Genomic DNA, 144,179 nt, shown 5'->3' with positions numbered 1-144,179 from the left:
TGCCTTACCTGAGGACCAGAGGAAGGAGTATCAAGAAATTAAGAGGAGCATGCTGCAAGTGTATCAGATGACCCCTGAATACTATTATGAAAGATTACGAAATTTGTGGAAAGACAAGAAAATTACTTTCCTGGATTACGCTTATAAGGTCGACAATGTTTTAAGAGATGGATAGAGGCTGCCAAAGTAAGAGATGGCTGATTTAGAAGAACTGATAGTGCTGGAATAATATTTACAAGGAATTCCTGAACATATTCGAATGTACTTGAGAGAGATAGAGAGGTGAAGAAACTTGAGAGAGCCGCTTCGCTGAGTGAGGACTATAATATTATCAGTTGTAAAAAACACCTCGGGTATGAAGTTTCAACCGTCATTCCGACCAAGTGTCAAGTATTCGCCAAACCATGGAAACCAGTTCAGTAATAACTATGGGAACAAATAAAATAATTACAGCGGAAGTACCACTGGTACTATTCTAAAGCAGATTGTGCAGAATGTGACATTACCACAACTTCAATCGTCAAATTGTCCTCCTTCAGGTGTTGTGAAAGATGTGCAGAAGATTAATATCATCTGTTATAAGTGTGGCAAAAAGGGCAATATTAGTAAAGATTGTTGGTCAAACTAATAGAAAGCAGTTGCACAAGTGGATAAGGGTAATTCAACTCTACAGAATACGAAGACGAAGAATCAAACGGGAAAGGTCGACGAGGAAAATAAACCAGCTAATGTTTACACAACGAACAGGACAACCCCCAAACAGCGTGGATGCCATTAAACTGTATATTTATGAAGGTATGTTAGCCGCTTTGGATGGGAGCGAGCAGATCCTAGTTAAGATATTGAGCGACACAAGATGTAATCATAGTGTGGTGACACGAGGCGTACATCCGGTAGTGGAGCAATCTTTAACAGGAGATTCTGTCATTTTGAAGGGAATAAGAGGTGAGGAAGTTACTCCTATTTACCGTTTGAAACTGTCATGCGAATTGGTGACAGGTTATTTTGATTTTGCGGTAAAGGATTCATTGGCTGTTGAGGGAGTAGAAGTCTTGCCGGGAAATGAGATTGGTGGAGCGCCGTTTTTGCCTTGTCCCATCATAACGGAAAAATCACTGAAGTATAGTCCTATGACTGAACTTGAGAAGGACTAGCTGTATCTGATTCCTAGTTGTGTGATGATTAGGAGTATAATGAAGAAAGTGGCTGCAGAAGAAGACGGAGACACCGAAGGAGCGATGAACGATGTAGCCTGAGGATGGCAAGGAGACTCATCGTCAGCAGGAGGCCATCGGATGGGCGGGCTGGAGCGCTGACCTCGGAAATGTGTGGAGGCGCCAGGAGAGGGCGAGGGATAAACCTCACAGATATCTTGGGCGTCAGGTGTTGAAACAACTGGTGAAGGTTCTCTCTGCATTAAATGAGATGAATTAGATCTTCCTTAGAAGGGTGTGTAGCAACTTCCAAGGATGGCCTCTCCTGCACCACCTCTGAAAGTGAAAATGGCTCCCCACCGCGGACGGAGTTGAAGGTGCTCCTCTAGGAGAAGCAACAACACCCCCAGTACCCCGAGGTTGCCATGAAGTTAACGGGTCTGCGCTTCTACTCGATTGTTCCCCGGAGGAAGGCAAGCAACGATGAGCTTCGGAAAGAGATCTAGGTACGCATGAAGCAGTAGCCTGGGGTCTTTTCTCCCTTGAGGAAGACCCTGGGGGTAAAAGATCTCCCTTAGGCTTCTTGTTACGACACCCAAATTCCTCTCACTGGGAGGCAGGCTACTCCCTACACTTGTCACAGGGTGAACCCTCCTCACAGCGATGCCCGCTGGAGGTCAGACACATCAAATGAGGGTCAGTCTCACCCTCCACGGCCAGGGCAAGTATGCATGGAAGCGTCAAAGAGAGAAACAGTCACAGCTGGAAAAGAAAAAGTTTTGTGCATAAAGCGATAGTCTACATATGGCCAAGCCTTGAGGAGGAGAGAGCGGAGACGTCGGTTCTCTACCAGCAAAAAGAAAAGTGACGTAGTTCACCGATGAGTCGGAAGAGGCACCTCGCATAAAAAGTTTACAGTAATGGCTAACCTTCCAATTTCGCCAAAAGATATCCTTATAAATAACGTAAGATTTGTTAGTGAAGAAACAATGAAAAAAATTTAAATCTCAACACTCATTAACATCTATACTGCTCGCCAAGCTATGCGGTTGACCAAACTACGTGTCTATTTACTGTGGTAAAAAAAGGATGGCAATATTTAAATTATACAGTAATTTGATAGAATTAATGTTCAACTTAACTGTATCCAATTACAATATATAGTAAATAATATTCACACATCAGTACTGTATTATGAAATAAAAAGCGCAAATGTATCTTTTCCATTGTTTATGTTTATGATGATGATTGAGACTGCTATTAATACTTTCCAAATAAACTGATTATGGCAAACTACCAAAGGATTTTTTCTTTTGCTAAAAGACACTACTTGTTCTATCATTTTTTTTTTTTGGTGGGGATTCCTCAGGCCATATCGACCTGATAAAAGTTCCTTCTTAGTAGCTTCCTAGGTTATATTTAACTACAGTGATATATCCCAGAGAATTTTACTAAAGATATCCAGAATTCTAACTCCTGGCACGAATATCCCTTGCTTTTGGGATATCCCATCAGATCAGAGGACGTATTCTTGACACGCCACATAGCTATCTACACCCCTAATAGCGTTTACGCTTCGAGAGGGGAAAGTGGCAAGAATTGTAGGTGGGCCGTTATTAAGGCAACGCTCCTACTCGTACTGTTGTTGAGCGCCAGCACGACGCCGTGTGGCGCCATCTAGTCATTCTTTCTCAAGTAGCGTACCTAACTCGGTGTTATTCCTTGTGCCTCTCGCTATTTTGCATTGTACTTATCGCTATGATGCCTTCACCAGCTTCATCTGCCTCTGGAAAGTTGAGTATTATCTATAATTTGTATAAATGTAAGCTCTTGTCAGTTTTTATCTCCGATTTAGTTCGTAATTAACGTAACAAGAGCCGTTGCCTTAGCCGGATGGCGTCTTGGACGCGGTCGTTCTGTTTGCATGTGCATTTAGTTAGCCAGAACGACATTCCCGGTATATTTCGCTTTAATAAATTTAGCTATTTAGCATATTAGCTAGGAATTCTTTATATTATGCCGATTGTTTCGTGGATTTGGCAATTTGTTTACCGAGCCCCACGAGTGCCAGACTTCCTAGCCTAGGCACCTACACAATTCATGCATGATATAACTTCCTGGTGTGATTTTATCAAACCTCAGGCAATATTTTATACATTTAAGATATTACCGAATATAAATTTTCCTCTTCCAAGATAGTATACGAGAGAGTTTCGGTGACTGATTCTCACCGCGCCTAAGCTAGTAGCCTAGGGGCTTTAGTATACTTTCATACGTCCCCAATTGCCCTTGTATCGTCTTTTAAGTGGAGACTGACCCCTCCTAATCCTTTTAAGTCGATACCAATCTCCTTGGGAGATTTAAGAGCAATTCCTCTTCCCTCTGACTAGCCTAGGCTAATCCTATCGGCTTTACCGTGAATTTTATTCAGGTAAATCTAGACTAGAGTGTTTCTGTTCCTTTCCCTCAACCGCAGAGGTTGGTTTTGAGTTTAGGACAGATCATCAGAGCATTTGTCTGTGATCGGTGGCTGTCTGGCTTGGAGAATTGAATTCCTAAGTCAGGTTAGGCTACCGTTGTAGGAGGCTAGACCTCCCTAGACCTCACTTAAAGGCAGTATATGATAATGCCTCCTCCCTGTGGCCTAGCAGACAGTCCTGTGCCGGCAGATCCTAAAGCCGAAGAATTGAATTCTTCCCTTGCTTAAGGTCTCCGACACTAGATTCTGTTCCTATCTCCTGAAACAGCGGCCTGGGTGCCGCCATCTCATCCTATCAGACTAACCCCAGTCTAGGGAATTGAATTCCCTGGCCCCCAAGGTTGTCTTTACTCTGGATCAGAATCTTTTAGGTTAGGTAGGACCTACTGGTCACTACCTCACCTACAGGACTCTTACCCCTCCCCTTGCTGTCCTTTTGTGTTGGCCTAGCCTTCACACTTCTTGGGCATCATTCTACAATCGACCCTATGGATAGGTTGTGGGATTGGCTCGGGTTCTCTGTCGGTCGTCGACTGAGCCGGCTACCGTCAGAGATTTCCCCTTACCTATTGAGTGTTCATCAGTCCTCCCTTGGACTGGCTTCTATAGTCCCACCAGCTGGTACTGATGGGGCTATGGTTGGATGGAAGCCCGAATATAATTCCCCCTTCCATATGAACCCTCATTCTGGATGGAGGTCTGCAAGGCTGAGCCTTTGCTTCCACCTCCCATCCATGCTTTGTCTCTCTCTTACCATCTACCTTGGGCCTAGCTGCTGGCGACCTAGAGCCGCCGACAACCGACAAGACTGCGGTCCGCCGTCAGGTTGCTCTGCCGCCGCTTGTTATGGTTTACTGTTGACCGGTGACAGACGACAGCCGGCACACACCGGCCGGCTGTCGGCAACTATGCTGACTGCCGACAGCCGGTCGACCAATTGTCTGACGACATGCTTTTCCGCCGAACCTCCGGCTGCCAGCAGCAGGCAACTTCCGGCGGTCTGCCGCCCATTACCTACTGAAGGCAGTGTACGTTCAAAAAGCCCAATGAAATGCTGACGCATGCCGGAAGGCACTACAGTATTGGCCGTGGAGTGGTCAGTAATCTTTACGATATTGATTATCCTGCAATAGATATACCACTGTGCGGTCTGTGCAATAGCCCATACATACTTCCAACCTACAAGGTGCTTCGTGGGCAGCCCATTGTGAGACCACCAGATCAAGAGAGCGATTTTCTCTTGTTAAGAGAGTTATCAATGATCATTTTATTCAATCCCCAATATTGAACTTTCGAAGACGGTGTTAAGTTACAATTTATATATCCTAAGGATAAAGTTGTCTTCTCCTAATAATTCTACTTTAGAATATAGAGTTTCAATATTGAAGGAAGTCATAGCAATTGGCTGGGCAGGAAACACATGTGGGTGTCTTTCCTCTTTCCCTTCTAGCTTACCTATCTTAAGCTAAAATATATACAGTACATAACATTTTATGATGAAAACTATGAGATATTTTACCGAATACTCATCCGCCTTTCATTTCTTTACTGGAGGAGGATCCCGAGTGCGGGAACCATTTCTGCAAGGTCCGTAGCAAGAGCTTCTGCGGCCACGACATGTGCAGAACCCACGCGCGCTGCGCGACAACGAAGGGCTCTCTAAAGTATTGGGACCCCCAGGTATGTCAAGTTTGTTCCAATCTGGTTACTGAGGCTTTTGATGATCAAAAGTCTACTGGGTCAAGGGATGCAGCAAGAGAGATGCTGCGCAAGTGGGTCAGAGGTTTTCAGAAGAACACCACTGGCCCATACCTTCCTAATGGAAGGATGAGGGCTTGTTTGTTCCCTAGAGCATCTTCGGATGTAGTTATCCCTCCAACTCAGCCTGAGATCCCCCTCGTCCAGATTCCGATAGAATCTGATGTTTCAGATGCCTTGAAAGACATCCAGCTGGAAGACAACATGTCGGTGGTTTCCGAGGATACGGAACACAGTCTATTAGCAGAAGAGCAAGATCAGGAGTCTGTCTTACCTTCTGAAGGCGACGACGAGAAAGCCAAAATTATTTCGGTTTCATTGGCTACGGTGGCTGAGCCTGTCACGTCGACTTCTTCTGCCCCCCAACTAGACGCGATTAGCCATACGCTAACTTCTCTCCTGTTCATGTTTCAGGACATGAAGAAGCAGTCATCCGAGAAGGAAGCTTCGCTTCGTACAGAGATGCACCAACTCGTGTTTCACCACTCAGCCCCCCAAGAAGCTAAACGTTAAGGAACTTCTCTCTTTTTCAGACGTCAATCCTTGGAGGTATGCTGAACACATGCCTATGTCAGGAGGGAAGATCTTCCTCTCCGACAAACTGGGCACGGTCCCAGTAGAGGATGTCGAGTTTTGGCCCAGCAAAGGGGCCTATCCGGATTGCTACGTCTGCTTGAGGACGGAACCCCCTTCAAAAGAGGAAACAGAGCCGAAAGAGGTCATCATACTGGACCTCCCCAAAGCACAAGCCTTGTTCACTAAAACCTTGAAGGAGAGGGCCTTCACTAGTTCCAAGGTACCGGCTCTCAGTGAGAAGCACCCATCCTTCATCGCTGCTTCTTCCCGTGCCTTCCCCTTTATGGAGAAAGGGTTCAAGGCAGCCTTAAAGGCAGTTGAGGCAGGGAAACCTTGCCCTACACTCGAAGAGTGTAGACCCTTTTCCCTCGCCCTACCATCTGACGATGCAGACTGGAAGGACGTTTATAACACCTTCTCAGTCGGGTAGCTGGAGGCTGACATTGCCGGATGTCAGTTCGGAGAAGACCTCCCGAAGTTGTCGGACTTCCATCTGCGCAGGGAGCAGGAGACGAAGGAGAGACTTGCCGCCTCTATGTCCTTGCAGACCGGATTAGAGACGATGGCAAGCGTCCCTGACACCCCAGATATGTACATGGTCTTCGCCAAAGCACATTTGGCAATGGTCACCAAGGACCTCTACAACTTCATTAAAGCCAGACAGGCTTGCAGAGAGTTCGTGTTCACCTCGCCTGTGGTGAGGCACGAACCAAGGAAGCTGATTGCTTCCAACATCTGGGGAAAAGACCTCTTCCCAAGTGAAGTGGTCAGAGAGGTTGTTGACAAAGCCGCTACGGAGAATAGGAATCTCCTCCACAAGTGGGGCTTGTCATCCAAGAAGAAGTCTTCTAGTGAGGAGGGTCCCAAACCCAAACGGAAGACCAAACGACCTAGAGTGCCCTCTCGCCCTACACGACAACAACAACAGCTTCCCGTGGCCACGGTGTCCCAGACGGTGGCACAACCACCTACCATGTTCCAGCTGGTGCCTGTCTTTACCCAAGCCTTTCAAAGGCAATCCACAACCTTTTTGCCGAAGTCTCGAGATTCCTTTCGAGGTTCCTCTAGACGCCCCTCCAGAGGCAGGGGCAACAAAGGGGGAAGTGGCCAAGGAGGCAAGTCTCCCAACCAGCACTCCAAGTGAGATGCTTCCGGTAGGAGGGAGACTTCTCCTCTTCCCAGATTGCTGGACCTTCGATCCCTGGGCCCACAGCCTAATCAAGAACGGACTGGGGTGGAGTTGGAATGTAACTCCACCAATTTTCCCTCAGTTCTTCCAACACTCAACCCCCATTTTGGAAGAATATTTTCAAGAACTCTTAGACAAGAGAGTTGTAAGGAGGGCAAAGTCCATCAAATTCCAAGGAAGGCTGTTTTGTGTTCCGGAGAAGGATTCGGAAAAGCTCAGAGTCATTCTGGACTTATCACCACTCAACAAGTTCCTAGTGAACCACAAGTTCAGAATGCTGACTCTTCAACACATAAGGACCCTACTGCCCATACAGGCATACACAGTCTCCATAGACATGGCGGATGCATATTGGCATGTTCCGATCAATCGACAAGTTTCCTCCTACCTAGGATTCAAGCTGCAAAAGAGACAATACGTCTTCAGAGCCATGCCCTTCGGACTAAACATAGCCCCAAGGGTATTCACAAAGCTTGTGAATGCAGCCATTCGTCAACTACGCCTAAAGGGAGTTCAGGTGATTGCCTACCTGGACGACTGGCTGGTATGGGCAGCATCCGAAGAAGAATGCACGCAAGCCTCCAAGGAAGTGATCCAGTTCCTGGAACATCTAGGATTCAAGATCAACTTGGAAAAGTCTCGACTATCTCCAGCTCAAAAGTTCCACTGGCTGGGTGTCCTCTTGAACTTACAGTCACACTGCCTCTCCCATTCCATCAAAGAAGAGGAGAGAGATAGCGGGATCTGTCAAGAGACTCCTTCAATCCGACAGGATAACGAGAGAGTGTTGGGGTCTCTCCAGTTTGCCTCAGTGACAGACACAGTGTTGAGAGCACACTTAAAAGATGCATCAGGAGTCTGGAGAAAATACGCATCAAACGCTCAAAGAGATCTGAAAAGACCGATACCAACTCGTCTGCGATCACTCCTCAAGCCATGGTCAGAGGCCAAGTACCTAAAGAATAAGGTATCTCTTCAACCGCCTCCACCTTCAGTCACCGTTCACACGTACGCCTCAAAGGAAGGGTGGGGAGGCCACTCTCACCATTGGAAAGTCCAAGGAACCTGGTCCTCCCTCTTCAAGACCTTCCACATCAACATTCTGGAAGCCATGACAGTTTTTCTCTCACTGAAAAAACTGAGAGTTCGCTGCTCAACCCACATCCGACTGGTACTAGACAGCGAGGTAGTAATGAGATGCCTGAATCGACAAGGCTCGAGATCGCCTCAAATGAACCAAGTGATATTGGCCATCTTCCTCCTGGTGGAGAAGAAGAGATGTCACTTATCAGCAGTTCACCTTCAAGGGTTCCGCAATGTGACGGCAGACGCTCTATCTAGGTTCACCCCGATAGAGTCAGAATGGTCCCTAGACACAAGATCATTCTCCTTCATCTTAAACACAGTCCCAGGACTGCAGATAGACCTCTTCGCAACGAGCGACAACAAGAAGCTACCCCGGTACGTAGCCCCATACGAGAATCCTCTAGCAGAAGCTTCTTCAGAGTAAGAAGGACCGCCATGGCCTCCAAGATGTTGATGTGGAATGTCTTGAATAGGGGAGACCATGTTCCTTGAACTTGTCGTTAATGGGAATGACCCCCCCCCCCCTCCTCCAGCGATGCATCCGTGTGGATAACGACCGACGGAGGCGGTGGTTGAAAGGGAACTGATCTTCTTAGGTTCTTTGCCTCCGACCATGGCTTTAGGAGTGAGCGAAGCCTGGTTGGTAGAGGTCTCTAGAGATCTCTTCGAGCGATGGATGCGTATCTTCTCCAGACTCCCGATGCATCTTTTAGCTGTGCTCGTAGCACTGGGTCTGTCACTGAAGCGAACTGGAGGGAGCCAAGCACCTGTTCCTGTTGTCGTCTTGAAATCCGTTTGGATTTTAGGAATCTCTTGACAGATCCCACTATTTCCTTCCTTTTCTTCAGAGGGATGGAAAGACAGTGTGACTGAAGGTTCCAATGGATTCTTAGCCATTGAAACTTCTGAGCTGGAGAAAGTCGAGACTTTTTGGTGTTGATCTTGAAACCCAGATGTTCCAGGAATTGGGTCACCTTTCTGGAACCTTGCAAGCATTTTTCTGAGGATGCTGCCCATACCAGCCAATCGTCCAGGTAAGCCATCACCAGAACGCCTTGTAGGCGTAGCTGTTGGACGATCGTTTCTGCGAGCTTCGTGAAGATCCTTGGAGCTATGTTGAGTCCGAAGGGCATGACTCTGAAAGCGAACTGCCTTCTTTGAAGCCTGAATCCTAGGTAGGAGGAGGCCTGGCAATTCATTGGAATGTGCCAGTAGGCGTCCGCCAAGTCTATTGAGACTGTGTATGCCTTTTGAGGCAGTAGGGCTCTTATGTGCTGAAGAGTTAGCATCTTGAATTTGTTGTTCACTATGAACTTGTTGAGAGGGGACAAGTCCAGAATGACACTGAGTTTGTCGGAGTCCTTCTTGGGAACACAGAACAGTCTTCCCTGGAACCTGGTGGACTTTAACCTCTTGGTCACCTTCAAGAGTTCTTGGACGTATTCTTCCAGTATGAGGGTGGAGTGTTGGAAGAATTGGTGGAAGGTTGCAGGTGGTGTTACCCAACTCCACCCTAGTCCATTCTTGATGATGCTGTGAGCCCAAGGATCGAAGATCCAACGATCCTGGAAGAGGTGGAGTCTTCCTCCCACCGGAAGCATTTCATTGCTTCTGGTTTCCCGAGGGTTTACCACCTCGGCAGCCTGCTCCCCTTCCTCCTCTCCCTCTGGATGGACGTCGAGAGGAATCTCTGCCGAAGCCTCTACCTTTGGGCTGGTGTGAAGACTGGTGACTGAGCCACCACCGGATGAGGGACCAGCTGAAAGGTCTGTTGGGGCTGAGCCACCAACTGGGGAGTAGCGGGTGCCAGAAACTGGGGCTTAGCCTGCCGCTGCTGGGGTCTAGGTTTATTCAATTTCTTCTTAGGTTTCCTCTTCTTTGACATGCCCCACTTGTTGAGAAGGTTCTGGTTCTCTGTGGCGGCTCTGTCAACGATCTCTTTCATGAGGTCACTAGGGAAGAGATCTTTCCCTCAAATGTTGGAGGAAATCAGTTTCCGGGGTTCGTGTTTGACGGTAGCATCCGCAAACACGAATTCTCTACAGGCTCTCCGGGCCCTGGTGAAGCTATAAAAATCCTTCGTCAGGGTGGTGAGATGGGTCTTAGCCAAGACCATGTAGAAGCCTGGGGTCCGAGTGTCCCCGGCCATCGTCTCCAATTGCACTTGGTGAGAAAGGGAGGCGACCAGCCTCTCTTTCGTGTCCAGCTCCTGACGCAGAAGGTATTTGGAGAGCTTGGGGAGGTTCTCATTAAACTGCCGTCCTGTGACGTCAGCCTCCAACTTTCCCACAGAGAAAGTTAACTGGATGTCTTTCCCGTTCTTGTCGTCAGGAGGGAGGGCGAGGGAGAGGGGCCTACATTCCTCCAATGTAGGGCAGGGTTTCCCTTCCTCCACCGCCTTCAACACTGCCAGCACGGTCTTTTCGGCAAAGGGAAAGACCATGGTGGCAGGAGCAAGAAAGGATGGATGTTTATTGCTTAGGGCCAGCACCTTGGAGTTGGTGTAGCCCTTGCTCTTAAGGCAGCCGGCCAGAAGAGCTTGAGCCTTTGCATGGTCAAAGACGATGACCCCCTTAGGCTCGGTTTCCTCCTTGGAAACTGGCTCGGACTTGAGACGGATGTAACAGTCCGGATATGCTTCAAAACTAGGCCAAAACTCCAACTCTTCAAGGGGGATGGCACCTAGTTTATCATTGACGAAAATTCGTCCACTCGTAATTGGCATGTGCTCTGCATGCCTCCAGGGGTTGGTCACTGAGCAAGGGGGAAGGTCCTTAACGTTGATCTTCCTGGCCGTCTGTTTCGACAGACGGAGGATCTCCCTCTTGAGGTCTTCGTCTCTCTTACGAAACCTCTCGTCCAGGAGGGCCACCAGGGCCTTGAGGCTATCCTGGTTTTCCACTGCCGCCGGTGTAGGGGTGGAAGAGGTAGAGGGAATTGGTTCCGATACAACATCGGAAGTAACAGAGGGGGCGCGGGCGACGTCGCCCTCAGAGTCCGAAGCCTCCACATGCTCCTCCTCTTCTTGACCCTCGGCCATCAGGGTCCTTTCGGTGGTGTCCGACACTTCCGACAAACGTTCCACCTCGTCAAGATGGAAGTCTTGAAGTGCGTCCGATACATCCGGTTCAACTGTCAGCTGGACGCAGGGGATCTCAGGCTTGGGGATACCAGCATCCGGAGATGCCTTTGGGAAGAGCAAAGCTCTCATCTTCTCACTTGGGAGATAGGGCCCCATGGTGTTCTTCGTGGTGTTCTTTGCGCAGTTTTTCTCGGGCGATGTCCCTGGCCTTTGCTGATGGGGGGTTCTCGAATGCCTCATGGAGCAGGTCTTTGCAGACAGTGCAAACCTGCTGGTCCCAATCCCGTAGAGTCCCTTGAGAGATGGAACAGCTGGCGTGGGTTCGGCACGCCAGGTGGCCGTAGAAGTCTGGGCACCGAACGCTGCAGAAGGCGCTCTCACACCGGATATACTCCTCCTGTAAAAGAAAGGGGGACATGAGTCTACAGAAGTCATTTACAATGACTTGAAGTAATAACTTAAAGTAATCTTAGATTAGTCTTAAAGTTATCTAAACTTAATATAAGATTCCTGTTCAAGTGTAAGCTTAGGATAAGTAAGCTGGAAAAGAAGCAGAAAAGACACATACTTGTGTATCTCGCCCAGCCAATTGCCGTGACCTCACACCATAACTAATTCTAATGGCTTTTTAAGAGCCTAAAGAGGTGGAAGGAATATCCACATTGGATAAAGCATAGCTTAGACTTCCTCCAGGGAATTAGTCATGGTAAGAAGGGGAGCTGAGTTCATTCAGCATAGAAGAAAAGGGAGAGAAATGATTCCTTCCTATTCAGATAGGTCCTGGCAAGGGACTGTGGACGGTATGCTATACCATAGATGTACTGGCTATCGTATATAGCTATATAATAGTCACTCGCGTGACGGCTTGCCGGAAGCGCGCCGGGCGCCGGCAAATCTCCAACGAGGTGGAACCCCTCCCTGTCATCAGTCTATGTGACAGAGAGAGGACGAACCTCAAGATGATGGCAGATCGCCGGCAAGTCGGCAGCCCCCGGCAGTCGGCAAGCAACCGGCGAAGGTATTCCAACACTGACGTCAATCAATGAGACAGAGAGGATACCGGGTTACGCTGACGGCTTTTGCCGGCAGGGTAGAGACGGCATTGGACCGGCACTGATCAGGTAGAAAGAAATGATAGGGGAAGAGGGAGGGAAGGACAGTAGCTCACTACCCAAACCTCGTCTTCTTCCGGAAGGAGTGTTCAAATGAAAGAGAGAGGGAGGCAATCTTTCATCCAGCCGCAACAGAGCCGGCAGTCGGCTAGAATTGTGGATGGCGGCACAAGGGAGGACCGAAGAATACTCTAAGATAGTGAGGTCTTCCGCCGGCAGACCGACCTGTCTTATGCTATCCCATAGTTTGACTATATGCGGGAAGCGTAGCAGTTCGGACTACCCAACGAAAGGACCGAGCCGAACCCACAACCCGCCGGCACGCGGTGGAGTTGTAGGATGGCGGATAGAGTTGTGATGGCTAGGCCAACAGTAAAGGACAGAGGAGGGAGGGGCAAGGGTCTTGAGGGGGAGTGTAGGGGAAAGCTTAGCCCTCACCGACACTCCAGGGGGGGGGGGGTTCTGTTTCAGAACCAGCACTATCCCAGGTGTAGGAAGAATTCATTCTCCAGCCTAGGGTAGGTTAGTTCAGAGAAGGTACAGCACTAATGTACTGTCCTAAACTATAAAGAAACAGAATCCCCTAGCCTGCTTAACCTAGGCTAGGGAAGCGAGTCCCCAACTCAGGGAAGGCAGGTGTAGGACAAGTCGCTAGACCACAGGGAGGAAGGGTCGAAACCCTACCAGGTGTGGACTAGGGGGAAGGGAAGAGCCCCAAACCCCCCCCCCCCAGCAGAGACCAAAAGGAGAGTTCATTCACCTAAAGGGGTAGCTGCGGGCGAACGACTGGTACTCTGAGGTTCTATCCCAAACTCAAAGCTCATGTACTATGGCTACGAGCGGGGAAAGAAAATCCTAGCCTAACCTCACTCGAATACGATTCGAGGTGAGGAGGGCTAGGATGTAGCCTAGGCTACCACAGAGGGAGGAGATTACCTTGGGTAAGGTAACTGGGGAGGTGAGAAAGTATACAAAAGCCCTAGCGTTAGGTTAGGGGCAAGGGAGTCGACTACCAAGATCATCGAAACCCCTTGTATACTTCCTAGAAGGCGAAAAACATATGTGCAATCACTGAATCTTATATGTAAAAATGCCTAATATCTTCATTTTGTAACTAACACTAGGAACACTTATTATATCATGCAAGAGTGTAAACAAAACCGCCTAGGCTATTGAACCTAGTGGCTAGGCTAGCAATCTAGCATACGAATCGGCTACCTACACTCGCCGAAATTGAATACTCTCAGCATAATATAACTAATTCCTAGCAATGAAGACTAAATAACTAATGCTGATAATTAGTTATAAGACCGGGAAGGTTGTTCTGGCTAACTAAATAAAGCACGCGAAGCGAACAACAGCGTCAGCGTCATGACGCCTTCGGTCAAGGCACAGCTCCTCCACAAAACACGGTATTTTAAGATAAAAAGACATTACTCTACGGCCAGAGCTGATTTATACAATACAAGAATATGGTACTCAACTTTCCAGAAGAAGGCGAGGCAGAATATTGCGACATGATGGATCACTTAGCAAAAAACTGGAAAAAACATCTGGTCATAAAACGGATTTTGAGCGTAGTGAGAAATCTATTTTTGGGTGAAAGAGCCATGTCGTCCTGATGGAAGTTCCTTCGTTGGTAGCTTCCTAAGTTATATGTGACTACAGTGATATATCCCAGAGAATTTACCGAAGGTACCCAGAATTCTAACTCCTGGAGCGAGTATCCCTTAAATCTCTCCAAATAGCCTTTCATTACGAGAGGGAATGTGGCAAGAAAAAATAGGAGAGTCTTGGAGAGGTAAACACTCGACTCTCCTAATGTACTGTAAAATAGTTCGGGCTTCCGCCGCTATGCGGCGCCACCAACCATTCTTCCGTAGCTTTTAAAGTATTTATTACAGATACAGTACCATAGGGAGGGATAAACACCCTTTAACCAAAGGAGGGTGGGTCCATCAGGACGATATGGCTCTTTCACCCAAAATAGATTTTTCACTACGCTCGTGCTGATGGAAGTTTACCAGAGCATTAATGTATCTGTGGATTTAATTGTGCCGTTATCTTGAGTTGACTATTTCCTAATTGGACATAAAGACCAAAGACACTTGATGTTACCGCAATACATCAATCAACTGAGCACGTCATGTGCCAGTTCTTCCTGCCCCCTACAGGGAAAGTCTGTATAGACTCTAGGAAAAAACCCGAGGATTGTGAGTTCAAGGAACAATTTAGCAAACAGAAGTATATTGTGTCATATATACGTAAAGAGTAGTTTGTATCAGGTACTGAATAGAGTACTGTACCTCCCAAGTCTGCCAATCAGACAAGTTTATGTTCACATAGGAATCATAATACAGTAACAAGCATAGTACAACCAAACTTAACTGTTTGCATAACAAGGGATCTTGTCCCTCAAGTTCTCAAGAGGATCAAGGATGCTCTGAATATAATCAAATAATCTTACGGCGAGATAGACGCAAAGATTCCTTCCATAGTTTATTAACAAGAAACACAGAAGTTATGATTAAATCATATATTTTATGCTATACATAGACATAAAAAGCATAATGGTAATAACAAAATAAATAGGTTTCGTCTAACAGAGAAACATTGCCACTCTATGAAATAGGAAATTTCAATAAATGTTATTACTAAAAACATCACGCATAAATATGCTGGCACACATGTCAAATATCATGCTTAAGTTCACTTAACTGAGTAAGACAGTATATAATGTCCATATCGACACTCAATATCATGATATACCGAAGTCTATCATGTACACCCTTCACTAACAGTCCCAATTAGTGCACTGTCCTTCGCAGTAATCAAACTACAGGCTTTATTACACAGCCTGCAGCCACTACATGAAGTTTTATTTCTTGCAGTTGCCTCGCATAGTGCTTGAAAAATACTCTGGAGGACTTCCAACCAGTATAAGCACGCAGATTATCAAACGACATAGTTTGGAAAAAATTGAGAGACGAGGCAACCTTTCTCGGATCATGACCTGCGGGTGTACTATCAGGATCCGCTCTGCGAATAAAGTAAGTAATTTTCGCCCTTATCTGTTTCAAAGATAATGTCGAACCAGAAGTCTCTCCCCTAAAAGGTTGGCCTTCCCTAAAGTCTGAAGTTCTACGAAGATAGACCTTTAAGCATTCCACTGGACAGAGAGATGCTTCTTCCTTTGGAGGGCAAACTCTCCAGGGGCCCCATCTCTTAGTGGGTAGCTCATTCTTGGCGAGAAACGTCGGATCCGGAAAGAGATTTAGTTCACCATTTGGTGTAAACTGTATGTGGCCGGCATCCCTCGAGAGGGCCACTATTTCACTAACTCTGGCTCCTGAGGCTAGTGCAAATAAAAATACCACTTTCTGAGTCAAGTCTTTTTAGCGAGCAATCTTCATTGTTCAAGGTCGAAGCCAGATGAAGCACCTTATCCAAGGACCATGAAATAGCCCTAGGAGCGGCTGCAGGTCGAAGTTTAGCACAGGCTTTCGGAATCTTATTGAAGATTTCATTAGAAAAGTCCACTTGGAAGGCATAAAGAATCGGTCTAGCCAGGGCAGATTTGCATGTCGTAATCGTATTAGCCGCTAGTCCTTGTCCATGAAGATGGATGAAGAAGGACAAGCAGAAATCCGTAGAAATCTCTTGAGGTTTTTTTGCCTTAACAAAGGCCACCCTTTTTTTCCAGGAAGATTCGTATTGTCTTCTCGTTGACTTTGACTTGTACTCTTCTAAGAAGTTAATACTGTCTGCCGAAATCCCAAACCTTTTCTTGACCGCTAGGGTGAGAAAATCATGAGATGAAGGTTCTGGGTTTTCTCTGAAGAAGCGTAGACAGTCGATTTCTGTACTAGCTGAGTCAGAACTGGTTCCGGCAACGGAATCAGCTTCAGGCGTAGTTCTGTTATCAACGGAAACCATACACTGCCTGGCCACTTGTGGGCCACTATCGCTGCCCATCCCCGAAAGGATCTCAGTTTGTCGAGTGCTTCCAACAGAAGGTTGGTTGGTGGGAACAGGTAAATCCTGGACCACCTGTTTCAATCCGGGGACATTGCGTCCGTAGCTTCCGCTAGAGGATCCTCATACGGGACTACGTACCGGGCCAACTTCTTGTTGTCGCTCGTTGCGAAGAAATCTACTTGCAATCCTGGGACTTTGTTCAATATGAACGAGAATGATCCTGCGTCTAGGGACCATTCGAACTCTATCGGGCTGAACCTGGATAGAGTGTCCACTGTCACATTGTGGAATCCTTGAAGGTGGATTGCTGATAAGTGCCATTTCATCTTCTTGGACAGATGAAAGATTGCTAGTATCACATGATTTAGCTGAGGCGATCTCGAACCTTGTCGATTTATACATCTCATAACCACTACGCTGTCTACAACCAGACGAATGTGGATACAGCGGCGAAGTTTCAGTTTCTTCTGGGAAAGAAACACTGCCATGGCTTCCAGGTAATTGATGTGGAAGGACTTGAAGAGGGGGAACCAAGTTCCTTGTACCTTTCGATGATGAGAATAACCCCCCCCCATCCTTCCTTTGAGGTATCCGTGTGGACGGTGAATGAAGGAGGGGTGGTTGCAAGGGTACTTTTCCTCTTAAGCTCTTCACTTCCGACCATGGCTTGAGAATTGATCATAGACGACTTGGTAGTGGTCTTAGTAGATCTCTTCGATTGTTGTAAGCGAATTTTCTCCAGATCCCTGATGCATCTTTTAGTCGTGCTCTCAAAAGTGGGTCCGTCAAAGAGGCAAACTGGAGAGACCCCAACACTCCCTCCTGTTGTCTTCTTGATATTCTTCGGGATTGAAGAAGATTTTTGACGGCCCCTGCTATCTCCTTTCTCTTTGCCATCGTCAACGAGAGGCAATGTGACTGTAAGTCCCAGTGAACTCCCAGCCACTGGAACTTTTGAGCTGGAGACAGCCAAGACTTTTTCAAGTTTATCTTGAACCCTAGATACTCTAGGAACTGGATCACCTTTATGGAGGCTTGCACGCATTCCTCCTTGGATGCTGCCCACACCAGCTAGTCATCCAGGTAAGCCATTACCTGAACACCCTTGAGGCGTAGTTGTCGAGTAACTGCGTTCGCAAGCTTTGTAAATATTCTCGGTGCGATGTTCAAACCGAAGGGCATGGCTCTGAAGACATATCATCTTTCTTGGAGCTTGAACCCTAAGTAGGGGGAACCTGACGGTTGATTGGTACATGCCAGTACGCATCCGTCATGTCTATTGAGACTGTGTATGCCCTTTTGGGCAGAAGGGTCCTTATGTGCTGAAGCGTCAGCATTCTGAACTTGTAGTTCACAATGAACTTGTTGAGTGGAGATAAGTCCAGAATGACTCTGAGCTTCTCTGAATCCTTTTTCGGCACACAGAATAGCCTTCCTTGAAACTTGATGGACTTTGCTTTCCGTATTACTTTCTTGTCCAGAAATTCTTTAACATATTCTTCCAAAACTGGGGTTGAAGGTTGGAAGAAATGAGAAAAGCTTGGTGGAGTCGGGTTCCAACTCCACCCTAGTCCCATCTTGATCAGGCTGTGGGCCCAAGGATCGAAGGTCCACCGATCCTGAAAATGAAGAAGTCTCCCTCCTACTGGCAGCATCTCACTTTGAGTGCTGGTTGGAGGATTTACCTCCTTGGCCACGTCCACCCTTGTAGCCTCTTCCTCTGAAGGGGCGTCTAGAGGATTCTCGAGACTTTGGCTTAAAAGAAGCCGATTGCCTTTCAAAGGCTGGAGTGTTTGGGGCACCAGTTGAAAGGTGGTGGTAGGTTGTGCCACTGTGTGGGACACCGTGGCCACAGGAAGCTGTTGGTGTTGCTGTCTTGGTTGAGAGGGCAACCGAGGTCGTTTAGACTTGTTCTTTGGCTGGGGACCTCCTTCAGCCGAAGATTTCCTCTTTGAGGATAAGCCCCACTTGGAGAGCAGATTTCTGTTCTCCGAGGCAGCCTTATCTACGACCTCTTTGACCACATCACTAGGAAAGAGGTCTTTTCCCCAGATATTAGAAGCTATGAGCTTCCTGGGTTCGTGTTTTACGGAGGCGGAAGCAAACACGAACTCTCTACAAGCCGTCCTGGCTCTGATAAAGTTGTACAGGTCCTTAGTTACTGTAGCCAAGTGAGCCTTGGCAAAGACCACTTACATGTCTGGGGTATCGGGAATGCTAGCCATTGTTTCTAGCCCTGTTTGGAGAGACATAGATGCAGCCAGGCGTTCTTTAGTCTCGTGTTCTCTTCTTAAGAGAAACTCTGACAGCTTTGGGAGGTCCTCGTTGAACTGTCGTCCAGCGATATCGGCCTCCAGCTTCCCGACTGAGAAGGTAACATGAACGTCCTTCCAGTCTTTATCATCTGAAGGGAAAGCAAGGGAGAAAGGCTTGCATTCTTCTAGCGTGGGACAGGGTTTTCCTGCCCTCGCCGCCTTCAGGGCTGCTTTAAGCCCTTTATCCATAAAGGGAAAAGCACGTTGAGGGTCAGCAATAAATGATAGGTATTTCGTGCTCCTTTGAGCTAGTGAATGCCCTCTCTATTAGGTTTGACGTAAGCATAGCTTGCGCCTTAGCGAGCTCAAAGACAATTACTTCTTTGGGCTCCGTCTCTTCTTTGGCTACCGGTTCATTTTTGAGCCGGACATAACAGTTCGGGTAGACCCCTCTGCTGGGCCAAAACTCAATCTCCTCCACTGGAACGGAACCCAGTTTCTCCGAGAGGAAGATCCTGCCTGCTGACATAGGCATATGTTCCGCATACCTCCACGGGTTAATGTCGGAGAATGCAGGAAGGTCCTTAACGTTTAGCTTCTTCGGGGCTAGGCATGAAGAAACTAACTGCTCAATTTCTGTCCGGAAAGTGGTCTCTTTCTCGGTAGACCTCTTCTGTAAGTCATAAACCATTGACATTAAGGACTGGAGAGTACTAGTAATCGTCTCCAGATGAGGCGGTTGTGAAGATGTTGAGGGTGCTGGCTCAGCCACCGCAGCCGAAGAGACCGAAGCCACTTCGACGTTCTCCACATCACTAGCAGGAGGGACAACTGCCTCCTGGTCTAACTCTTCTACAAGGAGATTCTTCTCGGTCTCCTCAGAGACGACAGACATATTGTCGTCTAAATGGATACTTTCCACAATATCAGCAATATCAGGTTCTTTAGGCTTCTGAACCTGAATCTGCACCAAAGGGATTGCAGGTTTCGTCTGGGGGATGATAGCGTCATCACGCGCTCCGGGGAAGAGACAGTCCCTCATCCTAGCATTAGGAAGGTATGGGCCCGAGGTGTTCTTTTGAAAACCTCTTACCCATTTACGCAGTGCAGCCCTAGCTGCATCCCTAGACTCGGTTGATTTTTATTCATCAAAAGCCTCCTTAACCAATTTCTCACACACGGTACATACCTTCGGGTCCCAGTACTTAAGAGCCCCTTTGGTGATGGAACAGCGGGCGTGAGACCTACACATGCCACGTCCGTAGAAGTCCTTGCTGCGGACCTTACAAAAGTTGTTACCGCACTCAGAATGCTCCTCCTGTAAATAAAAGAAAAGCAAATGAGTTTTTTGTGAAATCTTCTGATTTCAACATAACAATAGTTATAATATTTAGCTTGGATAGGGTAAGCTATAGAAGGAAAGACACCCACATGTGTTTCCCGATCAGACATTTGCTATGACCCCCCCCATATTGAACTAAAAAATTCATAAAGAATTAAATAATAATAGAGGAAATATCTAGGATATTTAGTGTCTTCTTGACACATCCTCTTAAAATGTTCAATATAGTGGATAATATTAAATGGATATAACCATTATTATAGAAGAGAATCATCTCTCTATATGATGGTCTCACAAATGGCTGTACAAGAACCACTTGTAGGCTGGAAAAAATAATAATTTTCCCCTGGGTACAGCAGTTGTCGGCGGCAGTATGCCGTCAATGTTGCCGGCCCCGCCGACACTGCCGGCCGCCGACACTGCCGGCCCCGCCGACACTGCCGGCCCCGCCGACACTGCCAGGCCTACCAGAAATGCCGGGCCTGCCGGCAATGCCGGCCCGGCCGACACTGCCGGCCCGGCCGACACTGCCGGCCCGGCCGACCCTGCCTACACTGCCGGCCCTGCCGACACTGCCGGTCCCGCCGGCAACGTCAGCATGATGGACTAGCTAGCTTATGCCGACAGGCCAGCGTCTAGTCAAACCTGCCGGCAATTGCCGGCAATAAAATAATAATATAAGTGGCCGACAAAGTCAGCCTTGCCGGCATTGTCAGCATATTGGGCTAGTCCGGCATATGCCGGCAGGCTGGTATCTACTAGACCTGCTGGAAACCGCCGGAAATATAATGTTTAATATTTGGATGGAAGGCATAGGATAGTTGCCGGCAAGCTGCTCAGTTGCCGGCAAGCTACTCAGTTGCCGGCAGACATACCTAGGACCTAACCAGCGGCACCGGTCTACGATGTCCGAGGAAAGGGTTAACAGCGAACTGTTAGCCTAGCCATCCAAAACTGGCAGCAGAATTAACTGCTGACGTAGCCCATGACTGATAGTAGGAGAAAATGATACGGATAGAAGACGGCAAAGATCAACTCAGACGTCTACATCCTGAAAGAGTGTGCCAGTGGAAGAGGGAAATAAATTCGGGCTTCCACTCAACCATATCCCATCTTAAGGCATATGGAAGGCAGTCCAAGGGAGGACTCTAAGGTACACTCCAAGATATGAGGTTATCTGCCAGCAGCGTACTAGCTACGGACAGAAAAACTCAAGCCAGGTCCACAGACGTCCATAGTAGCATATGTATGACCATGGCCATAAGGGTGTTGGATCATTCAACACGAAAGAGATGCGGGGCAGGGGTGAATAGTCCATAAGAAAGGTAATACCCTAGGGCCTTACCTAACCTGAAGGATTCTGTCCTCATAGTAACCTCAAATAGGGGAATTCAATTCCCCAGGTTGGGTTAGGCAATGAGAGAACGTCCGAAAACGAACTCTAAGAAAACAGAATCTCGTACCAGGGATCAAAACAGGGAAGAAACCTATCTTCCAGTTAAGAACCCCTAATACAGGACTGTCTGCTAGACCATAAGGCAGAAATTGTGAAACAATAACCACCAAGGTCTAGGGAGGCTAGCCTCCTGAACAGCAACTAGCCTTACTGGAATACCGACAAGCTAACTCAGTTGCCGGTATAAATCCAGGTAGCTAGATGCCTAACACAGACTTTACTCTGATGTTCCGTCCTCAACTCCAAACTCAGTGCTGACAAGCTACTCAGTTGCCAGCTCAGAGAAAAGGAGAGAGAGAAACGAAACGCCCCAGAGAATTTACCAAACCATAGGTAACAGCAAATTCACTGAAGATAGCCTAGGCTAATCAGAGGGAAAGGGAATTACTCTATATCTCATAGAGATAGTATTGACTTAAGGGGGCAATGATGTCTATCTTACCCCTAAAGACAATACAAGAGTAATGGGGACATATAAAGTATACTAAAGCACTAAAGCTATTAAGCTAAAGAGCTTAGAGAAACGTTCTACGTAACTCTAGTATACTATATGGAAGAGGAAAAAGAAATAGTAATATCTTAATTGTATAAAATATTGCCTAAGCTTCAATAAAACTTTACCAGGAAGGTTATATCATGCATTAGGTGTGAAAGTGCCAAAAACACGACAACAATGACATAATATAAAAATTCCTAGCTAAACTTCTAGATAGCTAAAGTTATTAAAGCAATAATGCCGGGAATATCGTTCTTGCTAACTAAATGAACAAAAGAACGATCACGTTCATGACACCATCCGGCTGGCAACGGCTCTTGTTACGTTAATTACGATATCAATCGAGAGCAAAAACTGGCAAGAGCCTACATTTACACAATCTAAAGATATTACTTAACTTTCCAGATGCTGATGAAGCGGGAGAATCCATCATTAGCAAAGAAATTCCTCGAAAATAGCGAGATAACACTAAAAAATGCTGTCACCAAAAGCTACAAACGAAAGAATGGTTGGTGGCGCCGCACAGCGGCGGAAGCCCGAACTATTTTACAGTACATTATGAGAGTCAAGTGTTTACCTCTCTAAGACTCTCCTATTTTTTCTTGCCACATTCCCTCTTGTAATGAAAGGCTATTTTGGTTGTAAATAGCTATGAGACGTGTCAAGATACGTCCTTACGCGATATCCCTTGGAGAGATTTAAGGGATACTCGCTCCAGGAGTTAGAATTCTGGGTACCTTCGGTAAATTCTCTGGGATATATTGCTGTAGTCACATATAACTTAGGAAGCTACCAACGGAGGAACTTCCAACAGCACGACATGGCCTAATCCCAAAAACGCTATGTGAGAAGGAATGAGGATGGCGCGCAACGGTGACGTCAACCAAGATGGTGGCCAACATGGCGACCGGATATGATGTCACCAAGTACCATAACAGTAACGAAGGAGGAGAATTTAGTAACGGCTCCTCCCATAACTTGCCACACTTCCCCCTCGAAGCGTAAACGCTATGTGGGGTGCAGATAGCTATGAGGCGTGTCAAGCATACGTCCCCTGTTATTACAGTATACAGTATCCTAAAGGGAAACCTTTTGGGTACTCGCGCCAGAAGTTAGAATTCTGTGAAACCTTTAGTTTAATTCTCTGGGAATATCTACTGTTGTTATATATACCCTTAGGAAGCTACTGAAGGAACCTTCCATCAGGATGACATGGCTTGAGCCCAAAAAGACTAGGAGGTGTCAGTCTCCACTTAATAAGATGATACAAAAGCAATCGGGGACATGTATGAAAGTACAGTATACTAAACACCGTAGGCTAGTAGCCTAGGCGCGGTGAGAATCGATTACCGAAACTCTCTCGTATACTATCTTGGAAGAGGAAAATTTATGCAGTAATATCTATATGTATAAAATATTGCCTAAAGCTTCAATAAATTATCACACTAGGAAAACTATATCATGCATGAGAGTAAAGGCTAGGCGCCTAGGCTAGGAAGCCTAGCATGAGTGAGGATCGGTAACTAAATCGCCGAAACCACGATACCATCGGAATAATATAAAATTTCCTAGCTAAAAAGGCTAAATAGCTATATTTATTAAAGCAAAATATACCGGGAAAGTCATTCTGGCTGACTAAAGGACACATGCATATCGAACGACAGCGTCCATGACGCCTCCGGTTAGGCAGCAGCTCTTGTTACGTTAATTACGTCTTGAATCGAAGAAAAAACTGGCAAGAGCTTACATTTATACAAATTAAAAATAATACTCAACTTTCCAGAGGCAGATGAAGCTGGAGAAAGCATCATAGCAGATAAAGCAATCCAAAATAGCGAGAAAGCACTGGGAAAACACCGAGTTATTATCGCTACGAGAGAAAAAATGACAAGATGGCGCCGGGACGTGACGTCATACTGGCGCTCAACAGTAGTAGGAGTAGAAGCGTCACCTTGATAACGGCTCTCCTACAATTCTTGCCACTTTCCTCTCTCAAAGCATAAACACTATTAGGGGTGTAGATAGCTATGTGGCGTGTCAAGAATACGTCCTCTGATATACGCTATACCTAAAGGCGAAAGTAAAGGATATTCGTGCCAGGAGTCAGAATTCTGGATACCTTAAGTAAAATTCTCTGGGATATATCACTGTAATTGAATATAACCTAGGAAGCTACTATGAAGGAACTTCCATCAGGACGACATGGCTTGAGCCCAAAAAGTTATATTCTTATTTGCACTAGCCTCACGAGCCAGAGTTAGCGAAATAGTGGCCCTTTCGAGGGATGAGGGCCCTATTCAGTTCACATAGAGTGGAGAACTGAATCTCTTTCTTGACCCAGAGTTTCTCGCTAAAAATGAGCTACCCACCAAAAGGTGGGGTCCCTGGTGAATCTGCCCTCTGAAGGAAGATGCATCTCTATGTCCAGTAGAGTGCCTAAAGGTCTATCTTCGTAGAACTTCAGACTTTAGGGGAGGACAGCTTTTTAGGGGAGAAACCTCAGGTTCAACATTGTCTTTGAAACAATTAAGGGCGAAGATCACCTACTTCATTCGCAGAGCGGATCCAGACAGTACACCCGCAGGTCATGATCCGAGAAAGATTGCTTCGTCTCTGAATTTCTCCTAAAATATGAACTTTGAAAGTCTTCGCTCATATACTGGATGAAAGTCATCTAGAGTTTTCTTTAAACACTACGCGAAGCAAGTGCAGGAGATCAAGCGCTTCGTGGTGGCGGCAGGTAGTGTGCTAAAACTTGCCAATTGAAAACAGCGAGAAACAGTGCACTAATTGGGACTTTTAGTGATGGGTGTTCATGATCTCTCCCTATGGAGTGACATGTTAAATGAAGTGCCACCGTAGTGACACTATGGACTGTTCCAAGTATAAAGGTGAAAAAAGCATAAAACAGATTTTGATCGAAGCGAAAAATCTATTTTTGGGTGATATAGCCATGTCGTCCTGATGGAAGGTTCCTTCAGTAGCTTCCTAAGGCTATATATGACTACAGTAGATATTCCCAGAGAATTAAACTAAAGGTTTCACAGAATTCTAACTTCTGGTGCAAGTACCCTCAAGGTTTCCCTTTAGGATATCGTATAATAACAGGGGCGTATCCTTAACACACCACATAGCTATCTGCACCCCACATAGCGTTTACGCTTCGAGGGGGAAGTTGGTGGCAAGATATGGGAGGAGCCGTTACAAAGTTCTCCTCCTCCGTTACTGTTATGGTATTCGGGTGATGTCATAAACGATGCCATCTTGGCTGACGTCATAACCGCCCGCGTCCTCCATTCCTTCTGGCATCAAGGCCAGCCCCCATGATACAGTAAGATTGGGAGGGGGCCTGCCAAGGCCTAAATAGAGAAAAGGGTGGGTCCATCAGGACGACATGGCTATCTCACCCAAAAATAGATTTTTCGCTTCGCTCAAAATCCGGTTTTTGGGCTCAGGCCATGTCGTCCTGATGGAAGTGTACCAAATAATTAATGTATCGTGGATTTTCCCCCCTCAGTAGTTCCTTCGACTTCTAGACAATATTCCTTTGGTCTAATGACCCCAGAGACCTTGTGATATTATTGGTATATGTCACCTCAGATAAACATGTACTGTTACCGCTTCCTGCCCCCCCCCCCCCTGGCAGGGATGAGTCCTATTGGTCTTATGGAAAGTCTCAAAGTTACTTGATAAAGAAACTCACCCAGCATCAGGAAGTACCTGCTGGTCCCAGAGCAATGTAGAAGATAATGTAAGTATAACGTGTTGGAACAAATTACCTTAGTCTAGATTAGTTTTGTTAAATGGATGAACAATAGTATTTCATTGTTCAGATATTTTTATACAGTATAGAGGGATATTAAAACTCTCAAACAGTATTTTATTACAATATTAGGGTGAAATAAGAGGCACGAGTACAGCAAATTCTTTTATTTGGACGTAAATAAGAATTAGTATACATAAAATAAATAGATGCAAATTAATTACATAGACTTGGGACATTAATAGAAATAGTTGTGGTATCTGAAAAGGAAAACTTGCCGTTACACACGTTAATTCCATAGGAAATATAAAGTGTTTCTAGAATGTCTTATATAAACTTCATGTTTAGAACATGTGGCACAAGTGTTTTAGTCTATGTGACTTCACCTTAGTATAAGAACAGTCCGTAGTGTCACTCGGTGGCACTATACCACGAAGCGTTTCAACTCTTGTACCTGCTTCGCATAGTGTTTGAAGAACACTCTTGAAGACTTCCACCCCGTGAATGATCGAAGACTTTCGAAGTCCATCGACTGGAAGAAATTCAGGGAAGAGGCGACTTTTCTGGGATCGTGACCTGCGGGTGTACTGTCAGGATCCGCTCTGCGAATAAAGTAGGTGATGTTTGCCCTTAGTTGTTCAAGTGACAAGTCAGAACACGATGTTTCCCCTTTAAAAAGCTGTCCTCCACCAAAGTCCGAAGTTCTTCGAAGATAGACCTTTAGGCTCTCCACTGGGCACAGGGAGATATCTTCCTTCATAGGGCAGATTCTCCAGGGACCCCACCTTTTGGTGGGTAGCTCATTCTTAGCGAGAAACATTGGGTAAGGAAAGAGGATGAGCTTGCCTGTTTCAGCGAACTAGATCTGGCCTTCTTCCCTTGATAATGCTACAATTTCACTGACTAGACCAAATAAGAAAATCACTTTTTGAGTCAAATCTTTCAGAGGGCAAGTTTCATTGTCCAAACTTGAGGCAAAATGGAGCACCCTGTCAAGAGACCAGGAGATGGGTCTCAGAGGGGTTGCGGGTCGGAGTCTAGCACATGCCTTCGGCAACTTGTTGAAAATGTCACTAGACAGGTTCATTTGGAAGGCATATAGTAAGGGTCTTGTCAGGGCCGATTTGCAGGAGGAAATCATGTTGGCTGCCAAGCCTTGTCCATGAAGGTGAATGAAGGACAAAGAAATCCATTGATATTTCCTTAGGATTTCTAGCCTTGACAAAGGCCACCCATTTCTTCCAAGATGACTCGTATTGCCTTCTGGTAGATTTTGTTTTATATTCCTCTAAGAAGTCTAAGCTTTCCTTTGAGATCCCAAACCTCTTTTTGACGGCTAGGGAGAGAAAATCATGAGATGAAGGTCTCGGGTTTTCTTTGATGAAGCGAAGACAGTCGACTTCTGAACTTGTTAGGTTAGAAATGGGTCTGGGAGGGGAATTAGCTTGGGTTGTAACTCCAGAATCAATGGGAACCAGTTGCTCTGGGGCCACTTGGGAGCCACTAGGGCCGCTATTCCTTGGAAGGATCTCAGCTTGATGAGGACCTTTAGCAGCATGTTGGGTGGAGGGAACAGGTAAATCTTGGTCCATTTGTTCCAATCCAAGGACATGGCGTCCACCGCTTCCGCTCGGTGGTCCTCGTATGGGGCCATGTAGCGAGGAAGTTTCTTGTTGTCGCTCATTGCGAAGAGGTCGATCTGCAGTTCCGGGACTCCTTGGGAGATGAAGGAGAATGACTCTGCGTCTAGGGACCATTCTGACTCAATCGAGGCTGTCCTGGATAGAGCATCCGCCGTCACGTTGTGGAATCCTTGTAGGTGAACTGCTGTGAGTTGCCATCTTTTCTTCTCCGCTAGGCGGAAGATGGGCAGCATCACTTGGTTGAGTTTGGGCAATCTTGAGCCCTGACGGTTGAGACATCTGACCACGACGTCGCTGTCCAGGGTCAGTCAAATGTGGACTGATGGACGTGGGGACAGCCTCTTCAGGGAGAGAAGGACTGCCATGGCCTCCAAGATGTTGATGTGAAATGTCTTGAATAAGGGAGACCATGTTCCTTGAACTTGGCATTGATGGGAGTGACCCCCCCATCCTACTAGCGATGTGTCCGTATGGATAACGACCGAGGGAGGCGGTAATTGAAGAGCTACCAATCTTTTCAGATTTTTTGCCTCCGACCACGGCTTGAGGAGTGATCGTAGCCGGGTCGGCAGAGGTCTCTTGAGATCTCTTCGAGCGTTTGATGCGTATCTTCTCCAGAATCCTGATGCATCTTTTAGCAGAAGCAAAGCTGAAGCAAACTGAAGGGAGCCGAGCACCCGTTCCTGTTGTCTGTTGTCGTCTTGACAGATCTTGCTATTTCCTTCCTCTTCTTTAGTGGAAGGGAAAGACGGTGTGACTAAGTCCCAATGGATACCTAGCCATTGGAACTTCTGAGCTGGAGAAAGTCGAGACTTTTTGGTGTTGATCTTGAAGCCCAAATGTTCCAAGAAATGGATCACCTTTGTGGAAGCTTGCAGGCATTCCTCTTCTGATGCTGCCCACACCAGCCAATCATCCAAGTAAGCCATCACCTGGACGCCTTTAGGCGTACTTGTTGAACGATCGTTTCTGCGAGCTTCGTGAATATCCTTGGGGCTATATTTAGCCCGAAGGGCATGGCTCTGAAGGCGTACTGTCTTCTTTGAAGCCTGAATCCTAGGTAGGAGGAGGTCTGGCGATTCATTGGAATGTGCCAGTAGGCATCTGCCATGTCTATCCAGACTGTGTATGCCTTTTGAGGCAGTAGGGCTCTTATGTGCTGAAGAGTCAGCATTTTGAACTTGTAGCTCACTATGAACTTGTTGAGAGGGGACAAGTCCAGAATGACTCTGAGTTTGTCGGAGTCCTTCTTGGGAACACAGAATAGTCTTCCTTGGAACCTGGTGGACTTTACCCTCTTGATCACCTTCTTGTTCAAGAGTTCTTGGACGTATTGTTCCTGAACGGGGGGTGGAGTGTTGGAAGAATTCGTGGAAAGCTGGTGGTGGTGTTTCCCAGCTCCACCCTAGTCCGGTCTTGATGATGCTGTGAGCCCAAGGATCGAAGGTCCAACGATCCTGGAAGAGGTGGAGTCTTCCTCCCACTGGAAGCATCTCATTGCCTCTGGTTGCCCGAGGGTTTACCATCTCGACCGCTTACTCCCTTTCCTCCTCTCCCTCTGGAGGGACGTCGTGAGAAGTCTCTGCCTGTGCCTGACACTGCTGGGGTCTTGGCTTGTTGGCCTTCTTCTTAGGTTGGGGGCCCTCATCCTGAGAAGATTTCCTCTTCTTCGACATGGCCCACTTATGGAGAAGGTTCCATGGCGGTTCTATCGACGATCTCTTTCACGAGGTCGTTAGGGAAGAGATCTTTCCCCCAGATGTTGGAGGAAATCAGTTTCCAGGGTTCATGTTTTACGGTGGCATCCGTAAACACGAACTCTCTGCATGCTCTCTGGGCCCTGATGAAGCTATAGAAATCCTTCCTCAGGGTGGCAAGATGGGTCTTAGCCAAGACCATGTAGAAGCCTGGGGTCCTTGTGTCTCGACCATCGTCTCCATCTGGACCAGGAGGGAGAGTGAGGCAGCCAGCGTCTCTTTCATGTCCAGCTCCCGACGCAGAAGGTATTCAGAGAGCTAGGGGAGGTTTTCGTTGAACTGTCATCCAGCGATGTCAGCCTCCAACTTTCCCACAGAGAAAGTTAACTGGATGTCTTTCCAGTTCTTGTCGTCGGGAGTGAGGGCGAGGGAGAGGGGCCTACACTCCTCCAATGTAGGGGAGGGATTCCCTTCCTCCACCGCCTTTAACACTGCCAGCAGGGATTTTTCTGCAAAGGGGAAGACCATGGTGGCAGGAGCAAGAAAAGACGGATGTTTCTTGCTGAGGGCCGGCACCTTGGAGTTGGTGTAGCCCTTACTCTTCAGGCAGCCGGCCAGAAGAGATTGAGCCTTTGCATGGTCGAAAACAATGACCTCCTTAGGCTCGGTTTCCTCCTTGGAAACTGGCTCGGACTTGAGACGGATGTAACAGTCCGGATAAGCTTCAAAGCTAAGTGAAAACTCCACCTCTTAAAGGGGGATGGCGCCTAGCTTGTCATTGACGAAGATACGTCCACTCGTGATCGGCATGTGTTCTGCATGCCTCCATGGGTTCGTCACTGAGCATGGGGGAAGATCCTTCACGGTGATCTTCCTCGGGGTGTGTTTGGACAGGTGTAGGATTTCCCTCTTGAAATCCTCGTCCCTCTGGCGAATCCTCTCATCCAGGATCGCCACCAAAGCTTGGAGGTTATCCACGGGGGTGTCCACTCTCGCATGTGTAGAAGTGGAAGAGGTAGAGGGGCTGGGTTCCGAATGAGCAACCGAAGTGATAGAGGGGGTAGGGGCGCCTTCACCCTCAGAGTCAGGAGCCTCCTAGGCTATTCCTCTTCTGGACCCTCGGCCATCAGAGTCCTTTCAGTGGTGTCCGACACTTCCGACATCCGTTCCACCTCGTCAAGATGGAAGTCTTGAATTGCGTCCGATACGTCCAGTTCGACCATCTGTTGGACGCAGGGGATCTCCGGTTTAGGGATGACAGCATCCGCAGATGCTTTGGGGAAGAGCAAAGCTCTCATCTTCTCACTAGGGAGATAGGGCCCCGTGGCGTTCTTCTGGAAACCACGCACCCATTTGCGTAGTTTCTCATGAGTGATGTCCCTGGCTTCCGCAGACGGGGGTCATCGAACGCCTCGTTGAGAAGGTCCTTGCAGACGGTGCAGACCTGCGGATCCCAATAGCGGAGAGTTCCTTGGGAAACGGAACAGCTGGCGTGGGTTCGGCACGCGAGGTGGCCATAGAAGTCCGGGCGCCGAACGCTGCAGAAGGCGCTATCACACCAGATGTACTCCTCCTGTAAAGAAGAAAGGGGTACATGAGTCTATAGAAGTCTATATCATTGACTTAAAGTAATCTTAGATTAGTTTTTTAAAAGTAATTTCAATTACAAATAAGATTCCTTTCCAAGTGTAAGCTTAGGATAGGTAACCTAGAAATGAAGCAGAAAAGACACATACATGTGCATCCCGCCCAGCCAATTGCCGTGACTTCACACCATAACTAATTTTAGGGCCTTCTTGAGAACACCCTAAGGAGGGGGAAGTGATATCCGAAATGGATAATCGCACCGCTTGTGCTTCCTCCAGAGTATTAGTAATGGTGAGAGGGAGAGAGCTGAGTTCATTCAGCTTGAGGGAAAAGGAGAGTAGATTATCCCAAATTCAGGTAGGTCCCGGCAAGGGACTGCGCATGGATACACAGAGTATGATAGAAATGTTTGCTGCATAACTATACACCATAGTTTTCTGACTAGGGTATGTACTATACCATAGATGTACTGGCTATCGTATATAGCTATACAATAGACACTGCCGGCTTATTGCCGGGAGAGGAGAGGTGACAGTCTACTGATGTAATATGATTAGGTGGTGCCGCCAGCACGCCGGCATGACGGAAGCGCTGGGCGCCGGCGAATCTCCAAATGAGGGGGAACCCCTCCCAGCCATCAGTCTATGTGGCGGAGAAAGGGCAAAACCTCAGGATGATGGCAGATCGCCGGCATGTCGGCAGCCCCCGGTAGTCGGCAGGCAACCGGCTTTAGGTACTCCGACCCTGACTTCAATCTATGAGACAGAGAGGATACTAGGTCTAAACTGATGGCTATAGCCGGCAGAGTAGTGTGGCAGTGGACCGGCACTGATTGGGATAGAGAGAAAGAATGGAGGAAGGAGGAGGGAAGGGTGGTAGCTCACTACCCTAACCTCGTCTTCCTCTGGAAGGAGTGTTGAAATGGAAGGGAGAGAATGGCAAGATTCCATCCATCTGCAACAGAGCTGGCAGTTGGCTAGAGTTGTGGTTGCCGGTCCAAGGAAGGACCGAAGAATACTCTAAGATAGAGAGGTCTACCGCCAGCAGACCGACCTGTCGTATGCTATCCCTTAGTTCAACTATGTGGGAAGCCTAGTAGTTTGGACTAACCAACAAAAGGACCGGGCCGATCCTACAAGCCGGTGGACAGGGGTGTGATGGCTAGGCCATCACCAAAGGACAGAGGGGGGAGGGGAGAGGGTCCTGAGAAGGGGTGTAGGGGAAGGCGTAAGCCTTCACCGGCACTCCAGGGGGGGGGGGGGTTTTGTTCCAGTACCGGCACTAACCTAGGTGTAGGAAGAATTCGTTCTCCAGCCTAGGGTAGGTTAGTACAAAGAAGGAGCGGCACAGATGTGCCGTCCTAAACTATAAAGAAACAGAATCCCATGGCCTGCCTAACCTAGGCTAGGGGAACATATCCCATAGTCCGGGGAAGGAAGGTGTAGGACAAGTCGCTAGGCCACAGGGAGGAAGGGTCGTAACCCTACCAAATGTGGTTTGGGGGGAAGGGCAGAGCCCCCCCCCGCCCCCCCTTTGCCGACCAGCGGAACCGAAAGGAGAGTTCATTTGCATAAAGGGGTAGCTGGGGGCAAACGACTGGTACTCTGAGGTTCTGTCCCAAACTCAAAGCTCATGAACTATGGCTAAGGGTGGGGAAAGGAAATCCTAGCCTATCCTCACTTGAATACGATTAAAGGTAAGGAGCGCTAGGATGTAGCCTAAGCTACCTCAGAGGGAGGAGAGATTACCTTGCTATGAAGGTAACCGGGGAGGTGAGAAAGTATACAAAAGCACAGCGTTAGGTTAGGGGCGAGGGAGTCAACTACCAAGACCATCGAAACCCCTTGTATACTTTCTAGGAGGAGGAAAAATATGTGCAATCACTGAATCTTATATGTATAAATGCCTAATGTTATGTATTATTGTAATAATGTACTATATTATTTCAAATGTTACAGGTATTGCGCAACATTGCATCATATTGCATGAATAAAACATGTTATGCATTGTACATAAGTGTAATGATTTATTTTGGTATTAGGATTCAAACATTTGTTGATTACCTCAAAGATAGGATGTAATTCTTTATAGTTTTGTACTGGAGTAGGATTTAAGTCTTTTCAGAGCGATGCTTTGTCAGATTGTTTATGATGCTCCACAGACACTTAGGAGTCAGCTGTCATAGAGCAATATAGTCACAAGAGTAATTAAAGTGTATTTTAAGAATACCAACGTATCATTAAATCCCATCAAGAAAAATTGACGACCAAAGATGGGATCAGCTTGGAAATAATTACTAACAATTCTTCATCTACGTTCCAGGTAATTATTATGGTTAATAGAAACATCCTATCAACACATTAATTGATGACCAAAGATGGGATCAGCTGGGAAATAATTACTAACAATTCTTCATCTATGTTCCAGGTAATTATTATGGTTGATAGAAACATCCTATCAACACATTAATTGGCGACAAGCAGAAAGACGAACACACGCAGAAGAAACATTGGGCCTTATGTTGATGGATGGCCAGCACAGGAGAAGGACCTTTTGCACATCGATGGATAAGAGGAAAAAAACCCAATGAAGATTGTACAAGCAGCACAACAGGAATTTCATCAAACAAACAAAACCAAAAAAAGTATATTGTGAGGTTGGGTAGGCTACAAAACAGGTAGGAAGTAAACTTGTGACTTTAGAACAGTAGCTTAACCAATTGTAGGTAATAAGGTAAGACTCAAAATGCCTTTTTGGCTCAAGCCATGTCGTCCTGATGGAAGGTTCCTTCAGTAGCTTCCTTTGGATATATATGACTACCATAATATTCCCAGAGAATTAAACTAAAGGTTTTCACAGAATTCTAACTTCTGGAGCGAGTACTCTAAGGGTTATCCCTTTAGAATATCGTATATCAACAGGGGACGCATGCAATAACACGTCACATGGCCATCTGCACCCCACCTAACGTTTACGCTTCGAGGGGGGAATGTGGCGAGGTAACTGAGGTGCCGTTCCAAAGTTACCCTGCCTTCGTCACTGTTACGATACTTGCAACGTAAACAAACCGGCACCATACTTGTGTGACATCACGTCCGCCCTCACCATTCCGTTCATGGTAGCTCTCCTAGCTTTTTGTTTGTTCCCTTTGATCGGAGTATTTCTTGTGCATCCTTCAAGATGTCTCAGCCTTTTGCTTCACCTTCTTCTGGAAAGTTGAGTACCAGGTTCTTGTATTGTTTAAATAAGCTCTGACCGTCGAGTAACGAGTTTTTACGCTAAAATCTCGTGTTTTGTGGCCGAGCTGTGCCTTGCCCGGAGGCGCCATTTTACGGCGCTGCTGTTTGCTTTGCATGCGTTATTTAGATAGCCAGAACAGTCTTATCCGGCCTTATAACTAAGTTAAATCTTTAGTTATTTAGTCTTCATTATTAGGAATAAGTTATATTATGCCGATAGTAGTCTTCGGCGCTCTTAGTTAGCCGACCCTATACTAGCCTTCAGCCTAGCATAGGCCGCAGCCTAGTGTTCATGTTTACTTCTGCATGATATAATAAGTGTTCCTAGTGTTTATGTTAATGAAGATATAGGCTTAGATAGCCAGAACAGCCTTATCCAGCCTTATAACTAAGTTAAATCTCTAGTTATTTAGTCTTCATTTTTGGGCTCAAGCCATGGCGTCCTGATGGAAGGTTCCTTTTTGGTAGCTTCCTTGGGTATATAACTACTAGATATTCCCAGAGAATTTAACCACAGGTTTATCACAGAATTCTAACTTCTGGAGCGAGTATCCTAAAGGTTTCCCTTTAAGACATCGTATATCAACAGGGGACGCATGTATTAACGCGCCACATAGCTATCTGCAACCCACATAGAGTTAACACTACGATGTGTAGGGGCGGAGAATAGCTGGGGAGCTGTTCCACAGCTAATCTCGTCCGTGGCTACTTTTGGTACTCGAGACGTAAACAAACGGGCGCCATTGCTAAATGACGTCACGTCCGTCCTCATCCTTCGCTTAGTAGCTTGCCTTACTAGACGGATTTTTCTCTGTGCGTATCTTATCGACTTGCATCTTAGCCATGTCTCTACCCTCGGCCTCGCCTTCTTCTGGAAAGTTGAGTACAAGGTTCCAGTATTGTTTAAATAAGCTCTGACAGTAAAGTAACTTTTACTTTTCGAGATATTTTATGTTTTGTGGCAGAGCTGTGCTACTACCGAACCCGCCATTTTATGGCGTCGCTGTTGTTTTGCATGCCTTTTTTAGCTAGCCTCAACAGCGTTTTCTGGCCTCATTAACTAATCGATACTATTAGTTATTTAGTCTTCATAGCTAGGAACTTTATATATCGTGTTTTGACGCTCTTTTATTGGTCATCGACTGACCCCATACCAGTTCGCTAGTCTAGCCCCTAGGCCAGAGTGCCTATCATCAGTGTTCATGCATGATATATTTCAGTGATCCTAGGTTTAGTTATGAAGATAGTGGCATTATTTTATGATACTGTTGACTGTGATGCAAGTGTTTCGCCTTCAGGGACCATATAGGGGATAGGTTTGATAGTGTGCCTTTCTAACCTACCCTAAATGTAGGACCCCTATATGCTCCCTTCACCCCCTGCCTTAGGGCATTCCCTCTGTGTAGCCTTGCTCCCCCTACCACGTAAGGGGATCAAGCTCATATCAGAGTATCTATCGCTTCTCTGTCCTCCCTAAGGGAATGATCCCCCCTTAGGGTTGCGTCCGAGAATGAGGAACGGCCTGCCCTTCCTCTATTGCTGAGGCTAGGTTTCCGACCTTCCCTGCAATAGCGATACGTCTTCCATCCTTCTTAGTTCAGGGTGTAACATCCCTGCTCTAGGTTAGGCTTGGGGGGAGTTAGTTCTGTGCCTTGCTGAAACGGTACCCATGCACCGTTCTCAGACAGGCTGCCTAACCTTAGGCTAGGGAGCGTCCTCCCTTCCTTGGTGGCCGCTTTGGTACAGAGCCTCTCCTATAGAAGACCCTTCTTCTTCTCCCCTCCCCACCTATCTCTTGTATGGCCTAGCCTATACTTAGGTTAGTCTATAGCCATCTGTCCCCTGTCCTACAACTCCTCCTTAGGGTGGAGTGATAGGGCTACCTTGAGTCCCTGTGTGCAGTCCGCTCTGGTATATATACCCTTCATAGTGTCCTATGGGGTTAGCCACTGGATGCGTTTTGTCCGCAGGGGTTCTCCCCCCTCTTGGATGTTCCCTAGCCCTCCCTTGGGCTACCCTGGCTCCCGGCTGCCTGCGGCCCCTGCCACTAGGTGATAGGGCTAGCCTCTATCATGGGTACACCCATTCAGGTGCTATGTCTTGGGGTCCGTGTCCGTACCCCTACATCCCTCCTTCTGTCTCTTTCACTGTCCTGGTGTCGGTCCCTTGCCGCCTCCCCTGTCGGTGATACCCACCTCCCACCCTTGGTGACACATTCCTTGCCCCCTGGGCCGTCAGTCCTCCGTGTGCCGGGGGACTGCCGCCTCCTGTCGGCGTACAGCCGATGGCCTTCCCTCATACCTCATAGCTTCGGTCGTCCGTCCATCGGTCCGGCCCCCGGAGTGCCGGCATCCACTGCCGGCAGTCCGGTTCTGCTATAGCCCTTCCTTGTCCCTGTCACAAGCCGGCAACCTTCGGCTGCCGGAGCCGCCGCTTCCCGCCGGAGTGCCGGCGGTCGCCATCCTGGCATCACTCCTGACTTATATATTTGTCTTCCCTAATGCCAGAAACTCTGTTGGAGCGGCCTCCAGCGTGCCGTCGGTCTGCGGGAGCCTTCCGGAGGCGTCAAAGCGACTTGCACCCCTTTTCCTAGCTATCATCTCATGTTGATAGCCCTACATTGCAACCAGATGGTTTGACTACATAAATAGATAGGTATTATCTTACCGTTCTATTAATAACCATGCTGTCTTCTTGCATATCACAAATTTCCAGCATGCTGTGTGTATCTTAGTACGGCTGGTTGCCGGAAACCGTTACCCTATGGGATCGTCTACGTTCCCAATTCTATGGTCTGAGTGGCCTCAGTCCCAGTTTTATATCCTTGGCAATTCCTACAAGAATTCCCCCTGCCTCCCTGGCAATCTATGAAGAATTCAGCCCTGTGCCCTCGGTCACAAACAAATTGCCTATGGATAAGGTTACGGTAACCAGCCAGGCGTCTATCTCCTTCATTTCCGCCCACTCTCAAAACATCACATTGTTTATACCACTTAATATTAAGTTAAAGATTAATCCTTTAATATTTAACTTTAGAATATAAGTCATTCTTATGACTGCCCCATACTCATGTTCTCTTTCTCTTACAGGAGGAGTACGTGAAGTGCGACCACGGCTTCTGTGCAGTGAAGCGCCCGCACTTCTACGGGCACACGGCGTGTAGGACCCACGCCCCTTGCGCCAACAAGAAAGGCGATCTGAAGTTTTGGGACCCGCAGAACTGTACAGTCTGCAAGGACCGCCTGGTCGAGGCGTTCAATAATCCTCCCTCAGCGGAGGTTAGGGACGCTTCTCAAGAGAAGCTACGCAAATGGGTGCGTGGCTTCCAGAAGAACGCCACTGGACCATACCTTGCCACTGAAGACTTGAGGACCTTGCTTTTCCCGAAGGCATCCCCAGACTCTGTGGTCCCCAAGGATCAGATCCCCACCGTCCAGATAACAGTGGAACCCGATGTAGTCATGGCCCAGTCCATGCACGAGTGTCGCCTGGATACCGACAACGCGGAACGTATGTCGGAGGTGTCGGAGACCACAGAGAGGAACCTCATGGCCGAAGAACTGGACTATGAGGAAGACCAAGTGGAATACACCGAGTCGGAGCAAGAGGTCGCTCCGCCTTCCACACCCGCCCCAACTCCTACACCGACGGATGTATCACTCCCGTCTACCTCCGCCACCCCGGACCCCATCCCATCCAGCGCCCAGGAGATGTTCCGTATGCTCGAAGCTCTTATGGACAAGAAACTCCGTGAGACACACGAATACATCAGGACCATGGGAAGTTCAAAGGAGCCAAAAAGGATTTCGGTTAAAGACCTCCCGGCATGTTCGCACGCCAACCCCTGGAGGTATGCCGAGCACATGCCTATCGCAACGAGCAGGATCTTCGTCAGTGAGAAGGTCGGCTCGGTTGCCCTGGAAGAAGTGGAATTCTTCCCGAGTTTTGAGGCTTGTCCGGACTGTTACGTCCGACTTCGATCCGAACCTGCCTCTAGAGAAGAGATCGAACCTAAGGAGGTGATTGTGTTCGATCTCCCGAAGGCCCAGGCTATGCTGGCCAACGCTGTTAAAAGTAGGGGTTTTACCTGCTCAAAGCTTCCGGCGCTGAGCAAGAAGCACCCTACCTACGTCGCACCAGATGATGCGATCCTCCCCTTCATGGAAAAGGCCTTCGCTGCGGTACACAAGGCAGTGGAAGAAGGGAAACCTTGCCCTGCACTGGAGGAGTGCAGACCCTTCTCCCTGATTACTCCCCCCGATGTTCGACACTGGAAAGATGTCCAGCATACTTTCGTGGTGGGGAAACTAGATCCTGACGTTGCTGGACGTCAGTTTAACGAAGACCTCCCGAAACTTAATGACCATCTCCTTCGTCGGGAACATGACACGAAGGAAAGGCTCGCCGCATCCATGTCCCTCTAGGTACAGCTCGACGTCATGGCCGGTGACACTAGAGTCCCCGATCACTGCATGGTGCTCGCCAAAACGCATTTGGCGACTGTAGTTAAAGACCTGTACAGCTTCATGAAGGCTCGTAGAGCCTGTCGTGAATTCGTGTTCTCCAGTGCCACAGTGAGACACGAACCCCGGAGGCTGATTTCTTCCAACATCTGGGGTAAGCACCTCTTTCCCTCTGCCCTTGTGAAAGAGATCATCGACAAGGCCGCCACGGAAAACAGGAACCTTCTCTACAAGTTGGGCATGTCGAAGAAGAGGAAATCCTCTCAGGACGACGGCCCTCAACCTAAGAGGAAATCCTCCAAGCAGAAACCCCAGCAACGTCAACAGAGACGGCAGTTTCCGGGACCCGCTACTCCCCAAGTGGCAGCGCAGCCACAGCAGACCTTTCAGCTGGTCACCCAACCGGTCTTGTCACAGTCGCCGGTTTTCACCCCTGCTTTCGAGCAACAGACGACTACCTTTCGTCCCAAAGGTAGAGGCTCAAACAGAGGTGCAGGCAGAAACGCATCTCGCCGTCCCTCCAGAGGCAGAGGAGGAAGGGGAGCTAGCGGCCGAGGCAGTAAACCCTCGGGACACCAGAAGCAATGAAGTGCTTACGGTGGGAGGAAGACTCCGCCAATTCCAGGATCGTTGGACCTTCGATCCCTGGGCACACAGCATCGTCAAGAAGAATATGCCCTAGATCTCTTGAACAAGAAGGTGATAATGAGGGTAAAGTCAACCAGGTTCCAAGGGAGACTGTTTTGCGTCCCCAAGAAGGACTCCGACAAGCTCAGAGTCATTCTAGACTTATCCCCCCTCAACAAGTTCATAGCGAACAACAAGTTCAAGATGCTGACTCTTCAACAGATAAGGACCCTTCTGCCTCAAGGTTCCTACACGGTCTCCATAGACCTGGCGGATGCCTACTGGCACGTTCCAATGAACCACCACGCTTCCTCCTACCTATGATTTCGACTCCAAAGGAAAAGCTACGCCTTCAGGGCCATGTCCTTCGGCCTCAACGTGGCCCCTCGAATCTTCACAAAGCTGGCGGACGCCATCGTTCAACAGCTTCGCCTCCGAGACGTCCAGGTGATGGCCTACCTCGACGACTGGCTAGTCTGGGCTCCATCGCCCGAGGATTGTTTAAAATCCTGCAACAAAGTTACCCAGTTCCTAGAACACCTGGGATTCAAGATAAACGCGAAGAAATCTCGCCTCTCTCCAGCTCAGAAGTTCCAATGGTTAGGAATCCAGTGGAACCTTCAGTCACACCGCCTTTCCATTCCCCAGAAGAAAAGGAAGGAAATAGCAGGGTCTGTCAAGCGACTGCTGAAATCCAAACGGATCTCAAGACGTCAGCAGGAACGAGTTCTAGGCTCCCTACAGTTCGCCTCAGTGACAAACCCAGTGCTACTTGCACAGCTAAAGGATGCCGCGGGAGTCTGGAGACGTTCCGCATCCATCGCTCGAAGAGACCTCAAGAGACGGCTCCCAAACAGACTTCGGCTGCTTCTAAAGCCGTGGTTGGAAGCAAAGGCCCTGAAAAGGTCCATCCCTCTTCAACACCCGCCTCCATCACTCAACATCCACACGGACGCTTCGCTGGAGGGTTGGGGAGGTCACTCCCACCAAAAACAGGCTCAAGGAACATGGTCTCCCCTATTCAAGACGTTTCACATCAACATCTTGGAGGCCATGGCGGTCCTTCTAACTCTGAAGAAACTCTCCCCGCCTCCCTCGATCCATATTCGTCTAACCCTAGACAACTCGGTGGTAGTTCGATGTCTCAATCGCCAAGGCTCAAGATCACCCCAGATAAATCAGGTGCTTCTGACAATCTTCCGTCTGGCAGAGAAGAAGAAATGGCACCTGTCTGCAGTTCACCTACAAGGATTCCGCAACGTGACGGCGGACGCTTTATCTCGGACAAGCCCGATAGAGTCGGAATGGTCTCTAGACGCAAGATCATTCTCCTTCATCTCTCACCAAGTCCTAGAACTTCAGATCGATCTCTTCGCAACGAGCGACAACAATCAACTTCCTCGATATGTGGCCCCGTACGAGGACCCCAAGGCAGAAGCAGTGGACGCCATGTCACTGGATTGGAACAGGTGGTCCAAGATCTACCTGTTCCCTCCCACCAACCTTCTGCTGAAAGTCCTCTCCAAACTGAGAACCTTCAAAGGAACAGCAGCCCTAGTGGCTCCCAAGTGGCCTCGGAGCAACTGGTACCCCCAAGTCCTGGAGCTACAACCCACGCTGATCCCCCTCAGGGGCCCAGTTCTCTCCCAGCAAGTACAGAAGTCGACTGTCTTCGCTTCATCATTGAAAGTCAGGGACCTTCATCTCATGATTTTCTCTCCCTAGCCGTGAAGAAAAGGTTCGGGATATCGAAGAAGAGTCTCGACTTCCTCGAGGAATACAAGACCGAATCCACACGACGGCAATACAAATCATCCTGGAAAAAATGGGTCTCATTCGTCAAGGCAAAAAATCCTACGGAAATCACCATCGATTTTTGCATGTCCTTCTTCATTCACCTTCATGGACAAGGCTTGGCAGCCAACACGATTTCTACTTGCAAATCGGCTCTGACTAGACCACTAATGTACGCCTTCCAGATTGATCTGTCCAACGACATCTTCAATAAACTGCCGAAGGTATGCGCTCGTCTACGCCCAGCACCCCCACCAAAGCCGATCTCCTGGTCCCTGGGCAAGGTGCTCCATTTTGCCTCCAACTTGGACAATGATTCGTGCCCTCTCAAGGATCTGACTCAAAAAGTTATTTTTCTTTTTGCTCTTGCCCAGGAGCCCGAGTCAGCGAAATAGTGGCATTATCAAGGGACGAGGGTCACATTCTGTTTACAGATTAAGGAGACCTTACCCTCTTCCCGGATCCGACGTTTCTCGCCAAAAACGAACTACCCACCAAAAGATGGGGCCCTTGGAGAATCTGCCCCCTGAAAGAAGATGCCTCTCTATGTCCAGTAGAGAGCCTCAAGGTCTATCTTCGTAGAACTTCTGACTTTGGTGGAGGCCAACTCTTCAAAGGAGAAACATCGGGCAGCGACATGTCACTGAAACAACTACGAGCGAAAATCACCTACTTCATTCGCAGAGCGTATCCTGACAGTACACCCGCAGGTCACGATCCTAGAAAAGTTGCATTGTCTCTGAATTTCTTTCAGAGTATGGATTTTGAAAGCCTTAAGAGTTTCACAGGCTGGAAATCCTCGCATGTTTTCTTCAAACATTATGCGAAACAAGTGCATGAAGTCAAACATTTTGTGGTAGCCGCAGGTAGTGTTATGAAACCTCCACCTAACTCTGCATAGAACAGTGAGTTACTTGGGACTCTAACTCCTCGGGTGGTTATGTTGACCCTCGTGTGATACGTAGTGATTTCAAAGACACTTAGTGCTTTTCATATACTGTTCTTCTCCCAGGTGAAATGTCATAGTCGTCACTTGAGTGCCGCATGCCTAGAGCATGATGTGGTTTCTTTTTAAAGACTGACGTTTAATTTGAAATTCTCTTTCAGATTCAAGAGCAAGTCTTTCATTACTATGTACATTATAATTTGTTGTAAATTACTTTTACATACTTATTGCATTTAATTACCATATTCTGCAATTGTGAAATAAAATTTTTATTTTATTACTTGTGCGTCTCAATCCGCTCCTACTTATAATATGAAATACATGACTGTCATAGTTTATTATCCCCTTCCTCTTATATACGATGAAGATTACTAAGGATTCAATCCTTATTATATACTCACCTCTGCAATGTAATATTCCTACCAGAATACTTACTTACATCATGCCTTCGAGACCAGACGATTCTCTCTCTTCCCATACAGTGCCTAACCACCACTTGTCTGCTTTTGAGAATGTTTCTATATGAATACCAACCATTCAGTCTTGTCTCCGAGTTCTTCATGTTCTCCCAGCAAGGTGGGTAGCCCTTCAATGACCACTTTGATCTTCAGCATGGTCCGTTGGGACTTCACTGCCAGGGGGGCAGGAAGTTTTCTTCCCTACGGTTCCTCTATTGAGATTACTATGCTAACCTGTTTAAAGCCCTCGGCACTTACTCTTCAAGGGGAAAATCTACCACGATACATTGATTCTCTGGTATTCTTCCATCAGGACGCCATGGCTTGAGCCCAAAAAACGGATTTTGAGCGAAGCGAAAAATCTATTTTTGGGTGAGATAGCCATGGCGTCCTGATGGACCCTCCCTGCTACTTCGTCCAGTTTTTTCAGGTCCCACCCTGTCCTGCTGTATCATGGTGATCGGCAAGCAACTGGCTTCCGGATGAGGACGGACGTGACGTCATTTAGCAATGGCGCCCGTTTGTTTACGTCTCGAGTACCAAAAGTAGCCACGGACGAGATTAGCTGTGGAACAGCTCCCCAGCTATTCTCCGCCCCTACACATCGAAGTGTTAACTCTATGTGGGGTGCAGATAGCTATGTGGTGCGTTAATACATGCGTCCCCTGTTGATATACGATGTCTTAAAGGGAAACCTTTAGGATACTCGCTCCAGAAGTTAGAATTCTGTGATAAACCTGTGGTTAAATTCTCTGGGAATATCTAGTAGTTATATACCCAAGGAAGCTACCAAAAAGGAACCTTCCATCAGGACGCCATGGCTATCTCACCCAAAAATAGATTTTTCGCTTCGCTCAAAATCCGTTTATTAGGAATAAGTTATATTATGCCGATAGTAGTCTTCGGCGCTCTTAGTTAGCCGACCCCATACTAGCCTTTCAGTCTAGCATAGGCCGCAGCCTAGTGTTCATGTTTACTTCTGCATGATATAATAAGTGTTCCTAGTGTTTATGTTATTGAAGATTTAGGCTTTTTTAAACATATACAAGATTCAGTGTTGCACATATTTTCGCCTTCGAGGGACCATACAAGGGACGGTGCCTGGTCCAGCCAGGAAACACCTAACCAAACGCTGGGATCCTTGTATGCTTCCTTATCTCCCTTACCTTAGGGTAACCTCCCTCTGGGTAGCCTTGCTATTCCTAGCCCCTTACCCGAAATATTTCGGGTAGGTTAGGCTAGGTAGTTCTTCCCTCTTCCCTCCCATAGTGTATGGGGGGATTTCGGTCAGAACCCCAGAGTACTTATCGTTCATCCCAGTCCACTCCTAAGGAACGTCTTTCCCTTGGGGTATCGACTGACACTGAAGGTGGGGGACCTAGCCCTCCCCCCTAGACTGCTCTTGGTTGGGACTCGTCCCTTCTTCCTGTAGCCTAGCGATATGCATCCCCAGCCTTACCTAATCTAGGAGGAGATCTCCTGGTTTAGGTTAGGCCTTGGGGGTTTCTGTTTTATTATAGTTTAGGACAGTACACCAGTTCTGTTCCTACTCTGAGCTAACCTACTCTAGGGTTGGAGAGCGCTTTTGTCCTGCCTGGGTAGTATAGAAAACAGATTCCCCCACCCTCTGGGAGCTTTAGGGTCGCGATCCCTTCTGCCCCCTCACCCCCTCCCCCCTACCCCACTCTATCCTTTGTGTCAGCTTGCCTTCACACCCCTGTCCGCTGTCCTACAATTCCCCCTCAGGGAGAATTGTAGGTTAAGCTGCGCTCTCCTGCCTGGGTGGCCGCTCTGTTACACTTCCCCCTCATAGTTGAACTATGGGGTTGTGTTAGCGGCTGCCCTGCCGGCAGAAGATCACCCCCCCCCCTGTTTAGAGAGTTCTCTGATCCTCCCTTGGATTACCATAGGCATCCAGCCGTCTGCCGGCTCCCTGCCATCGGATGATAGGTTGTTTCCCCCCCCCCTATCATGAGTACACTCCCTCCGGAGGAAAGCCGGTTGGATATCGAACATTACCCTTCCTCCTTCCCTCCTTATCTTTCTCTCTTCTATCATGGTGCCGGTCCACTGCCGCCTCCGCCTGCCGGAGACCGCTGCCAGCACGCCAGGTGACTCCCTACTGCATAGGACGTTCCTATCTCAGGATTACCTAAGGCATCACCCTGCCGGCTGCCGGGGGCCGCCGCCCCTTGCCACCGCTAGCCGCCAGCACCCCAGGTGACCTTCCTATTTCATAGGACTTCCTGTCTGAGGACCAACTATGGCGTCAGCCTGCCGGGGGCCGCCGCCCCTTGCCACCGCTGCCGGCGACCGCCGCCCCTTGCTGCCGTCGGCTTCTCAGCCACCTTCCATCTTATGTACCCAGTTAGGTTCACCATTGCCGACAGCCTGCCGGATGCCGGAGGCCTCCGCCCTGCCGGCAACCTGCCGCCGTGCCGGCAGTCGCCCCTATAAGTGTTTCCTACCTCTCTGCTGCTCAGTGTGTAGCCTTGATGGATTCACCCCACCGGACCAGGCCTACGGCTTGCCGGCAACGCTCCGCGGCTTCCAGGGACAAGCACCCCTTCCCCCCGGCTGCCGGCCCCATGCCGGCAGTCGACCTATACATCCATATAGCCAGACTGATCTTCTTTGCTGTTTCATCCCCTGAAGACAGTGTCTGAGCTGTATGAGTGTACAATACAATGTTTCCAGCATACTCTTTGCTTCTCAGTGCAGTCTCTTACCAGGACCTTCCCAAATATTGAGGGGTTTATCCTATTTTCCCCTTCTTCATCTAGGTTCTGAACGATTTCAGACCTTCTCTACTCTGCAGACAATTCCTTTATAAGGAAGCCTAGTCTTGGCTTCCCCATAGGGATACCATTCCCTCTCCTATAACCTCAGGTTCTAAGGAATTGCCAGCAGAAAAGGTCGCGGTACCTGGCTGGATGGGATTCACAAGTATGTGTCTTCCTATTTCTTTTCTAGCTCACCTATCCAGAGCTCACATAACACAATTCTAAGTTTAAGAATTAGATTAAGGAATCTTAATTTAAGAGTAATGTAAGTCATGACTCTATTTTCATGTACTCATGTTCTCTTTCTTTTACAGGAGGAGTACCTGAAGTGTGAGAGCCCCTTCTGCTCGGTTCGCCGCCCGGACTTTTACGGGTATGGTGCGTATCGGACCCACGCCCTCTGTACGGCAAAGAAGGGCAACCCCAAGTACTGGGATCCAGTGTCCTGCCCAGTCTGCAAAGGCCTCCTCGACGAGGGGTTCGACAATCCCCCGTCCTTAGAAGCCAGCAACAATGCTCGAGAGAAACAGCGCAGGTGGGTGCGCGGTTTCCAGAAAAACGAGAAGATGAGGGCCATCCTTTTCCCGAAAGCGTCGGCAGGATCAGATCCCCTTGGTTTAAGTGACCGTAGAACCAGACATCGTGACTACGCTTAGCAAGTGTAGTCTAGACGAGGTGGAGAAGATGTCGGACATGTCCGACGACACCGAGAGGACCCTCATGGGCGAGGATCCGGAGGAAGAAGAGGATCAGGTGGAATACCCTGATTCGGAGGGCGAGCTCGCCCCTCCACCTCCGGCAGCTCTCGTAGTGGTCGAGGAGCCAGTCCCCTCTACCTCCACCGCACCGCAGCCCCTGCTGCCTGTCACCGAAGATGCCATCCGGGTATTGGTGGCCTTAATGGACGAGAAGCTTAGCAAGCATTCCGCCCAGATTACAAGCCGTTTCATGGAATTGAGGCAACCGAAGAAGATCTCGGTTAAGGACCTTCCTTCCTGCTCAGAGTCTAACCACTGGAGGTACGCCGAGCATATGCCAATCACAACTGGCCAAATATTCATTAATAACAAGCTAGGGTCTATCCTCCTGGAAGAAGTGGAATTCTTCCCTAATTTCGAAGCTTACCTGGACTGTTACGTCCGACTTAGGACCGAACCAGCCTCCAAGTAGGAGACTGAGCCCAAAGAGGTGATCGTTTTCGATCACTCAAAGGCCCAAGCTTTACTGGTAGATTGCTTGAAGAGCCGCGGTTTTACTAACTCGAAAAAGCCAGCTCTGAGCAAGAAGCACCCGTCCTTTCTTGCTCCCCCTTCCGCATCCTTCCCCTTCGTGGAAAAAGCCTTTCATGCGGTCATGAAGGCGGTGGAGGAAGGAAAACCCTGTCCTACCCTGGAGGAGTGTAGGCCTCTCTCCCTAGCCCTTCCCCACGACGACAAGTTCTGGAAAGATATCCAGTTCACCTTCACGGTTGGGAAGCTGAACCCTGACGTAGCTGGACGTCAGTTCAACGAGGACCTCCCGAAACTGAATGACCACCTTCTTCGTCGGGAGCAAGAGACTAAGGAGAGACTGGCTGCCTCCCTGTCTCACCAGATTCAGCTCGAGGTCATGGCCGGGGACGTTAGAGTCCCAGACCTCTATATGGTTCTTGCCAAAACCCACCTAGTGACTGTGATGAAGGACCTGTACAGCTTCATCAGGGCCAGAAGAACCTGCAGAGAGTTCATGTTTGCCAACGCGGCAGTGAAACACGAACCCCGGAAACTCATCTCCTCCAACATCTGGGTTAAGCATCTCTTTCCCTCTGCTCTGGTGAAAGAGATTGGAACCTTCTCAACAAATGGGGCATGTCATGAAAGAGGAAATCCTCTCAGGACGAAGGCCCTCAGCCTAAGAGGAAATCCTCCAAACCAAGACCCCAGCAGCGTCAACAAAAACGCCAGTTTCCGGCTCCCGCTACTTCCCAAGTGGTCACTCAACCGCAACAGACCTTTCAGTTGGTCCCCGAACCGGTGGTGTCACAATCACTGGTCTTTACCCATGCCTACGAGCGTCAGTCAACTACCTTTCGTCCCAGAGGTAGAGGCTCAGGCAGAGACTCCTCGCGCTGCCCCTCCAGGGGCAGAGGAGGAAGGGGAGCTAGCGGCCGAGGTGGCAAGACCTCGGGAAACCAGAAGCAATGAAGTGCTTCCAGTGGGAGGAAGACTCCGCCACTTTCAGGATCGCTGGACCTTCGATCCTTGGGCACACAGCATCATCAAGAAGGGACTGGGTTGGAGCTGGACACAACCACTTTCAACCTTCCACCAATTCTTCCAGCCATCAACCACCTTCTTGAAAGAATATGTCCTACAACTCTTGAACAAGAAGGTGATCAAGAGGGTAAAGTCCACCAGGTTCCAGGGAAGACTGTTTTGTGTTCCCAAGAAGGACTCAGACAAACTCAGAGTCATTCTCGACTTGTCACCCCTCAACAAGTTCATTGCGAACAACAAACTCAAGATGCTGACTCTTCAACAAATAAGAGCCTTACTGCCTCACAAGGCCTACACGGTCTCAATAGACCTGGCTGATGCCTACTGGCACATCCCAATGAACCACCACGCTTCCTGCTACCTAGGATTCCGGCTCCATCGAAGAAGCTACACCTTCAGAGCCATGCCCTTCGGGCTCAAAGTGGCTCCGAGAATCTTCACCAAGCTAGCAGACACGATCGTCCACCAGGTACGCCTTCAGTGCATCCAAGTGATGGCCTACCTCGATGACTGGCAGATCTGGTCGAATTCGCCAGAAAAGTGTTTGAAAGCTTGCAGCAAAGTAACCCAGTTCCTGGAACATCTGGGTTTCAAAATAAGCACCAAGAAGTCTCGCCTCGCTCCAGCTCAGAAGTTCCAATGGTTAGGAATCCATTGGGATCTTCAGTCACACCGCCTTTCCATTCCACTAAAGAAAAGGAAAGAAATAGCAGGGTCTGTCAGAAGACTTCTCAAATCCAAACGGATATCAAGACGACAGCAAGAGCAAGTTCTCGGCTCACTACAGTTCGCCTCGGTGATGCATCAGGAGTCTGGAGAAGAAACACATCCGTCGCTCGAAGAGACCTCAAGAGACCTCTACCAAACAGGCTTCGCTCCCTGCTAAGCCCGTGGTCAGAAGCAAGGACCTTGGAAATATCCATCCCTCTCCATCCTCCACCTCCATCGCTCAACATCCACACGGACGCTTCTCTGGAGGGTTGGGGGGCCCACTCCCATCAACGACAAGTTCAAGGAACATGGTCTCCCCTATTCAACATCTTGGAGGCCATGGCGGTTCTTCTCACCCTGAAGAAATTATCCCCGCGTCCTTCTATACACATCCGTCTAACTCTGGACAGCTCGGTAGTAGTCAGATGTCTCAATCGTCAGGGCTCGAGATCGCCCCACCTAAATCAGGTGCTATTACCCATCTTCCGCCTAGCGGACAGGAAGAAGTGGCACCTGTCTGCAGTTCACCTACAAGGATTCCGCAACGTGAGAGCGGACGCTCTATCGAGGACAAACCCCATAGAGTCGGAATGGTCCCTAGACGCAAGATCATTCTCCTTCATCTCTCGTCAAGTCCCGGAACTACAGATCGAGTTCTTCGCGACGAGCGACAACAAGCAACTTCCTCGATATGTGGCCCCTTACGAGGACCCCAAAGTGGAAGCAGTGGACGCCATGTCCCTGGACTGGAACAGATGGTCCAAGATTTACCTGTTCCCTCCACCCAACCTTCTGCTGAAAGTCCTCTCCAAACTGAGAACCTTCAAAGGGACAGCAGCCCTAGTGGCTCCCAAGTGGCCCCGGAGCAATTGGTTCCCCCTAGTCCTGGAGCTACAGCCCAAGCTGATCCCTCTGCCGGGCCCAGTTCTCTCCCAACAGGTGCAGAAGTCGACTGTCTTCGCTTCATCAAAGAAAGTCAAGGATCTTCATCTCATGATTTTCTCTCCCTAGCCATGAAGAAAAGGTTTGGGATCTCGAAGAAAAGTTTAGACTTCCTAGAGGAATATAAAACAGTCTACCAAGGTAAAGAATCCTACGGATATCTCCATAGATTTTTGCATGTCCTTCTTTATTCACCTTCATGGACAAGGCTTGGCAGCCAATACGATTTCCACTTGCAAATCGGCCTTGACCGGACCACTTCTATACGCCTTCCAAATAGATTTATCCAACGAGATCTTTAATAAACTCCCAAAGGCGTGTGCTAGACTCCGTCCAGCACCTCCACCGAAACCCATCACCTGGTCCCTGGATAAGGTGCTTCATTTTGCCTCTAGCCTGGAGAAATGATTCTTGCCCTCTGAAAGACTTGACTCAGAAAGTAATTTTCCTTTTTGCTCTCACCTCGGGAGCCAGAGTCAGTGAAATAGTGGCATTATCAAGAGAAGAGGGCCAGATACAGTTCGCCGACACGGGGGAACTTACCCTCTTCCCCGACCCCACGTTTCTTGCTAAAAATGAACTTCCCATCAAAAGATGGGGCCCTTGGAGAATCTGCCCCCTGAAGGAAGATGTCTCTCTATGCCCAGTGGAGAGTCTCAAGGTCTATCTTCGAAAAACTTCTGATTTTGGTGGAGGACAGCTTTTCAAAGGAGAAACGTCGGGCAGCGACCTGTCACTAAAACAACTTAGAGCGAAAATCACCTACTTTATTCGCAGAGCGGATCCTGACAGTACACCCGCAGGTCACGATCCCAGGAAAGTCACCTCTTCCCTAAATTTCTTCAAAGGAATGGACTTCAAAAGCCTCCGATCCTTCACAGGCTGGAAGTCCCCTAGAGTGTTCTTCAAACACTATTAGAAGCAGATGCAAGAAGTCAAGCGATTCGTGGTGGCAGCAGGTAGCGTGATGAAACCTGCTGTTTAGTGCTGCGTAGGACAGTGAGTTTTTTGGGACTTTACCTCAAACGGGTCCCTGTGTTGACCCTAGTGCGATACATAGTGATTTCAAGGGACACTTAGTGTCACTAATGGATTGTCCTTTACCAAAACGACATAGATTCGTACACGTGTGCAACATGTTCTCGGACATGAAGTGTATTTTGATTTAAAAGACTGGCGTTCCTCAGGAACTAGTGATTACAGAAAAGATTAGATTCTGCATCACCATCTTTTACCATATCTATGTCTATTATTGTATTTTATTATTGTACATAAATTTTCATATTTCCATGCAAATTTCAAATAAAATATTTAGTTTATTTACCACATGCGTCTCTTTCACTCCTATTTTTATATGAAAATATATTGCTGTTCTTGTTTTTCTGAACCTACTCTAGAGTTATTATGATTAGTATAGCTACTATCTTATATGTACTCACCTAATGGTATAAATTTGTTCCTACACAAATATTTACCCTTTTGATCTGTCTTGAGACCGGCACGATTTCTTATCCAGGTGAGTCTTTCCTCGTCAGATTACTTCGAGATGTTCCTCTTGTCCAACTACGACCTTCCTCGCCAGGGGGGCGGGACGCCAGGTCATTTTAATGCCTCTGGTAGTGACATTTAATGGAGATGTCACGGTCTCTTTGGTCACCAGACCACGGGAATGTTTATTCGGATTACCAGGCACTTGAATTGGGAACAAATCCACGATACATTAATTCTCTATTACACTTCCATCAGGACGACATGGCTTGAGCCCAAAAAACGGATTTTGAGCGAAGCGAAAAATCTATTTTTGAGTGAGATGGCCATGTTGTCCTGATGGACCCGCCCAACTGTTCCAGTTCAGCCTGCTAGGCCCCTCCGCGCTGTATTGTATCGCAGAGGATGGTAGTGAGCTAGAACGGAATGGTGAGGGCGGACGTGACGTCACACAAGTATGGCGCCGGTTTGTTTACGTTGCGAGTATCGTAACAGTGACGAAGGCAGGGTAACTTTGGAACGGCACCTCAGTTACCTCGCCACATTCCCTCCTCGAAGCGTAAATGCTAGGTGGGGTGCAGATGGCCATGTGACGTGTTAATGCATACGTCCCCTGTTGATATACGATATTCTAAAGGGATAACCCTTAGAGTACTCGCTCCAGAAGTTAGAATTCTGTGAAAACCTTTAGTTTAATTCTCTGGGAATATTATGGAAGTCATTTATATCCAAAGGAAGCTACTGAAGGAACCTTCCATCAGGACGACATGGCCATCTCGCCCAAAAATAGATTTTTCGCTTCGCTCAAAATCCGTTTTGACATTAAACATCCTGAACGATTTAGCATCACAGCTGAGCCCAATTCTGTTGCAACACGATGGCAACAGTGGTGTGAGGAATTTAAGATTTATTCAGAAGCATTAGGGAACCTGAAGGATGCCCAAAAGAAGGCATTATTACTTCATACAGCAAGTAGGGAAGTTCGGGAAGTGTTTAAGACTTTGCAGCCTACAGATGACACAAGTGAAGCTGCAATTAAGGCTCTTACCACATAATTTGCACCTCAGGTCAATAAAGTTTTTGAAAGATATCAGTTTTCAGCGCAGGCTTATCAGAAAGTAAATGAAAGTTTAGATGCATTTGTGACTAGACTAAAGAATTTAGCTGTTTCATGTGAATTTCTAGAGTTAGAAAATGTTATCATAGATCAAGTGATTGCACATTGCACATCACAAGAGCTAAGAAAGAAATTATTGCAAGATAAAGATTTAACATTAGAAAAGGTATTGATAACAGGCAGAACTTTAGAAACATCAAATAGGCAAAGTAACATAATAGGTAGTTCTACAAGCAATAGAATGGAAAATTCTAAAATTAATACAGTAGGTTCTAAATGGAAAACCGATGAGAATCAGAGAAGGAATATGTCAAAGCCTAGTCATAGAAAAGTACCTAACACTAATGTTCATAAATATCAGAATCAGGCTTATACAAAGAAACAACAGGAAAAACCCAAGTGTTATAGGTGTGGTAAAACTGATCATCTTGCATACGAAGCAAAGAAATGCCCTGCTACTGGATAAACATGCCAGAGTTGCAGAAAGATGGGTCATTTTGCAACTGCTTATAGATTCCCTAAACAGTACGCAAAGAAAATAAATGCTACAGTTGATACTATAGGTCAAGAGAATAATGCGGAAAATGTTCATGATAATCAGGTTAGGTCAGAAACTGATTTTGCGTTTCGCATTAATTCCGTCAACAAAGGTGCAAAGAAACATATCATGGTAGAAGTAATCATAAATGGTAAACCAATTTTGATGCAAGTTGACACAGCAGCCGATGTATCAATTATGTCTGAGAAAATGGCTAAAAGCATTTCTAATTTGTTATTAGAAGGTACAAATAGAGTTTTGAAAGGTTATAATGGTTTTGATATTCAGGTAATAGGTACTTCGAACGTAGAAGTACAGCACAAAGAACAGAAATTAGAGAGAATGCCATTAACAGTAGTAAAAGGTAATGGACAAACTTTGCTAGGTTTAGATTGACTACAGTATTTGAAGTTAGATTGGCCTAGTATTTTGAAGGTTACAGGTAGAGAAGATGAACACAAAAATGAAATGTCTGTGGATAATATATCAGAGTTTCAAGACGTATTTGAAGATAAAATAGGCACAGTAAAGAACGCAAAGGCAATTTTAGTTTTGAAACCTGACAGTTCTCCTAGATTTTGTGCTCCGAGACCAGTACCGTATGCATTGAAAAGTGCATTTGAAACAGAAATCAGGAGATTAGAAAATGAAGATTCATGGGAAAAGGTTACATATTCAGATTGGGCTACATCATTAGTTCCTATTGTGAAGGAAAGTGGACAGGTTAGGTTATGTGAAGATTACAAAGTAACGTTAAATCCACAACTGCAAGTAGCTCAACATCCCTTACCAAATCCGAAAGACATGTTTGCAACTATGTCAGGATGCAGTGTTTTTTCTAAATTAGATTTAAGACAAGCATTTCAACAGCTTCCCATGGATGAAACTTCACAAGAATTATGTACAGTAAATACATCCTTAGGTTTGTTTAGACCAAAGAGATTACCTTATGGAGTTGCAAGTAGTCCAGCTATATGGCAACAAACTATGGATAAGATTTTTTCAGGAATGCAAGGAGTATTCATTTTTATAGATGATATTTTAATTGCTGGTAAAGACACAAGAGAACATAGAGAAAGATTGCGAACAGTTCTGAAGAAGTTGAAGGAACATAATATTAGAGTAAATAAGAGCAAATGTATTTTAGAAGTTGATTCAGTGGACTACTTAGGTTTTGTAATAAATGGCAAGGGTATTCACAAAACTAAAGAGAAGATTAAAGCTGTACAATCAACAAAAGTGCCAGAAAATGTTAGGAATTACAATCATTTCTAGGTTTAGTAACATTTTATGGGAATTTCATTCAGAATTTGTCTACAATTGCACATCCATTGTATAATCTGTTGAATAAGGGTGTAGAATGGAAGTGGACAAAAGAGTGTCAGGAATCTTTTGAAAGAATCAAACAGGAAATAACATCACCTACATTCTTAGTATATTATCAAATGGATTTACCAGTTAAATTAGTATGTGATGCATCAAACATAGGTTTAGGTGCAGTATTATCTCATGTAATGCCAGATGGAACAGAAAAACCAACTGCATTCACTTCTAGAGTATTGAACAAGGCAGAAAGGAATTACTCTCAAATAGAAAAGGAAGGTTTAGCATTAGTTTATGGAGTTAAAAAATTCCATATGTATCTTTATGGTAGGAAAAAGTTCACACTTGTTACAGATCATAAACCTTTATTAACAATATTGGGTCCAAAAGCAAGTTTACCTACGTTGGTAGCTGCAAGACTACAACGTTGGGCAATTACGTTAGCAGCGTTCCACTTTGATATAGAATACCGTCCAACATCAAACATGGGTAATTCAGATGCTTTATCCAGATTACCCGTAGACAAAGCTCCAGAGGAGTATGATGACAGTGTTCTGTTAATTTCTGTATATGATGTACCCATAACTGCAAAAGATGTAGCACACAGTACCAAGAGAGACCCAGTACTTAGTAAGGTTTTGGAGAGGTTAATGACAGGTAGGGACTTATGTGGAAAAGAGGAAAATTGTAAACCGTATAAGGATATATGGTATGAACTGAGTGTAACACAAGGAATAGTGATGAGAGGTTCAAGGGTAGTTATTCCTAATTCACTGAGAAATAAGGTTTTGTCTGAAATACATGCTGATCACCAAGGTATTGTAAGATCATAGTCAATTGCGAGAACCTTTGTATGGTGGCCAGGTGTAGATAAAGATGTGGAATGTTATATAAAGAATTGTATGAATTGTGTTATGCAACAGAACAATCCTCAATTTGCTAGAATGCACCCGTGGGAGTTACCCAGGTGTCCATGGCAAAGAGTGCATATAGATTTTGCAGGTCCTTTTTTAAATTACTTGTTTTTGATAGTAGTAGATGCTTACAGTAAGTGGCCAGAAATTATCCAAATGAAAACAACAACGTCTTACGCCACAATAAAAGAGTTAATGCAAATATTTTCTACACACGGTATTCCAGAAAGAATTGTTACAGATCATGGTCCACAATTTACCTCACAAGAGTTTAAAGAATTTTGTAATGTCAATGGTATAAAGCATACATTTTCAGCAACATATCATCCATCTACTAATGGAGAGGCTGAAAGATTTGTCCAAACGTTTAAACACAATATGAAGTGTAGAAAAGCAAATTCAGGTAATATATTTTTGCATGTATCAAAGTTTTTATTGTCTTATAGAACAACGCCGCACAGCACAACAGGCGTGACACCCTCAAATTTGTTGATGGGGAGGAGGATAAGGTGTAAGTTAGATTTGTTGTATCCAAGTTTGCAAAGTGATTTAGAAGATAAAGGGTATAAACAAGTAGTAAAGCTTCCTAATGTAAGACATTTTTTACCTTTATCTGATGTCATGGTAAGATCGTACAACACTCCAGAGAAGTGGGTACCAGGAGAGATTGTAAGAGAAATAGGAAATTTACATTATGATGTTCGTGTTGGTGATAATGTTGTAAAACGTCATGTTGATCAATTACAGCCATTAAAAAGAAATACAGCAGAGCATGTGAATGTTAGAGATGAGAAACTTAAAGAAGTAGTTAGATCAAATGAGTCAAATATTAACCAAGATGCTCCAACATCAAATGTAGATTCAGAACCAATTCATGTACCAGTACAAGATGAGGTTAAAGTGCTTCCTAATAGGATTAACAGAGGAAAGCCCCCTGAGAGATTAGATTTATAAAGATTTTTACAATGTCAAGTTAAGGGGGATGAGACTGTTATGTATTATTGTAATAATGTACTATATTATTTCAAGTGTTACAGGTATTGCGCAACATTGCTTCATATTGCATGAATAAAACATGTTATGCTTTGTACATAAGTGTAATGATTTATTTTGGTATTAGGATTCAAACATTTGTTGATTACCTCATAGATAGGATGTAATTCTTCATAGTTTTGTACTGGAGTAGGATTTAACTCTTTTCAGAGCGATGCTCTTTTGTTTAGCAATGTTTTGGTTTTGTCAGATTGTGTATGATGCTCCACACACACACACTTAGGAGTCAGCTGTCATAGAGCAATGTAGTCACAAGAGTTATTAAAGTGTATTTTAAGAATACCAACGTATCATTAAATCCCACCAAGAAAAATTGACGACCAAAGATGGGATCAGCTGGGAAATAATTACTAACAATTCTTCATCTATGTTCCAGGTAATTATTTTGGTTAATAGAAACATCCTATCAACACATTACCTAACATCTTCATTTCATAATCTAACACTAGGAACACTTATTATATCATGCATCAGAGTAAACTAAAACGCCTAGGCTATCGAGCCTAGAGGCTAGGCTAGCAAGCTAGCGAGAGGATTCAGCTACCTAAATTCGCTGAAAACGAATACTATCGGCATAATATAACTAATTCCTAGCAATGAAGACTAAAAAACGGATTTTGAGCGAAGCAAAAAATCTATTTTGGGTGAGATAGCCATGTCGTCCTGATGGAAGGTTCCTTCAGTAGCTTCCTAAGGGTGTATAAGACTACAGTAGATATTCCCAGAGAATTAAACTAAAGGTTTCACAGAATTCTAACTTCTGGCGCGAGTACCCATAAGGTTTCCCTTTAGGATATCGTATAACAACAGGGGAAGTATGCTTGACACGCCACATAGCTATCTGCACCCCACATAGCGTTTATGCTTCGAGGGGGTATAGTGGCAAGATATGGGAGGAGCCGTTACAAAGTTCTCCTCTTCCGTTACTGTTTTGGTACTCGGCGACGTCAACATCCGGTTGCCATGTTGGCCGCCATCTTGGATGACGCCGCCGGAGCGCGCCATTGTCATTCCCTTCCGCGTTTATGCCAGCCTCCATGATATAATAAGATTGGGAAGGGCCTGTCAAGGCCGAATAGAGAACAAAGGCGGGTCCATCAGGACGACATGGCTATCTCACCCAAAAATAGATTTTTCGCTACGCTCAAAATCCGTTTTTTGGGCTCAAGCCATGTCGTCCTGATGGAAGTGTACCAGAGAATTAATGTATCGTGGATTTTTCCCTTTTTTGTATTGCCTTTCGACTTCTAAACAATATTCCTTTGGTCTGATATCCACAGAGACCTGTGGCATATCCATCACATGCCACCTCAGATAAGCATATACCATGTTATTGCTTCCTGCCCCCCTGGCAGAGAAGTCCTAAATGGACAGAAGGAACATCTTGAAGTTGCTTGATAGAGGAACTCACCTAGTCTCGGAGATACCTGCCAGTCCCAGGGCCAGATAGAGAAGGTAAGTATACTCGTGTTGGAACAAGTTGCCTTAATCTAGATGAGCATGCATCAAGAGAACAAATTTATGACATTGTTCATAAAACATCGAAACAGAGTGTAATAAAAGTCTGTAACAGTATTTTATTTCATGAGAAAGAGAGGGGGAAATGAGATGCACAGGGTAACCTAATACTCTTTTATTCATTAAAACAGGATTAGCATGAAATAGGGAAATTTTGTTTACAATAATCAATGCAATTAAAAACATAGACTAAAGACATCAAAAGAAGTGGGTGTGGAATCTGAAAGGGAGAACTTGCCATAGCACACATAAGTTCCAGAGGAACTATAAAGTCTTTCTAGAAAGTCTTATATACACTTCATGTTAAAACATGTGGCACACGTGTTACAGTCTATGTTACTTCACCTTGTAGAAGAACAGTCTTTAGCATCAGTAGGTGGCACTTAAATTCACTATGTTTCGCACTGGGGTCAACACAGGCACCCATGGAGTTAGAGTCCCGAATAACTCACTGTTCTACGCAGCACTGAGCAGCAGGTTTTAGCACACTACCTGCTGCCACCACATGGCGTCGCAACTCTTGTACCTGCTTTGAGTAGTGTTTGAAAAACACTTTCGATGATTTCCAGCCCGTGAAGGAACGAAGACTCTCGAAGTCCATCGTCTGGAAGAAATTCAGGGAAGAGGCGACTTTCCTGGGATCATGACCTGCGGGTGTACTGTCAGGATCTGCTCTGCGAATAAAGTAGGTGATCTTCGCCCTTAGTTGTTAGAGTGACAAATCAGACCCCGATGTTTCTCCTTTAAAGAGCTGTCCTCCGCCAAAGTCTGAAGTTCTTCGAAGATAGACCTTTAGACTCTATACTGGGCATAGAGAGACATCTTCCTTCAGGTGGCAGATTCTCCAGGGGCCCCACCGTTTGGTGGGAAGCTCGTTCTTGGCGAGAAACGTCAGGGAAGAGGGTAAGTTTGCCTGTGTCAGCAAACTGTATCTGGCCCTCTTCTCTTGATAAAGCCACAATCTCACTGACTCGGGCTCCCGAGGCAAGAGCAAAAAGGAAAATCACTTTTTGAGTCAAATCTTTCAGAGGGTAAGAGTCGTTGTCCAGACTTGAGGCAAACTGGAGCACCTTGTCGAGAGACCAGAAGACAGGTCTCGGAGGAGGTGCAAGACAGAGTCTAGCACATGCCTTTGGCAGCTTGTTAAAGATATCGTCGGACAGGTCTATCTGGAAGGCATAGAGTAGTGGTCTTGTCAAGGCCGATTTGCATGTAGTAATCGTGTTGGCTGCCAAGCCCTGTCCATGAAGGTGAATAAAGAAGGACAGACAAAAATCTATAGAGATTTCCGTAGGATTTTTAGCCTTGACGAAGGACACCCATTTCTTCCAGGAAGACTCGTATTGCCTTCTGGTAGATTTAGTTTTGTATTACTCTAGGAAGTCCAAACTTTTCTTTGAGATCCCAAACCTCTTCTTAACGGCTAGGGAGAGAAAATCATGAGCTGTAGGTCTCTGGTTTTCCTTGATGAAGCGAAGACAGTCGACTTCTGAACTTGCTGGGATAGAACTGGGTCCGGCAGGGGAATTATCTTGGGTTGTAACTCCAGGATTAGAGGGAACCAGTTGCTCCGTGGCCACTTGGGTGCCACTAGGGCTGCTGTGCCTTGGAAGGTTCTCAGCTTGGTGAGGACTTTCAGCAGAAGGTTGGGTGGAAGGAACAGGTAAATCTTGGACCATATGTTCCAATCCAGGGATATGGCGTCCACTGCTTCCGCTCTGGGGACCTCGTAAGGGGCCACGTAACGAGGAAGTTGTTTGTTGTCGCTCGTCGCGAAGAGGTCAATCTGCAGTTCCGGGACTTGGCGAGAGATGAAGGAGAATGAGTCTGCGTCTAGGGACCATTCTGACTCTATCGGGGTTGTCCTTGATAAAGCATCCACCGTCACGTTGTGGAATCCTTGAAGGTGAACTGCTGAGAGGTGCCATCTCTTCTTTTCCGCAAGGTGGAAGATGGGTAGTAACACTTGGTTGAGTTGGGGCGATCTTGAGCCCTGACGGTTGAGACATCTAACCACAACAGCGCTGTCCAGAGTTAGACGGATGTGGTATGAGGGTTGTGGAGACAGCCTCTTCAGAGAAAGAAGGACCGCCATGGCCTCCAAGAAGTTGATGTGGAACGTCTTGAATAGGGGAGACCATGTTCCTTGAACTTGTCGTCGAGGGGAGTGACCCCCCCATCCTTCTAGCGATGCATCCGTGTGGATAACGACCGACGGAAGTGGAGGTTGAAGGGGAACTGATCTCTTCAGGTTCTTTGCCTCCGACCATGGCTTTAGGAGTGAGCGAAGCCTGGTTGGCAGAGGTCTCTTGAGATCTCTTCGAGCGATGGATGCGTATCTTCTTCATACTCCCGGTGCATCCTTTAGCTGTGCTTGTAGCACTGGGTCTGTCACTGAAGGAACTGGAAGGAGCCGAGCACCTGCTCCTGTTGACGTCTTGAAATCCATTTGGATTTTAGGAGTCTCTTGACAGATCCAGCTATTTCCTTCCATTTCTTCAGAGGGATGGAAAGACGGTGTGACTGAAAGTTCCAATGGATTCCTAACCATTGAAACTTCTGAGCTGGAGAAAGTCGAGACTTCTTGGTGTTGAGATTGAAACCCAGATGTTCCAGGAATTGGGTCACTTTTCTTGAAGCTTGCAAGCATTCTTCTGAGGATGCTGCCCATACCAGCCAATCGTCCAGGTAAGCCATCACCTGGACGCCTTGAAGGCGTAGCTGTTGGACGATTGTGTCTGCGAGCTTTGTGAAGATCCCTGGAACTATATTGAGTCCGAAGGGCATGGCTCTGAAGGCGTATTGCTTTCTTTGAAGCCTGAATCCTAGGTAGGAGGAGGCCTGGCGATTCATTGGAATGTGCTAGTAGGCGTCCGCCAAGTCTATCGAGACTGTGAATGCCTTTTGGGGCAGTAGGGCTCTGATGTGCTGAAGAGTTAGCATCTAGAATTTGTTGTTCACTATGAACTTGTTGAGAGGGGACAAGTCCAGAATGACTGAGTTTGTCGGAGTCCTTCTTGGGAACACAGAACAGTCTTCCCTGGAACCTGGTGGACTTTACCCTCTCGATCACTTTCTTGTTCAAGAGTTCTTGGACGTATTCTTCCAGGACGGGGTGGAGTGTTGTAAGAATTGATAGAAGGTTGGAGGTGGTGATACCCAGCTCCACCCTAGTCTGTTCTTGATGATGGTGTGAGCCCAAGGATCGAAGGTCCAACGATCCTGGAAGAGGCAGAGTCTTCCTCCCACCGGAAGAATTTCATTGCTTCTGGTTTCCTGAGGGTTTGCCACCTCGGCCGCCTGCTCCCCTCCCTCCTCTCCCTCTGGAATGGCGTCGAGAGGAGTCTCTGCCGAAGCCTCTACCTTTGGGACGAAAGGTAGTGGATTGCCTTTCATAGGTAGGGGTAAAGATTGGTGACTGGGCCACCACCGGCTGAGGGACCTAATGAAAGGTCTGTTGTGGCTGAGCCACCAACTGGGGAGTAACGGGTGCCGGAAACTGGCGCTTAGCCTGTCGCTGCTGAGGCCTAGGCATGTGAGACTTCTTCTTAGGCTGGGGGCCCTCATCCTGAGAAGATATCCTCTCTCTGGACATGCCCCACTTGTTGAGATGGTTCCGGTCTCGGTGGCGGCTCTGTCTACGATCTCTTTCACGAGATCATCGGGGAAGAGGTTTTTCCCCCAAATGTTGGAGGAGATCAGTTTCCGGGGTTCGTGTTTGACGGTAGCGTCCGTAAACACGAATTCCCTACAGGCTCTCCAAGCCCTGATGAAGCTGTAGAAGTCTTTCGTCAGGTTGTCAGATGGGTCTTAGCTAAGACCATATACATATCTGGGGTCCGAGTGTCCCCGGCCATTGTTTCCAATTGCACTTGGAGGGAAAGGGAGGCGGCCAGTCTCTCTTTCGTATCCAGCTCCCGACGCAGAAGGTATTCGGAGAGCTTAGGGAGGTTCTCATTAAACTGAAGTCCTGCTACATCAGCGTCCAACTTTCCTACCGAGAAAGTTAACTGGATGTCTTTCCAGTTCTTGTCGTCAGGAGGTAGGGCGAGGGAGAGGAGCCTACATTCCTCCAATGTAGGGGAAGGTTTCCCTTCCTCCACCGCCTTCAACACTGCCAGCAAGGACTTTTCGGCAAAGGGGAAGACCATGGTGGCAGGAGCAAGAAAAGATGGATGTTTCTTGCTAAGGGCCGACACCTTGGAGTTGGTGTAGCCCTTGCTCTTAAGGTTTCCGGCCAAAAGAGATTGAGCCTTGGCATGGTCAAAGCCTATGACCTGCTTAGGCTCGGTTTCCTCCTTGGAAGCTGGCTCGTACTTGAGACGGATGTAACAGGCCGGGTACGCCTCAAAACTAGGCCAAAACTCCACCTCTTCAAGGGGGACAGCGCCTAGCTTGTCATTGACGAAGATTCGTCCACTTGTGATTGGCATGTACTCGGCATGGCTCCAGGGGTTGGTCACAGAGCAAGGGGGAAGATCCTTGTTGTTGATCTTCTTGACCGACTGCTTCGACAGACGGAGAATCTCCCTCTTGAGGTCTTCTTGTTCTCTTCGGTACCTCTCATCCAGGAGGGCCACTAGGGTTTGGATTACAATAATACATAACACGTACCGCTGAAGACCTGGTCCTTTCATGAGCTACTTAGATGTGTATCCTCATCAGTTATGCCTGTCTTGCCATGTGTGTTCCCAGGCCTTGCTTTGTGATGAATGCAAGGAGTAGCCATTCTCCTAGTGGAAAAGGTTTTGCAAGCGAAGGAAGTAGAAGCCTAAGTGGGATTTTTCACCATTGAAGTCCTCTTCAAAGTCGAGGAAGGTCCAGCCAGGTTTTTCTTTCCCTGGACTCTTCCATCACATTTCTCGATTGGATTCCTCTGGGGGCCAGTCGAACAAGAGTGGTGGCTCTGTAACGCTTAGGTAAGCCCAGGGTCGAGGAGATTCTGTCATTTCCCTTAGCAGAATGCCAGATCTTCCTCCTCAGGGTGAGTTTCCTTCCTTTCAGATGGCTGACACCTTGCATAAGCTATGGCCTTCCTTAAATGTTTAGGGTTCCCCATCAGAGGAAAGACCTCAGAGAACCATTGCTGCCAGCCATGCCTCTTTGGTTCCTGCCCAGACTCCAACAGAGGTCGGAGTAGGAGCTGCCCCCTCAGATCTTCGTTCCTGCCCTTTGGCAGAACAGGCTTCGAGTGCTCATGACCCTCTCCTGCCAGCATATCTCCTCCTTCCGAGCAGCACTGTAGCTGTTCAGAGCGTGCTTGCCAAGTTGCTCTGCAACCTTGGCATGATCATTCTTTTTGGAGAAGGATCCAAGACCATCCTCTCCCAGACAGTGGCCTTTTCCTCTCTTTTTGCTGTCTCTGAGGATGACTCCCCTAGACAACTGACTTGGGAGGAACCAGCTTACAGGTGCTCCTCTTTCAGACTTTCCAGATGCAAGGCAACCTCCTCCAGCCCTTTCCCCCTGCACTCTGCTATTTATAGGTGTGCTTTAACTCCTCGTAGTTCCAGACACCCTTCCAGATGGGCTTTTTTTCCCAGACTCCAACATCACACTCAGGGTGCTCTTGCTCCAACGCTTCTCATGATCCTGCTTCTCAAACAATAGATTGTACTTCTTTCTTGCCTGCTTACTCCAGTGCTTCACCTGAGCAGGCTGATCGCACTTCATCCTCAACCACAAGGCATGTTTATTCCAGAAATTCACCTGAGCATGCTTATCACAAAGTAGAGCACATTTCTTCCTCGTGTACCAACACTTCACTTGTGCATGCAAATCACAAAGCAGATCGTTCTTCATCCTTACGTGCTCATTCTAGTACTTTGCCAAATCAGATTTCTCCCAAAGCTGATCATGCTCTAAGCGTGCATGCTCCAGCATTACCCTTGACACTGCCTCACGTAAGCAAGTCTCGGCCTTATCATAGATGACTTCCAGATGCACTTCTTTAGAGTCTTTGACTTCTTAGCGTAACCCAAGCTCCAAATGCGCATCTATTAGCCGTTCGTCAAGACGGTTTCCTCCCAACAGGCTGGCAGTTTTACAATCCTCATCTCGACGAGCTTTGCCTAAGTGATCCCCAGATAGCTCCACTTCAGAGAGCATCTCACCCGTTTTCACTTCCTTGCGTCGTGCATCATCTAGGCAGTCCTCACCTTGACATTCTTCCAAGCATTTTTCAAAGCATTCCCATCGCAATAAAAACTCTTCTTCTTGCACTTTTGTGAAACGGGTTTAGAACTAGTCCTTAGAGGACATTGATCATTCGCCTCGCGATCGCCATACTCTTCCACCTACTGCACAAAGAGTTTATCCTCATCACACTTAAGATAGCTATCACAATCTGTGAAACATTCTTCCACTAACCATCATTAAACCTTGTTACCTGACCAGGAGGTAAATTAGGGCAATAAGGCCCCATCTAACCTAGCTCCTCCCGACAGGTCTTCTACTTCTCATCCAAGAAGGGAGGAGTTGCCTGCTGGAGAACAAAAGAAATCCTTTGCAGGATGGACCAAAACCTCTTGATCAGAACACACTCCAGGATGGACCCTGAGGAGACTGTCTTCGCAGGAACCATCCCCTCTGGAGGAAGGTGCATTGCAGAGCTCCCAAGCCAGTTTAGGATCTTCGAGATGAGAGATTCTGATCTCCTATGCTTTGCAAAACCGTACAAGAATAAACCAAGGCCCAAGATGGAAAAGGGGGAAGGTACAGGATATGCCCTCTAGAGGTGTCTCTTATTTCTGTACTCATAGGGGCTCTCTTTCCACAGAAAATCTTCTCTGGTGGACAATTACCACTTGCCCTTTATTTCTTTTACAGAGTAGCGCCCTTCTCCAATCATGAAGCAAGAGTAATACATATCATCCAGTTCAGGAAGACGTCACCCCAGATGACCACAGACCCTCATTCAGCCTCCTCTCCCCTTTTCCTGCAAGTGCCAGGTACAAGGAAAGGAAGGACTTGAAGAATGTTCCTAAGAATGTTCCACAAAAAGATCCGAGGGTGTGGCAGTAACCACAGATTTATAGGATCTCAATTCTGAGGAAGGTTGCTGAGACTGATCCGTCTTTCCAGCTTCCTGTAGAAGAAGAGCCACTCCCAAATCAGGAAGACCAGATTCTAGAAGAGGTGGAAGCTATTTTGAACTCAGAAGATGTAGAAGGAGAGTTGGATTCTACGTTCTTGAAGGTCCTGAGGTGTATCAGGAATGTCAATGACCTTGGAGAAGCCTTGTCGTCTCCTGCAAAGGACAGGAAGCCTGCCATTAACCCTCTTTGCTGTGCCCTTTCCAGCGTTAGACCTCATCTGGAGTCACCTTCGTCAGAGTTGAATAAGATTGAAACCCAGGTCACCGGAGACAAGGACTCCCTGAGGGTAAGGATATCCTTATGTTTGATCCCAGCCACCTTTACAAGGCAGAAAAAATATCATAAGACACAGAAGCCTCTTTCTTACCCTCTTCCATTAGACCCCACAGTTGTGGGGCCCCGTTGACACCAGACTATTCATCAAAACATGTGTCAGCTGTTCCAGTATCTTTCTCGGCTGCTGAGGCATCTGTCATGGATGCCATGGATATGGCAACCATGCAGGCAGCATCCTGTATTGATCACTGGTCCAGGACGGTCGGCTTTCTAGCTGACACTGAGGACTTAACTGACCCTGGAAAGAAGCAAGCGTTCAAGGACATGGTGCTGACGGGAGCCAGGCCAAGCAAGTTCTTTATGCACCAGGTGGTCAACCAGTGGTCCAATATGGTGCTAAAGTGGCAAGACACCATAGTATCAAGGTTCCATAAACGCATTGGTCAATAAGAAACATTGTACCTGCGGAACTCTTCCCCAAAGGAACCTACACTTTTTCCTCCAGTAGAAGTTTAAGCGGCTATGGAGAAATAGAGGAGGGAAACAAGAGACTCCATCATGCAGCAGGCAGATAATATTTTGATAAGATCAATCATCAAGATAATTGAGCTGATTCCCACTCTGCAACACTTACCTAGCTAATCTATTGCGCTAACTAAATGATTAAGAAAGTTTTTAACCAAGGGGTGTTTCTAAAAACCTTAAAATTAACACTGACTCAAGAATAAAGACACAAAGGAAAATTGTTTTTGGAAACCGGCTAAGCATAAGGGTCAATACAAAACGAAAATAATCTTAAACCACTTGTCCATTGAAGGGGATGAGAGCTCTGTTCTGTATTCCCTCTACATCATAATTACTTGATATCAGCTCACTCACTTGGAATAATATTAGTATCCATACATTAGTATTGTTCTATATCTCGTCCGATGTTGCCGATTCTTCTTGGTGGGGTTTAATGATACGCTGGTACTGTTAAAATACATTTAATGTGCTAAAGGATTACATACTGCTTTGCTCTCAGTGGCTTGTGACTCTCGAGTGAGAACACCGACGTAAACAAACTCTTGTACAAAAAAAATATGAAAATAGCTAATGAGCATCACTCTTAAAAGACTAGGTCTTGCTGCAATGCAAAAGTAAGAAGAATCACACCCTATCTTTGAGACTATTGATAAATTATTAAATCCTTCGTAACATGCGCTACTCTACTTATAATCAATGTCTAAACATGTTAAATCAATGCAATACTGTGCAACATTACTCTTCATACACGTAGCGCATATGTTATTGCAGTACAAATACATAAGTTCATTTTAGCCATACTCTACATATTTGTAATAAAAACGGTTTGATACTAATGCTCTTGACTATCATAGATTTACCTTCAGATGATGAATCAGGAATCATTTTTAATTTTGGAGCAAGAGAACTGTCGTAGGTGTGAAGAATTTTTCTTCACTCTTCTTTCTTTTGTAGTTTGGTCTCGCTCCAATATCGTTGTTACCCCTTAAACTTTCGCTTCCACACATACTTTGTTTTCTTTACCAAAACATAGAGAGAACTATTTTAAACTAACTAAACTTGTTGATAGTAGCGTATGCCATGTTTGTGACATCACAGCGTAGACACACAGCAAAAACCTTACGCCGGTGTACGGTGGTTCTTTCCTCAAACTATGTATGTCGAGATAAATTATTAAACTAATTTGGAATATAATTTCAATACTGCTGACTTGAATGCAGCTTTTATTTCTCAGTACCAATTAAGGTCTGTTAATTTTAAGATGTATGCCAATTGCATTAGCCCATTGCTAACTGATCATTTCACTTATAAATTTTTAGCAAGCCAGAATAGGTAGGATTATTGTATATGTATATTCCCTTAGAGCAGTAAGATTTCTCTAAGTATTATGTACAAAATCCTGCTTCCTACTCACTCCTTACAACAATACATTGCCCTGCCCTAAAGTCCTGATATGGCACCTCCACTGGGTTACCCTACGCCTAACAGCAGTCCCTTGTTTTGGGAGGTGAAGACAGGTAAACCCACGCGACCCAAGGGTCGCCCCATTCGTGCACGAGCAGTTACTGTGACCAGCTGACTGACCTGGTCAGTTAATCTGTGTATCTTTGGCTCACCCTAAGTTAAACAATCAATTTTTTTTTTATTAAAAACTCTAAGTTTACCAGTTAAAGTTTGTTTTCTTAAGAAATTGGGAGAAATTTCTCAGTCATTCGACAATGTTATTTTTTTTTTCTCGAAAAATTGTTGGAGTATGTAAGATGTTTAGTGATTCGCTCGCCCTGCAAGTAAAAAAATTCTTGAGCTTAGTGATTTCCGCCATATAATCTGTCTATTGTTTTAAAAGGATTTAAAATCAGTAACCTGTTTTATAAATTTCAATTGCCTGTGCCTGGAAGGGTAACCCACACATTAAGTGAATAGCCACAGTTGTCAAAAAAAAAAAAAATAAAAAAAATAAAAAAAAAAAAAAAAAAAAACTTTAAATGCAACACTGCAAATATCAACATGAATTGGTGTAGTTTATGAAACACAAACGTTTATGAAATACTCTTTAATTATCATATGTATGTTCTTCTCTATATAACATTATATATCAAGGAAAGTTAATACGCATTTGTTTAGTAAGATAAGTTTGTTTTCGCAACGAGAAATGAAGAGATTTTTATGGAATAACATTTATGCTTGTTTTTTATGCCAACTTTTTTCAGTGTGTTATGATTAAATTTTGGGATGAAAATCCTTTTGTTACGTAGATTGTTGAAATAGCAGAAACAAAAGAAGTGGAACCAGTCTTGTTTAACGTTTTAGTCTTTATCTCCACCATGAATATTAAACCTACTAATCGTTAGTTCAATTCTTTGGTGTTGTATTAAGGTTATAACTGAATATGTGATTGAGAGGGAACTCAGTAGGACAATCGCAGCATTCCGGGAAAGGATCACATTTGTTATCAGTACAGCATGGCTGTGACCTTTTGTCCAGGGTTGTTGTTCGAGCTTCCATCCACGTCATGTTTGTCATGTGCTCTTTGCGCCATGCTGCCAGTATATCGATGATATTTCTGTAGAAATGAAATTATAGGAATTGTTTCTATTTGGATAATGAAGCATTATCAAGAAAAGTGAATAAAGACACTATCAAGGAAAATTTGTCCCTTTACTAAGAGAATTACTCTTTCTATATTACTTTATATACTTTACTTACGTATATTCTGAATCTTTTCCCAAGTCATATCGTTCTCCTGGATCTACTTCCATGTCGAATAATAAAGGAGGGTCATGTAAAGTCAGCTGATGACTGCCAGGACACATTGGATCATAGTTACTGGCATCAGATAAATCTGAAAATAAAAACAGTTATGAATATTTTGGTGCTGTTTGTTGTCTAGAGAAATCTGTTACACAAAAATGACATTTTGATGCTGGTAGAATAACCTACAGGGAACATAAATGGATCGTGGTTATGGGAGTTTCATGTGCTGTATCCGAAAATAGATCATGTGGTAAGTTATACTCCAATAAGAATTTATCCAAACCGCTAAATGAGATGAATACAGTATTATGGAAAAAAACTTAGAGTTGGTTGTCACTTAAAATAAATTTACCTCGCACTCATTGTAGGCTACATTTCTGATACAGATTTTCAACTCTTGAGACAAGTCTCCACAATGTATGATAAGTAGAGGTTCTTCTATTTGAAGAAATATCGCACCTATCATATTAAAGCTAGCCCTGGCATTAAACTTTTACCATTAAAAAGTAAAAACGTTCTATATTAAGCCATAGATTATAAAAATTCATCTAAGGATTTATATCTTAAATTACTGAAAGATTTTTAAATAATGGTGATTAATGAAAAATGCTACTTTTTTCTTCTTCAAAATCTTTTCAACAAGTGAAACAAATCTCTCTGGTATAACATTAATCATGAAATGAACTAAAAAGAATATATATATATATATATATATATATATATATATATATATATATATATATATATATATATATATATGTGTATATAAATATATATGTATATATATATATTATATATATATATATATATATATATATATATATATACATACTGTATATATTGTGTAATTTAATTTTGCTGTATATTATTTTTGCATTATTGTTGCAACCCTTTATAGAATACATTTAATTTTGAACAGGGGAGTAAATCTATATTGAGAAATTTCAGGCACATATAACCATGTGAAAATATAAAGATGGTGTAATACCTCGTGTTCATACCTTGTATGTGTTGTACAGCATGCCTAAAGGAAATTACATAAGACTTCGTAACAAAATACATGAAATAAAAAATTAGTTCTTGAAAATAACGTGAATTTCCATATACTGACTTGAATGAAAAACACAGTTAAATAAATGACGAAAGTCTTATGTAATTTATATACCTTTACTTAAACATACATGAGAGGAACTCACCTTCTAAGCTGGCTATATACTTCTTAAATACACAAATAAAATATTTTTCCAGCATAACAGATTTATGTAGAAATAAACAGGTGAGTTTGGAGCTCGGGAGTTTATGCAATTTGCCAGCCATAATAATATGTACACTCACACACACACACACACACATATATATATATATATATATATATATATATATATATATATATATATATATGTATTCATAAATATGTGTGTATATATATATATATATAGATATATATATAGATATATATATATATATATATATATATATATATATATATATCTATATAGATATATAGATATATATATATATATATATATATATATATATATATATATATATATATATATCTATATATCTATATAGATATATATATATATATATATATATATATATATCTATATATATCTATATATATATATATATATATATATATATATATATATATATATATATATATATATATATATATATATATATATATAAAATCACGGCTGGCAAATTACATAAACTTCCGAGCTCCAAAATCACCTGTTTATTTTTACATATAGACTATCTGTTATGCTAGGAAAATAATACCCGAGCTCTGAGAATGATATATAGCTCCCAGACAGCAGTATATATGAACCCTGGAAATTCAAAGGTCTCTGACTTAACACTCAACACAACTATTAAAAAATCAACCTATTACTTAGATTCTTACTCATGGATTACGAGCAAGCACTATAATGAAATATAGTAATCCCTCGCCATTTCACGGCTCAAGTTTCGCGGTCTCAGTGCATCGCGGATTTTCAAAAATATTCATCAAAAATTAGAAAAAAATGGTGCGAGAGTTACGCGGGCGCTAGCAGAAGGCAGAGAGTACAGTAGAACATCAGGTATAACACGCTTTACCCAGCATCTCTCCCTGCCGTGCGCCCCGCGAAGGGAGACCGCATTCATTGTTCTCTCTCGCTTCGCTTATGTTGCTTAGTCTTGCCTCGTGTAATTTTTAGCTGTTTTCTTGTGCTTTTTAGTGTAAAATAGTGCTTGTGACGCCCTTGAAAATGGCTCCTAAACGTCCTGTACCCTCTACATCCTCTAGTAAACCCAAGAAGAAGAGATAAATGATGTTGGTGAATGAGAAAGTGAAATTATTGGACAAGCTTAAGGCAGGCAGTAGCTATGCGTTTGTTGCCCGCATTTACGGAGTGAATGAATCGACGGTTCACTACACAAAAATCAATGAAATGAAAATATGTAAAACTGCCTCAATAACGTTCTTCAAAGACACTAAGCGCGTTGTGACTCCTCGTAATGAGACGATTGTGCAAATGGAGAATGCGTTATCAATGTGGATATTGGACTGTCGGGAAAAGAAGGTTAGTCTCGATACCAACATGATTCGGACCAAAGCCAAAACCCTATATGATAGCCTAGTTCCTGAAGAAAAATCGAACGAAGACGACAAAGATGATGATGACGACGAAGATGATGATCCTGCCCCACGAGAAAAATCCTTTACAAGGACAAAGTGAAGAAGCCAGGGTTCAAGACCCACAAAGATCGCGTCACTCTTCTCATGTGTGGGAATGCTGTGGGCTTCATGCTCAAGTCCAGCTTAATTTACAAGTCCATGAATACTCGGGCTTTGAAAAACAAAAACAAAGCCTTGCTGCCCTTCTAATGGATGAGTAATAAAAAGGCATGGATAACCAAAGCCCTCACACTCGACTGGTTCGTGAACTGCTTTATCCCACAGGTGAAGCTGTACCTCGTGGAGAATGGGCTGCTCTTTAAGGTCCTCCTATTGCTGGACTGTGCAGGTGGACATACAACGGATCTGCATTATGACGGGGTCCAAGTGGAGTTCCTGCCCCCCAACACCACTTCCCTCACACAACCAATGGATCAAGGGGTCATTCGGGCCTTCAAGGCCCTCTACACGAGGTCCACATTGGAGGCCCTCATCTCCTCCATCGACGAAGGCGACGAGGACTTCAGCCTCAAGATATATTGGCAGGAATGCAACATTTCAACGTGCCTGGCCAACATTCGGAAAGCTCTTAATGAGATGAAACAGCAAACATTGAATGCATGTTGGAGAAAATTGTGGCCAGACGTCGTTCATGACAATGAGGGATTTACGGCAGACGAAGTTCACCACTCTGCCGTAGCTAAGGCTGTGAGGCTAGCACTTTTAGTAGCCAACGAAGGTTTCTCTGACATGACAACGGATGACTTCAACTCACTAATTGAGTGCCACTCAGAGCCCCTAACCGACGAGGACCTTGTCGAAATGACAAGATCAGCGAGTGAGGAAGAAGAAGAGGCAGCCTACGTCGACGGCGACGACGAAGCTGAAGAGGGTGGCCTTACCTTGGACAACCTGCAAGAGCTCTGCAACATGGCACGGGCTCAGTAACAAAGGGCGCAGGAAATCGATGATAATATGGTCAGAGCCATTGAATTTAGTAGCCGTATTGACGGAGTAATGGCGTTATACAAGAGCATCTTTGCTCAGATGAAAAAAACAACGTCAACAACTTCCCATCACGATGTTCCAAGTGCGCCGAAAACCTTCTGCAGAAGCATCAGATACTCCTCCTGTGGCATCTCCGGCTTCCCACCGAGCCACTACACCGCCTCCTGCAGTTTCTCTGGCTCTATCGGAAGCTGTCATTGATGATCCACCGCCTCTATCAACTGACGATGAGGCATCACCTGAGGAGCAGTAAAGCTCTCATTAACCTGTGCAGTAAATCATCTTCATCTTCTTCACCTCCATTATACTACACAGGTGTTTCATCGTCATTTATCAAGATCATTGTCATTGTTAGAGGTGAGTTACGTATCTGGTTATAACAATAAAAGTTCTAAAAACATATCTACAGTATGTACACATACACTATTTATACCTACATATGTATGTACATGTACACTTACACTCTATTAACATATTTACTGTATATATTATTTATGTATAAATGTAAATGTACATACAGTATACGTAATGTATTAAATACTGTATTTATATTACAGTATTTATACAGTACAGTACTTTATTTTATGTACAGTATATGATTTATATTATCAATATTTATTTACATGATTCTTTAATGTTCTAATGATAACATATGCATTTATAGGGTTAATATCCACTTATTGTTATTATATATACATGTACATGTACACAAAAAAATTTACGTATTCCAAAAATAGGGAGGTAACATACTTCGCAGTTTTTCACATATCGCGGTCGGTTCTGGTCCCCATTAACAGCGATAGGGGAGGGATTACTGTATTGATGATCGAAATAATACACTCTTTTAAAAATTAAAAGTATTTTATAAAAGGTTACAACAATGATACAAAATAGTTAACAACAAAATTCAATTACTCGAAATATTAAATCTGAACAAACCTTAGACTATGTCAAAGGAAAGATTCTTGAAAAAAATATACAATCACGTAATTTACTGGAAATTGATTAAAAAGATACTTACTTTTGATAGTCAATGAAAATAGTTAAAAATTTAACACTTTAATGAGCAAACCCTTAATGATATTTACATAAATGTATCTGATACACTTACGTCTTTTGGTTCACACGAGGTTTCCAAACAGATAAGCAAACTAAATACACTTCACTGTTTTAACCTAAATCTCACAGGGTAAGTTACAAAAATTTATTTGACACAGTAATTACATTAACACATGCCACTTAACTTGCCATTTAATAAATTCCACCAAGGCTTGAATAACACTATACACAGTATACATTGGATCAAAACCTATTCACTTTTGAGAGGGCACGCACTTGATGCACTTGAGAGGAGAGAGGCCGGATGAACTTTGGCTCTTTCAATTAGATAGGCTAGGTCTCTTCTGCTATTTATGCATTCCTGGTGGCTAAATGTATGGACTTACTTATTCTACATCCTTCTAGGTCAGAGGGTCTGGAGCCTTGGGGCCAATGCTTACAATGCCAAAGTTGCTAACTAAGTAAATCAAACAGGGGAACTAATCTTGCTTGCAAGACAACCCTCTCTCAGGTAACTCTGCCCACCTACTCCTTGAAGCATTAAAAAGAATAGTAAATCTATATTGAGAAATTTCAGGCACATATAACCACGTGAAAACAAAAAGATGATGTAATACCTCTCGTTCATACCTTGTATGTGTTGTACAGCATATCTAAACGAAATTACATAAGACTTCATAACAAAATACGTGAAATAAAAAATTAATTCTTGAAAATAACGTGAATTCACGTACACTGACTTGAATGAAAAATGCAGTTAAATGAAAGACGAAAGTCTTATATAATTTACATACCTTTAATTAAACCTACATGAGAGGAACTCACTTTATAAGCTGGCTATATACCTCTTAAATACACAAATAAAATACATAGATAAAATATTTACTCTATACTAGACCATCTTCATAAGATAGTTCCCCCACAAAAATATTATTTATTCTAGGCCTGAATCAACCGATTCAGTCCGGGATAAATAATCTGCACACTCGTTATCTTTACAATATGGTTACAAACATAATGACCACCTAGGTACCCTAGGAATATCATTCTTCATCTTATTAACAAAAGTTAAAGGATTGTGATCCGAGTAAACTGTAATCTCTTCATTCTGTGGTCTGTTCACGTAAACTTCAAACTTGTTTATCGCTGTGACTAGCGCTAGCAGTTCCTTTTCAACTGTTGAGTCGGTTTGTTGACGCTTCAGCTTTGACGACATAAAACAAATAGAGTGAAGAATTCCTTCCTTATCTTCTTGCAGTAAGACAGCTCCAATCCCACTATCCAACACATCCACTTGGATAAGGAATTTCTTGTTGAATATGGCCTTCCTTTAATTTTTTCTTCTTCCTGGTAATGTAGGTGTGGTTACTGCTCTCCTCCAAAATCCGTAATGGTCCTTGATTTTCTTTGGCAAGAAGGATCCTTATTGGTAAGTAAACCAACACCTATCGTCCTACAACAAACTGTCTGTTCATACTTTTCATACCAAACTTTTTCTTCCTTTTTCCTTGACTCTTTCTCATGCTTTCTAGGGAAAATATCCTTAGCTCGTTGATCCTTTCCCTAAAATCCTTGACATATTCTCCATCCATTTCCTCTCGATCTTTCCCTTTTTTTGCTAAAATTTTAATCAGTCCATGGATGGAGGATTCTTCACGTACTTCAATCGGGTGTAAGGGAGCTTTCTTGATATACTCTTTGGGCTTTCCAGCCATCTGACAAAAGTGAAATCCACGGCAAAACTGGCTCACATCCTTATGCATGCCAGGTCAGAAAAAGTGTTTCATAATCTTCTCCGGCATCTTCCTTATACCTGTGTGTCCCGTCTCATGCGCTACAGTGATTACCTGTCTTCTCAACGGTGCGAGAATCAATATCTGACGGTATATCCCCTCTTCAGCATTCCCAAGGATATCGGTGGGTCTATGCTTCCTCATAAGCAGCCCATCTTCAAGATAATAACAAGTGAGAGACTGTTGCACCTTCGTCTCATCCACCACACGGTACAATAACTCTGTTAACGTCGCACCCTTCTGTTGCAATCCTATCACTCGTCTGTCGTTCCTCTTCTCTTGGGCACATTCGGAAGCTCTCCTCTTGCGTACCATCATGGGAATCCTCATCTTCTGAGAATAAATCCTCCATGTTCATTGCTCCTTCGGTTTCTCTTTCTTCTTTTGCAGCCACTTTCTTCATCATACTCCTAGTTGTCACAGAACTAGGAAACAGATACGGGTAGTCCTTCTTGAGTTCAGTCGTAGGACTATACTTTAATGGTTTCTCCATTACAATGGGACAAGGCACAAACATCACTCCAAAAACCTCATTACCCAGCAGGACTTCTACTCCTTTTACAGCCAATGAATCCTTCACCGCAAAATCAAAATGACCCTTCATCAACTCGCATGACAGTTTCAAACGGCAAATATGGGTAATCTCCTCAACTCCTATTCTCTTCAAAATGACCGAGTCACTTGTGAGAGACTGTTCCACCAACAGGTGTACACCTTGTGTCACTACCCTATGGTTACAACCTGTGTTGTGCAATATTTTAACTGGGGTCTGCTAGCTCCCATCTATTGCTGCTAACATACCTTTAAAATATACGGCTTAAAGGCATCCACGCTGTTTGGTGTTGTATTGTTCACTGTGTAAACGTTAGCTGGCTTATTTTCCTCGCCGTCCTCTCCCGTTTGCTTCTTCGCCTTTGCATTCTGTGTAGTTGGATTGTCCTTAACCACTTAGGCGACTGCTTTCGGTTGGTTCGACCAACATTCCTTTCTGATATGGCTCCTCCTGCCCCACTTATAACAGACAATACTAACCTTCTGCATGTCTTTCACGATACCTGAAAGAGGACGATTTGACGATTGTTGCTGTGGTACTATTGCACTGTGCTTTGGAACAGTACCAGTGGTACTTTTGCTGTAACTGTTGAACTTGTTCCAATAGTTATTACTGGTTTCAATGGTTCAGAAAATACTTAATACTTGGTTGGAACGACGGTTGAAACTTCATACCCAAGGAGGGTTTATGACTGATAACATTATAACCATCACTCAGCGAAGCGGCTTTATCAAATTTCTTCACCTATATCTCTCTCAAGTACGTTTTAATATGTTCAGGAATTCCTCGTACATACTGTTCCACCACTATCAATTCTTCTAAATCAGCCATCTCTCTCACATTAGCAGCCTCTGTCCATCTTTTAAAACATCGTTATACCTTATAAGAGTAATCCAGGAAAGTAATTTTCTCGTCCTTCAGCAAACTTCTGAATCTTTCATTATAATATTCGGGGGTCATCTGATACGCTTGTAGTACGCTCTTTTTCACTTCTTGATACTCCTTCCTCTGGTCCTAAGAAAAGGAAAGATATGCACTGTGTCCTTTTCCAATCAAGACACTCTTCAATAACACAGACCATTTCTGGCCATTCCATCATCAATGCGACCATTTCCAAATGATCGAAGAATTCGTTGGGTGCTTTTTCTGTGAATTTTGGAATTAAACTCTGTGCATTCGTCACATTAAACATGGGATCATGCAAAGCAGGGATCATCTCTTTCTGAGTTGCCGACCTTGCCCGAGCCTTCATTAGCTCCAACTCCCTCGCATGTCGTGGTATTTCATTTGGCTCTTCCTTCTCTTTTTCTTGCTGTTCTCTCTATTTTCTCTGTCTTTCATCTGGTCATGCTTCCATTTCCCTCGCATGTTTTTGTGATTTCTCTGGCCTATTTCTCTCTCTCTTTCTTCCCGTTTCTCCCGTTCTGCCATCATCTACAACTTAATCAAATTCTCTTCCGCTCCAATTCATAAAATCTCAGCTTCTATATTCCTGCTGGGGTCAACTGGTCCTTGCTTCGCTAAAAATTCTACTTCAGCATTCTCCAAAAGTTCTCGAGCTGCTACAATATCTTCTTCCGACAACTTTCCCAAGTTTATCAATGCTTTTAAGGCTAGACAGTTGATTTGAGCTTTAATCATTCCACTCGTTGCCTGGCCACCACATACCATTAAATAATTAAATAATTGGGTTTTCCAAAAACTTTTGAACATGAAGTTTGGCATCTTGTACTTTTCAAATATCATACCTCTCCAAAATATATATCCTATCAATATACAGAATCCTATCAACACTAAACTGCTCAAACCTTTAATCAAAACACAGCCCTGTTATCACCAATATCCAAAACAGACTCGCTCGATCTCAATCGTCTGGGCACCAAAAATATATTACAGCTGACGAATTACCTAAACTCCCGAGATCTAAACTCACCTGTTTATTTTTACTTAAATCTGTTATACTTGAAAAATAATACCCGAGCTCTGAGAATATTATATAACTCCCGGACAGCAATATATATGAACACTATATATCCAAAGATCTCTTACTTAAAACTCAAAACAAAACTGGTTGATTACTTTATAAGAACTATTAAAAAATCAACCTCTTACTTTGATTCATAGTCAGGGATTACGAGCAAGCACTATCATGAAATATTGGTGGCCCAAATCATCCACTCTTTAGAAAAATAAATATATTCTATAAAAGGGTACAACAATAATGCAAAAAGGATTAACACCAAAATTATACCACTCCAAATATTAAATATGAACAAACCTTAGAATATGACAAAAGAGAGATTCTTGAAAATTTTTTAGAATCACTTGTTTCACTGGAAATTTATTTATGAAAATATTTGATTTTGATAATTAATGAAAATAGTTAACAATTTAACACTCCATTGATTCAGCCCTTAATGATATTTACATAAATGTAACTGATATACTTACCTCTTTTGGCTAACACAAGGTTTCCGAACATATAAGCAAAACAAATACACTTCACGGTTTTAACCTAAATCTCACAGGGCCAGTTACAAAAATTTATATGACACAGTACTTACATTAACACTCTACACTTGATTTGCCATTTAATAAATTCCATCAAAACCTATTCACTTTTGAGAGGAGAGAAGGCGTATGAACTTTGGTTCTTTCAATTAGATAGGTTGGGTCTCTTCTGCTGTTTATGCATTCCTGGTGGCTAAAAAAATGGACTTACTTATTCTAGATCCTTCTAGGTCAGAGGGTCTGGAGGATTGAGGGCAATGCTTACAATGCCAAAGTTGCCAACTAAGTAAATTGAACAGGGGAACTAACCTTGCTTGCAAGGTAACCCTCTCTCTGCTAACTCCACCCACCTACTCCTCGAAACGTTAAAAAAAAAAGTAAATCTATTTTGAAAAATTTCATGCACTTTCTAACCATATGAAGACCTAAAGATGATGTAATACCTCATTTTCATACCTCGTATGTGTCGTACAGCATACTTAAATGATATTATATAAGACTTCTCTCTCTCTCTCTCTCTCTCTCTCTCTCTCTCTCTCTCTCTCTCTCTATATATATATATATATATACAGATATATATATATATATATATATATATATATATATATATATATATATATATATATATATATATATATATATATATATATATATATAATATATATATATATATATGTATATATATATATATATATATATATATATATATATATATATATATATATATATATATATATATATATATATATGTGTGTGTGTGTGTGTGTGTGTGCGTGTTTTTTTGTGTGGGTAGGAAACATATACACACATATGTACCTACACACATACTTAAATACATAGATGCATACATATCCCCATGCATATTATCACATATGTTTACATGTGTACACCTTTACTGACCGACGTGCTTAAATATGTCCACATACGTGTATGCACGCCCAAACATACACACACACATATACACACACAAATATATATATATATATATATATATATATATATATATATATATATATATATATATATATATATATATATATATTTATATGTGAGTGTGTGCGTGTATGTGTGTGTGTGGACATTTTATTCAAGTCAATTAGTAATGGTGTTTGTGTGACCGCTTTTCTCCCTTACCTAAATAACTGTCTAGGTAAATTTTACTTAGATATGTTACTGTTTTTATCTGGCCATGTGCATTGGGGTGTGCGTGTGCAAGTTCCTACAACCTCATTAGTCATTTGGTGTCAAAAGTTAATTTCATTTCATCTCATGTATTGTTTGACTAAGCTTCTGTTTACGGAATAACCATGTGTTCCATTCGTCTTGTGTAAGTTATTCCCATTATATTTCAATTTACTCTTTTTTTCATTAACCCTTTGCCTACTAGCTACAGTTTTTTCAACATTTAGCCTTGCACATTTTAATAAGTTAGCCTCTCTAAGATTGTGTAAATTATGTGAAAAATGTTATCATTGATTTTAATTGAACTCCTTTTCCTAGATTTTATCTTTTTCATATAATGGTATTAAGTCTAAATCGAATTATTGAGAATACCCCCTTGGGAAATTAATTATATAAACTCTTGGTTGTTTCACACTTATTTTGGATATTCATCAGAGGAAATCGAAATATTCATATGACCTCAAACTATTCTATCCTGAATATTTTTGAGTGATAAGAACTTCAAATCTCATTTAATATTTGTTTGTTTGTAAAAATGCAACTATAAGCACCTCTTATGCTTTTATCTGTGCTGCTGAAGTGAACAATTCATCCTAAAGTAAGGCCTGTAGGTAATCTTTAGAACACCCTAATTAACTCATGCAGTACTGCTCCCCCTCACACGCTTGCATTGTTGTCTTTACTTTAATTATTGTTCAACACTCTCAGTTGGGAAGTACTATCCAATACTAGGTGTACCGCTTGTGCAGTACGCTGTGGTGGCATTGGTAGGCTACTGATAAAGCCAACATTCAGTAAAACATCCGCTCTTAATGTGTGACGGATTTCGAACCATATGACTGTAGTTTTCTGATCTATTGGTGCTCCAAACAACCATATGAGGATCTGAGTATCTGTTATGGGGAGGTCTTCCTGGAATTATTACCTACAGTTAAATTAAATTTCTCCAAATATCAGTGCAAAAGGGGATCGGAGCTTCTCGTTAGCCTGATCTCCAAAAAAAGTACTCTACAAAGGCATCAATGATAATTTCATAGAGACTAATAACCAATCTTCAGCCCCATATTCTTACCTGATCCTTGGGTATAGAAATGAGCTTTGTATCGGTCATTCCTTACAGCAAGAGGTCCCAAAGATATCACTGGATTTTCGGGGTAAAAAGGAAAGAATTCACGAGGACTCTGTAATGAAAGAATGATGATAATAATAATAATAATAATAATAATAATAATAATAATAATAATAATAATAATAATAATAATAATAATAATAATAATAATAATGAAGAAGAAGAAGAAGAGGAATGTTTAGTACTATTTTACGGAATCACAAGACTAGTTGGTTGCTTAAAGATCAAGAATATTATTTTAGAAATACCAAGCACTTAAATAATTAATTAGAAGTCTAGTTTGAAACAAAGCATATCATGTGCTCAATATGGTGTAATAAATGGTCAGTATGTGTCACATGTAAGGTGAGCCAATCTAGAGAGAATATAAAGATGGTCATTATATCATGATATCTGGGCTAGGCAAGCGCCTAGAATTTTCAAGACGAGCTGTTCCTTGTGTCTCAAATGTGGACAAATGCGCAGGGAAGCTTCCTGACTTTATCCATCCTTGCTGATGTCAGGGTTGCCATTCGTACGATAATTATCGTACATGTACGATTATTTTGGGTCCGGTACGATATACGATACATACCTTAGGTATATACAAATGTGTGTATGTTTGATAAAATAATTTTTGCTAAAATACCTTGAAATAAGTTATATATGTTACTTAATCATGTTGAAAGTGTGTAGATAAATTTTGGTTGAAAAACGACAATTTTAAGGCTCATGTACGATAATCCAGTGGAAATAATCTGGTAACCCTGATGTGCTGCTACAGACTAGCAAGTACATGACAGGACAAGAAGGGCAGGGTTATATGTCTAGCATAATCTTAGCCAACATATCCCACCAAGATCGCACGATGTGCAAATATTTATATATGATCACCTGCTACTATTGTCAAAGGTATGGACATTTTAAAAAAGACTAAACGTTGAAGACTGATAATAAACTGTGTCGGAATTGTTCAGGAAAACACTCCACCAAGGAAAGTAACACACAACAGATGAAATGTATAAACTGCACTAAGTTGAACAAACCAGATGATCATATACTGAATTCCAAAAATTGCATAGCTTAAGATTTGAAATTGAAGAGGCTAGCAGAAAATCCCCCTTAGAAAAGGTGTCATAAACTGTGGTCATTTAAATTTTATATAATCTTTTGGTAATACAACCATTCATATTCGAGAATTGATAAAGGAGAAATATTTCGATATATTAGCATCATCTTGAACATGGCTAAATAACTTCGACAAGGCTAAGATAGCTGAAATGACACCCCCCCCCACACACATGTTTTCTTTCATATTCCGAGAGAGGGCACGTTTGGGAGGAGGGCGTCAGGCTCTCCATTCACAAAGGTTATTCTGGTCTGAAGATGATAAAAAAAACTAGTGTAATAAGTTTTGAAAAACAGAAATAAACTTTATTGCAGCAGTTTACAAACCTCCGAGAATCAATACTATTACCTTTTTCGAAGAATTCAGTATACTCTTTGAGATGATTATCATAGAAAATATGGAATTAGTTATCTCTGAAGACTTCAATCTTTGGATGGATGACGCATCAAATCTTGAGGCTTCAGTATTTAGTGATTTATTAGAGCCATATTAATTGGTAAATAATGTTGACTGTGCATTCACTGCGGCTGGGTATACGTTGGGCCAAGTTTTAACTGATGGAACTGTAAGGACAGTGAGACAAGCGTCACCAAGATCAACTGATACTTTATTCAAATGTGCGTGGGAGTATATTACAAGGTGCGGACGGAAAGGTAGGATGGCGCTGGCGCCAAATCTGATTGAATTGCCCGCCAAAATATATGTGTTTTCTTACACTTACAAATATACGAATTATGAGTTAACAGAAACATGTAATGAAATAATACATATGTCAAAATGTAGCTTTGATAGAGCGGAATACATATACATGGGAAACCACGGTGTGGCGTAAGGAGAATTCAAATAATTAAACAGTTTGTTGATTTTCTGGACGACGAAGGGAGCGGTGTCCTTACAAGTACTCCCCCCCCAAGACATCGGGCTGATGATCAATCTTCGTATCTTTTCGGGCGTCGGAGGGTTCCTCTTGTTTTTGAACGGAGGGGCGCACCGGCGGTTGGCGTAAGGATCTCTTCCTCTTGTCGTCGTTTGATGATTTTTCTTTCGTTGGGCGCCTTGTTTTGAGGTGGCACTCTGGATCTGCCAGGTCCGGCGGAGGCGGTGTCGCTTCCTTCCAGAAACGCTGGTTTCACACGGTCTATTGAGACCCAGTCCTCTTGGCCATGGACGTCGAGAAGGAAGGCTTTCCTTGGTTTCTTAATTACCCGGTAGGGGCCTCGATAAGGTCTAGTTAGTGGTTGTCGATGAGCGTCGACACGGACGAAAACGTACCCGCAGTCATCCAGGTTTTTTGGCTTGAAGTGCTTGGTTCTGTCCTGGTAAGTTTTGAGACATAGCCTGAACTTCCTGGCGATGTCCCTTAGGTGATCCAGCTGCGTGTTGTCGGTTGATGAGGGAAAGAATTCGGCAGGAACTGCGAGCGCCTCCCCGTAAACCTTTTCGGCGGGCGAAGGTTCGCCGTCTGCGCGAGGGGCGGAGCGAAGGCCGAGGAGTACCCAAGAAAGTCGTGATTTCCAGTCCCCGTTGGTGCAGCTCGCCATCAGGGACACCTTGAGGGCGCGGTAAGTTCTTTCGACCATGCCGTTTGCCGCGGGGTTGTATGCCGTGGTGCTGTGGAGCGTCGTCCCCATCAGGTTCGACAAAGCGAGCCATATTTCTGAGAGGAAAGCGGGTCCTCTGTCTGTCGTGATGTCGTCAGGAACGCCAAACCTGCTCACCCAGCTTGACAGGAGGGCTTCGGCGCATGCTTGAGTCGTAGCTTCGGTCATCGGCGATGCCTCCAACCACCTCGTGGAGCGATCGATGATCGTAAGCAGGTAGCGAGAAGATCCAGAAGGGGGCAATGGTCCCACGACGTCGATGAGTATGTGACCGAAACGTCTTTTTGGCTGGGGAAAATTGCCTACCCCCGATTCGGTGTGACGGCTGACTTTGCTTGACTGGCAGTTGATGCATGACTTCGCCCATTCCCAGGCATCCTTTTTTATCCCTGGCCAGACGAACTTTTCAGACAGAAGGCGAGCGGTGGTGCGTCCTGAGGCGTGTGAAAGTCCATGGATGATATCGAATATTTTCCTTCTGCAGGAGGCTGGTATCCAGGGACGTGGGCGGCCGGTGCTGGTGTCGCAAAGAATAGTTACTCCTGCTGGTCCGAGGGGAATCACACTTATCTTGAGCGCTGATGGCCCCGTCAGGTGATCCTGTGCTTCTCGGTCGGTGCGTTGTTCGGTTGCGAGATTGGCGTAGTCGATTCCCAGGTGGATTGCGTCAATTTCAATCCTTGAAAGGGCGTCCGCGACTGGGTTTTTCTTTCCTGGGACGTAACGTATGGTGCACCCGAATTCGGCGATTGTTGCAAGATGACGTTGTTGTCGGGAGGACCATGCGTCTGTCGATTTTGTGAAAGCGTGTACGAGGGGTTGATGGTCCGTCGCGATTGTGAAGGGAGTGCCCTCCAAGATGTGCCTGAAGTGGCGGACGGCGAGGTAGACGGCGAGGAGTTCCCTATCGAAGGTGCTGTATCTTGTTTCGGCGGGTTTCAATTTCTTGCTGAAGAATGCCTGCGGTCAAGGAGAACCATCGACGAGTTGCTCCAGCACAGCCCCACAGGCGACGTTGCTGGCGTCAGTCGTTGGTCGCAGGGGGGCGTTGTCGTCGAAATGAGCCAGGGTGGTGGCATTCGCGAGGGCATCCGTCGTCCGGGCGAATGCCTGTTGCTGGGGCAAACCCCACTCGAGTTTTTTTGCTTTTCCTTTCAGGACGTTGTCGAGGGGTGACAGGGTTTGTGCGATGTTGGGGATGAAGCGCCTGTAGTAATTGACCATCCCCAGGAACTCCTGAAGTTGGCGGATGGTCGTAGGTATCGGGAACTTTCTGATGGCGTCGTCCTTCGTTGTCATGGGTTTTACCCCGCACGAGGATACGCGGTGACCAAGGAAATCCACTCCTTCCGCACTGAACGTGCATTTGTCGAAACGTACGACCAGGCCGTTCTCCTGTAGGCGTTTGAGGACGGTGTGGACGTGCCTCCGGTGTTCCTCCTTGGTTTTCGAGAATATCAGGATGTCGTCGACGTAGCAGACGCAGAAAGGTAGGTTACCCAGAATGCTATCCATTAGTCGTTGGAAGGTCGCCCTGGCGTTGCGTAGACCTAAGGTTGAGTATGCGAAGGTGTAGGATCCAAACGGCGTTACAATGGCAGTTTTCGGGATGTCTTCCGGAAATACGGGGACCTGGAAGTAAGACTTGAGGAGGTCCATCTTGGTAAAATACTTCGTGCCGTGCAACGCGTTCGTTAGGTCCTGCATGTTGGGCAGCGGGTAGTGATCGGGCGTTGTGATGAGGTTGAGGCGCCTGTAGTCGCCGCAAGGTCTCCAGGACCCGTCCGGCTTTTTTACCATGTGTAGGGGCGATGCCCAGGGGCTCGATGCTTTCTCACAGATACCCATTTCCTCGAAGGCGCGTTTGGCATCCTTCAGTTTCTGGGGCGGGAGGCGGGGGAATTTGTCGTGAGTAGGAGGTCCTGTCGTTGTGATGTGGTGGTAGATCCCGTGCTTGGACGGGGAACCTGGCGAGTGTCGGAGCTCGGGCTTGAAAACCTCGGGAAATTCTCGTAGAATGTCGGCGTAGGGGTGCGTCGTTACGGCGGATACGGACATTGTTGCAGGGCTGTATTCTAGGGCGAGGGACTGGCAGGTTCCCGTGTCGATGAGACGTTTGTTAGCGACATCGACGAGGAGTCCGTGGTGGGCGAGGAAATCTGCACCTAGGAGGGGGCAATTGAAGTCAGCGATGGCGAAGGGCCAAGAATATGAACGGCCTATGATATATATCTTGAGGGTCCTAATCCCATAGCACCGTATGGGAGATTCGTTGGCGGCGATGAGTGAGGGAGCGTTTTTGTCGGGACCACGGTCTAGGTCGGACTTGGAAGGTGGGAACGTTGACTGCATTGCGCCGGTGTCTACCATGAGTCTACGGTTGGAAATGGTATCGAGGATATAGAAACCATTCTTGTTTTGGTTAACTGCGGCTGCGATGGTGGCAGGTGGATGCTTCTGGCGTCATCTTCTAGGGAAACTGCATGGTGCTCTACATTTCTTGGCGTCGCTGCCGAACTGTTGGTGGTAGAAGCACCATGCTGGGTTAGTCCTAGGGTTCGGTCGTGTTGGTTGCGGCGGTTTCTTTCTTGATAGAGCGTTGATCTTGTTGTCCTCAGGGGCCGTTGCCGAGGAGTCTATGGAAAAGCAGCTGCTGAAGGAGGAGAACGAAGGCGGTGCTGACGATGATGGTCCGAGGCGAGATGCTTTGGAGGCCTCGTGGAGCTTATGAGCCTTCGACAGGAGTTCGTTCATCGGGAGCGTGTCGGCGTCTGTCAATTGGGCCCTTACGTCCTGTGGTAGGCGTCGAAGAAAGATTTCGCGAGATAAGCTAATCTCACGTCGTCGGCCGTTGCTGTCTGTTTCGGGGAGCATAAGCAGGCCGGATAACTCGTCCCACGCCTCAACAGGAGAGGTGTCACCCAAGGGCTTGCCGGCGAGGTCCAGGACTTTCTGTGCCTTTGCTGAGACAGAGAGGGAGTAGATACCGATGAGTTTCGTTCTGAGGTCGTCGTATGAAACTTGGCCGGCCTGGGCGTCGAGCCATGGGGAAATCTTGTCGAATACCTCTTCAGGTATGGAGGTGAGAACGATGTCAGCCTTGGCGCAGGAGTCGCTGAGTCTAGCGACGCGGAAGAGTACGTCTGCTCTCAGGAACCAGGAAGCGGTGTTGTGTTGAGAAAAGGGCGGCAGTTTGACTTTGGGCGTGGAGGCAAGGCCGTTGGTGTTATGTATTATTGTAACAATGTACTATATTATTTCAAGTGTTGCAGGTATTGCACAACATTGCATCATATTGCATGAATAAGACATGTTATGCTTTATACATAAGAGTAATGATTTGTTTTGGTATTACGATTCAAACATTTGTTGATTACCTCAGATAGGATGTGGTTCTTTATGATTTTGTACTAGAGTAGGATTTAAGTCTTTTCAGAGCGATGCTCTTTTGTTTAGCAATGTTTTGGTTTGTCAGATTGTGTAAGACGCTCCATATACACTTGGGAGTTAGCTGTCACAGAGTAAACAGTACAATGTAGTCTTTTATACATTAAATGTATTTTTTAGAATACCAACGTATTATTACCCATCAAGCCACACTGACGACAAAGATGGGATCAGCTGAGAAATAATTACTAACAATTGTTCATCTATGTTCCAGGTAATTATTATGGTTAATAGAACTTCCTACCAAAATACCAAATCGAACATTGGCGATGAGGATGGGATCAGCTGAGAAATAATTACTAACAATTGTTCATCTATGTTCCAGGTAATTATTATGGTTAATAGAACTTCCTACCAAAATACCAAATCGAACATTGGCGACGTTTAGGACGACGGACAAGCAGGGAGAAGCAAGCAGGGAGAAACATTGGACCCTATGCACAAGGACGGCCAGCACAAGAGAAGGTCTATGTACATCAGGGGACAAGAGTAAAATCGCCAAATGAAGATTTTACCAGCAGCAGAATAGGAATTTCATCAAATACACAAAAGGGTGAAATTTACAGTTAGGTAGGTAGGAAGTACACTTGTGACTGCAGAACAGTAACTTAACCTACCACAGTTATTAAGGTAAGCAATCAAAATGCCTTTTAACATCGAGCACCCACTAGGTTTCAGCATCACTGCTGAGCCTAATTCTGTTGCAACACGATGGCAACAGTGGTGTGAGGAATTTAAGATTTATTTAGAAGCATTAGGGAACATGAAGGATGCACAAAAGAAGGCATTGTTACTACATACAGCAGGTAGGGAAGTTCGGGAAGTGTTTAAGACTTTGCAGCCTACAGATGACACAAGTGAAGCTGCAATTAAGGCTCTTACCACATATTTTGCTCCTCAGGTCAATAAATTTTTTGAAAGATACCAGTTTTCAGCGCAAGCTTATCAGAAAGAAAATTAAAGTTTAGATGCATTTGTGACTAGACTAAAGAATTTAGCTGTTTCATGTGAATTTCTAGAGTTAGAAAATGTTATCATAGATCAAGTAATTGCACATTGCACATCAGAAGAGCTAAGAAAGAAATTATTGCAAGAAAAAGATTTAACATTAGAAAAGGTATTGATAACAGGCAGAGCTTTAGAAACATCAAATAGGCAAAGTAACATAATAGGTAGTTCTACAAGCAATAGAATGGAAAATTCTAAAATTAATACAGTAGGTTCTAAGTGGAAAACCAATGAGAATCAGAGAAGGAATATGTCAAAGCCTAGTCATAGAAAAGTGCCTAACACTAATGTTCATAAATATCAGAATCAGGCTTATACACAGAAACAACAGGAAAAACCCAAGTGTTTTAGGTGTGGTAAAACTGATCATCTTGCATACGAAGCAAAGAAATGCCCTGCTACTGGACAGACATGCCAGAATTGCAGAAAGCTGGGTCATTTTGCAACTGCTTGTAGATTTCCTAAACGGTACGCAAAGAAAATAAATGCTACAGTTTATACTATGGGTCAAGAGAATAATGAGGAAAGTGTTCATGATAATCAGGTTAGTTCAGAAACTGATTTTGCGTTTCACATAAACTCAGTCAACAAAGGTGCAAAGAAACATATCATGGTAGAAGTAATCATCAATGGTAAACCAATTTTGATGCAAGTTGACACAGCAGCCGATGTATCAATTATGTCTGAGAAAATGGCTAAAAGCATTCCTAATTTGTTATTAGAAGGTACAAATAGAGTTTTGAAAAGTTATAATGGTTTTGATATTCAGGTAATAGTTGCTTCGAACGTAGAAGTACAGTACAAAGAACAGAAATTAGAGAGAATGCCATTAACAGTAGTAAAAGGTAATGGACAAACTTTGCTAGGTTTAGATTGGCTACAGTATTTGAAGTTAGATTGGCCTAGTATTTTGAAGGTTGTAGGTAGACAAGATGAAAACAAAAATGAAATGTCTATGGATAATATCATATCAGAGTTTCAAGACGTATTTGAAGATAAAATAGGTACAGTAAAGAACGCAAAGGCAATTTTAGTTTTGAAACCTGACAGTTCTCCTAGATTTTTTGCTCCGAGACCAGTACCGTATGCATTGAAAAGTGCAGTTGAAACAGAAATCAAGAGATTAGAAAGTGAAGGTTCCTGGGAAAAGGTTACATATTCAGATTGGGCTACACCATTAGTTCCTATTGTGAAGGAAAGTGGACAGGTTAGGTTATGTGGAGATTACAAAGTAACGTTAAATCCACAACTGCAAGTAGCTCAACATCCCTTACCAAATCCGAAAGACATGTTTGCAACTATGTCAGGATGCAGTGTTTTTTCTAAATTAGATTTAAGACAAGCATTTCAACAGCTTCCCATGGATGAAACTTCACAAGAATTATGTACAGTAAATACATCCTTAGGTTTGTTTAGGCCAAAGAGATTACCTTATGGAGTTGCAAGTAGTCCAGCTATATGGCAACAAACTATGGATAAGATTTTTTCAGGAATGCAAGGAGTATTCATTTTTATAGATGATATTTCTGAAGAAATTGAAGGAACATAATATTAGAGTAAATAAGAACAAATGTATTTTAGAAGTTGATTCAGTGGAATACTTAGGTTTTGTAATAAATGGCAAGGGTATTCACAAAACTAAAGAGAAGATTAAAGCTGTACAATCAACAAAAGTGCCAGAAAATGTTAAGGAATTACAATCATTTCTAGGTTTAGTAACATTTTATGGGAATTTCATTCAGAATTTGTCTACAATTGCACATCCATTGTATAATCTGTTGAATAAGGGTGTAGAATGGAAGTGGACAAAAGAGTGTCAGGAATCTTTTGAAAAAATCAAACAGGAAATAACATCACCTACATTCTTAGTATATTATCAAATGGATTTACCAGTTAAATTAGTATGTGATGCATCAAACATAGGTTTAGGTGCAGTATTATCTCATGTAATGCCAGATGGAACAGAAAAACCAACTGCATTCACTTCTAGAGTATTGAACAAGGCAGAAAGGAATTACTCTCAAATAGAAAAGGAAGGTTTAGCATTAGTTAATGGAGTTAAAAAATTCCATATGTATCTTTATGGTAGGAAAAAGTTCACACTTGTTACAGATCATAAACCTTTATTAACAATATTGGGTCCAAAAGCAAGTTTACCTACGTTGGTAGCTGCAAGACTACAACGTTGGGCAATTACGTTAGCAGCGTTCCACTTTGATATAGAATACCGTCCAACATCAAACATGTCTAATTCAGATGCTTTATCCAGATTACCCGTAGACAAAGCTCCAGAGGAGTATGATGACAGTGTTCTGTTAATTTCTGTATATGATGTACCCATAACTGCAAAAGATGTAGCACACAGTACCAAGAGAGACCCAGTACTTAGTAAGGTTTTGGAGAGTTTAATGACAGGTAGGGACTTATGTGGAAAAGAGGAAAATTGTAAACCGTATAAGGATATATGGTATGAACTAAGTGTAACACAAGGAATAGTGATGAGAGGTTCAAGGGTAGTTATTCCTAATTCACTAAGAAATAAGGTTTTGTCTGAAATACATGCTGATCACCAAGGTATTGTAAGATCAAAGTCCATTGCGAGAACTTTTGTATGGTGGCCAGGTGTAGATAAAGATGTGGAATGTTATATAAAGAATTGTATGAATTGTGTTATGCAACAGAACAATCCTCAATTTGCTAGAATGCACCCGTGGGAGTTACCCAGGTATCCATGGCAAAGAGTGCATATAGATTTTGCAGGCCCTTTTTTGAATGATTTGTTTTTGATAGTAGTAGATGCTTACAGTAAGTGGCCAGAAATTATCCCAATGAAGACAATAACGTCTTACGCCACAATAAAAGAGTTGATGCAAATTTTTTCAACGCATGGTATTCCAGAAAGAATTGTTACAGATAATGGTCCACAGTTTACCTCACAAGAGTTTAAAGAATTTTGTAATGTCAATGGTATAAAGCATACATTTTCAGCTACATATCATCCATCCACTAATGGAGAGGCTGAAAGGTTTGTTCAAACGTTTAAACACAATATGAAGTGTAGAAAAGCAAATTCAGGTAATATATTTTTGCATGTGTCAAAATTTTTATTGTCTTATAGAACAACGCCGCACACCACAACAGGCGTGGCACCCTCAAATTTGTTGATGGGGAGGAGGATAAGGTGTAAGTTAGATTTGTTGTATCCAAGTTTGCAAAGTGATTTAGAAGATAAAGGGTATAAACAAGTAGCAAAGCTTCCTAATGTAAGACATTTTTTACCTTTGTCTGATGTCATGGTAAGATCGTACAACACTCCAGAGAAGTGGGTACCAGGAGAGATTGTAAGAGAGATAGGAAATTTACATTATGATGTTCGTGTTGGTGATAATGTTGTAAAACGTCATGTTGATCAATTACAGCCGTTAAACAGAAAGACAGTAGAGCATGTGAATGTTAGAGATGAGAAACTTAAAGAAGTAGTTAGATCAAATGAGTCAAATATTAACCAAGATGGTCCAACATCCAATGTAGATTCAGAACCAATTCATGTACCAGTACAAGATGAGGTTAAAGTGCTTCCTAATAGGATTAACAGAGGAAAGCCCCCTGAGAAATTAGATTTATGAATATTTTTACAATGTCAAGTTAAGGGGGAGGAGACTGTTATGTATTATTGTAACAATGTACTATATTATTTCAAGTGTTGCAGGTATTGCACAACATTGCATCATATTGCATGAATAAGACATGTTATGCTTTATACATAAGAGTAATGATTTGTTTTGGTATTAGGATTCAAACATTTGTTGATTACCTCAGATAGGATGTGGTTCTTTATGATTTTGTACTAGAGTAGGATTTAAGTCTTTTCAGAGCGATGCTCTTTTGTTTAGCAATGTTTTGGTTTGTCAGATTGTGTAAGACGCTCCATATACACTTGGGAGTTAGCTGTCACAGAGTAAACAGTACAATGTAGTCTTTTATACATTAAATGTATTTTTTAGAATACCAACGTATTATTACCCATCAAGCCACACTGACAACAAAGATGGGATCAGCTGAGAAATAATTACTAACAATTGTTCATCTATGTTCCAGGTAATTATTATGGTTAATAGAACTTCCTACCAAAATACCAAATCGAACAGTTGGGTGCGATGGGCGTGTTGCTTCCTGCATCGTGGCCAGACGACGAGTCGGCGAAGAGGTGAGAAGTTGATATGGCGGTTAAGCTCATCCTAATGCCTTACATGCACCGAAGTGTGGGAGAACCAAAGGCAGGCTCACGACTAAGGTAACGGAGTATAGAGAAGGTAGCATGGCTGTAATAAGTCCATTAATGGCAAAGCCAAAACCGCTGATGCTACTTTCAACTCCTGGGTCACCAGTTGTAAGGACAGTGAGACAAGCGTCACCAAGATCAACTGATACTTTATTCAAATGTGCGTGGGAGTATATTACAAGGTGCGGACGGAAAGGTAGGATGGCGCTGGCGCCAAATCAGATTGAGTTGCCCGTCAAAATATATGTGTTTTTTTACACTTACAAATATACGAATTATGAGTTAACAGAAACATGTAATGAAATAATACATATGTCAAAATGTAGCTCTGGTAGAGTTGAATACATATACATGGGAAACCACGGTGTGGCAAAAGGAGAATTCAAATAAATAAACAGTTTGTTGATTTTCTGGACGATGAAGGGAGCGGTGTCCTTACAGAACGAATAACATTGTATCTGATATAAATGTAGAAGAGAAGTGCACTATCTCTCCTATTCACAGACTTATCACGTTTAGAGTACCTCTACGGAAACACAGTGGTGAAGAAAATAAACTTACAGTTACAAAGAAAATTAATAATACTATCAATATTCCTTGCGGTGACAATAACACCGTTTGTTGGATGTTATGTGTTGACTGCCTTATGCCATATATAATAGGGTGAGTAAGAGTGAATATGATGCTGTATCCACTGATGGAAAAAAAACTATAATTGTTAAAGACCGATCTCCTTGGCTGGATGGGGAGATTTTAGAGAAGATGGAAAAAGACAAAGAAAGTGGAATCGGTTAAAAACTGAAACTACATGGGATGATTTAAAAAATCGTAATGTACCAATACAATTAGGCTACCTATTAAAGAGAAAAAAAACGAATACTATAAGAGAAAGACCACTGAAGCAGCAACAGACATAAATAATTTGTTTCATCTCCAAAATGGTATAATGTAAATGAAAAAAAGACTACCAGACGGGTACTGACCTATAAAAGTACAGTGGTAACGTGTTTGCCTAGCATTCGCATGGCAAGAGATCGATCCCCGCCCAGGACAGTGAGTTTAAGCTGTTTACTGGGGAGGCTACTGCTGTGGTAGGGCACCACAGTGGGGGGTTGGGCTTGCCTGGCTGACGTTCTGGTGAGCATCTATTCTGATGGAACCGGAACTGAAACCAGTCACGTTTAACCTTTAACCTTTAAATGTGAGCCAGCGTAGTGAGCAAAGTCAATCTGGTCCGGGGCTTGGAGGGGCGCCGTTAGCCCCCCGGGAAAATTTGGTATTTTGTAGTCTCTCAGATCACTTCTGAGACAACCCTGAAGAGCATTACCACGCTGGATTTGTATATCATTTTAAAAAAAAATCATAGGCCCTATTTCCTGACACAAAATCTGAAAACTGAAAATACTATCAGGAAACATCAATTTTGATCTGGTGTTTGTCCAAATATAAGGAGCATGGTAGTAAGCCCTTTTTTTAAAATGTAATTCACTGCATATCTGACAACAGACGCATTTGTTTGATATTTGTGGTGTAAAGTAAAATATATTGAGATACAGTAATTGCCAAATGGGACGCATAAAACAGAAGTTAAATCAGGTTTTCTTTAAGATTTACTTTTTCTCGTATTTTCTCAAATTCTGAGGCCTGGCAATGAATCCTAAACTCGTAAGTATTATTAATGATCATATCTGACATCACCAGAATAAAGCAAATTCATATTGTTTGCACAGCTTTATTATTCGTAAAATTCGAGGAGGATGTTATAAGAAAACTGTGTTCAAACTTTGTCATAAAAAGTTTTATTTAGTTTCACAACAGAATTTCTCGTAATAATGAAGAGACAAGCCGTAGGTGTATTATCAAGATGAATTACTGAAACCTTTGCTACAAATTCATCAATTCAAATTGCTACTCTGACAGTAGCGTGCTGTTGAAGAGTTTCCTGAGGTGTGCTTTGATGAACTCATCAGCATTATCTGTCAACTCTAATTCGACATTGTAGTGGATTTTCATAAGCGTGAGAGCTTAGAGTCTGTAGTCGGTCATTTTATTCCTGAGGTGTCTTCAATAATCTCATAACTGAAAATTACCGTTCAGTTTCGGCTGATATGACTGGTAAAGTACACCCAAGGATCAACAATGTACATATGTTGGGCCAAGCATTCATGAGTGTGTCTGGAAGTGTGCCTTGGAAGGAACACCACATCATGTGCCATCATCTAAGATCATTGCATCATCTTTCCAGTGCAGTACCTGCGTGGTGATGTCCTCAGACAAACCGGAACGTTGTGTTCCAAGTTTTTGGGACCAACTGCAGTATGGTTGTGGTGTGAATTGGTAACTGTGACTGCTGGTGTTTGTATGCTTGCTTGGCAACATTGAGTCCCTAACACTGTACCGGCTTGGCCAACACCTTGCCACAACTTTAAGCCGAATAAAGCCAACATTCCAGCAACTGTGTTTGGTATTCCACAATTTATTTGGCTTAATATTCAACATGGACAAGTTTCTGAGGCCCAGCCCAATTGATGTGGACCCAGAATCAGCCGATGCGGGGGACAAATGGATTATGTGGCATGATAACTTTGAGGCGTTCTGTGCGGCCATCAACCCGGACTTAAATCCAGATAAGTTGGCCTTGCTTCGTGCTCACGTATCTTGTAAACCGTTTAAGATAATCAAAAGTGCCACCACATATGCCGCTGCCATAAGCCTGTTGAAGGCTAGATTTGTGAAACATTAAAGTGAAGTGTTTGCCAGATACAAATTAGCCACCTGCAAGCAACAGAGTGGCGAGACTCTAGATGCTTTTTTGGATAACCTCAAAGGTCTGGCCTCGGAATGTAGCTTCACTGATTGTACAGCCGCTCAGGCTGAAGAACTGGCCATCAGAGATTCATATATCACGGGTATGGCATCTAATGCAATCTGACAGAGACTGTTAGAGAACTTATCCTTGGACTTATCCACAGCTGTGAAACAAGCCTGTGCACTGGAAATGGCTCAACTGCACTCAGCGTCTTATGCAAGTGAAACCAATACCACTGTGGCAGCATTGATAGATGATCAGGCAAATCCCGAAACAGATCCCAACAGTTTTCCGATCGAAATGAGTGACTCCCCGAATCCAAGTGAGTGTGCTGCCGCCGTCAGCAGTCAGAGGTGCTTCTTTTGTGGAGGATCCCTACATCCCAGAGCCCACTGCCCAGCCAAGAAAGCCTCGTGTTCCAACTGTCAGAAGGTAGGTCATTATGCTCGTGTCTGCAAATCGCAAACAAAATGATAGAACAATAATGGTAAATCAACTAACTCTAATCTTGTAGCTGGAATAGTCCCAGACAACCTCCCACAGTCCATCCCTGCTTCCTTAACAGGGGCCGCTGTGACTGCAGTTTCCCCTGCACTACGAAGTGTTTACAAAACTGTCCTACCGGTAGAACTGAATGGAGCTGAGGCCCTGGACGGGCTGGTCGACACTGGAGCATTTAAAAGCTTTATAGATGCCAAAGTAGCTAGGGCTATGAACTCAGTGACTCGTTCTTCAGCCTGCAGCATAACCATGGCTAATGCCAAACAGACAATGAAACTTAACAAGTGTTGCAATTACGATTTAACCGTAAGTGGAAGAGTATACCCTGAGTTCTGTCTGCACTTGATGGACGATTGCGTGGTTCCAGTTGTTTTGAGACATGACTTCCTACAGTTACACAAGCAAGTCAGCGTAGACTTTGGTGGAACGCTACCGCCTTTGGAGCTAAGCATCTAGTCACCTTGTGCTCTGATAGCGGCTCAAATTGAACCGCCAGCCATCTTCGACAATCTGACAGTCGACTGTCACCCGATACAGGTGAAATCCAGAAGGTATTCCAAAGAGGACTCTGAGTTCATCAAGAAAGAAGTAAAAAGGCTGTTAGAGGAGGGCATCATCACACCGAGTCGCAGTTCGTGGAGAGCTCAAGTGGTAGTCGTCGATCAGTGTGATAAGAAAAGATTGGTCATAGATTACTCTCAAACCATAAACAGATTCACCAACCTAATTGCTTATCCTGTTCCAGGGATCACCGAGATGATTGAGAAAATTTCTACTTACCACTACTTCAGCTCCATAGACTTGAAGGCAGCATATCATCAAATACCATTGAACATGGCTGATCGGAAATTCACGGCGTTCGAAGCAGAGGGAAGGCTGTTCGAATTCACGCGTTTGGCTTTTGGAGTAACCAACGGGGCTACCTGCATTCAGCAAGTTCTCGACAAAATTATTGGTAAGGAACAACTAGAGGGTACGTTCGCCTACATAGATGACATCACGGTCTGCGGTCACACACGGGAAGAACACGACAGAAATCTGAAACGCTTTCAAGAAACTGCATTGAAGTATGGACTTACCATAAATGACAAGAAAAGTGTTTATGCTCAAACATCAATCTCAATTTTGGGCCATGTAGTGAATGATCACCAAGTCCTACTTGACCCGGAGAGAATGCTTCCGTTACTGGATATGAACCCTCCGGACAATACCCCTAGTCTCAAAAGAACGTTAGGACTCTTATCCCACTATGCAAAGTGGGTACCGAACTTCTCCCAGAAAATTCGACCTTTAGTCGGAGTGAAAACTTTCCCGATGGCCAAATCTGCAGAACAAGCACTCGAAGAACTAAAGAATGAAATATCTCGAGCTTCACTTGCTGCTATAGATGACGAAGCAGTCTTTGTAGTCGAAACAGACGCCTCTGCTGACACCGTTGCAGCCTCATTGACACAAGAAGGAAAATCGGTGGCCTTCTTTTCTCGCTCGCTCCCAGAATCGGTGAAACGACAATCAGCAGTGGAACGCGAAGTATGTGCTATCGTAGAAGCCATCAAGAAATGGCGACACTTTCTGCTAGGACGTAAATTTAGACTCATAACTGATCAGCAATCAGTGCGTTTCATGTTTGACGCCAAGAACCATGGCAAAATCAAGAATGAAAAAATAATGCGGTGGAGGCTGGAACTTAGTTGTTTCAACTTCGACATCACATACAGACCTGGATCAAAGAACCAAGTAGCAGACGCTCTCTCTCGTGCCTCGGGATGTGTGGCTTCACTTACCTGTACTCAAGGAGACGAGCTGACTCAGCTTCACGAGCACCTATGCCATCCAGGAATCAGAAGGATGACCCACATCATAAGACAGAGAAACTTACCCTTTACCATTGAAGAAGCTTGGACTGTCATACGTAAATGCCAAACCTGTGCTAAGATCAAACCTAAGTTCTCCAAAGAAACAGGAACATTGGTAAAAGCTACCAGGCCATTCGAGCGTCTGGCTATCGACTTCAAAGGTCCGATGCCGTCCACCATAAAGAACAGATACATTCTCAACATAATCGACGAGTACAACAGATTTCCGTTCGCCTTTGCAACAGAAGACACCTCAGCGAGTACCACCATTAAATGTTTGTCTACTCTCTTCAGTTTGGGGCCTGCCCGAGTATATTCATTCAGACAGGGGACCTGCTTTCATGTCGTCAGAGTACCAAAAGTTCCTTCATGACCGTGGAGTGGCTACAAGCTACTTGTCTGCGTATAACCCCTGTGGCAATGGCCAGATCGAGAGAGCCAATGGAACTTTGTGGCGCACCGTAAGGTTAGCTCTCGCTTCTCTCTCCCTCCCTATAGAAATGTGGGAGGCTGTCCTGGATCAAGCATTACACAGTATTAGGTCCCTGCACCCCAGGAAAGCAACATACGGGCAGGCGGCTCCATCGTGGATGACCGAAAATGAACAAGCTCTTCTAAAGAAAACGGTTAGGAAATCCAAATACGAACCTGAGGTCGAGGAAGTTAGACTCCTGCATGTCAACCCACAATGGGTTCGTGTTGCGCACCAAGACGGCAAGGAATCCGCTGTGTCGACTCGTCACCTGGCTCCTGCAGCTAAAGTATTCAGTCCAAACACCTGTCACGATAAAGGAAGCCATCATATCTTCAACATGCGAGAGAATGGCAAGACTCCCATCAATCAAGGACCCACCCTCCCACCTGGAGACTCCAGCCAGAGAACGAAAAGAAGTCAAGTGGATACAAAACAAGTCCAGGGGAGGGAGCCCGTAACCGAACCGCAACAAACCACAGAACCGCCCACCCCAGGAAAGGCACTGTCGAAAGGAACACCCACAGAAACGCCAACCTCAGAGGCGCCTCAACGCACAAGTCGCACTAGGCGCCCTCCAGGCTATCTCTCAGATTTTGTCCTAGATGAGTGGGAGTAGTATGGGTGGTAAGTGTCCTTACGTCAATGTGTTCATTATGAATTAGTAGTTATAAGGCCCATTGTTACCAATGTGTTTTTTATGTGAGATGAGCCCAGTTATCAAATAAAATAAGTACTCATGAGTTTTGTAATATGAATATGAAATTTGTAGTGCCAATAAGGTGAGCCTTGTAATGCAAATGTGATGTAAGAATAATTACAGTTGGTGTGAAATCAGTGAATTCGTGTTTTGTTATGATGCGGATGTGTACTGTACTGTATGTTCTTCTCAGTGGGGGTGAATGTGGTGTGAATTGGTAACTGTGACTGCTGGTGTTTGTATGCTTGCTTGGCAACATTGAGTCCCTAACACTGTACCGGCTTGGCCAACACCTTGCCACAACTCTAAGCTGAATAAAGCCAACATTCCAGCAACTGTGTTTGGTATTCCACAATGCTGAAACCCTATCCTTCAGCTGCTGGAGAAGGCCATCAACCAGCGGGATAGCAATTGTGCGTTTGTAGTATTCAAATGGTGGGGCTACCTCAGTGTTACTCTGATGCCGTTGCACTCGAGTTGTGCGTGGCATGGTTCCAGTTGATCAAACTCAGTCATTAATGTCTCTCACTTCGTTATCATACCACTGCTGAAACTCAGCATCAGTATTATCTCAAAGTCCATGGATACCTTGTGTGACACCATCAACCATGTGATATGCTTTGTGAATGCCAATTCATACTTTTGTAGCTTTGATACAAGAGATTTGACGTAATCCAAGCTGAATTTCAAAGTAACAAATGCTACACCAAGTTCAAAACTCAGCATGCAAGTTTTGATTCCCATGGATTCATCATGGGTTTACTGTCCCATTTCCAGGATTCCTGGCTCAATGCGGGGTGAGACGATAGATTCATAATAGCCTCTAGACAAATATCAACATAGTAATAAAGTTCCTGGAACATTTCAAGACACACATGGCGTCTGGTGGTCTGCACCTGATCATCAGCATCAGCTGTAGAATGACTGGTACTCTGATTCTGATCATCAGCACTGGATGGAAAATAACTGGCAGTCTTTTCTTGATTATCGGTACCTGCTGGAGGAAGACTGGTACTCTACTCCTGATCATGAGCACAAGATGGAGAATGACTGGTACTCTGCTCCTGATTATCAGCACCAGCTGGAGAATGACTGGCAGTCTGATCCTGATTATTAGCACCGGCTGGAGAATAACTGGTACTCTGCTACTGATCATCAGCACCAGCTGGAGAATGACAGTTGGTGTGCTCCTTATCATCAAGGCCACCTGAATAATGACAGGCAATCTCTTCCTGATTATCAAGGTCAGCTGGAGAATGAGTGGCAGTCTACTTCTGATCATCAGTACCAGCTGGGAAATATCTGATAGTCTGTGCCTGATCATCAGCACAAGGTGATGAATGACTGGTACTCTGATCCAGGTCATCAACACCAGCTAAAGAATAACAGGCAGTCTACTCCCGATCATCAGCACAAGCTGGAGAATGACTGGGAGTCTGCTCCCGATCATCACCACCAGCTGGAGAATGAGTGGCAGTCTGCTCCTAATAGTCAACCCCAGCTAGAGAATGACTGGCAGTCTAATCCTGATCATTGATACTAACTGGAAAATATCTGGAAGTCTACTTCAGATCATCAGCACCAGTTGAAGAATGACTGGCAGTCTGCTCCTGATCATCAACACAAGCTGTAGAATGACTGGCAGTCTGATCCTGATCATTAGCACCAGCTGAAGAAAAACTGGAATTCTGAACCTGATCATCAGTACCAGCTGGAGAAAGACTGGGAGTCTACTTCTTATCATCAGCGCCAGCTGGAAAATGGGACCCAGTCTGCTCCTGATCATCAGCAGCAGCTAGAAAATGACTGGCAGTCGACTCGTGATAATCAGCACCAGCTGGAGAATGACAGGTAGTCTACTCCTAATCATCAACACTAGATTGAGAATGACTGGTACTCTGCTCCTAATCATCAGTACCAAATGGAGAACGACTGGCAGTCTACTCCTGACAATCAACAACTGCTGGAGAATGACTGATACTCTGCTCCTGATCATCAGCACCAGCTGGAGAATGACTAGCTGTCTGCTCCTGATCATCAGCACAAGCTGAAGAATGACTGGCAGTTTGCTCCTGATCATCAGCCCCAGTTAGAGAATGACTGGTACTCTGCTCCTGATCATCAGTATCGGCTGGAGAATGATTGTTACTCTGTTCCTGATTATCAGTATCAGCTGGAGAATGACTGTTTCTCTGCTCCTGATCCTAAGCAACAGCTAGAGAATGTCTGGGAATCTGCTCCTGATCATCACCATCACCTGGAGAATGAGTGGCAGTCTGCTCCTGATAATGAACCACAAGAGATCGACTGGAAGTCAGATCCTGATCATTGGTACTAGCAGGAAAATATCTGGCAGTCTGATCCTAATCACTAATACCAGCTGAAGAATGACTAGTACTCTGAACCTGATCATCAGCACCAGCTGATGAATATCTGGCAGTCTGCTCCTGTCCATCAGCACCAGCTGAAGAATGACTGTTACTCTGCTCCTGATCATCAGCATCAGTTGGAAAATGAGAGGCAGTCTGCTCCAGATCATCATCAGCAGCTAAAGAATAACTAGCAGTCGACTTATGATAATCATTAATAGCTGGAGAATGGCAGGCAGTCTACTCCTAATCATCATCATTGGATGGAGAATAACTGGTACTCTGCTCCTGATCACCAGTACCACCTGGAGAATGACTGGCAGTCTACTCCCGACCATCAACAACAGCTGGAGAATTATGGATATTCTGCTCCTGATCATCAGCACCAACAGGAGAATGACTGGCTGTGTGCTTTTGATCATCAGCACCAGCTGGAGAATGACTGGCTGTCTGCGCCTGATCATTAGCACCAGCAGGAGAATGACTGGCTGTCTGCTCCTGATCATCAGACCAGCTGAAGAATGACTGGCAGTCTGTTCCTCATCATCAACCATGGCTGGAGAATGACTGGTACTCTGCTCCTAATCATCAGTATCAGCTGGAGAATGACTGTTACTCTGCTTCAGATCCACATCACCAGCTAGAGAATGACTGGAAATCTGCTTTGGATCATCACTACCAGTTGGAAAATGAGTGGCTGTCTGCTCCTGATAATCAACCCCAACGAGAGAATGACTGGCAGTCTGATCCTGATCATCGGTAGTAGCTGTAAAATATCTGACAGTCTGCTTCTTATCATCAGCGACAGTTGGAGAAGGACTGGCAGTATGCTCCTGATCATCAGCACAATCTGGAAAATGACTGGCAGTCTGATCTTAATCATTAGCACCAGCTAAAGAATGACTGATACTCTGAATCTGTTCATCAGGACCAGATGAAGAATGACTGGTACTCTGCTCCTGATCATCAGCATCAGCTGGAGAATGACTGGTACTGTGCTCCTGATCATCAGTATCAGTTGGAGAATAACTGGCTGTCTGCTCCTGATCATCAACACCAGCTGAAAAATGAGTGGCAGTCTGCTCCTGATCATCAGCCCCAGCTGGAGAATGACTGGTACTCGGCTCCTGATCATCAGTATCGGCGAGGGTTTGCCTGTTACTCTGCTCCTAATCATCAGTATCAGCTGGAGAATGACTGCTACTCTGCTCCTGATCCTCAGCACCATCTAGAGAATGACTGGAAATCTGCTCCAGGTCATCACCACCAGCTGGAGAATGAGTGGCAGTCTGCTTGTGATAATCAACCCCAAATAGAGAATGATGGGCAGTCTGATACTGATCATCGGTGCTAGCTGGAAGTTGAGAGGAAATATGCTCCATATCATCAGCCCCAATTGAAGAATGACTGGTACACTGAACCTAATCATCAGCACTAGCTGGAGAATAACTGGCAGTCTGCTCCTGTTCATCAACACCAGCTGGAGAAGGACTGGGAGTCTAAATCTTATCATCAGCAGCAGGAAAATAAGAGGCAGTCGGCTCCTGATCATCAGCAGCAGCCAGAGAATAACTGGCAGTCGACTCATGATAATCAGCACCAGAAGGATAATGACAGGCAGTCTCCTTGTAATCGTCAGTTCCAGATGGAGAATGACTGGTAATCTGCTCATGATCATCAGTACCATCTACAGAATGACTGGAAGCCAAACCCCAGCCATTAACAAAAGCTGGAGAATTCCTGATACTCTGCTCTTGATCATCAACACCAGCTGAAGAATGACTGGCTGCCTGCTTCTGATCATCAACAGCAGTTAGAGAATGACTGGCAGTCTGTGCCTGATCATCAGCACCGGCTGGAGAAAAACTGGCTGTCTGCTCCTAATCATCAGCACCAGCTGAAGAATAACTGGCAGTCTGCTCCTGATCATCAGCCCCAGTTGGAGAATGGCTGGTACTTTGCACCTCATCATCAGTATCTGCTAGAGAATGACTGTTACTCTGCTCTTTATCCTCAGCACCAGCTGGATAATGACTGGTATTGTGCTCCTGATCATCAGTATCAGTTGGAGAATAACTGGCCGGGTGCTCCGGATCATCAGCACCAGCTGGAGAATGAGTGGCACCCTGCTCCTGATCATCAACACCAGGTAGAGAATGACTGGCAGTCTGTTCCTGATCATCAGGTCCAGTTGGAGAATGACTGGAACTCTGCTCCTGATCATCAGTATCGGCTGGAGAATGACTGTTACTCTGCTCTGATCATCAGTATCAGCTGGAGAATGACTATTACTCTGCTACTGATCCTCAGCACCGGCTAGAGAATGACTGGGAATCTGCTCATGATTATCACCACCAGCTGGAATGTGAGTGGTATTCTGCTCCTGATAATTAACCCCAAGTAGAGCATGACTGGCTGTCTGATGCTGATCCTTGGTGTTAGCAGGAAAATATCTGGCAGTCTGCTCCTTATCATCAGCAGCAGCTAGAGAATAACTGGTAGTCTGTTCCTGACCAGCAACACCAACTTGAGAATAACTGGCAGTCTGCTCCTGTTCATCAACACCAGCTGCAGAAGTACTGGGAGTCTGCTTCTTATTATCAACACCAGCTAGAAAATGAGAGGCAGTCTGCTCCTGTTCATCAACACCAGCTGGAGAAGTACTGGGAGTCTGCTTCTTATTATCAACACCAGCTAGAAAATGAGAGGCAGTCTGCTCCTGTTCATCAACACCAGCTGCAGAAGTACTGGGAGTCTGCTTCTTATTATCAACACCAGCTAGAAAATGAGAGGCAGTCTGCTCCTGTTCATCAACACCAGCTGCAGAAGTACTGGGAGTCTGCTTCTTATTATCAACACCAGCTGGATAATGAGAGGCAGTCTGCTCCTGATCATCAGCAGCAGCTAGAGAATAACTGGCAGTCGACTCATGATTATCAGCACCAGCTGGATAATGAAGGACTCTCTGCTCCTAATCATCAGCACCAGATGAAGAGTTACTGGTACTCTGCTCCTGATCATCAGTACCACCTGGAGAATGACCGGCAGTCTACACCCGACCATCAACAAAAGCTGAAGAATGACATATACTCTGCTCTTGATCATAAGAACCAGCTGGAGAATGACTGGCTGCCTGCTCCTGATCATCAGCACCAGCTGGAGAATGACTGGCAGTCTACTCCTGATCATCAGTCCTAGCTGAAGAATGACTGCTACTCTGCTCCTGATCATCAGCATCAGTTGGAGAATGACTGGTACTGTGCTCCTGATCATCAGTATCAGCTAAAAAATGAGTGGCAATCTGCTCCTGATTATCAGCCCCAGCTGGAGAATGATAGGTACTCGGCTCCTGATCATCAATATCGGCTGGAGAATGACTGTTACTCTGCTCCTAATCATCAATATCAGCTGGAGAATCACTGTTACTCTGCTCCTGATCCTCAGCACCATCTAGAGAGTGACTGGAAATTTGCTCCGGATCATCACCAGCAGCTGGAGAATGAGTGGCAGTCTACGCCTGATAATCAACCCCAAATAGAGAATGATGGGCAGTCTGATGCTGATCATCAGTACTAGCTGGAAGATGAGAGGCAGTATACTCCTTATCATCAGCCCCATTTGGAAATGACTGGTACTCTGAACCTGATTATCAGCACCAGCTGGAGAATAACTGGCAGTCTGCTCCTGTTCCTCAACACCAACTGGATGTGGACTGGGAGTCTAATTATTATTATCAGCAGCAGCAGGAAAATAAGAGGCAGTCTGCTCCAGATCATCAGCAGCAGCCAGATAATAACTGGCAGTCGACTCATAATAATCAGCACCAGCAGGAGAAGGACAGGCAGTCTATTTCTAATCGTCAGCACCAGATGGAGAATGACTGGTACTCTGCTCCTGATCATCAGTACCACCTGTAGAATGACTGGCAATCTAATCCCGACCATTAGCAAAAGCTGGAGAATTACTGATACTTTGCTCCTGATCATCAACACCAGCTGGAGAATGACTGGCTGCCTTTTCCTGATCATCAGCAGCAGATAGAGAATGACCGGCAGTCTCTGCCTGATCATCAGCACCAGCTGGAGAAAGACTGGCTGTTTGCTCCTAATCATCAGCACTAGCTGAAGAATGACTGACAGTCTGCTCCTGAACCTCAGCCCTAGTTGGAGAATGGCTGGTACTTTGCTCCTCATTATCAGTATCTGCTAGAGAATGACTGTTACTCTGCTCCTTATCCTCAGCACCAGCTGGATAATGACTGGTATTGTGTTCCTGATCATCAGTATCAGTTGGAGAATAACTTGCTGTCTGCTCCGGATCATCAGCACCAACTGGAGAATGAGTGGCACCCTGCTCCTGATCATCAACACCTGCTAGAGAATGACTGACAGTTTGCTCCTGATCATCAGACCCAGCTGGAGAATGACTGGTACTCTGCTCCTGATCATCGGTATTGGCTGGAGAATGATTGTTACTCTGCTCTGATCATCAGTATCAGTTGGAGAATGACTATTACTCTGCTACTGATCCTCAGCACCGGCTAGAGAATGACTGGGAATCTGCACTGGATCATCATCACCAGCTGGAATATGAGTGGTAGTATGCTCCTCATAAATAACCCCAAACAGAGAATGACTGGCTGTCTGATGCTGATCCTTGGCATTAGCTGGAAAATATCTGGCAGTCTGTTCCTTATCATCCGCAGCAGCTAGAGAATAACTGGCAGTCTGTTCCTGACCAGTAACACCAACTTGAGAATAACTGGCAGTCTGCTCCTGTTCATCAATACCAGCTGGAGAAGTACTAGGAGTCTGCTTCTTATTATCAGCACCAGCTGGAAAATGAGAGGTAGTCTGCTCCTGATCATCAGCAGCAGCTAGAGAATAACTCATGATTATCAGCACCAGCTGGATAATGAAGGACTGTCTACTCCTAATCATCAGCACCAGATGAAGAGTTACTGGTACTCTGCTCCTGATCATCAGTACCACCTGGAGAATGACTGGCAGTCTACACTCGACCATCAACAAAAGCTGGAGAATGACATATACTCGGCTCTTGATCATAAGAACCAGCTGGAGAATGACAAACTGGCTGCTCCTGATCATCAGCACCAGCTGGAAAATGACAGGCTGTTTGCTTCTAATCATCAGCACCAGCTGAAGAATGACTGGCAGTCTGCTCCTGATCATCAGCATCAGTTGGAGAATGACTGGTACTTTGTTCCTGATCATCAGTATCAGCTAGAGAATGACTGTGTCTCTGCTCCTGATCCTCAGCACCAGCCGGAAAATGACTGGTACTGTGCTTCTGATCATCAGTATCAGTTGGAGAATAACTGGCCGTGTGCTCCTGATCATCAGCACCAGCTGGAGAAGGACTGGGAGATTACTTCTTATCATCAGCGCCAGCTGGAAAATGGGAGGCAGTCTGCTCCTGATCATCAGCAGCTGCTAGAAAATGACTGGCAGTCGATTTGTGATAATCAGCACCAGCTGGAGAATGGCAGGTAGTCTACATACAATCATCATCAATAGATGGAGAATGACTGGTACGCTGCTCCTGATCATCAGTACCAAATGGGGAATGACTGGTAGTCTACTCCTGACTATCAACAACAGCTGTAGAATGACTGATACTCTGCTCCTGATCATCAGCACTAGCTGGAGAATGACTGGCTGTCTGCTCCTGATCATCATCAGCAGCTGGAGAATGACTGGCAGTGTGCGCCTGATCATCAGGACCAGCTGGAGAAAGACTGGCTGTCTGCTCCTCATCATCAGCACCAGCTGAATAATGACTGGCAGTCTGTTCCTGATTATCAGCCCCAACTGGAGAATGACTGTTACTCAGCTCCTGATTATCAGTATCGGCTGGAGAAGGACTGTTTCTCTCATCCTGATCATCAGTATCAGCTGGAGAATGACTGTTACTATGCTCCTGATCCTCAGCACCCGGTATAGAATGACTGGAAATCTGCTCCAGATCGTCACCACCAGCTGGAGAATGAGTGGCAGTCTGCTCCTGATAATCAACCACAGCTAGGGAATGAATGGCAGTTTGATCCCAATCATCAGTACTAGCTGGAAAATATCTGGCAATCTTCTCCTTATCATCAGAGCCAGTTGGAGAAAGACTGGCTGTTTGCTCCTTATCATTAGCACAATCTGGAGAATGACTGGCAGTCTGATCCCAATTATTAGCACCAGCTAAAGAATGACTAGTACTCTGAACCTGATCATCCGTACCAGCTATTGAATAACTGGCATTCGGCTCCTGTTCATTAGCACCAGCTGGAGAAGGAACTGGGAGTCTGCTCCAGATCATCAGCAGAAGCTAGAGAATAACTTGCAGTGGACTCATGATAATCAGCACCAGCTGGAGAATGAAAGGCAGTCTACTCCTAATCATCAGCACCAGATGGAGAATGACTGGTAGTCTGCTCCTGATCATCAGTACCCCCTGGAGAATAACCGGCAGTCTACTCACGACCATCAAGAACAGCTGGAGAATGACTGATACTCAGCTCCTGATCATCAGCACCGACAGGAGAATGACTGGCTGTGTGCTTGTGATCATCAACACCAGCTGGAGAATGACTGGCAGTCTGCGCCTCGTCATCAGCACTAGCTGGAGATTGACTGGCTGTCTGATCCTGATCATGAACACCAGCTGAAGAATAACGGGCAGTCTGCTCCTGAACATCAGCCCCAGCTGGAGAATGACTGGTACTCTGCTCTTGATCATCAGTATCAGATGGAGAATGACTGTTACTCTGCGCCTGATAATCAGTATCAGATGGAAAAAGACTGTTACTCTGCTTCTGATCCTCAGCCCCACCTAAAAAATGATTGGGAATCTGCTCTGGATCATCACCACTAGTTGGAGAATGACTGGCAGTCTGCTTCTGATAATCAACCCCTACCAGCGAATGACTGTTACTTTGCTCCTGATCTTCAGCACCAGCTGGAGAATGACTGGTACTGTGCTCCTGATCATCAGTATCAGTTGGAAAATAATTTGCCGTCTGCTCCTGATCATTATTACCAGCTGAAGAATGAGTCACAGTCTACTCCTGATCATCAACACCAGCTAGAGAATGACTGGTAGTCTGCTCCTGATCGTCAGCCTCAGCTGGAGAATGACTGGTACTCTGCTACTGATCATCAGTATCAGCTGGAGAATGGTTGTTACTCTGCTCCTGATCGTCAGCATCTGGTAGAGAATTATTGGGATTCTGCTCCGGATCATCACCACCAGCTGCTCCTGATAATGAACCCAACCAGAGAATGACTGGCAGTCTGATGCTGATCATCAGCACTAGCTGGAAAATGAGAGGCAGTGTGCTGCTTGTCATCAGCGCCAATTGGAGAATGATTGGCAGTCTGCTCTTGATCATTTGCTCAATCTGGAGAATGACAAGCTGTCTGATCCTAATCATTAGCACCAGCTAAAGAATGACTGGCACTGTGAACCAGATCATCAGCACCAGCTGGAGAATAGCTGGCAGTCGGCTCCTGTTCATCAACACCAGCTGGAGAAGGACTGGGAGTTTAATTCTTATCATCAGCACCAGCTGGAAAATGTGAGGCAGTCTGCTCCTGATCATCAGCAGCAGCTAGAGAATAACTGGCAGTCGACCAATGATTATCAGCACCAGCTGGATAATGAAGGGCTGTCTACTCTTGATCATCAGCACCAGATGAAGAATGACTGGTACTCTGCTCCTGATCATTAATACCAGCTTGAGAATGACTGGCAGTCTACACCCAACCATCAACAAAAGTTGAAGAATAACATATACTCTGCTCTTGATCATCAGAACCAGCTGGAGAATAACTAGCTGTGTGCTCCTGATCATCAACAGCAGCTGGAGAATGACTTGCAGTCTGCGCCTGATCATCAGCACCAGCTGGGGAAAGAGTAGCGGTCTGCTCCTAATCATCAGCACCAGGTGAAGAATGAATGGCTTATGCTCCTCACCATCAGTATCAGCTATAGAAGGACTGTTACTCTGCTTCTGATCCTCAGATCCAGCTGGAAAAAGACTGGTATTGTGCTCCTGATCATCAGTATCAGTTGGATAATAACTGGCCGTCTGTACGGATCATCAGCACCAGTTGGAGAATGAGTGGCAGTCTGCTCCTGATCATTATTACCAGCTAGAGAATGACTGGTGTCTGCTCCCGACCATCAGTTTCAGCTGGAAAATGACTGTTACTCTGCTCTGATCATCAGTATCAGCTGGAGAATGACTATTACTTTGCTCCTGATCCTTAGCACCAGCTAGATAATGACTTGGAATCTGCTCCGGATCATCACCACCAGCTGGAGTATGAGTGGCTGTCGGTTCTTGATTATCAACCCTAACTAGAGAATGATTTGCTGTCTGATGCTGATCCTTTGTGTTAGCTGGAGAATATCTGGCATTCTGCTCCTTTTCATCAGCGCCAGTTGGAGAATGACTGGCAGTGTGATCCTAATCATCAGCACTAGCTAAAGAATGACTGCTACGCTGAACCTGTTCATAAGCACCAGATTAAGAATAACTGGCAGTCTGCTCCTGTTCATCAACACCAGCTGGAAAAGGACTGGGAGTCTAAATCATATCATTAGCACCAGCTGTAAAATGAGAGGCAGTCTGCTCCTTATCATCAGCAGCAGCTAGAGAATAATTAGCAGTCGTCTAATGATTATCAGCACCAGCTGGAGAATGACAGGCAGTCCACTCCTAATCATCATCACCAGATGGAGAATGACTGGTCTTTTGCTCCTGATCATCAGCACAATCTGGAGAATGACAGAAACTTTGCTCTTGATCATCAGCACCTGCTGGAGAATGACTGGCTCCCTACTCCTGATCATCAGCACCAGCTGGAAAATGACTGGCAATCTGCGCTTGATCATCAGCATCATATGGAGAATGACTGGCTGTTTGCTCCTAATCATCAGCACCAGCTGAAGAATTACTGGCAGTCAGCACCAGTTGGAAAATGACTGGTACTTTGTTCCTGATCATCAGTATCAGCTAGAGAATGACTATTACTCTGCTCCTGATCCTCAGCACCAGCTGGAGAATGACTAGTGAGGTTTCTCTGATCATCAGTATAAGTTGGAGAATAACTGGCCATCTGCTCCTGATCATCAGCACCAGCTGGAGTATCAGTGGCAGTCTGCTCCTGATCATCATCCCAAGCTGCAGAATGACTGTTACTCTGCCCCCAATCATCAGTATCAGCTGGAGAATGACTTTTACTCTGCTCCGGATCATCACCACCAGCTGGAGAATGAATGGCAGTCTGTTTCTGATAATCAACCTGATCCTGATGCTGATTACCGTTGCTAGCTAGAAAATATCTGGCAGTCTGCTCATTATCACCAGCGCCAGTTGGAGAATGACTGGCAGTCTGCTCCTGACCATCACCACAATTTGGAGAATGACAGGCAATTCTATCCTAATCATTAGCACCAGCTAAAGTATGACTGGTACTCTGAACCTGATCATCAGTACCAGCTGGAGAATAACTGGCAGTCTGATCCTGTTTATCGCCACCAGCTGAAGAATAACTAGGAGGCTTGTTATCATCAGCACCAGCTGGATAATGGGAGGCAGTTGGCTCCTGATCATCAGCAGCAGCTAGAGAACAACTGGCAGTCTACTCCCGACCATCAACAACAGCCTGAGAATGACTGATACACTGGTATTAATCAGCAGCACCAGCTGGAGAATGATTGGCTGTCTGCTCCTGATCATCAGCACCAGCTGGAGAATGACTGGCAGTCTGCTCATGATCATCAGCACCAGCTTAAGAATGACTGGCAGTCTTTTCCTGATCATCAGCACCAGTTGGAGAATGACTGGTACTTTCCTCCTGATAATCAGTATCAGCTGGAGAATGACTGTTTCTCTGCTCCTATTCCTCAGCACGAGCTGGAGAAAGACTGGTACTGTGCTCCTGAGCATTAACACCAGTATGAGAAGGAATGGCACTCAACTCCTGATCCTTTGTACCAGCTGGAGTATGATTGGTATTCTTCTTCTGATCCTCAGCACCAGCTGGGGAATAACTGGCTGTCTGCTCCTGATCATCAGCACTACATGGAGAATGACTGGGATTCTGCTCCTGATCATCAGTACCAGCTGGAGAATGAGTGGCAGTGTGCTCCTGATCATCAACACCAGATAGATAATGACTGGCAGTCTGGTCCTGAACATCAGTACCAGCTTGAAAATATCTGGCAGTGTGTTCCTGATCACCAGCACTAGTTGAATAATGACTGGCGGTCTGCTCCTGATCATCAGCACAAGATGGAGAATGACTGGTACTCAGCTTCTGATCATCAATATCAGCTGGAGAATGACTGTTATTCTGCTCCTGAGCCTCAGCACCATCTAGAGGATGAATGGCAGTCTGCTCCTGATAATCAACCCCAATTAGAGAATGACAGGCAGTCTGATCCTGACCATCAGTACAAGTTTGAGAGTATTTGGCAGTCTTTCACTGATCATCAGCACTAGTCGGAGAATGACTGGCAGTCTGCTCCTGATCATTAGCACAAGCTGTAGAATGACTGGCAGTCGGCACCTAATTATTAGGACCAGCTGAGGAATGACTTGTAGTCTGATCCTGATCATCAGCACCAGATGGAGAATATTTGACAGGCTGCTCCTGATCATCAACACCAGCTGGAGAATAAATGCCAGTCTGCTCCTGATTATCAGTACCAGCTGGAGAATATCTGGCAGGCTGCTCCTAATCATCAGCACCATGTGGAGAATAACTGGCAGTCGGTTCCAGATCATCAGCACCAGGTGGAGAATGACTTGCAGTCTGATCCTGATCATCGTGCTGGCTGGAGGATGAGTGGCAGTCTGTTCCTGATCATCAGTAACTGCTGGAGAATATCTGGCAGTCTGCTTTTGATCATCAGCGCCAGTTGGAGAATGACTGATAATTTGCTCCTGATCATCAGTATTAACTGAAGAATGACTGGTAGTCTGCTCCTGATCATCTGCACAAGCTGGAGAATGACTGTGAGTTTTCTCCTGATCATCATCTCTAGCTGGAGAATAAGTAGCAGTATGTTCCTGATCATCAACACCTGCTAAAGAATGAGTGGCAGTCTGCTCTTGATCATCAGTATCAGTTGGAGAATATCTTGCAGTCTGCTCCTGATCATCAGCACCAGTTGCAGAATAACTGACAGTCTGCTCCTGATCATCAGTACCAGCTCGAGGATATTTAGCAATTTGCTCCTGATCATCAGAGCCAATTGGAGAATGTATAGCTGTCTGCACTGATCATTTGCACCAGCTGGAGAATATCTGGTAGTCTGCTCCTGATCATCACCACCAGCTAGAGAATAACTGACAGTCGGCTCCTAATCATCAGCAACAGTTGGAGAATGATTGGCAGTGTGCTTCTGATCATCAGGTCCAGCTGGAGAATGAGTGGCAGTCTGCTCCAGGTCATCAGTGCCAGTTGGAGTATGACTGGCACTCTGCTCATGATCATCAGCACAAGCTGGAGAATGACTGGCAGTCTGATCCTGATCACAAGCACCAGCTGAAGAATGACCGGTACTCTGCTCCTGATGATCAGCTCCAGCTGGAGAATAACTGGCAGTCTGCTCCTGATCATCAGCACCAGCTGGGGAATAGCTGGGAGTCTGCTCGTAATCATCATCACCAGCTTGAGAATGAGTGCCAGTCTTCTCCTGATCATCAACACCTCCTAGAGAAATACTGGCAGTCTACTCCTGATCATCTGTACCAGCTCGAGAATACCTGGCAGTCTGCTCGTGATCATCAGTGCCAGTTGGAGAATGAGTGTCAGTGTGCTTCTGATCATCAGCACCAGCTGGAGAATATCTGGCAGTCTGCTCCTGATCACTGGCGCCAGTTGGAGAATGACTAGCAGTTTGCTTCTGATCATCAACACAAGCTGGAGAAGGATTGGTTCTCTTATCCTGATCATCAGCACCAGATGGAGAATAACTTGCAGTCCGCTCCTGGTCATCAGCACCAGCTGGAGAATGAGTGGCAGTCTGCTATACTAGCTAGAGAATGACTGGCGGTCGTTTCCTGATTATCAGCACCAGCTAGAGAATGACTAGCAGTCTGCTCCTATTCATCAGCACCAGATGGAGAATGACTGGAAGTCTACGCCTGATCACTAGCACCAGCTGAAGAATATAAACTATAAGTATAAACTATCATTGGCCACAAAGCAACCTTAAGCCTGCCTGACACGTGCGCGCATTTTTGCCACGCACTGGCACGCATTGATGCGCGCCAGTGTGTGCCACAGTTTTTCCCGCACTGTTCTTGACCAGTTCACTCCAGTTCGCGCATCGTTCACGCGACGTTCACCGCGACGTTCACGCGATGGCACGAATTGGCACGCATAGTTCACGAGAAGTTCACGACACGTTCACGCGTGTTCACTCATCATTCCGCATCGTTTCCGCATCGTTCACGCCAGTTCACGAATTGGCCACTCCATATAAAAACGGGCTTCTCCAACCCGAGGACATTCTTGGATTGGCTTCGGAAGAGACAACAATGCATTCTGTCAGAGACACCATTACATTGAGGAGAAGAAATGTATCTTTTTCGTTTATATTTTTTGTTGCCCTTTATTTTTGTTTCAATAAGAAAGCATTTGATTTACATATAAATAGCAGACATATAATATGTACAAGTATTAAGAAAGCATTTTATTTTAACATTAAAAGCAGCAAACATGAAAAGTTTTTAGGCTGTTGATTTTAAGGTAATAGATAAAAAAGTGTGTTGAAATAAGAAATCATTTTATTTTTACATTAAAACAGCAAACAGAAAAAATTTGTTTTGCTCTTCATTTTAAGAAGAATAAGTATGGATGAAATAAAACATCATTTCATTTTTACATTCAAACAGCAAACTTAAAAATTTCTTGGGTTTATTTTTCAGTTCATTTTTATTTAAAACAAAAGTTTTAGGTCTTGATCGGTAATAGAGGAAAATAAGTGTGTGCATGAAATAAGACATCATTTTATTTTTACATTCAAACAGCAAATATAAACAATTATTAGGTGTATATTTTTCTTTCCTTTTCATTATTTTTTTTCGTCTCCTTTTTGTTTCTCTTCATTATAAGTTATAGAAATAGTTTGAAATAAGACATCATTTTATTTTTACATTCAAACAGCAAATATAAAAATTTATTAGGTTTATTTTTCTTTCCTTTTCATTAATTTTTTCGTTTCCTTTTTGTTTCTCTTCATTATAAAGTTATAAAAATAGTTGGAAATAAGATATAATTTTTTTTTCACATTAAAACAGCATATATAAAAATTTATTAGGTTTATTTTTCTTTCCTTTTCATTAATTTTTTCGTTTCCTCTTTTTTTCTCGTCATTAAAAAGTTATAGAAATAGTTTGAAATAAGATATATTCTTTTCACATTAAAACAGCAAATATAGAAATTTATTAGGTTTATTTTTCTTTCCTTTTCATTAATTTTTTCGTTTCCTTTTTGTTTCTCTTCATTATAAAGTTATAGAAATAGTTTGAAATAAGATATCATTTTTTTTTCACATTAAAACAGCAAATTAAAAATTTATTAGGTTTATTTTTCTTTCCTTTTCATTAATTTTTTCGTTTCCTCTTTTTTTCTCTTCATTAAAAAGTTATAGAAATAGTTTGAAATAAGATATATTTTTTTTCACATTAAAACAGCAAATATAAAAATTTATTAGGTTTATTTTTCTTTCCTTTTCATTAATTTTTTCGTTTCCTTTTTGTTTCTCTTCATTATAAAGTTCACGCCACTTCCCGTATCGTTCACTCCAGTTCACGCCAGTTCCCGCACTGATCACTCCAGTTCACTCCAGTTGGCGCATCGTTCACGACTATTTCACGGCCATTTAGTGCGTGCCAATGCGTGCCACAAACTTTAAACATTACAAAGTTCTGGGCGCGCATGGCACGCATTGGTACGCTCTGGCACGCGAGTTCCCGCACTGTTCACGACATTTTCACGGCTCATTCACGCGAGTTCGCGCATCAGTGCGTGCCACGAATGCGTGCAAGTGTCAGGTACCCTTTAGTTAGAAATATTCACAAGTGCCTTGCAATGTATCATGGTTTTGATTTGACATTTTCAAGGCTCAGTGCCGCATATAGATAATTCAATTAACAATATCATTCCATGATATTGTAATTAGTTTATGATTTGTCTAAATCACCAATCTGGATCCAATACATAATATATGATTAGATCATGAGGTAGGCCTGTGACAATGGGTCATGGAATATATATTTAGCATTAAATAGATCATAATTTTATAGATCTAGACCAGATTTAATTTAGTTTACAGTAAGCTAAACACATGAACATCACGGCTTTCCCTATGTTGAAGTAGTCTGTTATTGATTGTTTCATAATGTATCTATTAAAATACTAAAACAATTAATTAACCCCTACTTCTGTCAAAAAAAAAACGTGCTGCTTTTGCAAAGCCAACACTGACACACGTATCTGGCCTCTCCACAAACAAGTGCCCACAAAATACAAACACTGCGTTGACTATGATGACTAAAATATTGTGTAGCTAGATCTAGTGACCACAGTATATTCACCAAACGATTGAAACCCGTGGTACGATGCCAGCGGGTTTACATAGGCCTATATAAATTAAATACACGAATCTACATTAATTACATAAATCATGGCATTCACTCTATCTTGTGGAACCGATATGCATTATTACCAAAATCGGGATCTAGTCTATGCTTCATCAATACTTATTTTAACACATGTATATATAAAATCTCAGCCAATAAGGGGAGTCAGGACCCACTTCGGATTCGCCAATGTTCAGCAACCAAGAACTAGAAAATACTTTTCTAGAATTCGTTGAAAACAAAATAGGAAATAAAATTTGGCCATCTACAAATATTCAACATCAGATTAGTGCTACTCCAAATACGCAGAAAAATAAGGCCATCTACAAAAATTCAACATCAGAATAGTGCTACTCCAGATACGCAGATAAAAATAACGAGATTCAATAATATAACGGAAGTCAAAGTCACCAGGATCATCAAGACAGGAAAGAAAACAAACTGCGATTGATCCGATGCCAATATCAGAAATACTTGAAGAAAGATGTTATAGTCTTACTGATTTAGAAGAATAGTAAATACAAGCATAGATGAGTTTAAGTTTCCTATATATATGAGAAAATAGCTGTAGCTACACCGGTTCTGAAAAGTGCTCTAGATTATCCCTAATTAAGTTCGTAGACCTATTTCGAATCTATCTTTTATTCCAAAAGGGATAGAATAAGTAACTCTTGAACAACTTATTAGTCACTTAGAAGAAATAGAAGCTTTACAATACAACCAGTATACGTACAGAAAATCATGCTCTATGGAGACAGCTATTTCTTCTGTTGTAAATGATATGCTGACAATGATGAATGAAAACAAACGTGGTACTTTGATATTACTTGCTCTAAGTGCTGCTTCTAATACAGTTGTGCATGAACTCCTACTAAATTTTGTATGGTCCATTAGTATTGAAAATCAAGCCTTTGAATACCTAAAAGACTACTTGGTTGACAGAAACTACTGTACTGTGTACAAATTAATTTTTTTTTTTCATTATATGAATCATTAAACAGAGGGATACCCCAAAAGGAGTGTATAGGGGCGAAAATCTTATTCTGTATCTGTATTATTGATCTATCCAAAGTACTACAAAGGCACAGCAGGAAGTTTAAACTATTTGCACACGATACATAATTTTACTTTTTAAATAATATAGATCAAGTTCTTACCAGGGTTAGGGAATGGACGACAATTAAACGACTAAAACTAAATCAAAATAAAGCTGAGTGTATGGTGGTTGCTAAGAAAAACAGCCCAAGATACTTGGGTGATATTCAAATAAACATAAATTACAGCTCTGCCCCTCTAGGTAGTAAAGTTCATGATCTAGGAGTAACTATTGATTGTATCTTGTCTCTAAATGCTCAAATAAAGAATGTAGTAAAAACCGCTGGATATCATATTGAAAAACATTGGTTTTATAAAGAAATACCTGGATGAACATTCGGTAAAGAAACTGATAAACTCAGTTATTACCAGGATTGACTACAGCAACTCCATCTACCACAATCTACCTAAAGTGCAACTCAAGAAATTACAGAACCCCGAGAAAGGATCACTCCCAGTAGAGATCTGAAAGACTGGAGATATTAAGACTTTCAAGAAGAAACTGAAGATTTTCTTGTTTTCTAATTGCTTCAGTAACGTGAATTTGATAACAAACGTGCAATTTACGGTGTACAAATTATGAATTCCTAAGAATGAATTCCATAAACTGAATGTGAAGTCCTGTAGAGAATAGGTTTCCCCTAAAGTATAGATCCAGAAAAAGAGCCTTCAAAACAAGGCAAAACAAAATGAATAAATACTATGGCACAAAATTCAAACTTGTACAGTAAGCGTAAAATATAAAATAGAATTATTTTAAGTGCGGAGATTCATCTTTATTCTTTATCTTTATTTAACTTTTCTATTTTTATTTATTCTTTGCCATGATGTATTTTAGCAACCAGTTCATCTCATAACATCCCCCGATGCTCATGACGCCATTTAGGTAGAATTTCCACTGTAAGGACAGTGAGACAAGCGTCACCAAGATCAACTGATACTTTATTTGAATGCGCACGGAAATACATAACAAGGTGCGGACGGAAACGTAGGATTACATTGGCGCCAAGTCAGATTGAAGTGCCCGCCAAAATATATGTGTTTTCTTACACTTACAAATATATGAATTATGGGTTAACAAAAACATGTCATGAAACGATGCATACATCAAAATGTAGCTCTGGTAGAGCGCAATATATATACATAGGACACCACAGTGTGGCGAAGAGAGAATTTAAATAAATAAGTAGTTTGTCGATTTTCTGGACGACGAAGGGATCGGTGTCCTTACAAGTACTCCCCCCCCAAGACATCGGGCGGCGTAGAGGGCTGATGATCAATCTTCGTATCTCTTCGGGCGTCGGAGGGTTCCTCTTGTTTTTGAACGGAGGGGCACGCTGGCGGTCGGTGTAAGGATCTCTTCCTCTTGACGTCGTTTGATGATTTTTCCTTCGTTGGGCGGCTTGTTTTGTGGCGGAACTCTGGGTCTGCCAGGTCCAGCGGAGGCGGTGTCGCTTCCTTCGAGAAACGCTGGTTTCACGCGGTCTATAGAGACCCAGTCCTCTTGGCCATGGACGTCGAGAAGGAAGGCTTTCGTTGTCTTTTTAATAACCCGGTAGGGACCTCGATAAGGTCTAGTCAGTGGTTGTCGATGAGCGTCGACACGGACGAAAACGTACTTGCAGTCATCCAGGCTTTTTGGCTTGAAGTGCTTGGTTCTGTCCTGGTAAGTTTTGAGACACGGCCTGAACTTCCTGGCGATATCTTCTAGGGAAACTGCATGGTGCTCTACATTTCTTGGCGTCACTGCCGAACTGTTGGTGGTAGAAGCACCATGCTGGGTTAGGCCTAGGGTTTGGTCGCGTCGGTTGCGGTGGTTTCTTTCTTGATAGAATGTTGATCTCGTCGTCCTCGAGGGCCATTGCCGAGGAGTCTATGGAAGAGCAGCTGCTGAAGGAGGAGAACGGAGGCGGTGTAGACGATGATGCTCCGAGGCGAGATGCTTTGGAGGCCTCGTGGAGCTTCTGAGCCTTCGACAGGAGTTCGTTCATCGGGAGCGTGTCGGCGTCTGTCAATTGGGCCCGTACGTCCTGTGGTAGGCGTCGAAGAAAGATCTCGCGAGATAAGCTAATCTCACGTCGTCGGCCGTTGCTGTCTGTTTCGGGGAGCATGAGCAGGCCGGTTAGCTCGTCCCACGCCTCGGCAGGAGAGGTGTCACCCATGGGCTTGCCGGCGAGGTCCAGTACTTTCTGTGCCCTTGCTGAGACAGAGAGGGAGTAGATACCGATGAGTTTCGTTCTCAGGTCGTCGTATGAAACTTGGCCGGCCTGGGCGTCGAGCCATGGGGAAATCTTGTCGAATACTTCTTCAGGTATGGAGGTGAGAACGATGTCAGCCTTGGCGCAGGAGTCGCTGAGTCTAGCGACGAGGAAGAGTACGTCCGCTCTCAGGATCCAGGAAGCGGTGTTGTGTTGAGAAAAGGGCGGCAGTTTGACTTTGGGCGTGGAGGCGAGGCCATTGGGTGCGATGGGTGTGTTGCTTCCTACATCGTGGCCAGACGACGAGTCGGCGAAGAGGTGAGAGGTTAATATGTCGGTTAAGCTCATCCTACTGCCTTACGTTCACCGAAGTGTGGGAGAACCAAAGGCAGGTTCTTGCCTAAGGTAACGGAGTATGTAGAAGGTAGCACGGCCGTAATAAGTCCGTTAATGGCAAAGCCAAAACCGCTGATGCTACTTTCAACTCCAGGGTCACCAGTTGTAAGGACAGTGAGACAAGCGTCACCAAGATCAACTGATACTTTATTTGAATGCGCACGGAAATACATAACAAGGTGCGGACGGAAACGTAGGATTACATTGGCGCCAAGTCAGATTGAAGTGCCCGCCAAAATATATGTGTTTTCTTACACTTACAAATATATGAATTATGGGTTAACAAAAACATGTCATGAAACGATACATACATCAAAATGTAGCTCTGGTAGAGCGGAATATATATACATAGGACACCACAGTGTGGCGAAGAGAGAATTTAAATAAATAAGTAGTTTGTCGATTTTCTGGACGACGAAGGGATCGGTGTCCTTACACCACCACTAATATCCGTATGAAATGTTTTATGGTTCCTCTATCCTAAAGCATTGTATTTCAAGATGAATTATTCTCAAATCCTGACTGTAAATTGTATATCAGAACTTATATTTATCTTATCCATATATCTCTGCTTAATTCCGAGTATGTGTCAGTTTAGAAATTTTAAGGTTTACTATGCACAGCATCTTCTGTCATCATTTCTACAGTTATTGTATATGCCAGGATGTTAGGTTTTATTTGTTTGTATATTCACCTGGAGTCACAAGATTACTCCTTGTATTCCTTATAAACACCATTCAAGATGTGTGCTTCTACAGAGAGATTAATCCGACATGGCACTTCAAGTTTTGCTTAGGCAAAGACGTCCAACGCATCTCTGCTTTCACCTGTCTGAATTACGCCAGCCAGGGGATGAAGTAGGCCATTTCAAACGGCCTAGTTGATCTCCAGCTACGATCCTGAGAGAATCAGTCTCCCTGCCCTCATCTGACTAAGTTTATGGGTGCATCTAAGGTCCCCAGTTTACTTTACCATTACCCCACAAAAATAAGGCAAATTAAGTATTGTTAACAATTGCACCATGTCCTGAGTGACCTTCTAGCAACATCCTTTCCAATGGCAGCGGTAGGGCCTCCCAATTAACCTCATTGTCGAGAAGTAAAATCACAAGTCACCATAACGGAATCTTGAAATGACTCAGAATCTCATCTTTAGAACTTTAAAAGATTCATGCATCACCTATGACCACAGGATATCTCTCTGTACACGTAAGGCGATTAAGGTGTCAACATGGTTACAAGTATTAAGAGATAAATTGGATCATCGGGAAAACACTTGAAATTAATTATATAAACTTTTTTGGTAATTTCATTGACTCACTTGGAATTATGCCTCAAAGGAAATCAAAGTTTATACTTGAACTACTTTATCTTGATAATTTTTTAGTTAAAAGAACTTCAAATTCCAAGTGGGTTCATTGTAAACGGACGATTATAAATGTCTTACATTTTCACCTTTGTTGCTGAAGTGAACAGTCCCTTTTACCCTGCCCTAAAGTGAGACCCATAAGTAAGTTTTAGTACACCATAGCCCATAAAGTATTGCTCCCCTCACGCTTTTGCATTATTGTCTTTACTTTGATTATTGTACAGCACTCTATGTTAGGGTGTACTATCCCAAGCTAGATGTAGTATCTGAATACTGAAGTGGTATTGGTAATGACAAAGGCAATATAGAATAATCCTGTTTAATGTATGATGGTTAATTAGCCAAAACACTGCAGTTTTCTGATTTTATAGCGTGGGAGTGTTGGCGCTCCACTCCCCAAGGCTGAGAGATCTTCCCAGAATTATTTCCCACTTTTAATAACTCCACAGTTAGTAACTCATCAATTCAAAAGTGAGAAGAATAGCAGATTATTGGAAATAAGTTAATTAAATCTCAAAATTAAAATATTGCACATTTATTAAGCTTTTTTACAAAGAGAGAATGCATTATAAATGTTGATATACACGATCACTCACCGATTGATGAGCTTTCATTTGTCATTGAGAACTTGCGGAGTGCAGTAGAAAAGTGGCAGATGTATCTGTATAATAGCTGGAAGCCGGTTATCAGGTGTGTGTGTGTGTGTGTGTGTGTGTGTGTGTGTGTGTGTGTGTGTGTGTGTTTGGAGTAGTTGTAGGAAGTCTTGACTGAGACTTTCTCAGGTGTTCCTTGTTACATAATGATACCCCACCTCTTCTATCCATCTTGATGGTATACTGAGTGTGGATAGGATGCAATAATGATGTACCCTATATGTCTCATAGCTTCAATGCAAGATCCTCTATCTGGGTTCCCCAATGTAGGGGCTTGAGGTGTTAATTAACTTATCCTAGATATTGAGGTAGCATATCTTTAGTAATGGCCCTGTGTAGCTCTAGGTGGCAGAGGATGTGGTGTCAACGCTTTTTGACTTTCTAGTTTTTGCTAAGTGGTTTGTTGTTACCAGTTGTGAAAGTGGCTTTTGCATACCTCGTATAGGGCTTTGAGATATTTTAGTAGATACTGAGTGACTTTATCTACATCTAGGCTGCTATTAACTCCTATATTATCCTAGAAACTCCCTTAGCTCACTTGTCAGTAGTCTTGGCACTCCTAATGGATTACAGATAAAGTGATGTGGCTAAGCATAATGAGACACCTCCATGTTTTGAGGATCAAAATATTTTTTCACTTGTTAAGCTGGTCACACCATCTGTAGAGATCTTCACATTTGTGTCCATCAAGAAAAGCTGGTATGTAATTTGGAAGCCATCTTACTTGAAGGAGTGCCACTGGGGAAATGTACTATTTCCAGCCAACCCATCAATCTTTCAGCATAAACTATATATATTTACAGTCTGGTTGAATCTCATCTACTCCACTTAGTCGAAACGGATGGTGTACTCGCAATCATTGGCTTCAGTGCCGAAGGAAAAGTATTCGTATCATAGTTGATGCACGTAGATTAATGGTGTTGAAGGGCTCCCTGACCAATAAACTGTTTACCTAGTTCAACTAAGTATCGAATCTAAGCCGTTACAACTAGTGTAAAGATTACTTGCATCTCTGTGACATAGGGATTCAGGGATGACTAGCCACAAGCAACCTTCCCAGTATTTATGTATGTATGTATGTATGTATGTATGTATGTATTATTATTATTATTATTATTATTATTATTATTACTATTATTATTATTATTATTATTATTATTATTATTATTATTATTATTATTATTATTATTATTATTATAAGCCAAGCTATAATCCTAGTTGGAAAAGCATGATGCTATTATTATTATTATTATCATTGCTTTCTAAGCTAAAACCCTAGTTGGAAAAGCAGGATGCTATAAGCCTGAGTCTCCAACAGGGAAAATAGCCCAGTGAGGAGGGGAAAAAGTGAAAAAAATTATTTTAAGAAGAATAACATCATTAAAATAAATATCTCCTATATTGACTATATAAACTTTAACAAAACAAGAGGAATATAAATTACATAGAATAGTATGCCCGAGTATACCCTCAAGCAAGAGAACTCTCACCCAAGACAGTGGAAGACCATGGTACAGAGGCTATGGCACTACCCAAGACTAGAGAACAATGGTTTGATTTTGGAGTGTCCTTCTCCCAGAAGAGCTGCTTACCATAGCTAGAGAGTCCCTTCTACCCTTAGCAACAGGAAAGTGGCCACTGAACAATTACAGTGCAGTAGTTAACCCCTTGGGTGAAGAAGAATTGTTTGGTAATTTCAGCGTTGTCAGGTGTATGAGGACAGAGGAGAATGTGGTAATAATAGGCCAGACTCTTCGGTGTATGTGTAGGCAAAGACAAAATTAGCCGTAACGAGGGAGAGGGATCCAGTGTAGTACTGCCTGGCCCGTCAAAGGACTCAATAACTCTCTAGTGGTAGTATCAAAACGGGTGGCTGGTGCCCTGGCCAACCCACTAATTGTATCAGTGTTAGCCTATAGTTAACATTACAAGATGTGTGTAAACATGTCAGTTGCTGCATCCTTTTGCAAATCCAAATCTGTTTCCAGGCACGTACTAAGATCTGTTACTGCTTCTAGGAATATATTTTCATTCAAGGTGATGCCATCTTCTTGACTTAATACCGTCACAATAACTGCTGCTACTGTTGCTGCGATGTCCTTCTGCGCTGTAACCTTTGTATCTAGTGACACCTTCAGGTTGGGGGTAACGAGATAAGAATTATGGAGCCAAAATTCCCTTTCCCTGGCAAGTATTTAATGGTGAACTGAAGGTTTAAGGGTGAAAAACCTTTTGTTAATAACATCTGCTAGAGCTCTGCCACCTAATAACTTTAATAGTGGGAGGTGGTCCATCATGAAGGCGAGCGAGGGGCAACAGAGCAGGAACCATCTTGCCTTCCAAAATGACTAGGCTACTGCCTAGTCTTTTCCTCCTATAGCTGCATAACCAGCCTCCACAGTATTTTGGTGGCTGCCACATAGTGCCGGGTGCAAACTCCCTTTACAACAAAATAAGGCATCTAGAGAGGAAAAGTTGCATCATTGCTCTAACAAAATGAATTCCAATCTTTCCCTGCTCCAGTCAGTGGTGACTGCAGATGGTAATATCTACTCCATCCTTTTCTAATTCCCAAATGATTTTTTTTGCATGTTGGAAATTTTGAATTGCAATTGGTCATATTAGCACAATATTTTGCCTGTAGACTTCTTGAATATTTCCTTTAATGGTTCTGTCAGGGGTTCTGTGGCCAGGGAAAGTGCCAATTGATTTAGAAATATATGCCAGGACTAATGTTCATAATTGTAGTTGGGGAGGTATGGTGAAGTCCTTAACAGTGGCCTAGCTTGTGGGTTCGTATGACTCCCATCCTAGACAGAATCCCTTAAAGTTTATCTCGCTTTTAAAGGAAATTGTGAGGACAACAAGATCAGAGAGACACTGAAAATTTACTGAACATGCAACGGTAACTATATTACAGAGTGCGGACAGGCAAGTAGCCCGGGAGGGAAGCATTTCCAACCGCCAAAATCATTTGTATTTTCATTCAAATATAAATTATAAATACCAAGGCGGTAGCCCAATGAAATATACATTATTATGCATGAAAATAAAGTTCTCAAAGAGCGCAACATCATTATACAAAATCCACTGTGTGGAATAGATATTAAAGTTACATTATACTGAGTCCAGGGGGAGGAAACATGGCGGGTAAGATGATGTCCTTACAAGTACTCCCCACCCCAGACAGCGGGCATCGTGGAGGGCGACGTAATTCCCCTCTGGTGCTTGAGCAGAGGGGAATGTTGCCCTGCTTCGGAGGAATCGTTTTCCCCTGTCGTTTCGTGGTTTTTTCCTATCTGGTGGATGATTTGTTCTGAGGTGGAATCCTGGGTCTCCCAGGGCCCGCAGCAATCTTCTTGCTGCTTTCAAGGTACACTGGTTTTAATCGGTTGATCGTCACCCAATCTTCCTGTCCGTGGACGTTCAAGAGGAAAGATTTGGCTGTTCTTCTGACAACCTCATAAGGACTGTGATAAGGTCTAGTCAGGGGTTGGTGGTGAGCATTGACCCGGATGAAGACGTAGTAGCAGTCGTCTAGGTTCTTGGGCGTAAAGTGTCTGGTCCCGTCCTCGTATGTTTTCAGGCATGGTCTGAATTTCCCAGCGATTCCTCTCAGGTGATCCAGCTTGGTGTCGTCAGTAGTTGCAAGGAAGAAATCGCCAGGGACTGTAAGTGCCTCGCCGTAGACCTTCTCCACAGGAGAAGGTTCGTCGTCTGCCTTGGGAGCTGTGCGAAGGCCAAGGAGGACAGACGAGAATTGCGATTTCCAATGTTTGTCCGTACATCTCGCCATCAGGGCTACCTTGAGTGTGCGATGAGCTCTCTTGACCATGCCATTCGCTGAAGGGTTGTATGCCGTGGTGCTGTGGAGTGTCGTTCCCATCAGGTTTGCCAGAGAGAGTCAGATCTCTGACAAGAAAGCGGAACCTCGGTCCATTGTGATATCGTCTGGTACACTGAAGCGGCAGATCCAACTCGAAAGGAGAGCTTTGGCGCAGGCATTAGTAGTTGCTTCTAACCATCTAGTGGAGTGGTCGACGATCGTCAGGAGGTATCTTGCGGAACCTGAAGGCGGCAGAGGATACCGCGACGTCCATGTGGATGTGTCCGAATCGTCTCTTGGGTTGGGGAAAATCGCCGACTCCCGACTCAGTATGGCGGTCGACCTTACTCGTCTGGCAGTTAATGCAGGTTCTCGCCCACTCATGGGTGTCTTTCTTGATTCCTGGCCAGATGAATATCTCAGATAGTAGACGGGCTGTAGTGCGACCCGAGGGGTGTGATAATCCGTGGATGACATCAAGGAACTTCCTTCTACAGGAGGCGGGAATCCATGGGCGTGGGTGCCCCATGCTGGTGTCGCAGAGGATGGTTTCCCCGGCTGGGCCGAGGGGAATGTCCTTCATCTGTAGCGTTGATGCTGTCGTACGATAGTCCTGTGCCTCTGGGTCGTTCTGCTGTTTTATGGCGAGGTTTGCATAGTCAATCCCCAGGTAGACGGCGTTGATCTTGATCCTGGAGAGGGCGTTGGTAATGGGGTTATTCTTACCCGGTACGTAGCTGATAGTGCAGCCGAATTCTGCGATGGCTGCCAGGTGTCGTTGTTGGCGAAAGGACCATGCATCTGAAGACTTCGTGAAAGCGTGGATCATGGGCTGGTTGTTCATCGCGATGGTGAAGGGGGTCCCTTGAAGCATGTACCGGAAGTGGCAAACGGCGAGGCAGACGGCAAGGAGGCCCCTCTCGAACGTGCTGTACCTGGTTCCCGCGGGTTTGAGTTTCTTGCTGAAGGAGGCCAAGGGCTGCAGGTAACCATTGACGATCTGTTCGAGGACAGCACCACAAGCGACGTTGCTGGCGTCAGTAGTCAACTTCAGGGGACCACCGTCGTCATGGTACACCGGGGTGGTGGCTTCAGCGAGGGCTGCCTCTGTCCTGTCGAAGGCACGTTGCTGCAGGGGACCCCAGATGAGCTTCTTGGCTTTTCCCTTCAGGACGTTGTTAAGGGAATTAAGGGAAGTCAGGATGTGGGCGATGTTGGGCATGAAGTGACGGTAGTAGTTTACCATCCCCAAAAACTCCTGAAGGTGACGGATGGTTGTTGGGGTTGTGAAGGTTTTCACGACGTCCACCTTGGTCGATGTGGGCTTCACGCCCGCTGCGTATATTTGATGTCCGAGCAAGTCCACCTTCATGGCACCGAATGTGCACTTGTCGAAGCGCACAATGCAAATCATTCTCCTGAAGGCATTTCAGCATGGCACGGACGTTTCTCCAGTGTTCCTCTTTCGTCCTGAGAAGATTAAGATGTCGTCCACATAGCAGAGGCAAAACGGCAAGTCCCGCAGGATGCTATCCATCAGTCGTTGAAACTCGGCCCCTGCGTTGTGTAGGCCGAAGGTGTAGGAGGTGTAGGAACCAAACGGCGTTATGATGGCGATCTTAGGTCCTCTGGGAACACAGGAACCTGAAAGTATGATTTAAGAAGGTCCATTTTAGTAAAAATTTTTGCCCCATGAAGGGTGCTGGTGAGGTCTTGCATATTCGGCAGAGGGTAGTGGTCTAGCGTTGTGATGAGGTTAAGGCACTGGTAGTCACCGCAGGGCCTCCATGTCCAGTCCGGTTTCTTTACCATGTGGAGCGGAGACACCCAAGGGCTGGACGCCTTCTTGCATATGCCCATCCGTTCCGTTTCTTTGAAAGCACGTTTGGCATCTCTCAGCTTCTGCGGCGGGAGGCGGCGGAACTTAGCATGCGTGGGAGGTCCCATTGTGTTTATGTGCTTGGAGGGGGATCCTGGCGATTGTCGAAGTTCCGGCTTGAAAATGTCGGGGAACTTCTGAAGAGGGGCGGCGTAGGGCTGCGCTACGACGGCGGAGATTGGTGTGATACTGGGACCAGCTCGTAGTGGGCGGGTTCGGCATGTCCCGGTGAGTAGGCCATGGTGAGCCAGGAAGTCAGCGCCGAGGAGGGGGTGTCTGACGTCAGCGATGGCGAAGGGCCAAGAGTAAAGTCGGCCTATGATTGAGGTTTTAAGCACCCTAGTCCCATAACACCGTATAGGAGATCCGTTGGCGATGAGTGAGGAGGCATCACTTCTAGGCGCCTGGTTTAGGTCGGCCTGTTAGGGAGGGAATATTGATTGCATACAGCTGGTATCAACCATAAGCCTACGGTTGGATACGACGTCGAGGATGTAGAAACCGATCTTGCCGTGATCTGCTACTGCGGCTACGGTTGATGTCGGCGGTGTCTGGTGTCGAAATTTCTTCGGGAACTTGCAGGGGGGCCTGCACTTCATTGCGTTACCCCCAAACTGCTGGTGGAACATGCACACTAAGAGTCAAATGTGTGCTCATATGCTTGTTCAACGTTGCTGTCATATAGGAGGGTGTAGTATTTGCTGTTAATTTTCTGAATTGTGTAATTGAAACTGAGCATATATACATTTGGATTTATACAGCACCCCATCTGTGTTCCAAAGGTGTGATGAAGGCCGTTCCTTTTTTGCTCTGCAGGTCTAAATAGGACAGAAATACTGAACAACACTGATACTACCAATAGTTTTAGGTGAATATTTAAATGGAATTTTGTATCTTCAAGAAGAGATGAACTGAATGTGATCTCATTTATAAAAGGTACATTGTTAAAAATTATTATTATTATTATTATTATTATTATTATTATTATTATTATTATTACTAGCTAAGCAAGATGTATAAGCCCAAGAGCTCCAACAAGGAAAAATAGCTTAGTGAGGAAACGAACTAAAATATTAATAAACCATATGAGAATTAACGAATAGTGAATATAAAATTTTTCAAGTTCAGTAACAACGTTAGAATAAATCTATCATATACAAGCCTTTAAAGAGACTTGTGTCACCTGTTCATCATAAGAACATTCGTTGCAAGTTTGAACTTCTGAACTTCCACCAATTCAACTACCCGATTATAAAGATCAGGCCACAATCTGGTCGCAGGTGGGATAAAAACTTCTACAATATTGTGAATTAAACCTTATGATGGAGAAGGCATAACTGTTAGAATTAACTACATACCTAGTACTACGTACAGGATGATACAGACTAGGAAGATCTGACTGCAAACATCTTGTGCAACATCATTAAGGAACTTACTGAACGATAGTGCCAGAGATTAATATGTAGATCAGGATTAAGAATTTCAATAGACTGCAAGTTCTTGTCCAACAAATTAAAGTGATATTCCGCAGCTGAAGACCAGACAATACTCTAAACAAGGCAGAATGAAAGGATTAAAAATGTCTTTGCAATAGATTGATCCCCCAAAATCTTTAAAAACTTTCCCAATAATCAATTTTTTTATGCAACTGAAGCAGAGCAGACTGAATTTGTCTCTCAATAGTAAATTTTCAATTAAGAATCACACCTGAAATTTTAAATGAGACATAGATAGTAGGTTGGCTAGGGCACCAGCCACCCGTTGAGATACTACCGCTAGAGAGTTTGACTAGCCAGATAGCACTGCATTGGATCCTTCTCTCTGGTTACGGTTCATTTTACCTTTGCCTACACGTACTGTACACTGAATAGTCTAGCCTATTCTTTACAGATTCTCCTCTGTCCTTATACACCTAACAACACTGAGATTACCAAACAATTCTTCACCTAAGGGGTTATCTACTGCACTGTGATTGTTCAGGGGCTACTTTCCTCTTGGTAAGGGTAGAAGAGACTCTTTAGCTATGGTAAGCAGGTCATCTAGGAGAAGGACACTCCAAAATCAAACTATTGTTCTCTAGTCTTGGGTCGTGCCATAGCCTCTGTCTTCCACTGTCTTGGGTTAGAGTTCTCATGCTTGAGGGTATGCTCTGGAACACTAATCTGTTTTATTTCTCTTCCTCTTGTTTTGTATATAGTTTACATAGGAAATATTTATTTTAATGTTGATACTGTTCTTGAAATATCTTATTTTTCCTTGTTTTCTTTCCTCACTGGGCTATTTTCCTTGTTGGAGCCCCTGGGCTTATTGCATCCTGCTTTCCCATCTAAGGTTGGAGCTTGGCAAGTAATAATAATAATAATAATAATAATAATAATAATAATAATAATAATAATAATATAGATTCAAAGAAACATGACCGATGCAGAGATCTGAATGTTGAGGAGCCACTGTCCTCGACCTACTTACAATTATACTATGAATTTTGTTAGGACTCAACTTCATGCCCCATGATTAGCATAATACACTAGACCTCTTTTAAGGGATTTAGCCACCCCAGATCTATATTCAGGAGATGGAATTGACGTAAAGAGAGTAACATCATCTACACTTGCAACGAGTTTGTTTCATAGGCCAAATCACATCCTGTGTATATAGCATGAAAAGTAATGGACCAAAAACACTACCTTAAGGAACATCAGAAATCACATTCCTATACTCATTCTGGTAGCCTACCTATCAACAACCACTCTATGTGATCTACTACTTGAAAATTCAATAATGATACTAAGAGAAAAGATCCACCTACTCCTAAGGGCCTCATGATTAACATGGTCAAGGGTAGCACTAAAATCAAGGCTAATCATACGAACCTCCTGACCACAATCAAGGGATTTCTGTATTGCATTGGAGATTGTGAGAAGAGCATCACTTGATCCAAGGTCTTTGCCAAGCCAAATTGCAAGCTGGGGAACAGATGATTACCTTTAGTGTATTTATTTAGACATTTTGCCTAAAGACGTTGAAAAAATCTAGATAATAAGAAATTTATAAAAATTGGCTGGTAATCAGCATATATCGATGAAATGATTTCTGAATAAATATGAGTATTTTTTCATCATAAATTATCTTAGCTTAATTCATGGGCTGCGTGAGAGTCATACTTGGTCACGGGGTTGTGTATATTTATGTATGTGCATTTCACATGAACTACGCAGCTAAAAATCATGATTTTTGGTGTGTATGGTAACGACAAGATTTAATATAATAACTGGCAACATACGACTTGAGTGGTCATCATCTATCAAAGACCTGATTTAGTCAGCAAAGGAAGCAAACACGGCCGAATTCAGCACCACGTCGTCTGCAGTCTAACCTGCAGACGATCGGCTGAGAGTGACATTTTTGCAGCGTAGACTTGATAATAATCTATTCATTCTAATATTAGAGGGTGGAACACACTGATTTGGAAAGACAGAGAAACACCACAGCACTAGACAGTAATGGCTGAATATCTTATGTTCTTAACCTAGATTCCATATCTTACTCCTTATTCCATATCTTTTATCCCTACACAATGACACAAGTATTCTTTGACGTGAATTGAAATGTTTAGAGTAAGTACCCAATTTATGTACATTACATTCGTTAAGCATTTATAGAGATTATACCTGGATGTTGTTATTGTAATGGAAAACTATTAACCCCACGCAATGTACTTCTGGAGTATTTTATATGTCTACCTTATGTCATATAACCAATTATTTTACCTATAAACAGACTATGTACTCGCATTTAACCACGCCATTGCAGCCAACTTGTTTCCCATCTTTCACGAAATCTTCCAACGTATCTAACCCCATGTTCTCACAAATCTGGATAGTGGTTACCTCCCTTAATTCTTTCTTTGCTTCCCTTCTTGGTGCTTTTCGCTTGAACATCCACTGGTCCTTGGTTTCTACTTTATTTTCATATAGTCCTTCACAAAGTGTCCTTGCTTGTGACATACAAAGAATATACCTTCACTTTTACCAGACTGATTTTTTTGGATGTCTTTTATTCCATGGATTTCTGGTTAAGGTTAGTAGATTTATTCATTGGTTCCAATTGTACTTATCCCACGAGCTTCCAAGAAACACTCTGCAAGATTTACCAACTCACCAATGTCTTTAAGTACATGTTCCCTTAGGAATAGTGAATTCTCAGTCAGAAAAAAATGATATTAAATCGTTCTCTTATGAGCAAGCGTGCTATGTAACTAAATTCCGTTTTTCTATCTTTTTTTTTTTACTTTTTGCCTTTAGCCACAATATCCTTCTCATTTCGTTAGTATCTTAATAAAACAGATAACAAAACATTATTGCTAAAGAACTTGAAATATAAAATTTGAAGCTTATAATTTTTGTCAAGGAATAGTGCACTCAGATATATGGAATATATAGGTCACTAGTTACAAACAGATTGCACTATCAAAGAAAAATAATGCAATATATAGATGTTGATTTATTATTCTCGAAAAACCAACAAACACATGTTGACAAAAGTAATGCTTTTTTAGAATAGGTGCCATCATTAACAAATCAACGACAAGAAAATACTTACTTTTGCTTCAGGATCCCACAAAAGAGAAGAAATATCGATGCCATCTAGAATAAGGTGAGATGTGTCAATTCCTGCAATTTTCGTGATGGTTGGAAGTACGTCAAAAGTTGAAGCCAAGGCACTTGTCTTTCCTTTAATAAAAGATTCTTAATCCTCCATAGTTAAAAGATAATTGGGTAATAAGAGAGCTTTTGTTAAAATGCCACAGAAGTTAAACAGTAAAAAACGTAAAAACATTTAAAAGATTAGAAAAAGATTAAGTAAAATCTATTTAGGCAGCTAATCTAACATTATTTGAAAATAAAAAAGTTTTTTTCAGTCAACAAGAATTTTGTGTTATCTTTGAAACGATCAAACATATTGTAGTCCAGGATATCAGTCATGGTTTACAAGAATCATCATTCCTTAAGGAACCTGCGAGAGCAGCTAAGCACTGACTTACCTGGTTTGACATAATCCGGCCAGTGAACGAATGTTGGCACTCGAACGCCTCCCTCCCAGGTAGTGCCTTTGCCGCACCGTAACATACCGGCACACCCACCTCTTTCATGGCGTGTTAAACTTGGTCTTAGGATGAAAGATTATAATATTTTCTATTCAGGACAAAATTATTTAAGAAATATGAATTTATTTTTTTTTATGCTCAGAACTAGATAGTTTCGTAAAACATATTTCTATGATAGGCATTTTATAAAGTTTTATTGATTTTACTTACATAAAAGAAATTATTTGTAGTTTTTCACACAAACGTTTATGACTTAAGGAGTACCGTAAGACTAGATACATTACTCTTTGCACTTGTTGGAGAATAGGTAATGTTACTCCATTGGTTAAATGTTTTTGTGGTACCTCTAGCCTTACTGATTACTGCCCATTTCCATAACTCCCATATAATCTAAGGTTTTTGAAAGTCTTTCGACTAAACGTCTATTAAGCTATGCTAAAGGTAATACACTTTTCCCTAGTTTCCAATTTCACTTTCTCAAAGGCCTTGGAACATGTGATGCCCTTCATGCAATCTCCAATGCTGTACAGAAATCTCTTGATCGTGGTCAGGAGGTTGGTATGACTGGCCTTGATTTTAGGGTTTTGTCTTTAAACTTAAAGAGATGGGAAGAGGTGGGGATATTCTTAAAATCATTATTGAATCTTTAAGTATTAAATTGTAGAAAATGGTTGTTGATGGACACCATAGTGACCAGAGAAAGGTAATATCTGGTGTTCCTCAAGGTAGCCTAGTGTTCTGGACCCGTTACTTCTCTTGCTATATACGCATATAAGGTTTGGCCTATAAAACAAGCTTGTTACATGAGCAGATTGTGCTATTCTCTTTGCAAAAATTTCATCTCTAATAGATCTAGGGATACAAAACCCCTTAATAGAGATCTAGCTAAAAGTAGTGCATTGTACAAATTATAGGGCATGAAGTTGAACCAAACAAAACTCAAAGTATGATTATAAGTAGGTTTGAGGACAGTGGCTCTTCAACGTCCAGAACTTTAAATTGATAATGTCTCTTTAACTATTTAGGTAACAACTTAATCAAAATTCTATGTGTGATTCTTGGTTACAAATCTACTTTTGAGAAACACATTCGTTCAGTTTCTTCTTTAATTACTCTAAAATTGTATATCAAGAAAGTCTTAAGTTTTCAGCGATTAGTCTTTCCTTTGGATTTTATTTTTTAATTAATTCTTGTTTCGGATATTGTCCGTCTATTTGCTCTTCAGCTGCTTACAATCATCTTAATTTGATGGATAGAAACTTAATGCCTCTTAAATTTCTTATTCTTTATCTGGATATTAATATCTGGCACCGTCGTTCAGTTAGGTCTTTGTGCATATTGCATAAGTTTTTTTTTCAGAATTCTGACCATACTTTGCATTCAATTTTCCCCAAACTGTACCTTCCTGTACGTAGTAATAGGTATTTTGTTAATTATAATAGTCTTCCATTCTCTATCATAAGACTCACTTATCATTGCACAGTATACTGGAAGTTTATTTCTAGTTGTGATGAGACTGTGGAATGTTCTTCCCTGACTGTAGTCTACCATCATGTACGCAATATTAAGTATGCAGTTAATTATAATAATCTTTCTTTCTCTATCATAAGGCTCAACACTACACAGTATTCTGGAAGTTTTATTCCAGCTGTGACCAGATTGTGGACTAATCTTAATCAGGCAGTTGAAACTTTCTGTGAATGCTTTTCTGTTTAGCAGGAAGACATAAGTCTCGTTTTATAGTTACATATGTCTGATCTATTTTAAGGTTGTTACTGATCTTAAAATATTTTATACTTTTTCTATTATTTATATATTGTTTATGCCCTTATTTTTTATTCTCACTGGCCTACTTTCCCTTTTGTGTTTCCAACTAGGCTTGTAGCTGGACTAATAATAATAATAATAATAATAATAATAATAATAATAATAATAATAATAATAATAATAATAATAATAATAATAATAATCATCATCATTATTATCATTATTATTATTATTATCATTATTATTATTATTATTATAATAATAATAATGATAATAATAATAATAACAAAAATGAAAATAATAAGATATTACGTTATCACGAATTATCATGAGGTTTGTTTAAATGTAAATCATCTGCTTTCGTTAGAGTTTAATTTCAAAGACGCGAAATTATATATTTTATGTGATCTTGACCTGAAATACCAATAAATAATTAATCTAAAAGGAAATGGTTTATCTATAATTGAAAATAAAGGGCAAATTTCATTTTCAGCCAGAACTGTTTTTTGTTTAGAACATTAAACATTAAACAACGGTATTGAATTAACTTCAATTAACTGATAACTTATTCTTCTCTAAAAACATTATTCTTAAGTTATATTATGCGTTTTTCAATTATTTCTTCAAGGTTAATCGTCATAACTAAGATCCCACAAAATTACACAATTCTTCCCATTCAGATCGTCTCTAAATACTTCTGTCACAAAAATATATCATACGTTGTTTGTGTGATGTCTCAAATATCAAATGGAAAGGATCCTAGATACTTAGTTACCATTAGAGTGAAAGGAGAATTTGAGACCTAACTATCCAGGCCGGAAACGGTATCATCGGTATGTGATGAAAAACCTGATATTTTCATCTAGAATCACATCAATCAAAAAAAAAAAAAAAAAAAAAAAAATGCCTTTCTCAACCGTATATTAGAAATAAAACACACCATTAACTGCATCTCACCCGTTGTCAGAACTAAACCATATTAAAGTTGAAGAAAGATGACCCAAATTATTAAGATGAGTCACTATTTCTTCCACAGCCCAGTCGAGTTCTAGAAGGGCATCGCCAATACTTCCTCGGAGACTTTTATTGTAAAATTTCTTTGAAGCAAACTGAGGATGATGAACCTGAAGGACAATTAAGGTAAGAAAGTATTTTTCTCAATTTTTGCACTATTATGAAATATGACTGAATGATCAGGACAGGAATAACAAATATTATTTTATATTTGGGGAAACTGGAAATTTATTGTCTTTAGATTCTATTGTACACCATTGATATCATAAAAAAATACATCAGTTAAATACACGTTGTATGCCTACCTGATGGAAAGGAAGATAGAGGAAAAAGGGATTTTTCCGGGCAGTTGCATTATCGATGAAAGACAGGGCTTGGTCTACGTATTTATAGGTTAGTGTTGTGAGGTCAGCTGGCTGTTCAATTATTTCCGTGTCCCTGCAAATATATTTAATCATATATATATATATATATATATATATATATATATATATATATATATATATATATATATATATATATATATTTGGGATCAGCCATGTCGTCCTGATGGAAGGTTCCTTTACGCAGTTTTGTAAGGGATATTTGGCTACAGTGATACTCCCAGAGATATGACCATAGGTCTCCAGAATTCTAACTCCTGGTGCAAGTGTCCTTAAAATAACTCTTAAGGATATGGCATAATATCAGGGGACATATTTCTTGATACGACACATGGCAATCTTCACCCCGAATAGAGTTTTCACTTTGAGGGGAAGAATGGTGAAATTGAAGGGGAGCTGCAATCAAGGTTACCCGGTGGATATCCTCCCAGTACTACTACGACGTAACTATTCCTTTTGTAGTAGCGAATTAAGCACGGTGTATCTCCCAACTGCTCTCGGTTTTGTTACTATTTCAAGGATTATTACCATGCAATCTTCAGCATCTTCATCCTCTGGAAAGTATTTAATCTTTCCTGTGTATAATTTTTGGCTCCCTTCTCACAGTTAAATTAGCATAATTTAGATGTGTTTATTTAAGCAGAGCCATGACTGGAGGCGGCCATTTTGGACCGCTGTCGTACGCCATAAAATGCTTTATTTAGTTAGTGGTACGACGTCCCCGGTATTTAGCTATAATGAATTCTAGCTATTTATGCAAATTATACTAATGAAGATAAGTTTACACATGTAATATTTCCTTTTCTGTTAAAACGTTTCGATAGTATAGTCTAGGGCCTCGGTGATATAGCGTAGCCAAGATCCCGACTCGAATTAGGCTAGCCTAACGTGTTTTAGTATACTTTAGTAACGTTATCCCTGTTTATCATCTTGTATCGTTTTATTAATTCAGTTGGAGATAGTACATCTAGAATTACTATCCTAAATCGATACTCATCTCTTTTAGAGATTTAAGGATAAACCCTTCCTTCCCTCTGAGTGCTGCCATTAGGTGGCAACCCTATCTTTGGTCTTGCCATAGAGTAGTATACTCCAGCTTGACCGAGGTAGGGTTTTTGTCTATCCTCTTTGCTGGTGAGTATCCTGGCTTTGAAATACGACAGTAACTCAGAGTATTCAGTCTTGTTGTCGGCAACTTTACCTATGGGGGATTAGTCATCCCCTGCCGGTTTCACAGTTGCCGACATACGAAGCCCGGCTTCCCTAGTCCACAACCAAAAGTGGTAGTACATTGCTGCCACCTTCTCCCTTGTGGTCTAGAAGACATGTATCATATCCGGCAATGTCTTAGGCTGAGGAATCGTTATTCTTCTGCTGCCCAAGACGGCGCTGGCATAGGACACTATGTTTCCTTGTTTTGCTGCCAACAGTAGGAGGCATACTTGCCGCCTTCTTTCTATGCAAAATATAAGACCCTTTCCCTTCCCCTTCTGTCCTTTAGTGACGGCCTAGCCGTCACAACTTCTGTGACCGGTATTCTACAATCTCCCCGCTTGTCGATGGGAGACCCTATACAACTTTGAGTATTCTTCAGTCCTCTCTTGGACTGCCATCCACAAACCCTGGAACCGGCAGTTGTGGCTGGATGGAAGCTATAATTTATACATTCTTTCCCCTTCCATTTGAATCCTCATTTTGGAAAGAAGGCAGTAGAGACAGTAGTCCCTACAACCCTAATTATTTTACTAAACTATAATAATACGGTAGCCCTTCTCTCCATGCTTTCTTTCTCTCTGTCGGCTAGTTCCGTCAGGTACTAGCCTAGCCGGTAGTATGCCGGCAGAACTACAGTATAAGACTATACAGTAGCCAGTATTCCTGCAGTATAGCAGATACAGCAATTAGAAAAGTACAGTATATAGTATACAGTAGTATGATTTCCAACATATTCTGTGTATCCTTTCAAAGTCCATTGTTGAGACCGCTAAATAATGTTGAAGTGAAGTATTCCTTCAATATCCTGATGTATCCTAGATCATCAGAACATAAATATCTTTACCCTACAGTATTAATATTGCACTTGTGGGGGAGTTAGTGCTAGTATACACTGACTCCAGCTCTATGTTATAGAGCTATTCCACCCTATATTTTCCTAAAAAGGAAATCTAAAATATTAATATTTAGGGAGGTCACAGCAATTGCCTGGACAGGAAACACAGATATGTGTCTTTCCTATTTCTTTTCTAGCTTACTATCCTAAGCTAAAATTATAATAGTAAGATCTATTATTAATGCATGTGATTGATTTATCAGTGTGATGAATTACCCCATACTCATTTAAATCTTTCTTTCCTTACAGGAGGAGCTCAAGGTGAAGTGTGCAGTCATGTACTGCAACCACAAAAGTAAGAACTTTTGTGGCCACAACATGTGCAGGTTTCATGCACCTGCTCCATCACAACTGAAACCCTGAGATACTGGGACCCGAAGGGTTGCAACGCGCGGGGTGGCCTTGATGACCGAGGGTTTCGGCGATCCCAAGACAACAGAGTCGAGGGATGCTGTGAGGGAAATGCTTTGGAAGTGGGTAAGAGGGTTCCAGAAGAATTCTCCGGTACCTTACCTACCAAGCGACACCATTAGAAGCCTGCTGTTCCCTAAGGCAACATCTGATGCGGTCATGCCTCAGGTACGGCCCAAGCCTCCCTGCATACAACTGGCGATAGAGGCCGACATCAATAGGGCTCTAGAAGGCATGGACATCCATCAGGAAAGGATGTCAGAGGTGTCCTCGGACACCGAAAAGGATCTCCTTCAAGAAGACCCTGAAAAAGAGGTGGCCCAGCCCCCCGAGAAGGATGAAGAATCCGGTTCAACAGAGAGGGAAGACCCTCTACTGTCTGTGACGGCATTTCAACCTGCGCCGTCAACCTCTTCGGCCCCAACCCCTCAACCAGACCCGCTGTTACCCACGGGCCAAGCGTTCATGGCCCAGATCCAGCAGATGATGGATACTCTCCGCAAGGAACAGATAGAGATGGGGAAGGAAGTCAGGGAAGCACACCGTGCAGTCGCTTCTCATGGCTCCTATAAGCGGCCCAGAGTCTCTGTCTTGCCTCAATGCTCCGAAACCAACCCCTGGAGGTATGCGGAGTTCATGCCCATGATGAATGGGAAACTCTACTTCTCGGAGGAGATGGGGGCCATACCCCTTGACGATCTCCAATTCTGGCCGAACCTTGCGGCTTACCCGGAGTGCTTCATCAGGCTGAAGAACGAACCTGCGTCTAAAGAAGAAACAGAACCTAAGGAGGTCATGGTCTTTGACCATGAAAAGGCACAGGCTCTCTTGACAAGTAGCCTGAAGAAGGTAGGTTATACGAACTCCAAGATTTCTGCGTTGAGCAAGAAGCATCCTACCTTCCTTGCTCCATCCTTCAGAGCTTTTCCCTTCACGTCAAAAGCTCTCCACTGTGTGCTAAAGGCAGTTCATGCGGGCAAACCATGCCCTACGCTAGAGGAGTGTAGACCATTGTTTCTAGCCCTGGAACGAGGTCCATCTAACCTTCTCGGTCGCAAAGCTAGATGCAGATATCGCAGGACAGCAGTTCAACGGGAACCTTCCGAAGCTGTCAGACTTTCTTCTGAGAAGAGAACAGGAGAAAAAAGAGAGACTAGCCGCCTCTCTGTCTCTCCAGAGCTGCATGGAGATGTGTGCGGGCTTCTCAAGCACCCCAGACATGTACACAGTCCTAGCCAAGATGCACATGGCTACACTACTCAAGGACATGTATGCTTTTGTGAAGGCTAGGAGGGCCTGTAGAGAGTTTGTGTTTGCTAACGCAATGGTCAAGCACGAGCCCAGGAAGTTGATTACTTCCTGCATCTGGGGCAAGGACCTCCTCCCAAAGGAAGCAGTCCAAGAGGTGGTTGCTAAAGCCGCCACGGAGAATAGGAACCTTTTCCAAAAGTGGGGCATGTCCTCCAAAAGGAAATATTCCTCTGACACTGGTCCCCAACCTAAGAACAGGAAGACAACGAAGCCATGACTGCCTCATAGACTTGCGCAACATCCCACGGTTACCATGACCACAGTGCCCCAAATGGTTGCTCAGCCGCAAACCCCTTTCCAGATGGTGCCTCAACAGTTGGTAACCCAGTCACCAGCCTTTAACCGAGGCTTTGAGAGGCACACCACTACTTTTCGCCCAAAAGGTAGAGGATCTAGACGAGGCTCCTCAAGAAACCCCTCAAGAGGTAGAGGAGGATGTGGTCAGGGTAACAAACCCTCCGGGTCATCCATGCAATAAGAGTACTGGGCTCTCTCCAGTTTGCAGCAGTAACAGACCCAGTGCTAAGAGCACAACTAAAGGATGTATCAGGAGTCTGGAGAAGATACGCATCAAACGCTCGAAGAGATCAACAGAGACCGACACCCATATTACTGCTATCACTTCTGAGGCCATGGTCGAAGGTCGAGCCTAGCAAGGACTATTCCCTTACAACCACCTCAACCTTCAGTAGTCATCCACATGGATGCCTCACCGGAAGGATGGGGAGGTCATTCCCATCAAAGGAAAGTTCAAGGGACCTGGTCACACCAGTTCAAGACCTTTCACATCAACATTCTGGAGGCCATGGCAGTCCTCCTGACGTTGAAGAAACTATCCCCTCACAGATCAGCCCATGTCAAGCTGGTCTTGGACAGCGAAATGATAGTGAAATGTCTGAACCGGCAAGGCTCAAGATCGCCCAACATCAACCACGTGATGTTGGCCATCTTTCGCTTGGCAAGGAAGAAATCATGGCCCTTATCAGCAGTTCACCTACAAGGGTTCCGCAATGTGACGGCAGATGCTCTATCCAGGCGAAAGCCGATAGTCAGAATGGTCCCTAGATGCAGAATCATTTTCCTTCATTTTGGAAAAAGTCCCAGAACTGCAGATCGACCTCTTCGCAACGAGCGACAACAGGAAACTACCTCGATACGTAGCCCCATACGAGGACCCTCGGGCAGATGCGATGGATGCCATGTCCCTCGATTGGAACAGATGGGATCATGTCTATCTGTTCCCGCCAACAAATCTGCTGAATGTCCTAAAAAAGCTGAGATCCTTCAAGGGGACAGCAGCAGTGGTGGCCCCCAAATGGCCCAAGAGCAATTGGTTCCCTCTAGTGATAGAACTGAGGCTGAGGCTATTTCTTCTACCAAACCCAGTTCTATCCCATCTGGTTCAGAAGTCGACTGTCTACGGTTCATCATTGAGAACCCAAAACCTACATCTCATGATTTTCTCACCTTAGTACCCAAGAAGAGGTTTGGGATCTCAAAAGACAACATCGACTTTATAGAAGAATACAAGTCAAAGTCAACCAGAAGACAATATGAATCATCTTGGAAGAAGTGGGTCTACTTTGTCAAAGCAAACAAGCCGACAGAAATCTCGATAGACTTCTGCCTGTCCTTCTTCATCCACCTTTACGAGCAAGGCTCGGCTTCCACCTGTCGAACAAAATCTTCAATAAGATTCCGAAAGTATGCGCTAGACTAAAACAAGCAGCCCCTCCGAAGCCCATATCATGGTCTTTGGACCAAGTCTTGCACTACGCTTCGAACTTGAACAATAAAGATTGCTCCCTAAAGGATCTAACACAGAAAGTGATATTCTTGTTCGCTTTAGCCTCAGGGGCTAGAGTTAGTGAAATAGTGGCCATATCTAGAGACGAGGGCCATATTCAGTTCACAGAAGAGGGAGAACGAAATCTTTTTCCCGATCCTACCTTTCTCGCCAAAAACGAACTACCTTCCAAAAGTTGGGGTCCTTGGAGAATCTGCCCTCTGAAGGAAGATGTCTATGTCCAGTAGAGTGCCTTAAGGTCTATATTCGAAGAACTTCAGACTTCAAGGGAGGACAACTCTTCATGGGCGAAACCTCAGGATCAAACTTATCCCTAAAACAACTGAGGGCGAAGCTCACCTACTTTATTCGCAGAGCGGATCCTGACAGTACACCCGCAGGTCACGATCCGAGAAAAATTGCTTCCTCGCTGAACTTCTTTCAGCATATGGACTTTGATAGACTCCGCTCATATACAGGTTGGAAATCCTCTAGAGTCTTTTATAAACATTATGCGAAGCAAGTGCAGGAAATAAAACACTTTGTGGTGGCGCAGGTAGTGTTATAAAACCTGTCGTCTAGTGCTGCGATGAACAGTGAACTGTCTGGGACTTGACAGTGAAAAAGGGTGAACAGGTGTTAGCACCTTTGAGTGTAATACCTTTTATTGAGCATCACTATGGTGATCCTTGGACTGCTCTTTATAGGTGTAGAATGTAACCAATAACACCAGTGCCGTGTGAACATTCGTACACAGTGTTTAAACATATCCAACATTTAAGTGAAATCAATCTTATAATTTCACATTTTTTGAGTGACAACTGTGACATACTAATATATATTTCTTCCCTTACAGATTATAAATATATATTTACTTTAAAAATGTTGGTTATGTAAAAGGATTCGTTGTTGTATTTATTTTTGTCTATACAAATAAATACATAAAATGTATTTGCATCTTATTCACCCTACTAGTATTTGAATAAAACTAGCCAAAGTCTTTTATTTTCCTAAGATCAAAATATTTGAATATATTCTTATGTGTGAACAAACTGGTAATAACTAAATTCCAACCGGTTCCCACGAATACAATCATGACGCTTCTATAGTCAGTATTGGCATGTTCCCTGCAGGGGACAGGAAGCCCTAAGTTAGTTCCAAATTTAGTGGATATGACGAATAACGGTCTGGGTGACCATATAAGAATCTGAGTCAAGGTAAAGGCACTTATACATACCCACAGATATAGTACTTTCAAGTAATTCTCTGGTAAACTTCCATCAGGACGACATGGCTGAGCCCAAAAAAACGGATTTTGAGCAAAGCGAAAAATCTATTTTTGGGTGATATGGCCATGTTGTCCTGATGGACCCGCCCTCCTTTCTAAAAAGGAGTATACATATATGTAACAAATCCCTACTCAAAACTACTCTATCTGGGGCTATCCATGCTTAATTGAAATAAGGAATAGTTACGCCGTAATAGTATTGGGAGGGGATCCACCTGGTAACCTTGATAACGGCTCCCCTTCAATTTCGCCACTCTTCCCCCTGAAAGTGAAAACTCTATTTCTGGGTGAAGATTACCGTGTGTCGTATCAAGAAATATGTCCCTTGATATTATGCAATATCCTTAAGAGTTATTTCAAGGATTTTCGCGCCAGGAGTTAGAATTCTGGAGACCTGTGGTCAATTCTCTGGGAGTATCACTGTAGCTAAATATCCTTTAGAAAAATGCCTAAAGGAACCTTCCATTAGGACGACATGGCCATATCAAATCCGTTATATATGTATATTCATACAAAGCTGGTCTAGTGTAGAGTAAATACAGTAGTTTATTCATGTATTTTACTTATGTTTTCATATATGCATTGAAGAGGTTAGCCAGCTCTTAAGATGAGTTCCTCTCGTGTAGAGTTAAGATTTGTATGCAAATTACAAGACTTTCGTCGTTAATTTCATTGTATTCTTCATTCAAGTCACTATATGTAAATTTATGTTATTTTTAAGGATTAACTTTTTATTTCACGGTTTTTTATTACGAAGTCTTTCGTAACCTGTTTGAGAGTGTTATGTGACCATACGAGATAAGAAGAAGGGCTTATGTAATGTTCTTTTATATTATTATGATGTATTGAGTCATTTTTTAGAGAAAATACGCAATTCTTTTGTTTGCCAGGTGCTTTGGAAGATTCCTGAAAATCCTAGTGAGAGAGCCGTCTTGCGTTGTATCGGTACGCATTTGAGAGTTATTTTTGGCAACCTTACGCCCTTAGGCCAACCTCCAGGCTTCCAGATCTCGGGCCTGGAATGTTCTGGAAGTAACTAAACCTTAAATAGACGCCCCAGAGCTCTATGGCAGCAGGGCAGCAGTAGAACTGTCCTGTGAGAGAGCCAAAGTGCCTCCCTCACTCTCTCTCCAAGGTAATATAGTGTCTCCTCACCAAAATGATTCTGTGCCCCAATGTAATTCTTGTGTTGAAACTTATCAAAAGAAGTCAATGGTGATCTTAAATGTATTGTTTTGAGGTGAGCGTTAGCATTGTGTAACTTTGTGTAACTGGCCCTGTAGTAAGGTCAAAGGCATTTGTATCGTTATCTGGTTATCTATTTTCATTAAGTATCAAACTTAAATATTGTATTCAGATTTAATTTCATGTGAAACAAGTGATTATATAAATTTCATAAGTATTATTTCTCTTGTCTTAGCCTAAGGTTTATTCAGATTTAATATTTCAAGTCAAGTGATTATATAATTTTTAAATCGTAACATTATTGTCTTAATCTAAGTTTTGTTCACACTTAATATTTCAAGTGATTTATTTTAGTTTTTATGTAAATTCTTTCAAACTGTTGTAATTAATATAGAATATATTTATTTTTGTAAAGAGTGCTTTATTCTAATCCCCAATGTTTAAATTAGTATTCCCTCATACCCCAGTTAAAGAATTGTTGTAAGAAGTGGTTTTAAATAGTTCTTGATAATAATTACCCAATGTTGTTTTGAGTGTACTAAAGAGACCTGTGAATACTAAGTGTTTTGTATATTGCTGTCTGGGAGTTATATAACTGTCTCAGAGCTTAAATGTTAATATTTTTAAGTGTAACAGATTTAATGTAAAAACGAACAGGTGAGTTTTGAACTCGACAGGTTGTATAGCTTGCCAGTCGTAATATATATATATTATATGTTTAGTTCCCAGACATGGGACCATTGTATAATATATTTTTGGTGCTCAGGCCCTTGGGATCGAGCTAGTCTGTTTTAAATATTGGTAATAACAGGGCAGTGTTTTGATTAAAGGTTTTGAGCAATTCAGTTTTGATAAAATTTTGTGTATTGTTAGGATATATTTTTGGGAGAGGTATGAAATTATTTGTTAAATTACAAGATGGTACAGTTTAATGTACAAGAGTTTTTGAATAACTCAAATGTTCAGGAATTGTCATAAGCTAATGTAACTAAAGCTCAGTGGCTCTTTATTTTGATGTCATGTGGTGGCCATGCTATGAGTGGAATGATTAAAGCCCAAATGAAGTGTCTAGCCTTTGAAGCGTTGATGAATTCGGGAAAGTTGTCCTACGAAAATATTGTAGCAGCTTGTGAACTGTTGGTGGAGGCTGAGGAAATGTTTTTAGCGAAGCAAGGACCAGTTGACCCACAAACTGAAGGCATGAAAGCAGATAGCGATGTAGAGGCTGAGATTCGACGAATTGCAGCGGAGGAGAATTTGATTAAGTTGAAGGTGATGGCAGAACGAGAAGAAAGTGAGAGAAGATGGGAAGATATGGAAGCAAGGCGAGAAGAAAAAAGAGAGATGAAACACGATGTGCAAAAGAAATGGAAGCAAGATAGCAAGAAGAAGCCCGAGAGATTCCAAGACATGTGAGGAGGATGGAAGAAAAAGAAAGAGAACGAGAAGAAAAAGAAAGAAAACGAGAAGAAAAAGAGAAGGAACGAGAAGAAAAGGAGAGGGAAGAGGCAAAAGAGACTACACGACATGCACGGGAGTTGGACCTGTTGAATGCTCGTGCAAAGTAGGCAACGCAGACAGAGGCGACCCCTGCTATGCACGATCCAGTGTTTAATGTGTCGGATAGCCAGAGTTTAATTCCAAGGTTCACAGAAGAGGCTCCAGATGACCTCTTCCATCATTTTGAAACGGTTGCATTGATGAGGAAATGGCCAGAATATAAATGGTCTGTGTTATTGCCTCAGAGTGTATTAATTGGGAAGGGCCGCAGTGCTTATTCATTCTTACCTCAGGACCAGAGAAAGGAGTATCAAGAAGTAAAGAGGAGCGTGCTGCAAGTGTATCTGATGACCCCTGGATATTAAAATGAAAGATTCAGAAGTTTGAGAAAGGACGAGAAAATTACTTTCCTGGATTACGCCTATAAGATACAACGATGTTTTAAGAGATGGACTGAGGCTGCTAACCTGAGGGAGATGGCTGATTTAGAAAAATTGAAAATACTAGAACAGTATCTACGAGGAATTCCTGAACATATTCGAACGTACTTGAGAGAGAGAGAGGTGAAGAAACTTGATAAAGATGGTTCACTGAGTGAAGATTATGATATTATGTCATAAACCCTTCTCTGATATGAAGTTTCAACCGTTGTTCTAACCAAGTGTCAAAGATTTATTGAACCATGGAAGCCAGTTCAGTAA

General features: G+C 43.7%; 1 protein-coding gene and 1 pseudogene across 1 annotated transcript; both read right to left on the bottom strand.

Annotated features, from left to right (window-relative positions):
* Positions 1 to 66,746: 66,746 nt before the first annotated feature.
* LOC137645279 (arylsulfatase A-like) lies at positions 66,747 to 133,962 on the bottom strand. The gene is made up of 7 exons (XM_068378097.1): positions 133,810 to 133,962; positions 133,448 to 133,614; positions 130,661 to 130,785; positions 130,219 to 130,349; positions 79,321 to 79,429; positions 67,427 to 67,562; positions 66,747 to 67,283 (listed from the first exon to the last, which is right to left on the bottom strand). Exons 1-7 carry the CDS (start codon positions 133,960 to 133,962, stop codon positions 67,073 to 67,075), a joined length of 1,032 nt encoding a protein of 343 aa, XP_068234198.1. The 3' UTR covers positions 66,747 to 67,072.
* LOC137644737 (uncharacterized) lies at positions 99,525 to 104,932 on the bottom strand (annotated as a pseudogene).
* Positions 133,963 to 144,179: the final 10,217 nt, after the last annotated feature.

Source organism: Palaemon carinicauda, chromosome 8, assembly GCF_036898095.1.
Source record: "Palaemon carinicauda isolate YSFRI2023 chromosome 8, ASM3689809v2, whole genome shotgun sequence".
Classification (NCBI taxonomy): domain Eukaryota; kingdom Metazoa; phylum Arthropoda; class Malacostraca; order Decapoda; family Palaemonidae; genus Palaemon; species Palaemon carinicauda.
Note: the sequence above shows the minus strand (reverse complement) of the source record. Positions and strands in the feature narration are given on the sequence as shown.

Excerpts from the sequence above, each read along its gene's own strand:
- LOC137645279 (XM_068378097.1), bottom strand. The coding sequence starts at position 133,962 with ATGATTAAATATATTTGCAGGGACACGGAAATAATTGAACAGCCAGCT. Across the intron at positions 130,786-133,447 it reads TGGTTTAGTTCTGACAACGG|ACCAAGTTTAACACGCCATG; the intron begins GTGAGATGCAGT and ends TTTCATCCTAAG. Across the intron at positions 130,350-130,660 it reads GCCGGATTATGTCAAACCAG|GAAAGACAAGTGCCTTGGCT; the intron begins GTAAGTCAGTGC and ends CTTTTATTAAAG.